The 141,420-nt window shown below is 42.0% G+C and overlaps 13 protein-coding genes across 15 annotated transcripts in view; 7 read left to right on the forward strand and 6 right to left on the reverse strand.

Moving 5' to 3' along the window:
• Positions 1-421, reverse strand: part of rint1 (RAD50 interactor 1) — a 9,775-nt gene extending 9,354 nt beyond the window's left edge. Inside the window, exon 1 of the mRNA XM_061066737.1 lies at positions 190-421. Within this exon, the coding sequence (XP_060922720.1) occupies positions 190-417 (228 nt within the window). The 5' untranslated portion in view covers positions 418-421. The remainder of the gene's footprint in view (positions 1-189) is intronic.
• Positions 422-5,005: 4,584 nt separating this feature from the next.
• LOC133010213 (prolactin-like) lies at positions 5,006-7,547 on the forward strand. Its single transcript, XM_061077709.1, has 5 exons — positions 5,006-5,094; positions 5,376-5,563; positions 5,815-5,922; positions 6,128-6,307; positions 7,038-7,547. Exons 1-5 carry the CDS (start codon positions 5,073-5,075, stop codon positions 7,230-7,232), a joined length of 693 nt encoding a protein of 230 aa, XP_060933692.1. The 5' UTR covers positions 5,006-5,072; the 3' UTR covers positions 7,233-7,547.
• Positions 7,548-8,577: 1,030 nt separating this feature from the next.
• Positions 8,578-16,214, reverse strand: hspa14 (heat shock protein 14). Its single transcript, XM_061075737.1, has 14 exons — positions 16,140-16,214; positions 15,040-15,120; positions 14,246-14,328; positions 13,465-13,513; positions 12,940-13,045; positions 12,412-12,502; positions 12,215-12,319; positions 11,521-11,682; positions 10,948-11,103; positions 10,340-10,442; positions 9,999-10,214; positions 9,545-9,709; positions 9,005-9,072; positions 8,578-8,752 (listed from the first exon to the last, which is right to left on the reverse strand). Exons 1-14 carry the CDS (start codon positions 16,194-16,196, stop codon positions 8,674-8,676), a joined length of 1,521 nt encoding a protein of 506 aa, XP_060931720.1. The 5' UTR covers positions 16,197-16,214; the 3' UTR covers positions 8,578-8,673.
• Positions 16,215-16,870: 656 nt separating this feature from the next.
• On the forward strand, positions 16,871-18,896 carry cdnf (cerebral dopamine neurotrophic factor). Its single transcript, XM_061075738.1, has 4 exons — positions 16,871-16,958; positions 17,545-17,672; positions 18,163-18,304; positions 18,574-18,896. Exons 1-4 carry the CDS (start codon positions 16,886-16,888, stop codon positions 18,744-18,746), a joined length of 516 nt encoding a protein of 171 aa, XP_060931721.1. The 5' UTR covers positions 16,871-16,885; the 3' UTR covers positions 18,747-18,896.
• A 393-nt stretch (positions 18,897-19,289) lies between these two features.
• Positions 19,290-29,753, reverse strand: irak3 (interleukin-1 receptor-associated kinase 3). The gene is made up of 13 exons (XM_061075736.1): positions 29,605-29,753; positions 28,136-28,324; positions 27,889-27,962; positions 27,756-27,804; positions 27,457-27,620; positions 26,664-26,728; positions 26,459-26,573; positions 25,009-25,127; positions 22,970-23,168; positions 22,377-22,430; positions 21,879-22,049; positions 20,767-21,127; positions 19,290-19,813 (listed from the first exon to the last, which is right to left on the reverse strand). Exons 1-13 carry the CDS (start codon positions 29,705-29,707, stop codon positions 19,701-19,703), a joined length of 1,776 nt encoding a protein of 591 aa, XP_060931719.1. The 5' UTR covers positions 29,708-29,753; the 3' UTR covers positions 19,290-19,700.
• A 2,304-nt stretch (positions 29,754-32,057) lies between these two features.
• On the reverse strand, positions 32,058-35,932 carry LOC132998388 (beta-2-microglobulin-like). The gene is made up of 4 exons (XM_061068004.1): positions 35,770-35,932; positions 34,414-34,686; positions 33,884-33,921; positions 32,058-33,776 (listed from the first exon to the last, which is right to left on the reverse strand). Exons 1-3 carry the CDS (start codon positions 35,828-35,830, stop codon positions 33,908-33,910), a joined length of 348 nt encoding a protein of 115 aa, XP_060923987.1. The 5' UTR covers positions 35,831-35,932; the 3' UTR covers positions 32,058-33,776; positions 33,884-33,907.
• A 1,337-nt stretch (positions 35,933-37,269) lies between these two features.
• On the reverse strand, positions 37,270-40,082 carry LOC132999664 (beta-2-microglobulin-like). Its single transcript, XM_061069407.1, has 3 exons — positions 39,930-40,082; positions 38,797-39,069; positions 37,270-38,280 (listed from the first exon to the last, which is right to left on the reverse strand). The coding sequence occupies exons 1-3, from the start codon at positions 39,991-39,993 to the stop codon at positions 38,267-38,269; spliced, it is 351 nt and encodes a 116-aa protein (XP_060925390.1). The 5' UTR covers positions 39,994-40,082; the 3' UTR covers positions 37,270-38,266.
• A 2,896-nt stretch (positions 40,083-42,978) lies between these two features.
• Positions 42,979-48,679, forward strand: tmbim4 (transmembrane BAX inhibitor motif containing 4). The gene is made up of 7 exons (XM_061073269.1): positions 42,979-43,144; positions 44,291-44,399; positions 44,798-44,903; positions 45,427-45,460; positions 45,547-45,664; positions 45,780-45,825; positions 47,739-48,679. The coding sequence occupies exons 1-7, from the start codon at positions 43,054-43,056 to the stop codon at positions 47,943-47,945; spliced, it is 711 nt and encodes a 236-aa protein (XP_060929252.1). The 5' UTR covers positions 42,979-43,053; the 3' UTR covers positions 47,946-48,679.
• Positions 48,680-52,075: 3,396 nt separating this feature from the next.
• lemd3 (LEM domain containing 3) lies at positions 52,076-66,007 on the forward strand. The gene is made up of 13 exons (XM_061073980.1): positions 52,076-53,414; positions 54,973-55,013; positions 56,607-56,676; positions 58,343-58,416; positions 59,086-59,165; positions 59,253-59,398; positions 59,566-59,667; positions 60,008-60,110; positions 61,241-61,419; positions 62,507-62,588; positions 62,691-62,796; positions 62,891-62,969; positions 64,011-66,007. The coding sequence occupies exons 1-13, from the start codon at positions 52,082-52,084 to the stop codon at positions 64,184-64,186; spliced, it is 2,571 nt and encodes an 856-aa protein (XP_060929963.1). The 5' UTR covers positions 52,076-52,081; the 3' UTR covers positions 64,187-66,007.
• A 1,452-nt stretch (positions 66,008-67,459) lies between these two features.
• msrb3 (methionine sulfoxide reductase B3) lies at positions 67,460-77,456 on the forward strand. 3 transcript variants are annotated; one of them, XM_061075796.1, is made up of 7 exons: positions 67,531-67,601; positions 69,687-69,785; positions 74,254-74,362; positions 74,561-74,638; positions 74,914-74,942; positions 75,392-75,489; positions 76,472-77,456. In XM_061075796.1, exons 2-7 carry the CDS (start codon positions 69,701-69,703, stop codon positions 76,655-76,657), a joined length of 585 nt encoding a protein of 194 aa, XP_060931779.1. In that variant the 5' UTR covers positions 67,531-67,601; positions 69,687-69,700; the 3' UTR covers positions 76,658-77,456. The 3 variants fall into 3 exon arrangements, with proteins under 3 accessions (XP_060931778.1, XP_060931779.1, XP_060931780.1); XM_061075795.1 differs by lacking the exon at positions 69,687-69,785 and having other exon boundaries at positions 67,460-67,601; XM_061075797.1 differs by lacking the exons at positions 67,531-67,601; positions 69,687-69,785 and adding an exon at positions 72,133-72,568.
• Positions 77,457-91,790: 14,334 nt separating this feature from the next.
• On the forward strand, positions 91,791-102,495 carry hmga2 (high mobility group AT-hook 2). Its single transcript, XM_061075936.1, has 4 exons — positions 91,791-91,898; positions 92,875-92,961; positions 100,297-100,347; positions 102,451-102,495. Exons 1-4 carry the CDS (start codon positions 91,791-91,793, stop codon positions 102,493-102,495), a joined length of 291 nt encoding a protein of 96 aa, XP_060931919.1.
• Positions 102,496-131,942: 29,447 nt separating this feature from the next.
• LOC133011441 (ubiquitin-conjugating enzyme E2 L3-like) lies at positions 131,943-132,407 on the reverse strand. Its single transcript, XM_061079176.1, has one exon. It carries the CDS (start codon positions 132,405-132,407, stop codon positions 131,943-131,945), a length of 465 nt encoding a protein of 154 aa, XP_060935159.1.
• Positions 132,408-134,443: 2,036 nt separating this feature from the next.
• The window catches only part of dera (deoxyribose-phosphate aldolase (putative)), an 11,727-nt gene continuing 4,750 nt past the window's right edge, over positions 134,444-141,420 (forward strand). The window contains exons 1-5 of the mRNA XM_061072881.1: positions 134,444-134,564; positions 135,722-135,819; positions 136,958-137,105; positions 137,383-137,478; positions 137,633-137,767. Coding sequence (XP_060928864.1) covers positions 134,534-134,564; positions 135,722-135,819; positions 136,958-137,105; positions 137,383-137,478; positions 137,633-137,767 — 508 coding nt within the window. The 5' untranslated portion in view covers positions 134,444-134,533. The remainder of the gene's footprint in view (positions 134,565-135,721; positions 135,820-136,957; positions 137,106-137,382; positions 137,479-137,632; positions 137,768-141,420) is intronic.

Below are 141,420 nucleotides of genomic sequence, written 5' to 3' on the forward strand. Positions count from 1 at the left end.
TCAGACAATCTTGACCCTGAATATAAAGTGTCATGAAGGTGACATGAAAATAGCCCCAATTCAGACCTCTGTCTGTCTGTCTGGGCTTCACAGGCTACATCTTTCCTTCCAATAGAAGTGTAGTAAGTACACGTTCCCAGTCGGTTCATGCAGCACAGGAGTAGAAGTGTACAGGTGTTGAACTCCCACCTGTTTCTCCAGCACGCTGTTTTCCTCTGTCAGTGTTTGCAGCAGGTTGCTGACATTCTTCAGGGACTTCAGGTCGCTGCCCACCTCCTTCTGCAGAAAGCTCAGCGCGAACTCCTCCGCTCCTCCCGGCTCGGCCGCACTCGAGCCGCTGCCTCGCCTGCTCGCTGGGTTGGAAACGCTGTCTTCTGGTTTGTTTGCAGTTTGCTCTGCAGCACAGACCGCCGCCATCTTTTCTCTGTCAGTGTCAACAAACTTCCGGGTTATGGAGGGGAGGCGCTCGTTTTATAGCTACGCGTGAGCCGCGGGCGGTCGCGCCATCTTTTCTTAACCGTGATTTCTGTTTGCTCCACCCATCCTTTACACGCGGGGCACACCGATGACGAAACCGAGGGCACCCTTGTCTAAAGATGCTACGTCGGCACAGGAGAGACCGCTGGTTACACGTCATCACCACAGTGGCGGATCTAGGATCTTTCTTAGTAAGGGGCCACAAAGGGGCATCCACGCTATTCCTCATTCATTAAGTTGAACATTTAAAGGTTCAGTGTGTAGAATTTAGTGACATCTAGTGGTGAAGTTGCATGTAGAAGCTGAATACCCCTCAGCTCAGCCTCCTCTTCCACACAAGAAAGAGAACCTATGGTAGCCTTCAGTTGTCATAAAAACTCAAAAGTTGTTTAGTTTGTCCAGTCTGGGCTACTGTGAAACATGAATGAAATAATTATTCACTCTTGCTTTAAGACCAAAAGGGCACGTTTTACTTTAATTATTTATTATTATTTACTAGACATCATTAATCTGACAGCTCGCAGTGAGGGAGCAACAAGCCGATTGGCAGATGTGAAGGGGCTGGGGTGTAGGGTTTGACCATGTCCTGGATGTAGACCGGATCCGATCCGTTCGCAGCAAGGTACGTAAGTACTAATGTTTTGAAATGGATGGGAGAGCCTTTCCCACACATTTTGCTGACTTGACTTCTTGTGCTTTAACGTTTGCAGATCCAAGATCGCTGCTGGGGCCACATCGTGGATCATGACCGTGATGCTGGATCACGTTGGTGGTGGATCGTAGACCGTGGAGCAAGAGTGTGGCAGCTGATCATAGATTATGATTACAACTAGATGTCTTAGATATATGTAATATGCCTGCCCACATATTCTTCCATATTGGTAATACCTCTATCACCTCCCATCCTCTCTGTAAGACATTTTCCTTTTTGTATAAATACTTTAAACATTGACACACCTCTCCATTTATGTTACACTGTCTTTTCTCATGAATGTAAATATTGTTCTTTTGTTACATGTGGCATCTGCTGCACTTCTGTCCGTCCTGGGAGAGAGAACCCTCTCTTGTGGCTCTTTCTGAGGTTTCTACAGTTTTTTGTGGTAGAATTTCCTCACTCCTGCTGAGGGTTAAGGACAGATGATGTCGCTCCTTGTTAAAGCCCTACGAGGCAAATTGTGATTTGTGAATATGGGCTATTCGAATATAAATTGATTGAACAATCAGTTTTTTCTTGCATTCTTTTAATTCTGCTGCACATTGATGCTCTTGTCTACTGTCTGTCGCCTTCCTTCCGTCCTGCCCTCACTCTCAGACATGTCTCCAGTCGCTGCCTTGACCTTACTGCCCTTAAAGCTATTTTTTTGCTGCTCTTACAAACCCCGAAAACTTTCCACTCCAAAAACATAAATCAAATCTCTACTCCCACTTCTGATGCATCAGACCTGTATTAACATTTGCCCGTATTGCCTTCTCTGTAGCCCGAGGCCAGTTCACTCTGGGGTTCCTCCGGTTTCCGCCCATCCCTCCTCCCCTCTCCTTTCTCGGTCAGACTTTTCCAAGAAATCTGGGGCTTCACTGCTGATGACCTTAACTGTGGGTGGCTATGGCTCAGGAGGTAGAGGTTCCTCCATTACGTGTACCGAAGTGTCCCTGAAGCAACTGACCAAGATGTCAGGTGAGTTTCTGGTGATAAGGCCGATGCCTGTGTTAATGTGCTGTGAACAAAAAGACAGGATGTCCGCAGCAGAATAAATACGGTATATCCTGACACGGTATCTCCTACTGCATTCTGCATGTGCGAAGGACTAACTCCACAATTCTCTGGACTTCCTCTGGAGTTCATGTCTGAAAATGGCTTTTTGGTGCCACACAGTAACACCACAAACTGTGTTAACATTGATTACATCTTTACTACACCATCTTGTAAAATAAGCCATAATGCCACTGAAGGAAATTACGTTTTATTGTAGTAGCTGGTTGTCAGTCTATTCACAGAAGTTCTTGTGCTTTAAAAGTTGAGGAAAAGGCCAAAGCCTGTGCTGGCCCAGGCATGTACGGCTGTAACAGTCACCCTGTAACTCTGCAGGTCAGTCTGAATGTGACAACACGAGACCATCTGCCCAACGACACTGTGTGTGTGTGTGTGTGTGTGTGTGTGTGTGTGTGTGTGTGTGTGTGTGTGTGTGTGTCTGAAAACGTGCAGCACAATCACGTGGAGCAGCAGCCTCTGGTCGCTGCGTAACACTGTCTCCGCCCCCAAAAATCTGCTCAGTCTCCTTATATCAAGTTTTCTATAGCATATAAAACAACATATTTGTTTAATTTTTTACCAACAATCACATAATGTTATATAAGCAGCCTTAAGACAGTACATACCTGTATGTGCATCCACACACACCTTTAGTTATAAGCTCATAATAAAACAGAAATGTCATTATACATATTCACTTACTGTTTCTTTTTCAGTTTTGTGTGGTGGTGTCATGAGAACAACAGCACAACATGGCCACTAACATGGCTCCAGACTTTTAGGCCTGTTTTTACGGATCTTAAACCCATAGAACATTTCAAACTGAGCCTTTCTATTCCAGTTAAATCATGCACATGTTTTTTCTAACGTCACAGGCAACGTCACTATTTCAAGCGGCAGTGCAACGTGACTTGCTGTTCGTAAATACTCTGAAAAGTTACCTGACCGAGACTTAACGACTCGCACTAATAGATTTGAATTTCACCCTTTTCAAAATAAATCAAACACAAGCATTGTCCACAAGGAATCATAACCTTTACTACTGCGGATTCCACTATGAAACTATCAGTCACCTCGTGACACCTGACCAACACGCAGCAACATGAGTCAGCTGCTTATCACAGGGAGGAAGTGATTCATCCCTCTGGCCTATAAAGCTCTCTCATCTGCTCTCACAGAGCCTGGAGCGCTCTCAGTGACATTTTATTAGGCTGAGTATCTTATTTTAACCTGGACGGCATATGAATATTAATAGCTCCTGCCGGGTGAACCTCCAGTGTTGACTACACAAATGTGTTGGACAGAGAGATGATGTAGTGGTATGATGCCTGACGCTTGTGATGTCATCCCTCGTGCGGTCTACGTCATTACACACACACACATACACACACACACACACACACACTGTGTGACAGAACACAGATACAAAGGAGTCGTAGCACTACTCATTTGCTGCATAGAGGTTACTTATAGTTAAATACGCAAAATACGTTATAATAATAATTATACACCCATTTTTAAAGCTAAAGGATTAAGTGCTTTCCAATTTTGGAATATGAAAGCATATACAGTATATCAACAACATAAAGTCATACATCAGAAAGTGTATGTACAGTGTAATACTGCTAGTGTGGCTAATAAGATAACACTTAAAATAAAATTGAGGCTACAAGATAAATAAGCACAACATATAGGCAGGTGAAATCTGAATAAAGGAAGTAAAGTATAAACATATATACAGTATATATATGAAATACTTAAGGTCATATAGGTCGAGAATCATTAAGAAAACAAGTAGTGATTAGATTTATAATAAATAATTGAATTAAATAGAATAGGTCAAATGGATTAAATTCACCATTAAATAGATCAGTGGAGTCTACAGATCTCACACTGAGCAGGAGGCTGAAACTGAAACAGCACGGTTCCCCTTCATTTTCAGTCTGGTAGCTGGGACAGCTGTGTGTGTGTGTGTGTGTGCTCGATTTTGCTAGCTCTTAGCACAGTTTCCCAGCATAACGCCATCCTTGTCAGGACCTGTAGACCTCATAGGGGCCAAAACCTGGTCCTGTTGAGCCCAAATGTAATTTCTGAGCTCCCAGTTCAGGTTAGAGAAAAGTTTGTCCACAATAAATGGAATTTAATGTAAAGTCCTGTTGAGGGCAGCTGTGGAAAACCTGTGTGTCCTTTCAGATACATACAACTATAATGCAGTCAAACTAAACAGTCCTGCAATGAGCCTTCCCTATAGGATTATTCTGGACTGTTGTATTTTAAACAGCACACATCAAATCACAATTGTGCCCATCAGTCAATTTAGTTATTGAGTTTGAATTGAACTTGAAATTGACTGTGGCCTGTGGTTTGTTTTCTTAATTTTTCTGTTTTAAGTGACTTCATCATTGAAAATAAAGAGCAGGCCTTCAATGATTCTTCAAGACCGCAATAAAGGTTAAATAAATGAATGAGTGAATGAATGAAGCTACATTAAAGGTATTATATGATATACTGTATATATATATATATATATATATATATATATATATATATATATACACACAAATAAACATACTCGTTGTCATGTACACTTAAACTGTAGATGACAATGAGAAAAAAGCACAGGATTAAATGAACTCACTCTATGTATTGGTGACATCTGATTCACAGGTCTCTCCTTGCCCCCGCCCCCTCTCCCTCCGTCCCTCCCACCCTCTCGGTCTTGGATATTAAAGAGTAAGAGTTGAATGGTGAGCAAGGGACCCTCACATGAAGCAGAAGGGGTCTTTGACAAGAGAAGCCTCGGCATCCTCTGCTTTGAAACCAAAGCTCCTCTGCGCCCTGCAGGATGTCTGGAAACATCAGATCAGGTAATTATCTCTTTGCATGAAGGAAGAACCTCCATCACTCTTTCTTCCCTCCATCCTGCTCTCGTCCTGCTCACCTCTCATTTCATACCGCACTTTTCCATTTTTTTTTTAAACAGGCATACACATACTTATTTTTAAACTTGAGGAAATGCCATATCTCAATTAGAGCAGTCTCTTAAGAATAAGATCTAGCTCATCTTGAGACTTTTTGACTTTTTCCCACAGTTATTATTGTATTGTGTTATATTATAATGTGTTCCTTCTTTTGCTCTCTCTCCCAGTGTCTGTCGTGTGGGTGCTCTTGCTCTGTCTGGTACTCTGCAGGACACTGACCAGCACAGACGCAGCACCTCTCTGCACCAATGCCCAGGCTGGGTGCCATGCTCTCTCACTGGCCAACCTGTTTGACCGGGTCATCCAACACTCAGCCAGGATGCACGGCATTTCAAACGACCTTCACTCGGAGTTTGTAAGTCTCCTGGTGCAGATTTTAACTATTAAGATTTTGTGATGGGCATTTTTACATTTGGTCAAACATACTTTTAAATGTGTGAATTGGATTGTACTTACTCACAAAGAAGAGAGGGAGGGAGAGAGATCGTCAGCCGTTTGTGATTCTTGCTATTCTCATTTATAACTTCCGTACTCAAGCCTCAGCCGACATTTAGACGACCGCTGACCTCTGACATTTCATTCTTGCATTCATCTTTTTCCTCTCAGGAGCAATACTTCCTGCCCAGCAAGAATCAGATCGGCCGGGTCAGTCGCAACTGTCACACATCGACCATCCTCACCCCAAACGGCAAGGAGAATGCTCAGAGAATGGCGGTAAATTAACCTCTCCCTCATCATTTTGTTTAATTAGAATGTGGCGTTCTCACTTTCTCTGCATTTCCCTTTCATTTCACAATGTGTTTTGCTTATATTTTCAAGCTCCCACTGTGTACATGTGTTCTTTCCACATCCCGAACTTCCAACCATCACATGTGCCGTGGAATGGGTTTAAATGTGACCTGTGCCTCTGTCCCTGCAGAGAGAGGAGCTGACAGAGGTGATTCTGAAGCTCCTGGTGGCGTGGAGAGATCCCCTTTGGCATTTCCACCACAGCATGGCTCACCACCGCGACTTCACCAACTTCAGCTCCAACAAAGCCCTGGAGATGAGCGACATGGTGCACGAGCTGCGCAGAGGTGTAGAGAAGGTGGCCGAGAAGGTAACGTATGTCTTACGTCAGAGTGAAACGTCAGTGTGTGTCTGTGTGTGCGTCGCTGGTGTGTCACATGGCTTCTGGGGATGGAGTGTCTTGTCAGTTTGCGTAATCGTTGTAAATGACAAAGAACCACAGACGTCATACAGCAGAGGCTAGCGCTGCTCTGGTCACCCTCAGATGACCTATTGTTCAGACAGTCAGTGGCCACGTACAGAGGAAGGAGGACACCACTCTGTCTGTCTGTCCCTTTAGCTTTCCTCCGACCTTCGTGCAAAACTACTCACACACAACGTCCAACCAACCAATGCATTTGTGATTGACTTCGTTTTGTTGAGTTTTAATTTAAAATATATGGACACAAAGAATGAATAAACAAAATCAATATTTAAAACAAGACATCTCAAAAAGATGATTTGGTTTTCATATTTGCTTTTGCTTATATTATTTAATGAGAGTCGGGCAACAGTGGGTAGACCTTTAACCAGTGTCAGTGGTTCGATTCCCAGCTGTTCCCATTTCACAGATTCTGAACCCCAAATTGCCCATGAAGGCTGAAAGGTGTGACAGAACAACCGCTCTACATAAAAGCCCCATATGAATGTGACTACAATGTGTGTTGAGCTTTAAAATGTTCCGAGTGGTCGATGAGATGAGGTTCAATTGATCAATTCAATTGAGAGCAATGACAGATTCTTCCTCTTGAAAGCTGACGTGTGAACCCTCTCCGCTCCAGATGCAGATGCTGGGCATGATGAGCGACTCTGTCAGCAGCCAGGCTTCTCCTGAGGCGCTGCTGCCGGCTGATAGCGCTGAGTGGCGCCTGATGAAAGACTACGACCTCCTCTACTGCTTCCGTCGAGACTCGAACAAGGTCCAGAACTACTTGAAGATCCTTAAGTGTCGCATTGTTCCGGAGCACGGATGCTGAGGGCCAGAAATACAAACTACCGCGCTCAACTTCCAGAAACATCAACGCGTTGGGATGGAAATGCCTTAGTCAGAAAGTGCACAAAAAGCTGTAGCTTTTGTTGTGTTGTATGGGATAATAAGTGATACAAACTGTATGTTCACTCCTGTCATGAAGTGTGACTGGAACCCAAAGACTCTACCCCCACCCACCGCTTCATGCCTGAGTACATAGAGTGCGAACAAACTATGGATGGAATAAGTGTAATACATGTAATTATATACTCCTGTTGACCTCATATCATGTGTAAATACAGTCAAATCATATAAAACATTTCAGAAACACGGATGCAATGTATTTTGTCATTTCTACAAAAAGGAGATACTTAGAATAGAAGGCTCCATATATGACATAGACTGAAATTAAAGATGGACAACAATGCAGTGTGGAGAGAAGCCAAAACATCCTGATCACCCCCTGGTGGCTGGTTGCAGTACAATCATACAAATCCCACGTTCTCCACGTTAGCAGATGGAGCAATAAAATGGAAAGGTACATTCCAAATAAATCAAATTGCTGTTGAGTTAGGTAGTTCTCATCACACTGAGGTATGTTCAGGTTTTCATGCAACTGATAGGTTTGGTTTTAATTTGTTATTTGATGCTATAAAAACGAGGTGAAGTGTCATGGTTGACTTGACTCGCGATTGGTTGAGCGTGTGTAGGGACCTTGATGCCACGCCCCCACATGGTAACTATCACTACTTCTCAGGTTACAATGGACATGCAAAGTGCAAGATGGCAGCACCTGTATACACAATATATTGGCTTCACTTTTGTACAGTGGGAGGAAGTGGAGAGGCCAAGTGCATCTTTACGTAGTCTTTGATACAGACACTGCTGCTGCTTCAAGACTGATAAAACATACACGGCTTCTTTGTAGACAAACTGAGGCCTAAAGTTAAGCTTGTGGAACTTTTCCCTCTTCTGGCTTTGAGAGTAATTACACAGGAATACACAGACATTCCACAATGCCAAGAAAATAATTTATGTAGATAGAGTAAGGAGACATCCAAGTCTTCCCTTAGTTGCTTCTCCATGTCCCGTTCTCTCCTATAAAAAGGGACAGACAGGCACCACAGACCCTTCCAACCTTCCTCTGAATAATGAGTTCCTTTTTAAATTCTGAACTTTGGCTGCTTTCTGACATGCAGTTCTTTCAGTTACTAAAAGCATTCACCACCACAAGATTATAAATCAGTATGTAAATACAGCTTGGGAATATACTTCTGTAAACAAAAAAGGTGCATTCTGCTTTATTATGATGATTAAAAAAGAATCCAGAAGTTAGAAATCAAAGTGGCTCATTGGCTTTTTATCATATTTATTGAGTGAAAATAAAAAAGAAACACGTGGCAGCGACACTGTACTAATGTGTATGCTTGGGCTGCAGTTCACTGGCTTCAAGAGGAAGCCGCGATGGAGACGACTTCAGTGCGTCCAGTGCTCTGCTCTACACAGGAAACATGGAGGGAGCCGTCCCTGCAACATACAGAAAGAACCTGAATCAGAAAAAATTGAGGATCCCCACAGGAAAATCACCCAGCTAGGAAAAAGGAGTTACATCATTCTAAAGAAACTTTGATCCTTATCCACCAAATCACCCTGTTTTTGATCCACAGCCATAAGGACTCTGAACTCAACAATCACAGTCAGTGGTGCACACTGACACACTAATGATGTGCAAGCGATCCCGTTAATTGACCCGTGCACTGATCGTGGAAGGGTGGATACCTTTTCATGGTCACCACGATGTCGATGTCGTGGTTCTCCTCTGTGGGCTGCAGGTCTCTCAAGATAATCTGTACAAATACACACAATGATTCATTTCAATTATTAATTATCAACTCCTCTTTCATATTCCTACACTGTGTGCCAGTATAGCTACGCAAGCTGATTACTATTTCACCTTTGTCTGTGTGCAACATCATAATCTTATAATGCCTTATAGCTGGAAGGTCACCAAACATATGGAGCAGGTTGGTAAAAAGTCAAGTTCTCTGTATAATTAACTGGGAACGTGTGGACATGTTGATGACATGACACTCAAAAATGAAACAAAAATAGTAGAAAATGTAAAATGGTACAGAAGTCTGGGATAAGATGTTTGATCTGCCTTGGTTGTCTGGTTTTCCCCTTTAAAACATTAAAAATTTAGATACATCATTCAAGTTCCCAGTGAGGTTGACAAATTCGAAGATCTGCCTCCCAGCAGAGGAATCAGGACATGTGTAGAGGTTCCACATTTGACCCAATGTTGGTGCTTTTCAGTACCTTAGCTAGTTTTTGAGGCTGCTCCGTGACCAATCTCTGGTAGATCTCCAGACAGAGGGAGGACAGTTTCCCCCCTGCGCTCAGGATGTGATGTCTGCGGGCGGGGAGCGGCGTGCCGGATGGAAGAAGAACAGTGAACTGCTCCGCTCCGGATTCATCCACCTCCTGCAGAAACCAGTGGTGGGATGTTACAGAGTACTTTTAGGTAGTTACTGTAATTAAGTATATCCTAAATGAATCTGTACTTTATTTAAGTAGATTTATTTTAAGGTACTTCTCAATTTGACTCAACAACACATATCTGTACTTTCTTCTCCACTATATTTTTACATTTGATTTTAGCTATTAATACTTAGAGGGGAATCGGTCCGTACATTCAAAGAAAATTCAAAGACGAAAAAAAAGATTTATATTCTCACCGCTGAAAAACTTCAAAATTCAACTGTGTTTTTACCTTCACAAGTATGTCTGTGGCAGAAACCTCCACTGTGACGGACTCTTCCTCGGGGGCGAGTCTCTCTCTGCCGACCAGTAAGCCTGCTTGCAGCGCTGCTCCCACCGCAATGACCTCATCAGTAGGCGCCGAGCACAGAAGCTCCACGTCAGAAAACATGTCGCGGATCATCTGCTGGAGGCGGGGGATCCTGGCCGAGCCGCCGCAGAGAACCACCTGAAGACACACCCATCACATCAGCATCTTGCATGTTGCGTGCGATCAAATATGAACTTTAAAGGTGACCAAACTGTGCGTTCCCAGATGGATCAGTCCCAACACATCTTTCACAAACACTTTACCTTGTTGATGTTGCTGGTGGAGAGCCCTGCCGTCTCCAGCAGACTTTTGATTGGCTGGATGCTCTTGTTGAAGAGTGATGAGCAGAGCAGCTCGAATCGAGCTCTGAGGAAACATGATACTGACGTCATCGCGCTGGTAACAACTACTTATTCACACTGACTTTCTAATTCCATTAAACCCACACATACAGATAAACTAGAATTACCGGTTGTATGCCTCTGCCAACCAGTGCAGTTCCAGTGTACAGATTCTAACATATTTCTTCCCCAGATTCATATAAGGTCACTGTGACCTTTGAGCACAGAAATGTTAACAAATGTTAACAACTGATCGAAAGGTGAAGAAATTCCCTGTCTGTGTTATATGTCACATTCACATACAACATTTATTGGTTGCTTGTTTATCATAGCTGCAAATAAAACGTAATAAAACTTGCAATTGCAATTTACTTCTTGCGATCTTCCCCCACTCACCGCTGCCATAGAACCATGAGTTTGAGATATTTTAAGACTGAGTTTAAGAAAACTGTTTCAACTCCATCCTACAGCCTCCTCTGTACATCTGCAGCATGTGTCCAATAGTTTACCAGGTCGGTTTAACATCTTACCTCGAGATGTTGCAATCAAAGTCAATGCCATCGTGCAAGGAGTCGACGAAGCAGTTGGCTGATTCCAGCGAGGACAGAGAGTGTTTGGCCATGTCGGCTCCATTCATCAGCTTCATCATGGCCCGGACGTTGCTGCTCACATCGTGCTTAAAGGTGCTGCGCAACACACACAAAGAATGTAAGAATAGCTGGAGGGTATTTAAGATGTGGTTTAGATGCTAGTGTGTGTGAGGGAACAAAAGGGGCTGGGAGTCAGGGTACATGAGGCGTCTTTACTGGGAGACTGGCCAGAGAAACTCTGGAGGCTCACATACAGGCCCTCCAGAGATTGTCCAGAAAAGGACTGAAAGCAGCTTATGATAATGCTATGTATTTGATAGTCTAATTTTATGATGTTCTTTAGTTCTGACAGCATGTTAGAAGGAAATAAAAGACTGTAACCAAAAGAACACCTTGTGTTTGTGTTTCTTCTAGAGGGGCGCTAATGAGGGTGTAATATTATGATTAACAAAGTGATCCGTTCACTGTGAAGCTTTTGGCCCCAATAACTGGTGTGTGGAACAGTATATCTACCGTTTGAACTCGGCAGCCAAGTGCTGGGCCAAGGCCTCGGTGAAGCTCTCTCCTCCGATGCTGTGGTCTGTGTGGGTGTTGAGAACCTGGAACATTCCTCCATTGACCTGCAGCACCGTCACGGTCAACGACGTCCCGCCCAGCTTAAACACCAGGACGTGGCTGTCAACACAGAGCGGAGCATCATCAGGGAAAAGTGGGTGGAAATCAATTTACTTTCTTGCCATTAGGTGGAAATTATGTAAACAACAGGAAGCAAACAGAAATTCAAGCATTTAAAATAACTGATCACATAAACTAGAAACTAGTAACATGTCAGGTTCTCTGGACCCTGCATGTTGTAGAGTTGACTGAACCCTGAGGATGCTGTTGATGAAGCAAATAAGAGGAAGAGGCTATGTATGTGGCGATGGTCCCAACTGGGCCTCAAGATGTTGGGGACACAAACTCAGGTCTGTTCAGCCTGTTGTGGGCCTTCCTTAGCAGAGGAGGTCTTGTGGTAAAAAGGCTGAACACCCTATGACGCTAAGGTAAACACCTGATGATATGTCCCTAACATCCACTGGATCTGCTCGTGGTTGGCAACTTATCATCAAACTAGTGCAGAAGACTTTCAAGCGAACAAGGGATTATCACCATCTTGTCCTACGTTCTAAAACAGTAACACGCTGCTCTTCCTCGTCTTCAGTGTTACCTCTTCCCAGCGTGGTTTTCTTGGCCGATGTTGTAGGCCAGCAGAGCAGCAGCAGGCTCGTGTATCAGCCTCAGGACATGGAACCCGGCAGCTTCTGCTGCCTCCCTGCACAAAACTAACACTGTTAGTGCTTTATTTAGAACCGCTGTCGCAACATCATTGCACAGATGAGTGGATGAGTCAGTAACGCCACCTACCTCAGAGCACGCTTCTGAGCAGGTCCAAACTCAAAAGGGACGGTAATGACCGCTTCATTGACATCGGAGCCCAGAGCGGACTGAGCCGTTTCTGTGAAAATGGAAAGAGTCAATAAACCAACTGTTCGTGAAGCATGCCAGACAAAAAAACAGCCTTTTTAACGAGTTTACCTGCATTTGAAAAAAAACAACACATATACCTGCTAATTTTGGTGTAAAAGCAGCATTAGCAGCATTTTGCCTTCAGCAATGCTAGTCACGTTGTGACTGATAAGACCCAATCAGGAAGAGAATGTGGATGTCTGCAGAATGGTTTCCTAGTCTTTGTTTATGGTAATCTAGACTAAAACACAGGCCCTGAGCTTTAAAAGTAAATGAGGCCTGCAGCGTTTCCAAAAGTCTCTGTTTTCAGAGGACAAAAACTCCAGAGTAGAGTGGATGACAAAGGTAAATAGCTGCGTTGTTTTTTAAAACTAAAATGTATTAGTGTAAATGTACCCTCTGTGTGTGCGTGTGTGTGTGTGTTACCTTTCATTTTGTGTAAGATGAGTTTTGCGACGTCCTCTGGAGCAACATACACCGGTTGATCTCCTGCTGTGATCTCATAATAAGGCTTATCCTTTTTGTTCACCACCTGAAAACAGCGATCACTGCTTTACTCTCCAATGTTGTGTTGAACAAGCATAAAAAAAAAACATGCACAAAACTGACAAGCCGCCGTTTCTTTTAACTGAGGACAACCGATAAACAGAATATGACAAGTAAAAGAATGGAAATGATGGAAATTAATTTAGTTGTAAAGCAGTGACTGTAGTATTAGGGCCTTTTCTATTTTGAGAATAATGTCGTATCTAAGCAAGCATTTGTATTCCTCAGTGCTTATTTCCTAAAAAAATATTTGTTTTCTTAACTCTCATAAAATTATGACTTTCTCTCATAAGCTAACATTAAATGACTTTATTTGCATAAAATTACAACCAACTATACCATCCTATTTTAGAAATTTTGGGATTTAAAAAAGCACCAACAAAGCGAATCTGGTCAAAAACTCACCTGGCACTTGGTCTCTGTTTTGTGAGTTTGTGTCTCTGGATCATCAAAGCTGTTCATTGAGAGACGGAGAAAGAAAGAAATCTGTAATTAATACAGTGATAAGAAGTGTCTCTACCTGCAGGGGTGATCACCATTTAACTCATTTTGTTAACTACAGGCTCTTTATAACAGGAAAGACTCCTTTAGCTTGGTTTTCAAGAGTCAAGGCAACTCATTGTTTGGGTAAAAAAACACACATTTCTACAAAAACAAGGAATTTCACTGGTTACTGGCTGCACACAGACAATTCCCTCACAGAGGGCACCAGAGTTGTTCTTCTACATTTGCTCTGATCATGGTACAATCTATTTCAAAAGGATTATCAGTGTTATATTTTGGGGGGGAAACTCTATGACAATATACATTTAAAACTAAAGTAGATTATAGTTCAAGGGGGAGTTCTGGTATTTTTCCACCTGGAAGAGGCGACCAACGGAATAACAATTTGAGCATTTTACTGGGTAAACAAAAGCACTTTTAGTGGGCAGTTCTCGGACTGTCGCAGTTGCCCCATAAGATTACATATTAGCCCCTACTGTAGTGTTGCAGCTGCCGGTGGAGGCAATCTACTGGACCGATTCCAAAGGTTTTTGTACCATTCATTTACACTACCACATTTATAAACATAGGGGAAAGTTTAAAAGGACCAGAATTCCACTTTAACTTCAATATACAACAAGAGTCAAGCTCATATAAGACTGGGTTTCCAGTAAAAGTATTAAGTGTGAATATGTCGTGTCACCTTCTACCCAGCACTTGCTTCACTTTAACAACTGTGTTGGCGGCGTTGCGGACTCGTCCTTGCTTTGCTGCGATGCCAACAATCTGAAGGAGAGGAAACATCACTCAGTCACAACAAGACGTTATAAAGGGATGCAAACCCTTCATTGTGGATGTGAAGTGTCGTAGTAGTTAGGGAGAAAAGGGGCCAAGATTAGTTATAAAAATCATATCTGTGCATTTACATTTTTAAGCTTAATTATGACTTTGTATCTTATAACAGCAAAAGGTGGGGAAAAAACAGCCATGTGGAAAAACAATCACCAAAAACAAAAGTTCCATAGAGCAAGATTTCCTACTAAAACAGATATCTAGACAGGTGTTAAGCTTCTATAAAGAAAGCAATTTACTTCTTGATTGTCCGGGTCAAATCCCGCCACTCACACAGAACTGAAAGCTATCTGTTGTAAACAATAGCATGTGATAACCGCAGCGGCATAAATATATTATGTCCTGATTTCCTGCTGCACAACCCCTCGCCTAAGCGTTTTGCAGATTTCTGTGTTGTATAAATGTCTGAGCAGAGAATCTCCTGCTGCAGTGTTCATGTGTGAAAGGCAAAGTCCGGAGAAAGTTCAGACCCAATTCTGGGGACATTCTCCGGAATTAATGTGCGAAAACACCTTTGATAATTTGCTGACATAAGCTCCAAACAGGAGCTGTGAGAAAGACTGATCCCAGTTTTCGTGAAACCCACTCAGCTAGGTTGGTCCTGCAGGAAAACTGATGTAAAGACAAGTGAAGCTGATTCTGTACCTGCTCTGTCTCTCTGTAGCCCACCACCGCAGGAGTAACTCTGTCTCCTGCATCGTTGGCCACCACGTCAGCCCGCCCATCCTGAACAACAAACACACATACACAGTCAAAGCAAATAATAATTTCATAAATCAGTACATGTACAGTTAATCAATCCAAACATCCATGTGTCCCTGGAGAGGATCATGAGCAGGAGATGATGCAGCAGGAGCTCAGCTGTAGTCGTGTCAGCAGCAGTGTTGATGTTACAGGACCGAACCTGAAGACTTAGGTTCTCCAGTTACCAGTCGCCCTACATCTCCATCTTCACCTGTGGTCACAAGCTTTGGATATAAAAAACAATCATCCCCTGAGTTATGTGGCTTGTTGAGAAGTAGAGTGAGGATTTAGGATGACAGAACACTCCTTTGCCTTGAGGAGTCAGCTGAGGTGCTTCAGGATCATCCAGCTGGGACAGAGCTGGACTCTTGGGAGCAGGAAGTGTGGGTCACATTGGTGAGTGACAGAAAAAAGGATGGAGTGCTAAAAGTAAATAGTTGCTGGATTAAGTGGAGCTCTGATGCCTGAACATCATCCAAGCTGTGATATGGAAGCAGATACGAGCTGCAGGGACGTGTTAGGCTGATACAGAACCTCAGGTTTGGGGGGAGATCCAATAACTTGTAATGACCCTGTATCAGCAGTGAGAAGTCCGTTTCATTTCCAGAACTTAGTCTGGCCCTTCGTGCTCCTTTACATAAGAAGACCCTCACACAAGAATCACTGGATGTGACGTTTTTGTTCCTTAAAAAAACCCTTAAACAACATCACAGTGAATATTAATGGAAGGAAGCTTTGCAGTAGGTTCTACTTTTTGCCATTTAAAGCATGTTTGACTGAGGCTTCACTGCGGAGGTGTACAACGGAAGAGAGAAGAAAACGTGTATTGTTAAAGACAGTTTTAACTCATGACACCATGGTAGTGTTCCCACAGTGTTAGCAGCCACATGTGTCAGAGGGAGTTCTGGGTATTACAACAAATATGTCGCCATTTTTTCTCCACCTCGCCGAGACGCTGGGTGCGTGAGAGGCTCGGCGGAGTGAGTCTGGTCAACACTCACCTTAAATATCGCCACACAGGCGCATGTGTAGCCGAAATGAACCCCGATAGCGGCCATGCTGGAATCTCTCTGCTCCAAGGGATCAACCACGCATGCGCCACCCGCTTCCGCTCCGAGTGACTACTTCCGGTACAGCTCTTTCGAAACAAAAGCCTTTCTTTCTTTCTTTCCTGCTTGAAATGATTTTCCCTTTCTACAATATATTACTATATTATTTTTTTGTTATAATGTTTATTAGAGCAAGCTAGGAATGCCATAATGAAAATTTAGCTCACTTCCACTTTTACTTGTATCTAAATGTGTACCGTAAAATTACTTGAAAGACTGACAGTGGGGTTCACCCTGAAAAAGACTGAGGTGAAAATTCTCTTCACCCCACAAGGATATTTTTAAAGTAATTAATATAAGAGCAAGTTAAGAGCAATAGTACCACAATGGAAGTTCTCCTGACTTTTCTTTAAGAAAAACATCCATTTTATATTCCATTACGTTTTACTTTGAACTTTTTTTTTTGTTTATCAAACGTCCAGGTGTCACTACACATTTGTTTTCAGACATTTTCCGCTCTTTACCGTAACACCACGAATAGACACGCATCAAACTTCAAGCTGGCGTCACCAGTCGTGAGAAAGTCTCACTCGGGACGTAAAAGTGACCCCGGGTCCCAATTGTGAAAGCCACGTGGTGACGTGTGCGGTGACGCGAGTCCCGGGCTCATCACCGGGCTAATAATAACTAACGCCACCATGTCGGTGCTGTCTCTGGCCGTTCTCCTGTTTTTCAGAGGCTCTACTTTCTATGCCGCAGCCGACTGTGAAGGTTAGACAGCATGGTGTGTGCGCAAGTTCTTGATAGGCGATTACCAATAATAATAATAATCAATAACAAGCACTGGAGTCACATGGGGTGTATCTGTGGGAAGTCAGAATCAGTGCACCATGACCTGGCCTGCACGTGCTGCCCAAACTGGGATGCAACATTCAACAAGTGATTGTACTGTGTTTAAGGAGGAATGGAGCTGAACATCTCCTATCAGATTGTGGAAATGAATCAAAAATCCTAGACGCAGCTTTCAGGATATAGCTTCTGAGGTTTTCCAGTATTGGAGATAAAATTAGGGTTAATAACGGACTTAGTTTAATTCTATAGTGGGCCACAGTGTGAAAAATAAAGCTTATGATATAACTTTTTGCTGGAAACACGGTGGGGAAACAGTGGGGTTTTAATATTGTTTTCATTTATCATTTATACTGGAGTGAGGGTGGGCCCACAGAGATTATAATCTTTGAGTCAGAAACACGAACTCACTCTGCCGTGAACTGTAACACTGATACACATATCTCACGCCCCGAACAAACGTGATGGATGAGTGAGTCCTGTCCACTAACAGAGCACTGGTGTTCAGTGTGTGTGAGCTTCCTCCACAGATTGTATGGCAGCCTGAACTCAGCCCACACAGAACTCACCCCGGCCCTGGTGGAGGAGGAGCTGCTCCGGGCATGCACCGTGGCTCATGGGAAGGAAGCCAGGCTGGTGAGGATGTACTGTAACCATGACAACAGTGAACATCTGGCTCTATTGGTTTTCAGTCACACAACTGTGCAGACAAGCCAAACAGTTTGAGCTTTGTTGTAAACACTCAGTTTAGTTCCTTCCTTCATATAAACAATAAAATACACTTCAGTCCCTTAAACTGAAATTCAATTATTAAAAAACAAAAAGTTGCATGTCTCCTCCAACAACTGAATTTTCTGTCTACATTCAGTCTACTTTTTCTTTCACCTTTTACCACTAAGTTCTAAATCAAAAGTTGAAGAAATTCCCTTAAGGCCATCTTGAGATATCAATTTGATGATGCCCAAAAAGTTTTTGGGGAGTTCAAGGTGACCTATACATTTGACCTTACTTTTTATATCCTTCATGAACGACTGTCTATGTTTTCAGCTGCAGATTTGACAGATATGAACTAAATTCCCCAAACACTGAAATGATCAGTTGTGTGTTTCTTTTGTTACGTCCTCAGTGCTACTACCTCGGAGCCAGTAGTGATTCAGCGACACGTGTCACAGCATCAGTGTCCCGCCCGCTGGCCTCTCACGTCCCCGTTGAGAAGATCTGTCAGCGCATGAGCAGCACAGACACACAAATCTGTCAGCTCAGTCATGGTAAAATCACTGTTTCAGATGCACGACAAAGGCTCACATTGTAACATTGCGTTTTACAACATTTTTCTTTATTTCTCAGAGAATAATTCATGGATCTTGATGAAAATAATCATGCATTTGTAGGAGACTGATATTTATGAGTATGTGAAATTTTTGGATCTAGTGATTTTAAATGGGGTTTCATGAGGGAACTGTTGGGCTTTGACAGAGATATATGTTATTACGCTCTCCTGAGTCCCATTCTCGTGTATTTTGTGTTCTGTGTGCAGAGCCTCAGCTGAAGGATCTGAGCAGCGATGGACTGAAGAAGCTGAGAGTTTTGGAGCTGAGGAACATCTTAGCCTCATGGGGGGAGGAATGTCGAGGCTGCCTGGAGAAACACGAGTTTGTCAGCCTCATCCAGGAGAAGGCCCTGCTGCACGCTCACACTGTGGAACTATGAGTCGCAATTATCTGTCTTTTCCACCCGCACAGTAAATAAGACACAAACTTGCGTATTCTTCAGTATTAACTTACACAGACTCGACTTTGTTATCCAAATAACAAAATATATTCAAATTGAGGATTTTCGCCCTCTTAGTTTGGGCCTGATTGTGAAAATAAACTGCCGCTAAACTTTCCAGTGGCCCTCTTGTTTCTCAGGCATCTAACTATAAACACCCAATTCATGCAATTGACCATATTCACATGGCGGCCATTTTCCTCTGACGATGATTCCGTGATTGGTGTTACCAGCTCCTGCGGATCTGAGAATTGTCCCTAATGGCTCTGCTGACAATGTATGAATGGTGTGTGACAGAAAAGGCGCTGGATATAGAATATGAATGTGTGTGTTGTTGTGATATAAATTCTTTCCTTACAAAAATCCTTTAAGATTGTAGCCACTTTGGCCGTGGTTTTGTCCGTTAAGAAATAAAACAATCATATCAAACTGTGTACATGGCATCTCAGGATTCTTACACCTGGATTGATCACAAAAGTCCTCTTTATAAAACAGATAGATATGGTTTAATGCATCAGGGTCAGTTAACGTAAAGGTACAAACAGAGATCTTTACAGAGCCACTCTTGATTTAGAGAATAAGTTATAGCGGTAGTAACCTGTTGAAGATCATAGAATAACGGCAAAATAACAATGCTAATAACAGTAGTGGCAGAATTAATACACGTGTGTAACTATATATACAGCGGGGAGGTCCACTCTACTGCCAGGTGTGAACTGATGAACTCAGAGCTGTGCCCTTATGATCAGATCAACTGAGAAACATGTTATTAGCACGTATGAGCTGCTACAGTATAGTGGATGCTACAGGAGCAAACGGACAGAAACACACACACACACACACTCAGATCAGTCCACAGAAATGTTGTCCGGACCGAAACAGGAACTCTGCCCTCTACTGCAGCCCCGCCTCAGAGAACAGTTCCTCTGTGTGAACCAGACCTTTGTTGTACAGACTCAGTTTGTCCCTCAGCTTGCTCTTAGCTTCGTTTTCCACCATGCTGGAATCTGCCCAAAAAACACAAACAAACACACACCTTGATTTATTTCACTAGGCAGGCACACAGCATATATAATAATGTAAATGTAAGGGGTTGCATTTATGTGAGGGTGTCCCCATTAGCAAGATCAGCCATTCTGATTTTAAGACAGTTTAATCAAAAGAATAAGGCCAATGGCCGATGGCTGTCCAGAGCGGAGATTACAACATAAGAGTCATGAAAATAGTGATTTTATATTTATTGTTTTTCTTTGGACATCATGTGCATAATGAGAGTTAATCAATGGAACATGAGCAGAGAAAAGGAAACAATAAAATAAAAATAAATAGAAAAATAAATAGGATGTGAATAAGCTTTCAGAGCTGTCACAAAAAGGACATTTAATTTGACAAAGATTTAAATATATGGTTTGTAACAAGATATCATTAAAAATTTTGAAGACTACCTATGTTATTCATTCTGTAGTTTCAGATTGTACCTTGAGGACAATTTGTGTGATTCCTAATAGCAAAAACTTGAGATGAGAAAATCGTCCCCCTCTAGTGGTTAAAGGTGCAGACACCTCCAAAATCGAGTGACGTTTGCGAGGTAGTTCAGCCAATCAGCTCGAGATGCGCCGCTCTAATCATGTGACACATCTCACTCTCTACAAACCTCGATAATAATAATAAAGGAAGCTGCAAAAATTCCATATCACTCCCCTGCATCCACCAGTTGGCTCTGACAGGGGGTAAAATGTATTTGCTCACGTCTACCTATTATACTAATGCAATCATATCTGAGTGATAAAGTTCTACGGCTGCAATTCACATCTCAAACCTGAGACGTCTGAAATAAAAAGTATAGTATAATAAGTATTTTAGGCGTTTCATCACAACTGAGTAAATTTTAGACAAACAACTCTGATCATATGTTTTCATGTTGTGCTTGGGGAACTTAGTATCTTCAAAACAGACTTACACTGAGGACTCTCTGTGAGGTCGGAGGCCATCCTGTTGGCCCTGCAGTCCTCGCAGGCCTGGCCAGCCGCCTCGGCCGAGCAGCTGCACTCCACGGGCAAGCTGCCGTACAGGTCGGGCTCTGCCTCCCGATGGGCGCCCATAGTGTCACTCAGGTAGGCCACCTCGGACTGGCTGTACTCGCAGGGCCCTGTCAGCGATAAAGAGGCAAGGGGGCTGCGCTGCTTGTCGTGCTCCATGGGTATGGAGGAGGAGGAGGGGCTCTGTGGGGCAGAAACAGCGGCTTCATCGTGCAGGCTGCGCGGTTGGTCGGCCAACGGGCATCTGGGCGGAGGAAGCAGCTGGCTCAGTGTCAGAAGTACCTGAAGACAAATGAGGTTTATAGAGTTTATCTCACCCACAGTTACTTCAAGGATTTCAGCAGCAGAATAATAATAATGATAATAATGTTTTCACTCCTTCTCTCTATCATTCTGCTGGTACGTCTAAATCCAGCATTCTGACACTATGACCCATCTACTATTCTTTATCTTATTCCTGTTCTTTTCCGGTTCTTATTCTTACTCTTACCCTATTGGGTATTATCAGTATTATTCAATATTAATTAAAATCAGCATTGTATAGCTTATATTCACAATTCAAAATTTGCCTCTATAGGGCTTAACAAGGTGCATCATCCTCTGCCCATAACCCTCAACAAGAGTAAGGAAAGAAACTCAAAGAAAAGGGGCAAAACCTCTGTGCAGACACAGACACACACACACACACACACACATTGTTATCAGATACATTTGTAAACTCAAAATTTGGGTAAAAATAACCAAATTTGTTCTTTCGTGATGACGGATGACATATTATTTTCATAAAGAGGGAGTCACATCCAGGAGGCATTTTATTGGTATTTATTTATAAGTGTGAACAGACAAGCTCAGTGCTGTCCACATGTGATTGGGCGTCTCTGGATGGATGTTACTACCCGGTCTGAACAGGGCATATATCAATTTTAAGTGACTTGAGATAATGTGTAATTGGTGCTGTATAAACTTTGAGCTTGAATTCTTTAGTTACAGCTACTGGTCATGAAAGGATAGAAGGAACCACATCAGTGCTCACGTTCTCCATGCTTGGTCTGAGGCGGGGGGGGCTTGTAGTACATTCCAAGGCCAGGGCCAGGAGGCTGACGGCCATTGCTGTCGGCCAGCGACCGGCCGTCTCGTCCAAAAACCTCAGACAAGAGTCCACACCACCACCACTGTTCTCCACCTCTGTGACTAACAAGTCTCTCTGAAAGTGGAGAGGGACACACAGAGAGACAGCACGGGAATTAGAGACGTGGTTAAAATGTACACTCAGGGACATGCATTCTGCTGATAAGTAAAGCTACAAATATGAGCCTTGATTATGTAGGAAACTGTCTTTGATCATAACAGTAGAAGAATTGGATTATTACATAGCTTTAGTGTCGTCACTGCACTGCCCTGAAATTACCAATTGCGATAATTAGTAATTCGATGCTATTTTCTGGATTTTCTCAGGACTTTTCTTGTAAGACATGTAGCAGGTAGATAAAGGCTTCATCAACACTTTTCCAGCTGTTCAGCGTGGACTTACCAGCAGTTTTTGTTTCTCTATGACCTTCCGTCCTGTCACAGTTTCCATTATCACCTGCGAGCAGGCAAACAGGCATTAATGGAAATGAAGGAATCATGGTCTAATTTCTGCACACAACATTCTTCCTCATTCTATTTTTAGATTGGAGATACACTGGGGGAAAGTTAAGGATTTATGTTTTGGGCTTCCTCTCCTCCACCACGTTACGGCTATAACTGTAAATTACTTCTGCAAAATAAGATCATATTTCCTTAAAATGAGATCACTTTATGTGACATGATGGTACTGGTGTTGGACTGTACTGAAAAAAATATACACAATCAGAGCTTTTGATAAGTCAAGTACATTTTTCCGGTAACACTTCTGTGATCAAATGTAATATTGGATGTGCTGTGGATTCACAGTCACTGCCCTAAAATCCCACATTCGCACAGAAACATTTAGCAGCTAAAGATTCAGATATTTCCCTGTGGAGTTGGTGGAGACTCAAAACAGAGCTAAAAGAGAGCAAATATGTGTTTGTGTTATGTCATTCTTCCAATTTTCTCTTGAGACACAGAATTTTTAGGCTCATGTGATCCTGTTAGAGTCACCATTCCGAAGCTGTAAACGTCCAGGCTGAAGGAGAGCTTGCCGTCCCGGATGTACTCCTCGGGGAGGTATCCCGGGTTGCTGTGGGAGCCCGTGTCGAGAGTGATGGTGCAGTGCTGACTGGCTGAATAAGGACGTAGACGGGCCAACCCGAAGTCCGACAGCTTGGGCTGCAGAGCGTCGTCTAAGAGTATGTTCTCACTGAGGAGAAGGCAAACAGATGTGGACTCAAACTCTGAACTTCACAGATGTGTGTTGGGAATGTCAGATTAATGGGTTGAGTGTTATAAATTAATAATGCATAAAAGAATTTATCAAACTCGAATTGAAAGTACTATCAATACTATCGAAACATTGTTAAGATGTGCTGAAAAACTTCAAAAACTATTTAAATTATATATTTATTATCAATAAAAATGATATTATAGCAACAACATCATATAAAAAGTGCAACATTAACATTGCAGTGGAAAGCTTTAGCTAGAGAAGATTTTTGTTAAACAACATAACTTCCTCTAGCGCAGGTTTAAATAAAACCTTAACTGAAATGTGCATATATAAACATTATGCAAACAGTATATAACAAAAACATTATGAACAAACCTAATATGCATGTAACAACCCAACCACATGGAAACAGATCATATGACAGGTGTTGATGGCACATAAAACAACACAAAACCAGCAGAGAGGAGGAGAGAAGGTTGACAACACCTGACGATAAGTGACATCGAACGTCTGAGAGTCTCAACGAAGCAACATTTATTAAACGTATGCAATTTGGAAACAGTGTATAATATCAGTTGTTAGCCACAGCCAGAGCTCTAGCATCTAGTGCTTTAAATTTAATTTGGAAATAATTTTGCATAGGATGTCTTATATTGCAAAGAAAAGACGGCCACATCCTGTGTGTACTGCTCTCGTTGTGGCCAAACATTTACAGAGACAACTCATTTTGTCAAATTTAAACATAGAACACTTGAAGTGCAGCATGAGGTGCAGCTTCACATCATTATTGTTTAGATTTTGTATATTTGGTGAAGCATAATAGTAGATTTCTTTTTTTAATCACTTAATATCCATAATCCATGTGTATATGTGCGTATGTATATACACAGAAATATGTATATTGTATATTTGTTCAGGATACAAATGGAAGTGTTCTTTCATCAATGAAAATAGACAAGAGAGAGGAAATAAAAGTAGGAAGTGGATGAGGAACAAAGAGCAAACAATGGTGTCCGAGGTATCCTTCATATTCAAATCCTAACATGCACTATTTAAAGGCACTTAACATAGCAAAGTTTATGACCTAACATTATTCTAAAGTAAAATTCTTGTCAACATCCAAAAACATTTTCATTTCTTTTTAAAATGGTAAATTCATTGACGTATATTTGTTAGAGTAAATCATTATGGCATGGGTTTAAAACATAATGATAGGCTTACATTTATGATGCCTATCTTCTAGGCTCTCAGACATTCTCAGAAAATCCTCCATATGTTTATCTAAGTAGTTCTCTCCCTTTTTGGAATGATCTTTGACTTAGGGAATGATCTCTGACCTGCTAATGGATGAAGTGCAGAAGGACTCTTCTTTAACTTACGTCTGCAATTTCAGGTACAAAACATGACCTTATTTAGTCAGAGGCCCTATGTGAGACGTCATTTACCTGAAGTCATGGGCGTAACCAATCTCTCTATATATATTGTGTGTCCGACCCCTGGAAGTCAGATTTCACTATTGGCTTGTGTGTCTCCGGGATAGATGCCCGTCCTGACCTGTAATTTCTTGTAATAAACGTTGTTATACTGAAAGTACTGGGTCCGCGGATTCCTTCCTTCATCATCATCAACTTCAACAACAACATCGACATCTCGGCTGCATAGAATATATACCATACCATGAAGAAAGGAGAAGAGGTGAGTGTTTTGGAAGAATGTTTCCAATTCAGAGCGGGAGTGTAAACCTGACAATGTGCACAGTGACAGAATGTTTTCTGCAGTGTGCAGTGTTGGTGAAGTGTTTGATGTCTTGTACCTGGAGACGTTGCCACAGATCACTTGGCAGGGCCGGGCCATATGGAGGTGATGCAAAGCCTTTGCGATTCCCTTGATGATAGTGAGACGCTCTTCCCAAAACAGAGGGGGCTCTCCATCCTGCACGGTGACAACATACCACTTCAGACTTAACACAAATAAATGGTTTCAAATGGCTAATAGAGCCAAACATAGTTGGACAAACACCACTGAGTAGATATGGCACATGAAGGCACAGCATTTTACAACATAGTGAAGAGGCTGGAGCAGAGTAAACGCCACTGATTCAAATAACAACCACTCAAATCAACTCCTAATATCCACTTAAAGCAACATTTTAATGCTCACAGAGAAAACACCATTATTCCTCAAGGCTCCATTTTAGGGCGTCCTCTGTTAATCGTCTACATGCTTTCACTCACTCAGATATTGGAAAACAACAAAACCTGTTATAACAATTGTGCATAAGACACACAGATTCACATAACCATACCACAAGGGGGATATAATCGCACACATGCATTGACAAAGTGCATTGAACTAATCAATGATTGGATAAGTCACAATTTGCAAAACAAAGATAAAACTGAAGAAATTGTTTTTGTAAACAGTGAAGAACGATAAAAGACATCTTGAATCTGTTGAGTTAAACCCCTCAAACCAAGACAGAAGTCTAGATGATGAAGAAAGATGAAGAAACAGACACATGAACACAATTTCAAAGTTATCTTATCACCACCATGAGAACTTATCAAGGATTTCAGATTCCTTAGTTGGTCCCACACACATGCACACACACTACATGCAACGGGGGGGAATTTGTCCTCTTCTTTTGACCCATCCGTGTGAACACAGCACACAGGACACAACACACACAAAGTGAACACGGAGCATTAAAGATCTTATGTCTCAGCCGGATTTAGAAAAACTTGTCCATGCATTTATCTTCAGTCGACTTGACTATTGTAATGGTTTGTTCACAGGTCTCTCTAAGAAATGCTGATTCAAAGCGCTGCTGCTCGAGTCCTCACTAACACCGAGAAAGTGGATCACATCACTCCGGTTCTGAGATCTTTACACTGGCTCCCTGTCTGGCGAAGAATTTACTTCACATTCCTATGGCTGGCTTATGAAGCAAAGAATGTTTTAGAGCCAGCAATGACTGCACTCTTAATATCAAACTTTTATGTCTCATTTTATCTTTTAATTCTCTGATTAACTGTTTTAATTGCTTCTCTTTTGTATTGTGGATAAATCATTTTTGCCTTGCCCTACTTATTGACCATTTTCCCATAAAAGACTTTGTTCAGTTCTGCATGACAAGCTGCGTCATTTCCTGTTTCACTTCCGGATTTCTGAGTAAAGTGTTACCTGGCAACCACTGTGCTCGGGTTTGATGTTACAAACAGAGACAGGATGAGCAACATGCCGCAGGTAAACCTCACACGTACCTGTGGGTGCAGCCTGTGGTAGAGTGATCCGTTGGGAAGGTATGGATAGACCAGACAGTAGTGGTCCTCATCAGAGAAACAGTCCAGCAGATCCACTATGTTTGGATGTTGATACCTGGAAAACAAACAGCAAAGTACATATTGGATAAAACCCCTATCAGACAAAACCAAGACGGGTATTTGGAGAGTGAGGGCTGGAACATACATGTGATGAACCTCCATTTCTTTTCTGAAGGCATCCCACAGCTTCTTCCAGGACACGCCGTTTATCTGGACAATGACAAATTAGGAATCAGTGAGACTTCCCAAACTAAAAATACTCAGAGGCCCATTGTACAGTAGGGTACAAATATAGTAGACAGAAATAAAACACGCTTCTATTTATAGTATGAGCAAGGAGAATTTAAGTCAACTCAGGAAAAAAAGAGAGTTGATTAAACTCTTGCCACATCGGGAAACGTTTTGCTCAGTAAGTTTTGACTGAAGACGTTCATTCATGAGCAGATTAAGAAATTCTTAGCATGAGGAAGTGAAACAGAAACACAGCCCTGCCATTGTACCCCTCTGCCAACCAGTGCAGCAGGGCAAATATGGGCCTTTTTTTGGCAAACATGCAGTTTTCTAGGCAAGTGTAATCTGGATTTGAACCTAAAGTGACCCATGTGGAATATGGTGACTGTGGCCCAAAAAGCACAAAACGAATTTGGGCCACCTTTGGCACATTTGGTTGACATATATATTGCTATGGCTTGTTTTTGGCCCAGATCTGGCAAACAAGAGGGGACCGCTCAAGTGTCTGATGTGGAATGAGGGCCATATCTGGGCCCAAACAATTTTCCTAAGTGGGGTTTTCCATCTACAAATGCTTTTACTCTTTAAACCTGTCTACTGCAGAGTCTTTCGACCCAGTAGTGAATACCCACTGTACTTTCTCCCAGACAAAGCAAGATTTTAGTGAGTATTAGTGGTTTTTTTTGAGTAGTAGAATCAATAGTCACCTGCTTGAAAAGCTTCACTGCAAATGTATTACTTCCAATCCGTGCTCTGTAGACGTTAGCAAAATGGCCTTCTGCAATTCTGGTTTCAGGATGAAAACTTCGGGTTCCTTCTATGACGTCTTGCAGAGTGAGTCCGGCTGTCTGGTTTTTTGATGCCGACCACACTGGAATACAGAGACAGATCAGGATAGTGATGTCACACTGGCCCACAATCACGTGTCTGGTATGTCAAAACTCAGCAGCAGCCTGAATCATCGTGGGAAGGGAAATTCCGCCAATTCACCTCAGCCTTTACTTACTAGGAATTGAAGGTTGACTTGAGGGGCACGCCTCTGGCTGGGGGGATTCCTTTTCAGAGGGAGCACAGACAGGATGGTCATTTCCTCACAGGGAACACACAGATCACCACATTTAACAGTACAACTCTTCTACCTTCACATCAGCTGCTGACGTCTGCCCTGTGGACTCTGCTTGGAGATCGCTGTGAGGCGAAGGTGATTCTGAAACTAGAAGAACAGATAATAGGTTAGGGTTACCGCAATAGAGGAACGGAGAAGGGGCTTTACATTTCCTGTGTGTAATTTGCACTTCCCTCTTACTCTTTGTAATCAAACATTAGCATTGTTGTAACAAAGGACAGTGTATTTCCTCTTAAAAAATCCACATGTCTGTGACTGACCTTGAGCTGGACCCTGGAAGAGCTGCATGGCCCTGAGGTGGCCCATGTCCTGCAGCACCTTCTGCAGGTCCCGTACCCTTTTGTTCTGCTGGGCCCAGGACCACAGCAGCTCCCTGCTGGGACTCCGGCCCGCCGCCTCCAAGCGCTCATACACGCGAAGTTCTAAGTAGCTGGGGAGGATTCGGACAGCTGGGGTCCAGGAATGAAGAAGGACATAGGGAAGATGCCATAAAAAGCTTAGATGAGAGACTAATTTCCTTTTACCCACTGTATATAAAGTAACACAATTTTGTATATAATATGTTACCTCTATCTTCTTCTTTTGCCTGTACTTTTAACTGATTTTGCATTATTTTATGTGCTGTGGGATTTTAAGAATTTGTATTGGTGGATTGTGGGATGTGATGATGGACAAATTGTCGTTGCTGCTCCCTTCATCCCTGTCAGATTTTTCCCCCTTTTTCCCCTTAAATACTTAAAACTTGAATACACCTGTCTTTTCTCATCACTGTATTAACTATTGTTATTTTGTTGATGTGTTCAGTTACACGTGACATCTGTTGCACTTCTGTCGGTCCTGGGAGAGGGATCCCTCACATGTGGCTCTCTCTGGGGTTTCTCCGTTTTTCCCCTAGGGGCTTTTGGTAGTTTGTCCTTCCTCTTGTTGAGGGTTAAGGACAGAGGATCCTGCATCCTGTGAAACCCCTAAAGACAAACTGTGATATGTGAATATTGGCTATACAACTAAAATTTGATTGACTGATTGATTGATTGATTGATTATATAATTTGCCGTCTTTGATTTTAAATGACACTGTATTAAGTTGCTTCTTGCAATCTATGTGTTCTTTCCTTGTTTGTGTTTTTCCTCTGTGAAACACTTTGTAACGGTTATTTTGAAAGGTGCTATACATAGTTCTTATGGATTACTTTAGAGTAGAAGAGTTTCAGGGGTAAACAGTGCTGTAGCCAAATCCAATAAAATTGAAGTAACAGAACAAAAACAGAAAAGGCTTCCGAGGCTGTTTAGCCCTGAAACTCCAAAAGTGTTTTGTGGACTGAAGCACTTTACCACACCTCCGTCTGCATAGTGGTTAGTAGAAAATTTGTGGATTTTCATTTTTGTGTGAACTATCCTTTTGAGTTGCTCACTAACCACCAAAGAAAACACAAAAAATCTAACCAAATGTATTGATAGTGTTATCCTAATAAATGAATCCTCCTCATCTTATTAATCAAAGGGTTTAAATGTAACGTCCAAAGTTAAAAGGTTATATGCCTGTTTAGGATTTTTCTTTTTTTTAACAGTAGAAGTTAAGTAAACTCTCCTTTGTTGACCGAAGTCAAGACTACCGACCATCATTTTTGTATAATCAATAAAGTTGAATTGATGTGATGAAATCTTTATCGATTGTAACCATCTGAATATGTGGCTGCGGTCGACTGGTGTGTAAAAGACGCTCCCCTCACCCAGTCCGCGCCACCCGAGGGTGTCCCCTCCGCCGTCCATGATCCGGTTGAAGCTCTCGAGCACAGCCGGGGGGACATCGTAGAGCAAAGTGTTGGGGTCCATGTCCACGTCTGCCGGTTCTCACTCAGACACTAGTTCGGTCCTGAACACTGACAGACCCGCTGATGTTACTCAAACACGGAAACTCCCACCCTTCCCCGAAATGTTATGCCCGTCTATTCACGGTTTTACGGTACAGCTGCTCAGAACCCAAACACATTTATTTATAAGGAAAGGAAACAAGGGAATTCTCGTGGCAGCTTGTTTAAAGATTAAAGTACAACAACATTTTGTGGAATAAAGCGATTAAAACAATTGATGATTAAGTCAAAAAATGTAAGTGAAAATAGAAATAAGTAAATATGTAAATCATAATTGACACTTCCTGTGGCAAATAACAAACTAACTGTACTTTGCACAATCCAGTCTCTGGTGTTTACTTACAAAATATTGCACAATACCTCCCCTGGTGCTCATAGTATGTATTGTATACATTTTTGTTTCCTATTTATTGATCTTTTTTATTTATACTTGAAGAAATACATCACAGCAAGTTCCTTGTATGTGTAAACCTGCTTGGCAATAAAACCTGATTCTGAACATTTAAATATATAGAAACAATTGTTTGACCCAAACAGATACCATGTGGAATAATATACTATTTCACTTCTATTGTATATTGTGACGGTATTATTTGTTATTATTATAAGTGTCTAAGGTGGATGAGATGTACAGTTTGATGGCCAGAGGAGGAAGTTCTGTGGTGCTACTCTGATCTACCATTTGAAGGTGATGACACCAGTTTGCCATGGATGATGTGAGAGTCATTGTCCATAATACTGAGTGTAGTTTCCTCAGCATCTTCCTCCCTGTCACCAAGTTCCACTCCCACGACAGAACCATCTTTCCTGACAAGGATTTGGAGTCTGCGGTGTCGGCTGCCTTTGTCCTGCCCCCCCGGCCCCAACGTAGAAGATGATGCTGGCCACTGCCGGGTGATAAAGTATCAGCAGCATGGTTCTGCAGGCATTGAAAGAGCTAAGTCTTCTGAAAAAAATAGGTAGCTCTGACTTTTCACGTATACTGAAAGTCACCTCTAGGACATTTTGTAATAAAAGTAAAAACTTAATTGCATTGCAAATAGTAGAATAACAATATGTTTTTAAAAAACTGCATAACAATGCTATACCAAACTACATAGGCCCACATGTTAGGAGCCCACAAACTTACATAAAATATGATAAATATTTGATTATATATAAATTGAATTGACAACGTTAATGTTTGATTCCCAGGCCTCAGCCCTCATGAATGTGGGTGTGGGTTTTTTCTCCACTTTTCTCCCACTTTTCTCAAGGTCACATGACATCAATATTTTCACAATCCCATTTACATCTACCAACTAATTCCACCCACGTCTGCCTGTCTGCATCTGGGACATATATCTGATGAACTGTTTATCTTATTGGCTTCCCGCTTGTCATGTTTAATCTTAGTGGTCATGAGAAGAGCAGTACCGAGGTTGGTATGGACATGCGATATATTCAGTATTAAGAAAAAAAATTAATAATTTTCAAATAATAATTAAATAAATAGGTTTTTCTTTGGGCCATTTCAACATGGACCACAAACATTTGAATATGAGCTCACTCCAAATGTAGAGGGCAGTTTCCCTCCTCCCACATGACTGGTCTGTGAGTCACCAGGTCGACTCACACTATCACAACAAAGAAAGAAAGCCCCTAAATTACAGTCACTCTACTAATTTATCTATCTATCTATTTATCTAGTGTGCTTTATGATAACCCTTCTATGAACTGCTATTCTTGGTTTTCAGGACAAAGCTTGAGTGTGATACCAGGGTTATTATGCACCTTGAGCTCATTAAACCATAAACTAACTTTAATTTCCCTTCGGGGATGAATAAAGTACTCTATCTATCTATCTATCTTTTACCACTTGTGCAGTTGGAGGGCAAAGGAACAAATGCACTTGTCACAAAATATACAGCTTACCCTAACTGTAAATACAATATATTTTTTTAATTTAGGTGTGTTATAGTGTTTTTTGTAGAATGAAAAGAAAGTTTATTCACATTAGTAAAGTATTAAGTGCCATAAAAGCATTTATATTGCAATTTCAGTCTCCGTCTCTACAACCATTACATTGTGCTGTTAACACTGAAACATCAAAATAGTTTCACCAAATTGTGATAAAAAAAGAAATCGACCTAATGGGATGCATCCAGAAACATTGAGAATTTCAGTTTTTCCTCAGATCACCTTCAATTATTACAGCTATTACAGCGATGGATCAAATTACCCTGTATTTTTCTTTGTTAAAAAAATTTAAACGCAGGCAGATGAAGTTTTTTTTGTCATTTAAAACATCAATTAAAAAACATTACACATGGCCCAGTGAAGAAGTGCTTTATTTCATAAATGTGTCCCACACAGCTCTCTTATTTTTCACTTTATTTGATAGTCTGAGATTCTTAAAAAACAGTGATTAAAAGATAGTGCTTTAGCTTTCATTACATGATGATGTTGAGTCAATGATTAAAAATCATATTTACAATGGCCACTGCAAAAATGTAAAAGCAGGTTATTACAATCTCAACCTCGAGACCACATTTCTGACAATAAACACTCATGTGCTCCTGATGTCAAATTTATATTAACAAAAAATGCTTTTGATGGACTATTGTTTTTGTTGTCTTTGAGATTGCATCAGGAAGAGATTTCCTATTTGCCCGTTTCAGGTCGGACAAATCCATAGACTCACTCAAGCTGCACCAGATTAAACATACTCATAAACATTAGTCTCCTAAATATGCCTGATAATTTTGGGAGTTATCTAGGTGGAGACAAACAAACACATCGACTTTGTTTACATGGACAGCAACAATCTGACCACTGAATGTCCTGTTCACTTATTCTGAACAGGACATTATTCTTATTATGATGATTCCATGAGTAACTTAAAGAATATTGGCTTCATATCCCGTTTACATGTTGGACAGCCCAGTCTGATTATGACGTCTAGAATTCTGTAACTGAATGTGGATGTTGCAAATGTTGCAAAAACTCTGATGGGATGTTATATAGTCATTGAGACGTATAAATGTCTACATAAGGCCACTTGGAACACTCTACGTCTTAATTTGATTATTGCTAAGTATTCCAATCTCAATCGCATGTAGACATTTATACATCTCAATTTAATTATAACATTCTTCTGGAGTTTTCACAGCATTTTGTGTCATTGACATGTAGGTCGTATTTTTGTCACCTCAATAATGCTTTACTTAAAGGGATAGTGAATGAAAATTCACTCATTAACTATTATTCACCACTATGCCGATGGAGGGGTGGGCGAAGTGCACATCTGGAATCTCAGGGGTAAACTTTCTAGAGCAGAATCCAACACAATTGAAGTCAATGGCGAGTCCATCTACAGACGTAATAGAACAACAGAAAAACCCTAACATGCTTCCATAGTGCTCGTGTGTTGTCACTCAAGTGTCCGCAAGCCCACGGAGGCATGTTGTGTCTTTTTCTGTTGTTTTATTACGTCTGAAGATAAGTCACTAATTTCATCAATTGTATTGGATTCGGTTGCAACGCTGTTTACCCCTGAAACTCCAAAAGTGTTTTGTGGACTCAAACACTTCACCCAACCCCCTCACCGGCATAAGGGCGCGTTGATAATGAGTGAATTTTCATTTCTGGGTGAACTATTCCTCTAAAATAAGCTTAATAGTCAGACTATTACACGTGACATCTATTGCACATCTGTCCCTCCTGGGAGAGGGATCCCTCACCTGTGGCCTTATTTTTACCCTGTTAAAAGGTTTTTTTTTCTGTAGTTTTTCCTTACTTTTGTTGAGGGTTAAGGGCAGAGGATGTCACACCTTGTTAAACCCCCATGAGACAAATTGTGATGTGTGAATATGGGCCATACTCAAAAATTTGATTGATTGACTATTGGTGTCTATGTAAACGTAGTCGATTTAAGGCTGGACCAAGTGGATTTCACTGATCCGCGGAAAACACTTTCACTTTCAGCTGTAAAAGTCAAGAGTACAGATTTTTCATTCAAATCTTCATCACCTCCTCCAGACTGAGCAGACCTGTGGTTATCAAACAAAGGATAACAATAAGTCAATCAGATAGTTTCTGAAAAGATTTCATGTTTACTGAATTGAAAAAATACATTGACTATAAGTAAGGTACATACCTGGAACATGGTGGACCACGGAGCTTACAGGCTAAGTTCTGTAGAAAGGAACACACAAGCACAGGATGGTTCCAAAGATGTAACAACACAACAACATTATCAGCTGCATTTCCACCACAGGAACTTTCCCCGGGTTATTAACTTAAGTTATTTGGAGTGTTATCAGCAGTTGCTCTCATATAAGTATTATAACCATTATACTTTGTGAACCTTGAACCTTGATTTTCCAATTCTTTACTTAAAGGGATAGTTCACAGAATATTTGTGTCGGGGCTTCCGCAGAATTGGATATCACAACACGAGCAGTATGGGGGTATGTTGTGTTTTTAACCCTATGTCTGAAGAAGAGGTCACATTTGGCTTCAATTGTGTTTACCCCTGAGACACCAGAACTGTTCTGTGGACTCCAACACTTCCCCGACCCCTCCATCGGCAGACTGAATTTTCATTTTTTGGTAAACCATTCCCTTAATGATGGCCAAGATGTCAATATTAAAAAAGACATGAGACGGACATAGACAGACTCATACCAAAATGGTGATCTTTGGACTTCCCCAAGTGTTTCACTCTGCAACTGAACTTGTCTTCTTGGGTGAGGGTGACGGCCACAGATTTGGTCAGGTGGTAGTTCCAGTTGTCCTCGAAACCCAGCTCGGTCTGATTGGCTTTCGGAATTGTCTCTCCATTCTTCAGCAGATCGATGGTGATCAGTGGCGGGTAAAAGCAAGTCACGTGACAGATTAAGATGTTGGCTTTCCCGATCTCTTCTTGCACACGGGTGTACACCTGGACCTTGGGTGGAGCTAACAAAAAAGGAAAAGATGTCACACATTCCATGAAAACAGATAGAAGTACTGGTAAAAAACGTATCTTAATTTTACTCATAAGCCGTTTACAGACATGACCTGCGGGTAAAATCCAGAGAATTGGCTACAGGGTTGCACCAAAATGTTCAGAAATTCCTCTAATATTTTTCAGAGATATTCTGTTCACTATCTAGTGACTGATGCCTTCGGCCATTGGCTGTCAACAAAACCAAGATGGCAAATTTGAAACATGACACTTGGCAGCTCACAAACCAATGGGTGACATCACGGTAGGTTGGCTTAGATCATTTGTTTTTCGTCAGTGAATCATAAGAAGAGAATGAAAAGCCAACTGAGACTTTGAAAATAGAGATTCGACGGAGCCATGACTCGATACAGTTTAAAAAGTTGTTTTTTTTGTCGCCACAATATCAACACTGATCATAACATAATGATCGATGTTGTTATTCAGGAGTTCAACCTGTCTTCAGAGCAGCGCATTCTTCCGCCGCTCGCTCGCTCTGTTCTTCTCTCTCTCTCTCTCACACACACACACACACACACACACACACACACACACACACACACACACACACACACACACACACACACACACACACACACACACACACACACACACACACACACACACACACACACACACACACACACACACAAACACACACACACACACACACACACACACACACACACACACACACACACACACACACACACACAAACAACATAATCTGTCTTTTATAGTGTTAAATATAAAGGGGCCATCCGAGGGTAAAGAAAATCACAATTTGTAAAATTTGGATGATCACACTTCATATAATTATTTTATAGACAATAGATCCCTTTTACCTACATTTAACACACTGAAACTGTAACATTAACAAGTTTGCTCATCTGAGAAACAATATTTATCAAAGTTTATAATCTTATATTGAACTTTACTTCTTCCTATCTGACACGGTGGTAGGCAGTAAACGTGTATGAGGCCTTGCTGGTGTTTCACTCGACGACACCTGAACGTATTATAACATAAACACGGATTAAAGTAGAGGTACATACCATCCTTGGCCAGTGAACAGCAGATCAGAGCTGGTAGAAGAATAAAGACAAACCCCTGCATGATGTCGGAGAAGATGTTTGGTCTTTATTCTAATATTACAGATGATAAAACGGCTCCCGAGCAACACCAAACCGAAAGTCAAATGTTTCTTTATGATTAGAGGCGGAGCTACGAGGCAAACCAGGAAACCAAGACACCCCTCCCCAACACGCACCACAGAGGGCGCGTGTACACCAATAGAAAAACAAGAACTGTTACTAGGTAGAAGTCCGCCCGACATGTTGCTCGCTGTTGCGCAGTTACATTAACTTATCTGTTTTTGTTTATTTTTTATATTTATAGAGGTTATTTCGTAAGTTTAACAGCATCTCTGTGATTGGCATGGGAACACGTCGTGTATGGATTCCTTTTTAGAACTCGTGGCTTCTCAATTAACTTTTTGGAGAGTATTTTTGCAGTAGATCAGATTCTGAATAACGTCAATATATTTTACAAGGAACTATGTCATATCCTCTTATCACTGAAATTAATAGAAAAGAAGAATGTTGTGAATTTCTGTTTTTCTCACTCCTCTTTTTAATTTACCCCCCCCCAAAAAAAATACCCCCCTCTATGCCTTTGTGTAAGTGAAATAATGTGTGTCTGATGTCTGTCACTGCTAAATGCCACATTTGGTTTGAAATGTATCTTTGTACACTTCAAATCAAGTTGTTTATAAGGAAAAAAGTTGTCTTTATGTTGTTTTTACTCAAATTCAGATGTATTAACAAACAATAAGGGACGTCTACATTATAATGACACAAAGCACATTATGTAAAAGTGACTGGAAACAATAGGACAATATATAATATATAATTCAAAACACAAACACACGCAGATAAATTTGAACACACAAGAGGGGTTCTCTCTAGGAAACAATTGTGTAGGAAATTCTATGCTAAAATAATAGAATTATTTTTCCCAAACTCTTAATATGCAATTTTATGTTTTCATGTTTTAGAAATGGTTTATTTTGATCAGAACTGGAAAGCATTCCAAGGAGTAAAGTAGGTAAACCATATGAAAAAAAATAAGATGTTCAGTTGTTTCAATGTTGGAACTACAAAAGTCCAAATATTCACATGAAAAATACATTTTAATTAGTAAGCAGGAGGATATTGACAATACTGGAGAAATGGTATTTGGTTGTTATCTTAACCATAGATATATAATCTTAACCATTAAACTGTACTCTTGACACACGTTTCATTGTGAAGAGTGAAGGGAAGCAAATGGAAGTGAATGTCATCCTTAAAAATGTGTGATTGCATTTTTTGAATCAGAAAATGTGTAACCATTAAAGTTGTCTCCATGTTTACTTGAGCTCCCTGAGTTGTCATGGCCTGACAGTCCATTGTTTTCGTGGGTGTGTTGTTAGGTGTCATATTAGTCCTGTGACACACAAACACAGATACTGCACAAAACATTGTCCTTAGGAAAGAAAAGATACACCAGAAAGATGTGATTATAAACCAAAATCCTTTTATTAGTCAAATTATTCATATTCAACGTTGCTGTTGTCATCACCTGGTATCCTGGTTTAATTTAGTATTTTTATTGATAAAGTTAAACTCAAAGAGCAATTTCAAATGCACTAGATTAGCCTCCATCAATTATTCATATAAATTATAGACACATGAGACAACTATGGAATCAGTATTAGAATGCCCAATGAAGATATGTAATGTTCATCAAACCGTCTCAGGTGGAACCCTTTATTCAAACAGCCACACAATACAATAAGTGACTGCTATGGTCATAAACAAATTGAAGATAATGACACATATTTGTCTAATAAAATGTATGAATTGTAGAGGTTTGGATCTAAAAACTGAGGACGTAGATATATTTTTAAGGGACATTTATTTAGAATAAACCAAACCCTTAACTAATAAAGGAAAACACCCACATACCATCAAGCGCAGAAAGAACAACCCGTGAATCTATCATTTATCTGAGCAGTTTACATTTGAATCCCCAATTTAGGAAAGAAAAACAGTTAAGGTCCCAAACAAAAATATATGTAAGCCAATAAAATCAATAAACAAGCACATTTCCTTACTTCATCAAAATATATACACGCAAATCGTCACTATCAAAGGCTGGAAAGTAAGTTGGTAAACTACACAGGTTTAAATTATCAGCAGCCCTGTTCATTCGTCTATCATTTAACAATAATAGTTTCCTCAATATGATATTGTTGTTTGGTTCTGTGATCAAATAGAAAAAGCAAGAAAAGCCGTCAGCGTCCGGGACCCTTTTGATTGAAGATGTGAAGATTAAACGTCACTGCAGCTGGAGCCAAATCCCCTGGACAGGCTCCTCCAAGGGGAGAAACATCACGGCACGGCGCCGGGCAGGATAACACCCTGCTGCGACGTTCAGCTGTGACGTCCCTGCCGGTGGAGAAGCCTCGCCAAAGAAGTCCACTCACCAAGCTGGGTGTATTCTGCCATTTTACATGTTTGGCTCTGTAAAACAACAAAAAAGAAACATATATAGAGGATTATATTCATCTCATGAGCCAACACTTTGATTTCACATGTCATACTTCACATTGGATTATATTTTAATATTTAGATTATTGATGCCAATGACTGGACACATCTATAACTATATATCACTGAGGATTCTGCCGTTTTATTTACATATTATATTTTTTTCTTTCTCAAATTTGACCTTCTTGAAGACATATTTTTTCCTTTCTTTTTTTCTATTTTACCTGCATGACGAAATATTTTCTTCCTGTCTTTTCTTCTTTCTTACATTTTACTTGCATGAAGACATAATTTCTTTCTCCCTTGCATGAAGACATACTTTCTTTCTTTCTTCCCTTAAACACATTCCAGCCTATAGGTAAACATGTGCTCTCCTACATTTATTGAAATCATTTACATCTTCCAAGTGCTGTATGCATATTTTGGCAGAATCACATGCTGTATTGGTAACTAGACTGTTCCACAAAACATGTCGGCAGCCCAACTCACCCCAGCCAAAATGTTTAACGTTGCTGGTGTGGGTGATCCTGCAGCTGTACTTGTGTCCATCTTTTGGAGTGAAGGGCACGCTCTTCATCAGATGAAACTGCCAGTTGGTTTTGAAGGAGAGGTCGGTCTGCATGGAGTCAGGGATCAACTGTCCGTCCTTCAGCAGCTCGATGGTGATGTCGGGAGGGTGGAAGTTCCTCACGTTGCAGATCAGGGTGTTGCCTTCTCCGAACTTTCCCTTTTCAGTGCTGTACACGTCCACCTTGGGTGAACCTGAAGGCAATGAGGAGAAGGAAATTAGATCAACTCCCGGCCTTCACAGTCTCCTCGTCTCCACCTATAGGTGATTTTGGACTGACATGTTAGGCGGCGCTCTCGGCCGAATAAGGAAGTGTTTTGATAGAATCAAGTCCCATCTGCCAGGTTTATTGACCGACCGGTTATACAAGTATAATTGTGTGGGCAAACATTTTATAGGGAGGGAGGGAATTAAAACAGAATGATGATAATGATAAAAGGAATAAGAACACATAAATAAATACCGAGCTATCATATATGGCTGATCAAAACACAGATAGATGAATTGCGCAGAAGGGATTCTACTATTTAGTCTTATCTTGTGGCAAAGGGAAGGGAAAAAGTGATTTCTCTGTTTACCCACAAGCAAGGCCCTCTCGATTTGACATGGTGCCACAAGGATCTAAACTTAAGAAATACGCCCTGAAAACTCCGCAGTGCCTTCATGTGCCAGTGGAGGGTGCTGCTCTCCTTCTGAGAATTTACTGGAAATCGAAACTAAATGCAGACTGTAAGGGGAATTCCACGCACTTCAAAACCATGATGTTTTATATTTTTTTCTAGCATATTTTACAAGGTAAATCTAATTTAACATTCTCCTTTGGGCGACTGAGCATCTTGTTACATATGCCCACATTATTATCGTCTGCCTTTGTGTTCCCTTCATTTACCATCAAACATGCACATCATGGTTAATCTGCGATAATAGATATAGTAATCTGTGATGTAGGTCACCGCCGAAAAGGCTGTTTGACTGCAGATGTGGTTTCTGGAATTATTCGCTGAATTGACAAAGTTGAAGTTTCGGGCTGCTACAAATTAAAACTGGTACTTACTGTATGTGGAGTCCACGGAGCAGTAGACGGCAGCCAGAGCTGCCAGGCACAGAGCAAACTTCATGCTTGATCAAGTCTTTGTTTATCAGGAGCTCAGAGAGATTGCGCGCATCCAGACTGGTAGAAAAGATGGACTAAAGTGAAAGTGTCCGGAGCAGGGTAATGAAATGTAGACTCATTGAGACCGCCCACAACAGGGCACCAACCAATCATTAATCCCCATTACATTGTTACTAGGTAAAATAGGATCAGACAGGTTTGGTTCTTTGTGGACAGGGCTGTTTTGGGAACTTGCTCCACCTCCTTCATGAGACTGCAGAAAAAAGAAAAGGGGAATTACTTTGAGTTGCACAAGATGACCTCCAGACCTCACATCAGGAAGAGCTTGGAGTTTAATGATATACTTTGGAGATTTTATTGGGTACAATGTTTTAAGTGTAGTGTGTAGGGGTATAATATCTTACTACATAATTTTTCATTTGTATCTGTATTTCTTTTAGAATATTAGAGTCACTGTTCATGTGCTCAGTGAATGATTCGTTGAAGAGGAAAACAATAACACTGCAGTGGCCCTTACAGTCGCCTTGTCTCAACTCAAATGAGCTCCCATGGGTGATTTTTGGATTGATGAGTTTGATGGCTCTCTCTACCACCACCGTCACACCCAACGAGGGACTTTATTTTGTAAGTTTCCAGCTTCATCCTCCCAGTTGTGGGTTAGGGTTAGGGGTTCCACTCTGGAGGATGTCTGTCAGCACTCAGCAGGCACTGAAGCTGCTCCGGAGACCATAGCTGCCTTTTTTTCCTCAAGCATATGAGAAAATAAAAACTAAATCTGAAATAGAAGTGAAACTGAGCACAAGCAGGGAGGAGCCCTCTTGAGTTATTAATTTACATCTGTGATCAGCCATTACGCTCCACGACGATGGAATGACCTACCAGAGTATCTGAGAGGAGCTGGAAATGTAGATATTTTGAAATGTAAACTAAACAATCATCTTATCAGCCTGGCTTTCGCGTGGTGTTTTATAATTTGTATAATATTTATGGATTTTTTTTTAAGAATTTAGACTGGTGTGAAATATTATGATAATATTTGTTATTCCTTTTTAAACCCATTTTATAATACATTTCTTCTTATTATTTCTTTCTTTCTTATTTTATTAACATTTTATTTTACTATCATTTACTATATGTTTTACAGTGCATTGGTCTATGAACTTATTAAACATTTTGTCAATCGCTTGTGAAGCATTCTGAACTACTATTTATTAATTTGAAAGGTGCTACATAAATAGAGTTTGTATTGATTTGATTGTCCAGTGACCAGAAAACGGAGCAACGGTAGAGACAGCATTTTCTTTCTAGCAAAAACTCTATTGCCAGTGGGGGGTGCTGTGCACAATAGAGATGGTGGAGCTGGAAATCGAAAGTAAATCCGAACTGCTGAGGGGAATTCAATCGATTCAAAAAGACAAAAGGCCTGTTTTATCTTTCTCTTTCGCATGTGACTCATGCATCAACTCTTACATAAGCCCAACAGACTGTACCCTCATTCCCTGCCTTGTGCTCTGTATACATACACCCTGATGATGTAGTTTATCTACAGTTTATCTTAAGATGAGATTCTTCTTCCCTTTCTTCGATCCTTTGGTTGAAGAAAAGACAACTTTTCAAAAAATCATTCAAACTTTCTTAAACAAGTTCAAGTGTTATGATAAGCACTTTTTCTCTCCTCAGGAATATTTTATTGGATAGAGCATGGTGATAATTTAATTGGGCCACTATGGGTGTGCCTTACACCTTTTATGTGCCACTGAGTCATCTATTTGCCAATCCTGGTGAACCAGTTTTTTATTATCCTAAAAAAAAATACCTAAACACATTCACATTGTATTATGTAACCCACTCACATAATGTGAATGTATTATATTCTTTCTTTCTTTATCTCCTTCTTTTTTCTTTATTTCTTAAATAATTATTTTTTAAATTTTGTCTCTATACTTATATACGACTGTGAGGTGTTTCAGCGAGTTAATCACAGCAGAAACTTTTTTGCATTACTTGAAGTGCTGAGTTCCTTGAATTGCCTCCAGTTTTGGTTCATCTTAAAATACTAATCTTTTGATTATCATGAGTATTTAGCTGATAACGATATTAGCTTATCTTGGCTGCTGTGGAGCAACCTTTCATATGTACAGTTGTAAATTCACCAACAAAAGTATTATATCATATTACATTGTATTAAATTGTATTAAATTGTATTATATTATATTGTATTTAGGGCTGACGATTAAAATGTTTTATCAGATACCTGTGATTAATCTGATTAATCCCCATTTCTAAATGCCTGAAAAATCCCCATTTTCTCTGTATATCGTTGTGGGAACGAAACGATAAATAAGAGAGGGGGGATAAATACATTTAACATTTTTGTTGTTTTATTGATGACAAGTCCAAATGATAGAGTTATTAAGATTGAAAAATAAAATAAAATCAAACTAAAACATATCACACCATAATTAAATGTGGCTGTCTATTTTCTATGCCTCTGAGCAAACATAGGATGATGTTATTTAGACATTCTTTTTATCAAAGTCACAACCTTTATCCTAAACTATTGGGACATTTTTGCCTTTGCTCTTCTTTTTTTTCTGCAGCTCGGTTACAAACCAACCGCAGCTTCTGCTCTGATCATGACGCAGCTGATCACTGATCAGCTGAGACCAGAGAAACTCGGTGAAACTTCACTGTTCTTACAGAGTCACTGACCGGCTACATCACGTGAACGAGCTCTGATCTCACTGCGTGTGTCGCTGTGAGGGAGTGAGAGGGGGCGGGTGTGGGTACACGGAGCGGGTCATTCTGCGCATGCGTGAATGCGTTAGTAAAAGAAACAAATAAATGCATTCATTCCACAAATGTATCACTCATTAACGCATTAATTTTGACAGCTAATTATATTAAATTATATCAATCTGACCAATCATCGCTCTTCTGGCCCAAACCTAACCCAATCAGAGGCAAGGGAGGGGCGGGTCGTCATCTTTAGCGTCACATCGCTTCCGGGTTCTGCTGAGTTCAGTGTTTTCCAGCTGAGCGACAGAAACGAAGGAACGACAAGATGAGTACCGAAAAGTACCCCCGGTCTTCTATTGAAGACGACTTCAACTATGGCACCAACGTCGCTACAGCGAGTGTCCAGATACGAATGGGTGAGTAGAGAAGCGTCCACGACATCTTTCCATCGTCAGCCGAGGCTATGCTAGCCAAGGCTAACGTTTACAGCTTACAATGCAATTCAATTCCAAACCTCCTTACTTGTCCCCGGAGTTCAACTCAAAGGTGCGTGGAGCATTATCGAGTCACAAGTGGAAACAAGAGAGAAACAATGATGACACCCGTGCAATGTGCAATGTACGCAGACAGTCAAATAACAGTGCAGTGTACTCAAATTAAAGAGTTCCAATATGTGGATGTAAGAGGATGGTGAACAGGATAACGGCTGTGGAAAACGATTTTGAGAACGTATATAAATAGTTAATGGTAAATACTGAATATGACCACCACTGTATTGTTGTTAAGGCGTCAACAGCCACACATGCTAGCAGAAGCTGGACCATGTTAGCTGGATAGACCATCAGTGGTTGGGAGATAACACTGAGAGTTGCACAATGATATTTTTAACGTTGTCAGTGTTTATATGTTGTTTCCTGTTTGGGGTTTGTTTTTGTTACGTAACGAGCATTCTATGTAAAAGCTGTACCTTACGTTGTTAGCTTTAAATCCCCACTGGACAAGTTCATTTTGAGTAGAACAAGCTGGTTATACTGGTGCAGACTCAACGAGACCATTTACTTAGACATGTTTTCACGTACACACACTCAAACAAGCCTTTGAATTAGTAAGGGGGACCAGCAAATATGTCCTCACAAAGTCAAAATGTCCTCACAATGATGGTATCGAACCAAAATTGGCCCTCATAACTATAGACAGACGTACACACACACACACACACACACACACACACACACACACACACACACACACACACACACACACACACACACACACACACACACACTCACACAAACACGCCCCTTGACCTAACCTTAACCTAAACCGAATTCAAACCCTAACCCTAAAACCAAGTCTTAGCCCTCAAACAATTGTTCGGCGAACAATACACATTGTACACAATAACAACATGAGTAATACCTGGAACACACACACACACCACAATCTATTTGTAACTGCTGCTGCTGTTGGGTAACTGAAAGGTATTCTCTGTATACCTCTGGTTCAGAAATACATGTAAGTTGTTGTAACACTGGTTCTCCACTGCTGTCTTCATCGATCAGACTTCCTGAGGAAGGTGTACAGCCTCCTGAGCATGCAGATCATTCTGACCACGGCCACCTCCGCTCTCTTCATGTTCTCCCAAACCATCAAAGACTTTGTCCACGCCAGGTGAGAGCAACAGTTTCTTGCATGACCTTTTTAACTGTAAGGTCCTTTCACTCTGTATCCATAACAGCACCTTTAATTAAATGAAGTTCACTAGTTAAGTTGGAGCTGGGCCATGCCTTAACCACACCTCTAATCACATGTCAATCTGACACATACCTGGTCAACTCACCACACTCTATTTATCTTTCCCTTCCCTAACCATATCCATGCATCCTCCTTTCCTGATCCCTACCCACATCCCGTCATCCTCTTTCCCACACTTAATATTGCTGATTGGGATTGTGAGATGTTCCTACTGCTTCATAGTAGCAGGATTTGTATATCTTGCTTGGTTATACCTTTTTAAGATGATGTTGTGCTGCTACTGTTGTCTGACTGTGGTGTGGTTCCCTCCTCAGTCCTGCCGTGGTTCTGGTTTCGGCTCTGGGCTCTCTGGTTGTCCTGGTCGCCCTGGCCGTGTACAGGCACAAACATCCAGTCAACCTCTACCTGCTGTTTGTGTTTGTAAGCCTTTTCTTTTTGGTTTCCAGGATGTTGAATACTGAATTGTTTTATCTCACTAGCTTCGTATTAGAGAAAGGCCCACTAGTTCAGACCTGGTATTAACATCCGTCCTGAGACATTCAATCATAGCTCTTTGTCTATTCTTACCTGATATTAAAATGCATCCTGAATATCAGGAGGGGCTGAGTAAATCTACAGAAGAGGATTTTACCCATTTGAATAAATATTAATCATTATGTGGTGGGGAGTGTTGCCAGAAGCTCCTAGTGTGTTTGAGAGATAAGGATACATTCAGGACATATTTGTTTGCGTTTACACTTGTGATTGGACCATTAAGGACAAATGTTGATACCAGATTTGAGGAGGGTCTGCGTTACATTCAGGTTTAGGATATTTACCCCCTTCCACTTATGTCCATATTTAACATGTTTGAGATAATGGATTAGGTGCGCATTGACACTTTACTAAATATTCTTAGTTAACTTACAAACTACAAGTGCCATTAATTGTGTGTTCTTCACAGACCCTGCTGGAGGCGGTTTCTGTGGCCACAGCCGGTAAGTACCTCTTTTCAGGGATTTAGTTAGTTTCCATCCTCTGAGCCTGTTGGCAGACTGTACTGACTGCAGTTTCCTCTCCACAGTGACCTTCTATGAGTACTCCACTGTGCTGCAAGCTTTATGCCTGACCTGCGCTGTGTTTGCTGGACTGACCGTCTACACCTTCCAGTCCAAGAGAGACTTCAGCAAATTGGGAGCTGGGTACGTGCGTCATGGCTCCTTCCAAGTGGTTGCCCAATGTCTTTTTGAACTCAATGCTGCTCTTTTGGGGGTACACCCTCAGACTTACTGTATGCTTCCTGTCTGTTCTGTTCAGCCTGTTCGCCTGCCTGTGGATCCTCATCATCGCAGGCTTCATGAGGGTGAGTGGAATTTCCTGACATGATTATGTCTGTTTCATATGACAGTAATAAAAGGGGAGAAAAGGACTGAAAGAGTGAAAGACAGGGAGAGGTAAAGTTGTGCATCTTCATCGCTGAGGCAGATGAGCTACACAGGTCAGTACATTGCCAACAATCCGATCCCTCTAAGGCTTCATCCATACAACTAGGATTTTTTTTCACAAGTGCATTTTCAAACTAAACCGATCTTTGCATTCAAGCATTTGGGCTCTGTATCAGTTTTAATCCCTGCCCGTATGATCATGCTTGAAAACACATATCAAGTGACTGCTCACATACACTGGGCATACGGGGGGGTCATGTGATGGGAGCCTGACGAATCAGTGAAGGCTACGTCAGGACCGAAAAGACTCAATCAGCAAATGTTTGCTTTTGTTGATGTCATCATTTTAAAACATCTTCATTTCTGCCTGTCCAGAATAAAACACAGCCCCAGAGTTTCAAACTATCACTAGCATTTTAAAGCCGCATTTCCCGACTGTTTTAGCAGCTCTAAATCTCCAGTGTAGTATGGCCGCCATACTTATCTGTAGCCAGTGTTGGGAAGGATACTTTCAAAACGTATTCCGTTACAGAATACAGAATACATGCACAAAAATGTAATCTGTAACGTATTCCATTACATTAACTAATCTGAGTAACGTATTCTGAATACTTGGAATACTTCCGGTTTGTATTGCATTTTTTAAGTGTATGATTGCGGCGTTGTTATAGTCAGTGGAGCAGCAGCAGTTTAAACTCTCTCTCCGCCGATGCGTCGGGCCAGCTGGATGTCCGGCTCCCATCCACTCCCACCTCTGTGCGGGTCCCACCGGAGGCTGAAGCCCCGCCCTGCGCCAAGGCTGCCTCGCGCCGTGCAGCGATTGTTTCGGCGTCGAGTCTATTTTTTGCGCTTGACGCGAGCGTATCGCTCCAGGAAACACACTGAAAAATGATTTTAAACGATATTGATGACATATTTTATATGATATAAATGATAAAGCATGCATCCCATAGTTTGTATTCCCCTTCTGTTGTCCTGGAGTTTTAAATTTACCAATTTGACCGATCACATTATTAAATGCCCCCCTCCATACAGACACACAAGCAGTCATAAAGATAAAAAGAGAGGGGGGGGGGGCGGAGAATACGTCATTTACCCTCGACACCCGACATTGAACGGAGCAAACAGCGGAGAAGTTCTTGAAGATAGATGACATTAAATTGGGACGCTGTTGCAGTTAATGTTGGAGCAACAAGTGACCATATGCTTTTATACTACTGGGTCAACGGGTGATATTATTAGCGCTGCCCGGCGCTTCAGCGTCCGGTGTGAACCCTGCGTGCCTCGCTGGTCTCCTGCAGAGCCATGACAGCGGAGCTCTGGAAGCGCAGGTCGGTCTTCTCTCACCAGGCGCTGGAAGGGCAGCTTGCGGATCAGCAGCTCCGTAGATTTCTGGTAGCGACGGAACTCTCTCAGAGCCTCGGTCCCGGGCCTGTAACGGTCCCGAGCCGGTCGCGGTGAGGCTCCTTCACGCCGCCGGGGGCCCGGGCGATCTTACGGCAGCCCTGGTCTCCAGCTGCTTCCTGGGGGCTTTGCCTCCGGTGGATTTACGAGACAGTGATTAAACTCGTGAAACAGAGAAGTACCGTCATGTAATCCACTGATTTCAACAATGTAACTGTATTCTGAATACCATCTATTTAATTTGTAGCTGTAACGGAATACAGTTACTCATAATTTGTATTCTAAATACGTAACGCCGTTACATGTATTCCGTTACTCCCCAACACTGTCTGTAGCAGAGGGGATGCACTTTCAAACAAATCCTTTGTAGTACTAGCCTTAGATGCAGTCCTCACCCTGCTCCATGCTGACTCTGTTGTCGCTGCAGTTCTTCTTCAACAGCGACAGCACCGAGCTGTTAATGTCCGCTGCCGGGGCTCTGGTCTTCTGCGGCTTCATAATCTACGACACCTTCCTGCTAATGAAGCAGCTCTCCCCTGAGGAGCACATCCTGGCCTCCATCAACCTCTACCTGGACATCGTCAACCTCTTCCTGCACATCTTGCGTCTCCTCGACTCCATGAAGAAGCACTAAGAGCTGCCGACACCATATTCAGCCTTACTGGAAAGCCACAGATACGGCCGTGCTGTGATTGTCTTGTGTTCATGTGGGTTCTACTGTCCTGACGTAAATAAGAATTGACATTTTAGGGAGGAATCTTCTAAAATTAAATAAAGTAAAATATAACTCAGTGGTTCGTGAACTCTTTCCAGGTGGCTGTGGGACTTGCTTCTTTTTATTTGTGGTTGCTGATTTCTTTTAAATTGAGGATGTCCTTATCAGTGAAGTGATTTGTTTTGAATCCAGAATTTACTCCTCAGGTTATGGGAAAGCTCAATGACTTAAACGTATACATTATTTTAGAACCCACTAGCGCACCCAACTGGCCAGATGGCTGCTTACCTTTCGTTTGCCCTTTTCTTAGGTATCATTACGTACATCTCAAAAGGGATTTTACTAATATATTCTAAAATAAAATGTATTGTTGAATGTTTCCAATGTCATAAATAACTTGTTAATATTCCACCAGTGACCTGCATTCCTCACATATGTTAATGTTGTGCAATATATAAGAAGATGATGACACACTGTTTGATGGTTTTTCATGAAGGTTTGGTGCATACCTGGGTTTTTTGATTCCTGTGATTGTACATATTGTATTTTTATGACGTGAATGTAATCCCGGGTAGCCACATTCTGATTGTTAAGCATTAAAGTGGATTGAAGAGTTGAATCTGTAGGTTTTTAATAAATATTACATGATTCTATCCTCTGATTGTATCAATCTCAAGCAGCAAGAGATGGGTGAGTGTTGGGACAGCATCGCTTCAGATTTAATTTAAAAAGTCGAGATGCTGTTTTTCTTTTTAAAGCTACAAAAGTGCACGACCATTCATAGTACAAACCAAACAGTGATAATAAATGATTTACTTTGAGAATCCAAACCATTATTCTCCAGAGAGATAGAGAAAATATATTTTGTAATAATTTTTACCCTGCATGATGGAAAAGCTGCTCAAGGGTTTATCAACATGATGACTTATGGAGGTGGTTATTCTATATATAAATATATATATATATACACTAATGATTTATGATCATATGGTGAGAATTATGTCATTGTGACATCACTATGAAGTCAGAAAATTACCTCACATAATGTAATGTAGAATAGAATTTTTCCAAATGCTCAACCTCGTTTAGTCTCTGATGTCATTTCTTCAATAGTTTATAATTTAGTTACTGATGTAAACAGTTCCAGGCTTTCTGGGTTTAGAACAGAGCTTCAAAATTACCACACTAAATAAATATTTAACAACTAATACAGCTTCATGTTATTTGAACAACTATAATTTAATTCTGACAGTGATGCATTTATACTCTAATTCCATCACTTCAGAATAACACGAGAAGACTGTGATAATAATTTGAAACAAAAACTAAATCCTCTGATGTCTTTTATTGGAAAAAATATTCACACAATGCTAAATATTTGTAATCATTATTAATAAACATTTTATGGAGATTGAAATTAACTCCCTTTTTCTTCGTCTATTCTCTACTTGAAGAAGAGACTTGGCAGCTCATTCATTCGGAAGTCTTGACTTTTTGTCAAGGGTGGCTGTGGCTCAGGAGGTGGTTGGGTCACCAGATCGTTCAGTCTGTAGTCCAAAGTGTCCTTGGGCAGGACACTGAGCCTCACTGTGCTGATGGATTATCTATGAATCTGTGAGAGAATGAGACTTTGAGGCGTTTATAAGACTATAATAAGCATTGTATGTACACTAAAGTCAATTTTTTATCACAGGTTGGTTTTATCATCAGATTTCTCCCTCACTCATAATCCTAATAAATTTCTCTTGCTTATCCACAGAACATTTTCTGCCTCATTATTTCCAGTGATACTTTCCTCTCTTTTCTCTTAAGTGTATACATTATGTGTGGGGAGTCAGGTGACTGGGACAGGGGGAAATGTTTGGGGCCATCTGGTGGCTAGATAAAATTAATGGAGGAGCAGAGTGATCAAAATGAACCAGTCTGGAGTCTTGACAATTAAAGTGCCTAAAATCAGTAAGAATGTGCACATGTAGTCCTTTAAATTCTCAATGTCAACTAGTTTGAATCACACAACCAGTTTGTAAAAGCCTTACAGCCTTTAGCACTGTGTGGCTGCAGAGCTCTCAACTTAGTGAAGACTGCTGTTTATGCATCAGTGTTACAGACGTGTTCTGCTGACAGCTTTACAAAGAGCCTCAAGATTCTCTTTGGTTTTAAAAAATTTAAATGGATGGAGCATTCAGATGTAGCGGGGCCTAGTGTCGCTGGATGATTAAGAAAGTATCAGGCCTGAGGTAACTGAAGTGGCTTGAAATATTTCCTGGTCGGCTCTACTCTCTGATTGCTTGGACTATGAGATGTATTTGGTTTAGACACTTAAGACATGTTTTTAGCACCAAACAATACTATATATTTAGTGACAATAACGCAGTTAAAATCCTGTTTCTTAGAATGTCTTCCTTAAAATGTTCCTTAACAATATCACACCTCGTGAAGGTGATGTATTTTGAAATGGATGGAATCAATTAATCAACATTGAGCATTAGAATTAAGCTAGAAATGGCTCGTCATTCAGACAATTGTTGTCCTTCCACACCATCATGCACATCTCCAAGTTACAGATTGAGGAATTTTGCAGATTTCTTAGTATTTCATATCACTCACAAACCTAGGTCTTTTATTGAATGCCTGCGGGGGAACAGCTGCACACGTCAAGAACAGTGGTGGGTAGACATTTGCTTTGCTGCCAGAATATCTGACCTCTTTCGGTAAAGCAGAGCTATATTTCTTTGCCGATTTTCTACACGAAGGCTTGCTCAACGCCTCATAAAGGAACATGTTCCACACACCAGATTGGCTTATACGAGGAGAACAGGGTCTTTGGGATATTGCTTGAGAGTTGCTTTTCATGATAACATAAACCATGACAAGCCAAATTGCTCCTTCAGTATTTCTACCTCCTCATCAAATATGATCAAATACTTGTTACACATGTAGTATACACTGGTGGTAAACATTGATTCCTTGATGTAAGTAGTTTTAATACCACAGTGTATCAAAAGCGATTGTGTGGCAGAAAAAATCCTTTCACTGTTAAATGATATTCCATTTATAATTATAATCTATTATATCATAGTTATTTTTACATTATATAGATGTATAAACATGTACATTACATTATTGTAATTCTCATGTAATGTTGCTAAGCAAAAACGGAAGAGAGGTCTTCTTCATCGTGCATTGAATGGGACTCGGTGGATATTTTGCAAATTGCTCAATTTTAATAAGCTTGAATTGGACAAAAAAAATTGGAGTCAAGTCAAATATAAAAATTACAAATTAAAGTTAAAAACAGGTGGATGAGGTTTGTTTAATAACAAGGTAGAATTTAAATCTATACACTAGGAATATACATTTTAAAATTGTATTTCTCTCTTAAATATTTACACAGAAATAACACTTTTGGAATTTCACAGCTTGAAATTGACAAACTCAAAAATGTTTTATTCAGTATGGACTCAATTTCCATTTGCTCATAAAATCCTTATCGATACTCAAGCAAATGTTTTAAATATATATTTTAAATGTTTTATTACAATGAAATGTTTGCAATGTGTTCCGACCAGTTCCGACACTTGAACTGAGAAAAAAAGGTTCACGAAATGTCATTGTGGAGAAGACGAACAGAAGAAATAATGGATTATATTTTGTTTGTACATTTGTTGGTTTTAATATCTATCTATCTATCTTTATACTACACAGTAATAGAAAGTTGACAATGGTAGAAATATAAATACATGTTTTTTATACGTGTTTAAATGTTTTAGGCCATGTTTTCTGTCACTGGATCTGAATTAAAATATAACGAAGACGGTAAATCCAGACTTCTGTGAGCCTTGTTGTGGGTTAGGGTTATGCATATAACTGTGTGTTCTTCTCTGAATTAAACAGTGATGAATCCCTCCTCAGCATGAATGTGGGCATTATTAGGGTCAGTCAACACCTCAGTGTTACTGTGGAGGCTGGACCTTGAACGCAGCACAGTTGGTCGTCTGCCACTTCACCTCTACGTCACTTCCGCCACACAACCTTCTCCCAGAGTTTTGTCTAAGATGGCGTCAGTGCAGTTAACGGATGAGGAGCTTTTCTCCGAACTGAAGCGCTTCGGCTTCACGCCGGGCCCGGTCACCGAGAACACCCGCCCGGTGTATCTGAAGAAGCTGAAGAAGCTCCGCGAAGAGCAGCAGCAGCGGGGCTCCCGGGCCGGGAAGACGCGCAGCACCGCGGCCGTCAACAGCAGCGCAGGCGGCGGCAACACGGCGGGATTCAGGCCAGCCAGCCATGACGTCACGCACCTGAGCTCCAACAGGAGACCGGGCCGGAAGTCTGCCGTCCTCGGCTTCAGCTCCGACGAGTCTGACGCCGAAACTCCACTGAGGAGAAAGGGCCTCAACCACAGCGGCAGGGCGGACCGGAGCCCCGCGTTCCAACAGCAGCCGAAGATCAGGCCTGCCGCGACGCCGACCGGGGCGAACAAGAGCCAGTATGGCGCCGGGAGTGCGCTGAATAGCAGCGGCTCTTCCCCGGGTCCGGACGGACAGAGAGGGGTCTCGTTGGGCTGGGGGGTTCGGGCAAGATCCAGCCCCGAGGCGGAAGGGAGGGATTACGACGAATCGGGAGACGAGGACGACTATGAGGGGGGGACGGAGAAGAACTCTCGCTCTTTAAATGGTTGCGGGGCGCCTCACTCGGTCACTAGCAAGTTAGCCGGGGATTACTCAGACTCGGACGAGGAGGAGCTCGGGGCCCTTGGCGCCGAAGACCGGCGGCGGGACAGACTGGAGGCTCGGCGGAGCCACTCGAAAGCGGCGTTCGCCCGAGGGTCCCAGACGGGAGGGGCCGCCAGAGAGGTTAACCCGCCCGGGAGTCTAAACATGGTGGGAAGTCGGAGGGAGGAGGGGGAGGAAGACGAGCTGAAGAGAAGGGACTCGGACCCGCCGGGAGCCTCGCGGAGCCGAAACTTTCCCAGGAAGTCCATCTACGTGTCCCTCGCCGAGAACCACAGACGAGACGCCGGCAAGAACAACCACGTCGACAGCGAGGACGGCTCCCCCCGAAGCGGCGGCGGCTCCAACAGGTTCAGCATCGGCTTGAGACCGCGCTTCACAAACTACAGCAGCCTGGCCCCGCCGTACCGGGGCAACCACTCCAACCACACCGCCCCCAACCACTCGTACAGCCAGGCAGCGCTGAAGCAGAAGCTGTCTGGGCCGGAGGACGAGCTGCTCCAGCAGTTCAAACGGGAAGAGGTGGCCTCCCCCGGCAGCTTCAGCGCCCACTACCTGTCCATGTTCCTGCTCACCGCCGCCTGCCTCTTCTTTCTGCTGCTGGGCCTCATGTACCTGAGGATGAGGGGCTCTGGGGCCTCGGAGGCGGATGCAGTCAGTAAGTGTCTGATTAGATGTGTCACTCTCAACGTTTTCCATTATCCATGCCCTTAAGGGGTGAAATGTGCCCACTGGTTTAGGTCAGACAGGTGTATCCATCCCCATGTGGCCTGGTTGTTGGGTTTGTGTGTTTGTTTAGTTTTTGTCAGGCTTCAGAAGAGTGGTGTACCCCATGGAGACAGAGCTGCTGGGGACTTTTACATCCACCTGTCCTGCAAGCAAAACACTACCTGGTCCTTTGTACAAACTTCAGCAGATTACCAACAATAATCAGATTTCTTCTTCACCAGTGTGAAAAGTGAAGCAGTTGTTCAAAATATCAGCAACTATCATACAAGGGACAGATCATCCAGTGCAGCAATGAGCTTTCACTGCTTCAACTGAGCAGAGGACTGATTTGTTATCAACAAGTGCAAACCATGAGCACAGGTCCTGTCTTCAGTAGGTCCCTCCTGCAGGTGCTTTGTGATGGCCGCAGCTGGCAAGACACCTGACAAACATAATCCACCAATTTCGTAAGCGTTGATCCAGTCCTGACCCTAACGGCTTCTAAATTGATCTGATGCATTACTTCTAAAGCAAATGACTTCTTCCTGTCTCTAGACATCGGGTCAGAGCTGGTCTGTCCAGGCTGCCCTGCACCATCACACTGTTCACACACGCCACATGTCCGGTGGTCTGCTCACTGTGCAGACGTCAGGTTCTTTAATCCAAACTGGTTTCAGCAACAACATGGGAGAAGGAATGCTATTATTAGTCAACAACTATAATTATGCACTCATTATTAAAATAAAGCTTAACTTAGGCAAATTTGGACATTACCAATTCTGACAGGTGATGTGTTGCACATTCCCGCCATCGGTTTCACCTGATTCCACTGATCTGCTGCACATTAAGAACTGGATTCACTGAACCCCAAACCCTGGATGTAATAAACACGGTATGAATCCATTCTTCCAATGTGACCAATTTTCCCTCAATGTTCAAAACCAGTGTTGTTGAATTGAAGGAGAAGCCAAACAATAACACTTCAGTTTACAACCTTGAACATTGCTTTGACTTTCAGCAGTTAAAACAGTGCATTTCACAGATGACAGTCATGTTACCTTCACACTACTGCACATGGATTTCCTCTGTAGTGCTCACATTAGTGTTTAACCAATAATAATACTATTAACTTACTGCCACCATACTTTTTTTTCTCAGCTTCCCACTCGCACAGTGAGTAAACAGCCAGATGTGGAGTTGCAGATATTTTCTTTCAGCATTATACTGTGTACAGTATAATTCTGTTCAGACTCCAAAGTGCCTGGCTGATGTGGTGAGGCCTGAAGGGGTGAGCTTCGTGTACAGACACTGACTCACGTGTGAAGTGATGTCTGCGCCTCGCTCACATTTCATGTCTCCAAACACGCCGTCTTATTGTACAAGTTTTCCTTCCCAACAATCCAGCTGCTGCTTTTTGCTCTTCTGGTGTGTTTGGTTCACCGTGCACTTTTAATGAGCATGCTGATGTTTCTGTCCTGACTCTACCACTCTCTGTGTTTTCGTTGCAGCTAGGAGCCACCCTTTTGGCAGCGACTTTGACTCGACTTATGTAAGTAGATATTTTTCTTTGACCCCCCCTCCTCTTCTGGTTCTGTGTACAACAGTTATGATGCAAAGTTTTTGTTCAACATGTTTAGCACAGGAAAAGCAATGTGTACAACCTGGAATTAGATTGAAAGCATGATGGATGTGAGTGGTGGACGCGGTTGAAGTGCTGCCATGCTAATGAAATTAACTTGTTCTACTCCTGGCCCTGAGGCAAACTGTCCCAGAAACAACACTACCCCTCAAGCTTCGGATATTTTCTGTGATGTGCACTTGGCATGACAACTGAAGAGAACCAAAACGTCTGGCTGGGAGTTGTTTCAGATGTTTTATACATCAACAAGTGTTGATTTGTAGAGCCAGGTCAAACTGAACTGAATACTATTCATAACTCGCATTAGGTTTTAAATTCATTTTAAGATTTCCCTAAATCCCAGGTTCTAGATTATACAGATGCCCTGAGCCGAACCAGGCATATTTTAATAGATTAGCATCTGCAAGAATAAAGCAGATCAAAATCGGATCCTTTCTTTACTCTGATGTGTTTTTTCCACCTCAGCCTGCTCGTGCTGCAGTGCTGTGCCCCGATATGACAGCCAGCCTCTAGAGTGCAGCATACTGCTGCACAAGTGAGTGAAAATATAGAGTCTGCAAATGTGGAAAATTGTCTGATGGGCACGCCATTGAGTGACTTCGGAGTTCAAACACTAGTGTGTCTGGATTTGCCAAGTGCCAGCATAAGCAAAAAAACAGCATCCAAAAAAGTTCAGATAGCAGCAGTCAGTTAAAACAGATGCTGCTGGTAATGCCAGTGAGTACCTTGACCACGCAATATCTTGTGTCAGATTTTAATCGGTTTAGGCAAATTAAATATTTGTTCAGACTTTGCAGATACAGGACTCTGATCAGTGTTGGAGCCATACAAATTTATCCAGACATAACTGCTAGTTTGCATTTAGGGTTTGTCCTGGCCCAAGTTTAGGCAGGGGTGGTACTGAGAGCACAACATTTACAGTTCCACCGGCTCCATCAGTAATTTACTGCTCCTCTCTGTGTCTCTATCATTCACGCTGTTTACACATGTGTTTGATGACCCTGTTTGTGTGTGTGAGTGTGTGTGTCGGTGTGTGTGTGTCAGCGCGAGAGACGAGCTGAATTATGAATGAACGCACAGCTACAAAGAAAGATTTGACTCGTTTAAGAAAAGTATCGATCATTACGTGATGATCGGCGTTAAAGCTGTTAGAGACTGTCAGAGACATCAGCCCCGTCCGGGTATTTGTGAGAGAGCTTCTGTATGATAGTTCTGGTACTATCATACAGAAGCTAGGCAATTCTTTTATAGTAATCAACCGCTTATAGGCATCAATTTGGCCAGGACAAACCTGATCACTCTTAGCGGTTTCCATTGAACTCGAATTTTGTCGGGAGATGGAGGCGGCACGAAACATCGACGGAGGCAATTCTCTATGCAGGAAAAACCTGCTTTTATTTAGCCTCCCTTTAGGTTTCCAGCTTTTATTAATGACACCACAAAGTTCTCATAAATAAAATGACAAATAACTAATTCCTGTTGGTGTGTGTCTATTGTTTGCAGGACAAGGCAGATAAGGACCTGATCCTGAACTTGCTGCTCAATCTACACGACCATCTGGCCAACATCGCTGGTAGCTATAACATCTCTGTGTCTTCTGAGTGACTGTTCGATGTGTCGAATAAAGACTTTTCTATCAGGAAAGGTTCTCTCTCTTTTGCCGCTGCTACAACAGAGTGAGCAGCTTTTCTTTATTTTCAATGAGGGTTTAATGCACAGCTCTTTAACTACAGAAATGCGTTGTTAAGCTGGCCATACTTTTGGTCACAGTATCAATATGCAATCATGAGTATTAACGAGTACTAATCCAATAGAGCGAGTTATTATGTGGTTTAAGTAATTTAAAGGGTTTTTCAGGTCAAGGTTAGAGAAAGGTGTAACCAGTCAGTGGGGCTGGTACATTATCTCTGATCATTGATAAGACCGGGGCCTTGGCATAGTTAAAAGTTTCTATTTAATATCAGTGGTTCCCATTCATTATCTTGACTGTGGCTGCCTTCCATATTGTAATTTGTCGCACCACAGCTTCTTAATTAAAAAAAAAGTATTTATACTTCTCATAATAACAGAAAAGATCTTGAACTTGGCGTGTTCAGCACTATTTGCCATGTGCTCAGGCTATTGCGACCTCCAGTCCACAATGTTAACTAATCTTTCACTCTTTTAGTCTGTGTACCTGTCACTCGAAACATGTTGTGCGTGAAATGGACCTTTGTGCACATTGCATGTGAACCTGTTCACTGACTGATATATAATGATATATATAATGATATATAAGACAAACCTTTGCATTTAATGCACAGACAAAGGAAAAGCAGTACATTGTCAAATGGATGTGAGAGTTCCTCAGGCCAGCATATGTTGTAATGGAAATAGAGGAACTTATAATGACAGGTGATTATATCTTACTGAAAATATCCAGTGGTTTGACAAACGCTCATAAAGCACTTTATTAGGAACATCTGCACACCCGCTTATTCATGCGTTATCCAATGAGCTGATCGCGTGCAGCAGTGCAACAGAAAAAAAGATGCAGATACAAGCCAGGAATTTCAGTTAATGAATCATCAATTGATTCGTCAGTTTTTTCTCCCAATTGAGCCAAAAATAAACACTTCAGTGAGCAGCAGCTCTGTGTTGATGAGAGGTCAGAGGCCACTCTGATCACTCTTTGCTGTGTGACCATAAAAAAGCTTCTCCAAATGAACACCACATTCAACATTAAGGTGGATGTTCTACAGCAGCAAAGAGACCGCATCAGTTTCCTCTCGTGTAGGCTAAGAAGAGTAATGAGAGGCTGCAGTGACACAGACTCACCAACACAGGACAGATGAAGTCCGAAAACAGTCAACAGTAGCAATCCATGGAGCCAGGTGATGTGGTAGAACAGGACATTGGCAGCATTAATTTGCTGCTGACCAATCTGTTGAGAGGGTATGATGCAGTCATGGAACATAATCTCAAGGCCTCGAAGAACTGAGGCTGTTTAGGGAGCAAGGAGATCAAGTATTCCATTTCAGTATATTCTTAATGAAGTACACAGGGAATACACAATACATGAAATACTGTTCAGTATTCAAAATCAAATGTGATTTAATAACTTGATGTTGGGATTCTCATATAATCAGACAGGAGTGCAAATCTATACTCTAAACTGGAAATAAAACATTGTGTTGAGATGAATTTAGCCGAGGTGTGTGTTTTTTCCTGTCACTGATGGTTTGAAACTGTGATTACAGGCCAGCATGACTGTGGAGACCAGAAGTGTCCAAACAGGAGTCTGTCCATAGACGAGGCCGCCGCATATTTAACGGTACGTCCCCATTAACCAGAAACACGGACCGCAAGAGGCCATGGGATTCTTGGTACTTGCATATTAGAAAGGAGAAACTGGAAGTTTTTTTAGTGAAGTGGGTCAAGGGTCTCTTCTGAATATTGTGTCTGTGGGAATTTTCCCACCTGCAAAACATCAACCAGGCTAATCATGGCCGCAGAGGCACAAGGACAAAATTCCTGTAGTGCAAGTTGCTTATTGATGCAGCCGATTATAATTTCTGTAAAATTGCGTAAACAGAAGGAAGATTGACTTGCTCTGCATTTGGTTGATTTAATTAAAGAAAATGCTATGAACAAGCAGCAATGATATAATATAAGAGCAGGGATTTCTTTTCTTGGATGATGCTGACCTCATGATGTAATCAGGGATTTTACTTTGAAACAGGTACAGGAAGTGTTGCAAATATTTATATTTGTGACATATTGAATGGAATCTTTAGGGGAATATTGTCTTCACTGTTTATGAGTTGAGCCCTGTGCGAGCAAATGGGCAAGACTTACTTTTAGAAGAGCAGCAGTGTGGCCGCTCAAAACCGATAATATAGCCACCAAAATGAAAGCAAGATGTTCCGCGATACAAGCATTAGTGTGGAGGAATCTGACGCTGTCCCTCTCATCAGTTGCCCCTTCTTTTCTTTTTATTTAGGCCCAGAATAAGGAGTTTGAGTACCTCGTTATCAGTTCTCTGGAGTGGATAGTCCGGACAGGACAGGACGTTGGGATAAGGTAACGCACAATTTAAATATTGTTGCTGATCACAAGCTTCATCTCGCTCTGTGTGTATGTGACGTGACTCTGTGTGTGTGTGTGTAGGCTGACTGCACAGGTGGCCGATGAACCAGTGACCGACGTGTCTGAGATCTACAGGCTGGAGTCCACACATCCCAAGATGCCCTTCACGTGCCGCTTCCGTCGAGCCTTCCTCACTGTCATCAGCAGAGTCTTCCTCATCGCAGTTGGTGAGATAAACCACAGCAGACCCAAAACATGTTGTCACAAATGACTAAACATATGTAGTGTTTTAGATTACTGAACAGAGCTATCTGTGCGTTAACTATTCCTCGAGACGCCCCAAGTAGCTGTGTTTGAATTTGTGCATCCTGTGGTTGTGTCTGTGTATGTGCAGTGGTAGGCTGTGTGTGGAGTGTGGTCTGCTATGTCAAGTATCGCTGGAGGAGAGAAGAGGAGGAGACGAGGCAGATGTACGACATGGTGGAGAGGATCATCGGTAAGGACCCCCACAGTCACTGGACCACCAACCATTTGAATACAGTGTTTCCCCTAGGGCTTTCTTTATCAGCGGAACTCTCTTAATACCCTGGGACAAAGTTCTTAGCTTCTACAAAATACTTAATGCAAGGGTGTGAATACTTTTGTAAGTTTTATATTTCAGAGTATAGCTTGATGAATACAAAGGCGCATTTACCAATTGAAAGTTACATTTACTCTGCAAATCCTGTTGTCGTGGTGATTTGTGTCACTTGAAACCTGCAGGTTTTTTCTCTGAACCCTGTTCATCATAGTAAGGCTTTAGTCTTTAATTCTTCCTGTTTTTTTTACATGTACAGACGTGTTAAGGAGCCACAGTGAGGCTTGCCAAGAGAACCAGGACCTGCAGCCCTACCTGCCCATCCCCCACGTCAGAGACTCCCTGGTTCAGCCTCAAGAGCGGTCAGTACCAATGCTGTCGCAGCTCGATCCAAATACAACAAATATATTTCGGTGTAAAATCACTGGCTGATTATGAATTCTGCTCCTGTCCCACTGTCAATCTTGAGTTTAGATTTGCTGCACTTTAACACCAACCTCATTTGGTCTGGACCGTCTGACTTTTCAGTTTATTCCAAACCAAAAGAGGTGGTTTTCTTTCGTCTGGATCAAACCATTCATTAATTTCTACTTAAAATCTAAAAGACTACTGTTTTGTATACACTTCATTGAAATAAGTTAGCAAATACAAAAGCTAGATTGACAACACGCCAACATCAGGCGCACACCCGTCTACAGACCAATCAAGGTCAAGTATATGTAGATGCAGCCCACCTAGGTGATGACGACAGTATGTCATACAAAATTCTTTAGTGCACCCCCTGAACTGCAATTTGAAACCTAAACTAACTGGATCAAATCCAATATTTTTCGGACGGTCCAGGCTTGGAGCGTCCCTGTTCAACATGGTGTTTATTCTTAGGTCACCGGTTCCAAATTTTGGCTGCGTAGAGGCTGAAAAGGCTTCACCTTATAAAGTTTTAACCTCGGGAGCAGCTGGTAATCTTGAACCAGCCAACCTGAGCAGTCTCCAAGGTTCACACTGGTTCAGCAGATCGGATAAGTGTTCTGGATCTAAGCTGCTCAGCGATTTATTGACCAGTAGTAGGATTTTAAAGTTAATTCTTTCTGAGACTGGTAACCAGTGAAGTGATCTGAGGACTGGAGTCATGTGCAGCAGCGTTCAGGATCAGCTGGTGCTGTCTCAGACAGATTTGTAATGAAGAGCTGATTACAGATCGATGGAGTCTTTTTCCCTCAATGAAAACACATGGAACAGGTTGATCTGAGGCATATTACAATCCTATTTCAAGGAAGTGGAACAAGCGATGCATTGAATGTGTTTGTGTGTGTTGTGTAGCTTTTCTCGAACGGCTAGATAGGTGCTTTTGTGAATTTAAAAAGGGACATTTTTAGAAGTGACAAGATTGTTTTGCCACCACTGCAATAGAGTGTGTGTGACAGGTTTTGGACATGATGTGTAGTTACTGCTGTCTTCTGTGCCTTTATGTTAAAGTTCTGCTGTTTTACAGGAAGAAAATGAAGAAGATTTGGGATCGGGCTGTGAAGTTCCTCTCAGCCAACGAGTCCCGCATTCGAACAGAGTCTCAGAGGATCGGTGGAGCAGACTTCATGGTCTGGAGGTGGATACAGCCTTCTCTCAATTGTGACAAGAGCTCACTGATGCCCTCTAAAGTCTGGCAGGGGAAAGGTAACTCGCACTGACTGTTTTTCTTGCTCAAGAATATACTGGACCAGGAAAGCAGGAAATGCACTTAGGCGTTTGTCTATAAATGTTAATTCTCCATTTCATTTGGTACTGTCTGACAAATTCACAGCACATTTAGTTGTCCTTGTTTATAATAAGTGGAGCAGGATATCGGCACTGATATCCTGAATCAGTTCACAATCAAGAATCCAATTTAATCAGATATGTCAAGTGTATGCCAATGTGTGAAGCTCTCTTCAGAATTAGTAGAGAGAATAAAATCCCTTTTGCCTGTCCTGCTCTCAGTGCTAAAGAGTTGTGGACGATACCAGCAGGGTTGCTGCAGTAGTCTGAGTTACTGGGGTTGCACAGTGTTCAGGCACATACCAATCACATAGCTTTCCCACTGACCACACCAACTGTAGATATATAATCTATAAGGTTCATTTATGTATATCAGTGGTAGCGCCCATGTCACCAGTTATCAATGTGAAGGTGTGGGCTCCATTGCATCAGAGCAACTGAGTCGTATCACACGACGAGAGAAAAATGGACCATAAAGGAAGATGACATTTGGTGCTAAAGACAATTACAGTGCTCTGGCTGTTTCAAAGACAGAGAAAGAGAAGGGGGTGCAGAGGGCTGTACACTTTACAATAACAGCATAAAACCTCTCAAAGATCTTTTATGTTATGAGTGAATTATGACACTCTGGGTAATTGAACACTGCGCATAAATTCAAGTGGCTTCAGTACATGCTGTACAGACACTGAGCCGGCAGACGTCTTCTCTTGTCTCTTCTCTTGAGGTGGACAGGTGGAAGATTGAGTGGTATGCAGCCTTTGGACATGAGGTGTTTTTGTGCTGCTTCAGACCTTGATGTTTCAAATTGCCGCTGCATGAAGCATGTTGCCACCTTAGGTCCCTGCACTTTACAGTTTCATAGGCCCTGGTAACATGTCATCATGTATTGGGAACCTAAACATTGCTCTTATCCGGGGTCATATCGTTTCACTGTGATCACCATGAACCCGTGGACTGCACTAATCCAGCTGTGCGCTCACTGAAACCTCGTCTGTCTCTCCTTCAGCTTTCCCTCTGGACCGGAGGAATTCACCCCCCAACAGCCTGACTCCATGTCTGAAGATCAGAAACATGTTTGACCCAGTCATGTGAGTTTAATCGTCTCTGCTGCCTCCTCGATGAGCTGTCGGGAGCTTATTCCTTTTTCCAAGATCTGTATTTCCGTTTGTAATGTGTTTTCTTTTTTTCAGGGAGGTCGGGGAGAACTGGGATTTAGCCATCCACGAGGCTATCCTTGAGAAGTGCAGCGACAACGACGGCATCGTCCACATCGCTGTCGACAAGAACTCTCGAGAGGTACGCTCCGTCCTGTGAGCAGCTTGCCCTCATGTCTGACATCTCTACTTCTGACTACAGCGACATCACACTGTGCTTCCTGCTCTCTCCACAGGGCTGCGTCTACGTGAAGTGTCTCTCTGCAGAGCACTCAGGGAAAGCCTTCAAGGCACTTCATGGCTCCTGGTTCGATGGTAAAGCACCAACTTAATAACACTTAGATTTACAGCACATCAGCAGTAACAGAGTGAGAAAACAAGGGGCTGCACTGCCGCAGATACAAGTGAGAAGATGATATACTATCCAGGAAATCCAGTTTGAATAATTCATGAGTTTTGAGCGCTGATCGGTCACAAAACATGCAACCGCAGATGCTTGCAGCCCAGTGCAGACCTGTTGCCAGTGGAAACCAACTTGAGGAGCACTTAAGATTTATTCATTTCATTCATTAAAAACAATTACAACATTGTAGTGCAGAGCTCATAGATTAATACATTAGTTACATGGTTTGTGAGGGCCTGCTGCACTTTGTTCCTAATACAAGATTCACAACTCTGAATAGAACAGCCAACACAGTAAGCGAGTATAATAGATGCAGTTATCGATGTCCGTGCATGATGTGTATCGAATCACATTCAAGTGTTTGGCTGACTTGCTAAACCTCGAAATGGGTTTACCTGCTTCTGGTGATAACCAATTAGTAAAATATGCTTTTTTCTCACTTGTTAGGTTTCTTATTCTGCCAATTTCTGTTTTCCTCTCCTTCGCTTCCTCTGCTAGTTGTCTCTTGTAGCTATCTGTTCACTGCAGCTCTGGGTATAGGACGGTGAGATTTGTCAAAAAGCAGTTTTGTAATGTTCCAGCAGGGTACACCAGAGTTACATAGTGCAGTTCCAAGCCTCCGGGGAGCGATGACAGATCACATTCTCCCAATTATTAGTTTGTTTCTTCAAAAGGGATTTTGAAGCTGTTATTTTAGGGTAGACGTTTGTTCTAGGATATTTTTGCAACGGGGGCCGGAAAAACTTGAGAACTGCTTCACCTTTTATTCTCAAACTGCAGTGATGCAATACAATTTTCAGGTTGAGAGAGGAGCTCCGAACACTGGTATTTGGAGAAATGTTGAAAGAGCAGTAAACAAAATGCCACATGTAGCTATGGACATCTGATAAGCTCAATGTATGGAAGAACACTATGGTGAGTGGTCAGTGACGGTTTCCTTCTCATCTTGACAGGTAAACTGGTGACGGTAAAGTATCTGCGTCTGGACCGATACCACCAGCGCTTCCCACAGGCACAGGGCTCCAGCACGCCCCTGAGGGCCTCCATCCTCCACCTGAAAGCCACGGGCACCACAGACACCGCAGCCAGCCCGCAGCAACAGTCAGCCAACTCTTCAGGCTTCTCATGAGACGCCCATGAGCATTAGGTTGAGCGTCATTTTCTTCTGCGCCCTCCCAGCGTCACAGCACCAGTCTGCTGCTGCTCCTTTGCTGCTTTATAACGGGGAAGACTTCAGTCTGTGCTACGGGAGAGCTGGATCTTTTTTTTTCGTTTGTTTATTTTTTTTCAACACAGGATAATTGCAAGAAAAGCTATTCTGCGTTGCAGTTGTTTGTTTTCTATAATCATTGTATTAGAAATGTCATGGATTTAACAAGGAAGCCAAGCTCTTCTGGAATATTTAAGATGTGTGCAGATGCTCCAGCCCTCCCTCCTTCTCTTCCACGGTGCAACCAGCTCATCCCATGATGGAATTTATCTGGGCACTGTATAAAAAAACGGCTGCATGTTTCAGAGTATGCCTCTATGTAAGCTTTCGATACAACACAGCGTGGATGTTGATTTTCCTGAAGATGTTCGATGTACTCCTTGTTATTATTATTACTCTGATTATTATTATTTTGTTAGGCGAGGGAGGCATGAACAGATATGCAGCGGGTGTCCTGTAAATACACGTGAATGGTGGCACAAGCTTTATTATAACATATTTTCTATTAAAAGCAAAACCATAAGCTCATATTTTTTTTTGTTTGTTGCTTCTGCTGCTGCTCATTTGCCACAGCAGAGTCCGTGTGTATGCAGAGGCGACGAGTCCCTTAGCGGCTGCAGTAGCACAGATGCACACAGTAAAGCTCAGGCTGTAGAACCGAGCCACAGTTACAGGGAGGATTCCTTTGCTCCGTGTTTTCTATGAACGGGCTTTTCTTTCCCTTTGTCCTTGATTTTGAGCGATTGTAACAAAATCAGGGGGTGTACCTTTAACAGTCACCTGCAACTTTCTACTGCAGATATAATCCAATATATCCCAGAGTTATTATCACTTATTACATTTATTATTTACCTCTTTGAAGATGGGTAATGTTATGCTGCCGGTTCGACCCCCTGCATTGAATTGGAGTTCCACACCTGTTCTCATGCAAGCAGTGTGTGTGTGTCTTCATCTTTTTTTTTTTGTGTGTGTGTACGTGACCAACAGACCAGACGAGGAAACTGAAGTCAGAACGTTTCGTGTTTCCTGTCGTGACGGAACCTGTTGATCACACAGCACGATGCTACCACGCTTTTTGTCATAAGGAGTACTGTGAGAATGTTGTGGGTTTGTAACACTCAATTCTAAACACCCCCAGCCCCCTGTGAGGAGTCTTCACTGAACTTAGGGATTCCTGATCGCTTGTGTGTTTTACGGCACCTGTGTATTCAGAAAATGTTTTTTTTAAACTCCAGGAGATGCTAGAAATTATGAAATTTTTTTAATGCAGTGAATTGAAAGTTGGATTCAGTATTTGCAGTGTGAAATTGTACAAATGATACACATTTCCAATGTTCAAAATCTGCTGCGATAGGTAGCAGACGACCCAACAGTGCCTTAAATTTGTGCTTTTAAAAAAAATAAAAAAGACTGGCACTGCATTACTGGACAATGTACTGGATTTAAGAAACAGACACAGTTCAAAGGGTGAGTAAGGCCTGCCATAGATGTAGTTTTGTTAGTTTTACATCTTCAGATTTGGTATTTTGTAGCAGTTTCCTTTGATATTAAACCAAATGCTTTCTCTCTATTTATTTCATTTTTTTTTAACAGCCATGGTGATGTACTATTTCAATGTCACTATACCTGTTACATATGTGTCAAAACTTTATTTCATCAAGAATCAAACCATACATCCACTTCCAAACAAATGTCAGGATGTGTAAAACAACAAAATAAAGTGAACACTTAAAGAAAGAAGCCAGTTGTTTAGTGCATCACTGTAAACTATTTTTGTACACCCAACGGAAAAGTGCACATAAGGCGTCTCCCCTCACGCTGACTGTCAATGGTTTGATGTGATGCCACCTCTCAAGACTCGTGCTTCACTTAGAAACCTCATGGATGCGTTCTCTTTCCTCTGATGCACTTCATGTCAACACTGTACATTGATATGTGGTCTGTTATGTTATATGCAGCTTTATTTCCATTGCATTGTATGTTTGGATTTACCAGCATCCCTAGCCTGCTAGCCAGGGGAGGGGGAGGGAGGGTGTGGACCAGAGACATTTATAAAGATAAAAGGTTTTAAATGTAATTTGTCAGTTGTACAAACGGCTCAAATTAAAGAGTTATTAGGAGTTTTTTCTATCTGATGTGCTTTTCTGTCTTTCGCACACATGGGGCCGAAATAGCTCCACAGCATTCTGTTTCATTTGCGTTGAGGCTGTTTTTAGTTTTGGATTTGATGTCAAAACATTTATTTGTGGAGTACTAGGTGTTTAAAGTTGTAAATACCAGCCTCAGTTAAGTGCATGGAATAGCTCGCATGCATCTTTTTGTTGCCTCACAGAAAAACCTCATGTTAACTCTGTTCGTTCCCCAAGACGCAACAACAACACAAGTCAAGATTATTGCAAAAAAGCATATACACTGTTATGTTTATTAAGCATCATTAATATTTAGTGTGATAAGTAGTGTCAGGTGTAGAAACTGATTGTGTGGCTGAGGCAGTATTGTGTGCTTGGTGAGGGGTCATACAAATATCAGAAATTAGTCATAGGATATATAAACGGTTAGAATAGGTAAAGAATCTAGGATTTCTAAATCAGGGGCCATAAAGGGGCCACAATTTACACAGGGGGGGCCAGATATATATATCATCCATACACAATTTTGGATTCAGTAAGGTTGCACATTAAGACGTTCCTTGTTTACTGTTATCTCTATAGCTTTGAGCAAAGCCACAAAAATCTTTGAACATATTGTGAAAATTGTTCCTTGCTAAAGCACACATATATACTACTATATAAGCTGTTTTATTAAAAAAAATAACATTATAGATATTGAAAAGTGCATTCAAAGTTCATTATGACACTAACAAGTTCAAAACTCAATTCACTTGATAAACACTGCCATAATGCTGTTTATTAATAGATTATAGATGAATACGTTATTTATTATATTTTTATTATTAGAATAATTATTATCATCTTGTATCACCTGCATCACTGATCATGAAGTGAGGGTGGCTACACATGACTGTTAACATAGTCACGTGTAAACCAGTAAACAACACAGTAAACAACACAACACATGAACAACTATGCTGCTGTGTTTGTATGTCTAGACCGATATTATGGGATGTGACGCAGCTGAACGGAAACGGTGAGGGGTCGTGACCATAAAAGGACATGAGCGGGTCTCCTGTCATTCCCCCCGCTCACACACACACACACTGCTGGTCGACGTCCCCCTGCTCAGATGTTCCGACGTCACACCGTCACCACCTCATCACCGTTCCGACACCTCCCGGTCGCCGCCGCCGCTTCTCTGCTGCTGCTGCTTCTCTCCGGTGAGTCTCTGTCGCGTTTCTCGGTTTCCAGGGAACAGTTCTGCACATTAACGGTAACATGGCGCCCGGCGTGAACCGTGTCCTCTGACGGGCAGCGAACAGAACAACCGATAACAAGGAATCACACGAATGTTCAATAACGAGCCAGTTATTGTTAATTTTAGACTCTTGTGTTTGGACAGCTCGGTCAAACATGGCGGCGGCCGCGGGCTCCTAATAACTCCGTGTTGTATCTGACACTTCGGAGTGGAGCTCAGGAGACATGACATGTTACAACGTTCACTGACAGAGTCAAGTTCGTCTTTACTAACAGGGGCCAGACTCTACATGACGTGTTCAGTGTTTTCTTATGACGTCAGAAAACCAGTTGTATTCCCTGATGGTTGGAACCATCGCATCCACTTATTTAAGAATTATAACCAAAACCTCATCTCGGTTTTAAATTTGAATTTTTTAAATTTGACTGTATTTTAAAGATGAAAAAAACAGTTTCTTTGGTAATTTTCACGTCCTTAAATTGATTCCACATTGTTTCTATGTGAATTCAAATAATATATCAATATACAACAAAACTGTCCAAATGTACTATCAACTTTTCAATGAACATGTAACTGTCTCTCCCTATTTCTATCTTTATCAGTTTCTGACAAATGTACATTTATTTATCTTCACGTCTTTTTATTTAACGGTTCTGTAACTTTAACTGGTAATTTTCTGTGTTGAGCACATATCTACAATGTTTTCAAAGTTTGTCAATGAAGGTGTTTTCCGATGGTGGATCTCAGAATAGAGGTGTTTGGCAGCTGTGGCTCTCACAGCAGCTTTATTTCACCACTGAGGTGACGGCATTGTGTTACTGAGCTGCTGCTGGAATTAGCCCATCGCCACGGTGGCTGTGACGCTCGGAGCACAAAGACAAGTGGACACAAAACACAACAGGGAATTTCAAAAAGACTGCAGCAGATAAAGGCAACAAAACATGAGGGCAAATAATGTCATGAAACAACAAATAATTAAATTCAACAAACGATAAATCATTAAAAACAAAGGCAAACAACATCACACAACGGCACGCAAATCATGCAACAATGGAGAATAATTAAATCAGAAAACAGCAGCAGATGGGAAAAGACAACCACAACTTACAAAATGGCCAAAAACATAGGAATGGCAATTAATTCACCCCATCTAGTCTCAAACTAAACAACAGATTGGCCCTTAGGACAACACGTCACAAACACTACAACATAGAGGAATGCAATGCAGCAAGTAGGAAAAGAGCAAATTACAAAATACAACTGCAAAAAACAAAACACAAGATGTTGGTGTGTTTTCCTACCATTGAGTTCACAGTTACAGTGTCACTTTAAGTCCTGCCCTTGCAGAGGAACACACCTTTGGATTCATTGTTTTACTTATGGTGCATACGAGCTAAAAAACCATGTCAGGAATTCTTTCACTGTTGTTTGTCACATTTGTATGAAGTAAAAGAGCAGAGCACTGTGAGTGGAGCGGGAGCTGTGGCAGAATCATTCACATTGTTAGGAATCTGTCTGATTGACCTGTGACCTCTGACCTCTGAGCTAACGGCAGCAGAGCCTAAGACTGAGAGAGACCTGAATCTGAATGAGCGAGCAAAGGTTCATAGCTTCGTTGAAGTGGCTGCGTTCTTTGCCTAGTAGATTTTATTTTGTAGGCCACTTGTATATCCTCTAAACAGTTTATTCACATTTATTGTCATAGTGTTTTCTAGCTTGTAAAAGCGTCAGATCCTAACTCCGAGTAAAGCCAGACAGGAGAGAGTGTAGAGTACAGTTTCCCTGCAGGTGAATACTGCCACACTGCTGACAACGTTACCATATAAGGCCACCTTCGTCCAGCCTTTTATCAGAGCTCGTCTCAGAGGGAATTTTTCCTCTTTGGATTTTTTTTTTTTTTCCTGTGTGAATATTCCCTCTGGTGACGTGCACCGTGCTGATCCGGAGACATTAAATACCAACCACCGCTGGGATGAGGGGATGTTTAATGATGTAATGAAATATATTAAAAAGGGCAGTCTCTGTCTGTCTCTCTGTCTCTCTTCAGTATGACTGTGTGTCATGGCCGTCCTCCTCAGACGTGGGCTCTCGGTGGCCCTGCTTCGTGCCTTCAGCGGCTCAGTGTGCCGCCCTGCTGCTCCTCTAGGTAGAGTAACTTGTTAGCTTTACTATGTCGAGTTGTGACAGGGTAATGAAGGCTGTCGTGCTTATTGAAGGAACACAGTTTTTTTATGTTGTAATCTGTCCACTATGAGACTTATATCAACCAACATACCATATCAGACGTTCACTTCCAAGCAGTGGCGGTTCATCATACAGGGCGCTGGGGCGCCGCCCACCCTACAATTTTGAGGTGAAAAAAAAAAAAAAAAAAAAAAATGACATGTCAAAAAACATTATATATCAAATAATTTAATAAGAAATGTACTGTTTTAAGGCGTTAAATGTGTGCCGGAGACCGTAAGCCCCTGTCAAAAACCACTTAATATATTATATTTGGTAATATATTTGCCATTCGTTATCACTGAGAGAGAAGTCACTCCTCCCTGTGGGCGCCGGGCAAGTGGAAGTCTATGGAAGCCAACAAAAGGGGCAGGAACATTTGAGCAAGGACAGCTTCTCAATGGCGGATGACAGTTCGAGCCATGGGCGCACTTCACTTGCGCCTACAGCCAATGAAAGGGTTTCTTATACATCATGCTGACAGGACTGTCCAATCAGAGACCTTATCACTGATCTACAGGAGCTGCATAGTTAGCAGATACTTTTAATCTGCACGGAGGTGCAGCTCCGGTCCCGGAGCACTGAGTGAGACAGGTAGAGGACAGACAGTGGACAGATAGAAGCATTGTTGTTTACTGTGTCGTGTGTGTAGTTTTATCGATCAGTAATAATCAGCTGAAATTTTTAACCACATGTTAACGTGCATGGGGACGTGCTCCTCCGGGACCGTCCCCGGGGACGTCCCGGTCTCGGTCACCTCCCGGAGCACCGGAGCACCTCCCCGGGGGCCGGGACGTCCGGGACGACCGGGACGCGACCGGAGCACCTCCCGGGTGCACCTCCCTCCGGTGCTCCGGAGACCGGGACCGGAGCACCTCCCGAAGCACCGGAGCACCTCCCCGGGGACCCGGAGACGGTCCCGGAGGAGCACGTCCCCGGGGACGTCCCGGAGACGGTCCCGGAGGAGCACGTCCCCGGGGACGTCCCGGAGACGGTCCCGGAGGAGCACGTACCCGGGGACGTCCCGGAGACCGTCCCGGAGGAGCACGTCCCCGGGGACGTCCCGGTCCGGGGACCGGGACCGGACCGGAGGTCCCCGGAGCACCCCGGAGTTTTTTTTTTCTCATTGCGGTGGGCTATTTAAACCGCGCCGCCCAAGTGCGCCCCCCCCCAAAAAAATGTCACCAGCCGCCACTGCTTCCAAGCTCCAAACCGTCTCTGGAGGCTACGTCTGGAGCTTCATATCAGGGCTGTAGTGGACAGAATTGGAAAGTCTACATTCTCAAAGCGTATAGAAGTAGACCGTTGGAAGTAGTTTGTCTCCTGATCCACCAGAGGGCGATCACTGTCAGCTCAACCTTTGCCTGCCCTCTTAAGCTATTAGTAAAATAAGTCAGTATCGTTAAAACTGCACATATGATGTGAATGGTCAAAATTTTGCCTTTTCCAATAAAAGGGAGGGATATTCTGATATTGCCACCTCCACCCAGGACAGTATGTTTTCTTCTCGGTTTGCTTGTTTCTGTGTTAGTCAGCAGGATTATTCACAGAACTGCTGGACACATTACCAAGAATCTAAATGGAAGGATGTGGTTTGGGTCAGGAAAGAACCCATTCAATTTGCTGCAGATCTGGTTCAGGCATTTTTTTTCTCCTTCTTTAACATTACAAAATAGGATGTTTTTTTAAAACATTTTCCTTGATTTCTCAGGGAATAAATCATGGATTTTGATGAAAAGGCGTCTGTCTTTAGGGGACCAATATTCAGGGTTTTAGGATCATCCTTTGGACATGTTTACAGCACATTTGAAATTTGTGTCTCAGTTGGTGTTTCTATTTGTGAGCCACAGCCTCTTTCCTGCTTACGGTCAGCTCAGTGCATTGTACACAAAGCAAATGGACAGCAGTTTCCACATTTCTAGATGGAAGGAGAAACACATTTGGTTTTTAAACATCATGAAAGACTTTGAGATCAAGAGGTTTTCCTCCAAAGGGCAATGAAGTTAAAAAGAATGCAGCAGTAGGATACACATCATTGGGGCATTTTACGTTAATCTGAGTACGCATGGCTGCATTGTACACTATTACTTTTGTTTAGCCATGTAAAGAGCTTAGAATGAATATTTTCTACATGTTAAATATGAAACACTAGATGTCTTTTGGAACAAATGGAACTTTCGGGCTTCTGTTTCATAAATCTGTGATGGTTTTATTGGTTTGTTGTGTTTTCTGGTCAGCAAGCTAGATGAGGAATGTATTTCCATAAATCTTGTAAAATGAAATTCACTTTTTAAAATTTCATAGGGACTTTTATTTTGGACGCCACTGTCTGAAAGTACAGTCCCCCGTGCAGGATGAGGCGTTAATGTGTTTTGTTTATCTGTGTGTGTGTGTGTCAGTGTTCAACATGCCTGTTAACCAGTCTCCTTCAAACTCTGTGTGACCGGTGGGACTCTCAAAACAGATGCCGACGACCATTGCTCCCATTACACATCTTGTCTCTAATCCCGTGTTGTCATGTGTTATTTCTCCCTCTGTCTGCTCCCCCTCCATCCAGCCCAGTCCTCGGTGTAGTCCTGCTGAGGGGCATTTGTTTCTAGTGGTGGGTGGCGAGCCTCTGTCCAGCAGCCATGTCGGGCTTCAATCTGCTGCATCTAATAACCAAGAGTCAGCCTGTAACTCTGAGGCCCTGCAGTCTTCCCTCAGGTCCACTGACTGGGTGCTGTGTGCCTGCTGTGCTCTGCCTCTCTAAAGCCTTAACACCTGGCTGGTGTGTCTGCATGTCTTTACTGTCCCCGTCTGTGTGCGTTTACATTGACCTGAGCTGCTTTCAGCTATTTTCTTCCATTTGATTCGGAACAGCTCCTTTTGTTTGCACTGAACGAAGTTTCAGAGCTCCAAACTGGACCTAACCTGAACAGGGCTGGTTACTGGACCTCAGTTCCTTTTTAAATAGATTTGTACTTGTAGCAGGGAGTATCAACAACTTCCAGGTACCGCAGTTAATAGTTCTGAATGCTTTCTGAGTTTCTTAATCTTGGTCACTCCTTGTTTAATCAGATATTGTTTCAAAGTCTGCCCAGATTTAGTTTACACAGATGAATTTTGGCCTGGAAGGTGCTTCTACATCTCAAAATAGAAAAAGGGCCTCTGACACCTGCATGAAAAGTTAACATTGCTTTACTTTAAGTATCGCCAGGTCTGTGCTGCCCTCTGCTGGACTCAGCAGAACACCAATTTTTTTTACTGAGTTCATGTTAGAAATAAACAGTTCATTCAGTAATTAAAGACAGGATTCTTAATCATAGTCTTGCCAGCAAATGTCTTTCATTATACACTAAATACAAACACAAATAACAGTTTCTGTGATGTGTATTTATTTGATGATTTTAAAATTAATATTTAATATTTAGATAAAGGACAATTGTAAAGGTTTCTTTTAGAGTTTAGCACAAATCCCTCACAAATTACAGATAACCATTTTGTGATCTCTGTACTTACTTGGATGTTTTGGCTCTTTTTACAAAACATCATTTTTCCACACTTTTCCCTCAGGTGTTATAGAATTGTCCAAATAGGAGCACACCCATTCTTGCCATATTAGAAATAGTTTTGACTAATACATTAGCCTACAGTTTCCTCAACATGTCCAACACGAACAGGTCAATATTATTAAGGTTATGGTCATGTTTCATGAAACAAAACTACTGTAAGAAATTGGGACCACTGTTTAAAAAATAAACACAGAGTTGTAAATCTGAGGACAAAAAAGACTGGGACCCCTGTTTGAAGTCAAAGCTGAGGTTCTGTGTGTGGCTGCAAAAGAAACAAATAACCCCCCACTTCAGAGGTTAATGATATTCCAGACGTTCAGGTAGAGTCAAGCTAAACATCCATCCCACAAACAGAACATGCTGTGTTTACATCAGGGTTCTCCCTTCTTCAGTTGGCTGAAACATCACATTACTCACTGTTGACTCGTTGACTCAGAAACAAACAGTAGTGCCCTTAATGGTTTAAATAGCCACACTGAACCTTTATTCAACGGTCCATGTATCAGCTCTTCTCACTTGTGAAATTTCAAAATGCTAACACAATAACGATTCACTGCTTGGCTTTTGTGTGTGTGGTTCTGTTCACTATGTGTACACTGAAAGGTTTTGTCACAGGTTATTTTTTGTGTTTGGGATTAAAGCAAGCAGTTTTTGGCCGGCCTGCTTTGTTTCCATCTTGTGTCTCAGAGCGACGTCAGGAGAGAGGAAGGCGTAACGTTTTGTTTGGCATCAACATAAGGAATAGTGTTGTGACATGCAGCTCTTCTTTGTCTTGCCGCTGTCATCAGCAGACTTGTAGTGTAAATATTTGTTGTCATCCCTGCCTCCCCCCCTCAGGAGCATGTAGAACCAAGAAGACATGGCCGGCAAGTTTCTCTCAGGAGGAGCTGAAGAAACGTCTCACTCCCAAGCAGTTCCATGTAACCCAGGAAAGAGGAACTGAGAGGTGAGGGGAACCACTGCTGTGCCTCTAGTTTTACTCGAAATTGTGTATGTACACACAATGTCGCTGTGTGTATGTGTGTGTGTATATATACTGTATATGTCAACATTTATATGATGATGTGTGTGTTCTATAGATAAACAGTATTTAGTTATCATTTCATCATGTTTCAGTCTGACTGATGGAGCTTTCTTTCCCCAGTGCGTTCACTGGTGAATTCACAGATCATAAAGATGATGGCACCTACACGTGTGTTGTCTGTGGAAACCAGCTGTTCAGGTAAGTGCTGCATTATCTTCCTATGTGAACAAGTGTCCCTCTCCAGTGACAGTTTATTAGTTTATATGAGTTTACTGATATGACCGTCTCCCGTAGGACCATCTCACCATCTATTCACTAGATTCTAGAGTATCAGATGGGGGAATTCTGGTTACATTCCCTTATCTTGAATTTAAAAATAAGCTTTTGCCTTAGTCTTCCACCACAATTTTTTAGAATGTTCCGCTCTTATTTTTAAAACCTGGATTTAACATGATTTTTATTTCCTTTTATAGCTCCAAGACTAAATTTGACTCCAGATCAGGTAAGTTAAATCACTGTTGACCTTATTGTCCATTTTCTCTCCTGCTCTTCTGTCATTACAAGCTGCTCCCATTTCTCCTGGAACTGGTCTCAGTTTTGAATGCGCAGTATATAAATGCTGATAATTGTCCTTCAATTATTGGCTTTCCAGTATCATGTGATTTGAATGTTTCAACGGTATTAAGCGGGATAATATGCATGCTATCAAAGTAATGGCTATAAGCATTGACTAAGCAGTGAGTGGTTGACAAGGTACATGTAATAGTCACGTATTTACACCAGGAACAGTTTATTGGATGAGGTTTAAATGTATTTCATTGTGCTGACATATTTCTCCAGCCCTCTCCATGTTCCTGGATGTAAAATCAAACACTGACCCACATCAATTCCCACCGTTGTGTCATGGCACCTTTGTACTGACATGTTTCCTCCCTGCCGCCATGGGTTCAGGTTGGCCATCCTTCTTTGACCTGGTGAAGGAGGAGTCTGTGACTGTGACCGATGATTTCTCCTATGGGATGCACAGAGTGGAGACCACCTGCAACCAGGTACAGTATAAACACTGCTGTTTACTCCTTTACCTCAAAGACGACAGATGAAGATAATCCAATGAAGCAGCTCGCCTGCAGCATTTCACAGGCAAATGACAAAATATCAACGAAAATAAAAACAGAAATAATTAAATACATTTAACTAGAAGTCACTCACTCCAGTGCATACCTCTGCCAAGGCCCAACAGTTCCCTTATGAAAACTCATTACACTTTATTTAGATCTGCACCAAATTGTTGTGCACACCTTCTGTCTGGTGACTGTTCTTTCTGGACAGGTCGCCAGTCTGTAACAGGGAAAAGGTCATGTTCAGACCGGCATGAAGCCTCCCTTCAAAAACTGATTTCTCTGAGGCCACTGTGTCAACAGAGCGGTGGTGCAGAGGCAGTGTATTCAGGCAAAAATACAAAGAGGGTAAACTGGCAAAAAGCTGTAATGGATCCAACTTTGACACAAAGCCGTCCAGCAACACAATGTTTTGGCAAATTAAACACATGCAAGTGCACATTCCTGTAAGAACACAAACACAAAGCCTGTCTGACCAGTGATGTCCCAGCTCATAAGCTTTATTTCATTCATGGTTTTTGTTTCTTTTAACTTTAAAATTGCAGCGACAGATTGTGGACACAATTGCTAGTTACTGCGAATAACAGCTGAGCTGTTGGTGCCACCTAAAATGTTGAATGTCCAAAAAGTCATTTTGATTGGCCCCTAAAGTGCCCTTGTCCTGCCAGCAGTCTTAGAAAAACTAATAAAACATACAACAATTTGTTAAGGATCTTTATTTTGGAAGCTGTTTTGAAAATGTATGTTCAATGATGTGTGGCGTGGCTCAAAGATATTACTGAATCTGGAATTTCGTATGGATAGAAATGGCCCCTCTGTGTATATTATGGCCCCTGATTTGGAAAAATCCTAGATCCCCCATTAGAACAAGTCTACAATCGAACACATCAAACTTTCCATTGTTGTGTTTCAGTGTGGCGCTCATCTGGGACACCTGTTTGATGATGGACCAAGACCCACAGGGAAGCGCTACTGCATAAACTCAGCCTCACTGGCCTTCCAGCCCAGAGACACGGCCTCCTCCACCTCCAGCTCCAGCCCCGCGGCCGAGGGTGGAGCTGCCAGCAGCTCAGCGAGCGATGGGAAGACGGAGCTCTGAAGGACACGCCGGCCTTCTGACTGTGTGTAGGAGTCCAAAAGTTATCGTAGCATTGAAATACTTCAAAGTACAGACAGAGTGAGGTGATTGTGTGGCAGAGACAAGAAAAGGCCTCTAGTTCAAGACACAGACCAAATGCACCAAATAATCTGTCACATGGGAAAGTGCATGTTTCCTAAACAGCCATAAAACTGCAACTCATGCCCACACTGCATTGATTGGTTGCCTTAAAATAATCATTTGGTATTTGTCAACTTGGGTGTTGCACTCAGATTTTTCTCTGTTGTCGTCATGAGGGGAGCAGGTTGTGTTACTGCCACAGGACCTTCAGCTGTGGTTCAGTGACGACTTCCTGTGTTTCCATTCAGTATGAGCTTCTGCTTCCTGCCCCATGTAACAGTGTCCGGACTGAATTATGCATTTCCCCCAGAAAAACATCTATGTTGACAAATAACAAAATTCCTCCCTTTAAATAACCAGGTTTGGGTTTTAGCATCTGCTCTGCCAGTTTATATATGGATGAAGTGCTGTGTTCTAGACACACAAACACACATGTGTATACATAATAAATATATATTACTATATTAAAGCGTTGTTTGATACTGAGAGGTTAATTTAACGATATCACCTATGCAAGTGCTAGCGTCAGCATTGACCGAAGGAATCTTATTGTGGAAAATAATGTAGTGCGGCCTCCAGGTCACTTCCTGTATTTGTTCCTTCTTTAGTCCTTTGCTTTAGGAAATATTTTCAGCTTGTATTAAAACAGTTATTGGATGAATAAAATATCTTGAATCACCATGTGACTTTTCTTTCTATTCTTCCATACATGTATTCATGAAACAATCTCAGCTTAATGTCTACTTACTAGTTTCTTTGGAGCTTTACTCTAATGGTAGTCTTCAGTGAATGGTTTGACACAGTATGAGATAAATGTGGGATCATAGGTCATATTTAGTCGTGATTGTAGTGAAATAATCGTCAGCCAACAATAGGCTTGGTTTTTGTTTCTCTGTAACATGTTTAGGGCCATGTGAAAAAAAAATATTTGGGAAAAAAGGATGGAAACCAAAATGAATCTCATACTTTTGCCTTTTCTCTGAATTTCACATTACCAAAATGATCACATGGCCCCTATCCTGTTCGCAAGATATATTTTGTTGTAAGGTTATAAATATTTTTCTTTACTTTTATGTATCGTATGGCATAAGCTATGGAAGTGTTAGTTGGTGTGAGATCTTGCATGTAACTTAATATAAATATACAAAATAGCATTTTTAACCGATTTTTTTGCTTAAATGTCTTAAAATTAAGTTTGGTTGGTTGACTGACCATTTTCTAAAAGTGGGGAGGTGGGACCTTAAACTAATGCTTTCTGCATGAACATGAGCTAAAACCTTAATTTCTACTGTTGCAAAAGTTGCAAGTGCACAGTTTGTGGCTTGTTATTTATTATTTAATTCTCAACATCTTGATTTTATGAGAGACGACCTCTCCTGACCCCACCAGCAGCAGATAGCTGGTGTTTCCTTAATAAGTAGAGAGCCTGAGGTGCCTGGCTGACCACTGCGATTGTGCTGCCAGTCCAGAAGAGGTCCTCAGAGGTGTGGTTTAGCAGGAATTTAAAGCTGGGGGTCTTTCCACGCCGTCCCTGCTGATAAAGAGAAGGCCTGTATCCTCAGAAAGGGCAAAGTAAAATGACAGAAAGAACAATAAGGTCAGGGAGGAAGCTAATCACATGGCTGAGTGATTGGAACACAGGAATGGGAAAAATAGGGGAGAGGAAGAAGGAAGGAAGAAAGGAAAGAAGGACGGATTGTAAGACGGACAGAAATGAGGGTACGAGGGTGTGACAGTAAGACGGAAGGAAACAGAGACAAAAGCAGGATGTGCAAATGACAGTTGGCTCAGAAAACAGCAAAGGAAAAGAGCAAGAGGATAGCAGGAAAATATAAAGACTGACCCACATATAGAGGCTTTAGTTAAAGTCTGTAGATTATGGAAACAAGAGTAAAAGCTTTAGTTATAATAAAAGAAAAGAAAATTTGAGATAGTTATAAAAAATACTGCCTTACACCCAAAATTCAAACCCAAGACTCCCCCCAAGATGTTATTCATAAAGTCCATAATCACAAATAAACTGAAGAATCACAACATGTGTCGTACACTTTAAATTAAGGTATTATTGGTGCAAAACAGCTGACCTGCACAATGGAATTTGCACTTGTAGAAGGAATTTGTAATAGTAGGAAAGTGTGTGTGTATCAAATATTGTGCAAAACACATTCACACACCATTGCTTAAAGAGAATATTTCGAAATGAAAAATAAACACAGACGGAGTACAAATCAAACCCAGTGAAAGATTATCTTAAGTTTCTACTCCTTACATGTTCTTTCTCCATAAACGTGACCTTAGGCGCTACAGCTCCCTTCATTCTGGATTACCTCACTAGCGCCCCCTACACAACCCTGTGAGAGTGGCACTTCCCCCCTGTACCTGAATCTCTCAACCTCGGTTGGCGTCTGTGGTAGATCCAACAAAAGCACTCTGACGAAGGTGAGCAGGGAAACGTGGTGGTCTGGGTTAATAAACAACACGTCACAAGTCTCTTTGGACTTTTTTCGATACCAGACCGCCATCTTCCCCTCAACTTAACTGAGAGCGTCTAAACATAACCTTTAACATCTTTATTATACAAGTGGATGTAGAATCCAGAAGGAATCCATATGGCAAGAAGAGCCTTCTGTCCCTCTCAACAACACAGAACATATCGCTAGGTCCTCCGAAGCTTCCTCAACTAGCAGAGTGAAGACCTGAGAACACTGATAACTGATAATGTCTCTGTCTTTGAAGCAGCTCCGAGCAACGTATTGATAATGTCTGTCTGGGCTGGTGAGTGTTACTACTGTTTGGGTTGTGACCTCGTTGACTCCAAGAAGTCTGCTCTCACATTCCTCACATTCCCCACAGACCCAGACCCATACTACCACCCCCCACTTTCCAGAGAGGTAGAGCTGGACACACACACATAACCTGGGTGGTATAGAAGATGTTTTCAGCTCAGCTGCTCTGTAGAGAAACAGGTAACATGTTACGAAACCTCGGCTGAAGCTGTAAACATGTTTGCCTGTAGCTTTGCTGAACTGTAAAAGGGACAGTTTGTTGAGCTTCAAATACAAAAAAGACAAAAATAAGACAAACGTGCATACATCCGTATAAACAGCTGTGGTTATGTGCACAACTTTTTTCATTTCTGATTGAAATGGTTCAGATTCAAGGTTTAAGGTCGACTTTCATCCGATGTGATTCATCACCAAAGGGATTAATACTTTGTGTATTTCTATTTTAACGCAGGAGTTTCTTTTATTGAGTTGTTCCAAATCAATGCATCTTTACAGATTTCTGTCCGACCCCAACCAAGCCAGAGAGAAAACTAACTGAGCCCGACCCAAACCCGACAGGCATTCTGTTTTTTTGTGTTCAAACCCGAAGTTTTCCTCAATTACAGACACACGCAGCAAAATAAAATCAAGTAAATAGCCCAGCATCTTCAAACAGATTGTACATATTCACATGCAGAATCTATTTATAGAGATTTAGACGGCGGCAGACTTGAGGCACTTGGGAACAACAGTTCGGCGCACTCTGCACAGTTCTTGTGTCAGTGTCCAGGTATGTTATCCTGCAGGGGCTGATCCCAGACTGGGCTCTCTCTTCACAATGGTTAAGGTGTGACACAGAGCCTGCCTGTGGGGCTGTGGAGGGACTTCCAGGGCAGGTGGTTTCGAGACTTTAAAGCTCGTATTAAAGTAATTGGACTTGTTTGGGTGGGAGTGGCCACAATCGCAACCATGTCCAGTTTGTTGTTTCTGCTGGTCGTGAAGTTCATCTCTAGTAACACTGCTCTCAGGTTGGCAATGTTAGAATTTTATGAATACGATGAAGTGGCCATAAGGGTGGGTTGTTTTCTGGTCACAGATCACATTGTACGGTTCATTCAAACTGGGACGGTCCTATGGGGGGTTAGGGTCGACGGCCGACACTGAGCAAAGTGGCTGGAAAGTGAGGGTCTGCCCAGTTGAGGTCGGTTGCACAGGTTTTGTGGACAGGTCAACCACCAGCCTGTTAGGCTTAAGGACATTAGAGATCGAGGTGGAGCCCAATGTCAGAGCTAGTCAGTGGCTCTGGATCAGGAGGAGAGACACCACCTGGGCCCAAAAGTAACAGCCGCACCTTGGACATTGCCGATGAGCCCATTAGAGGTGTCATCTGAACCCCTATGAAGCAGGATGCCCACCTGATGACCCCAATAAAGCCTTTACCACTCTACACCCTGCCTCAAATGCCATCATGGCCCCCACTTAGAAACGCTCAGTGGGCTTAATCACCCCCCCACTCATGTTATCTCAGGCAGAAGCATTGTACGAGGGACTGTATCACCTGGGTCTTAAAACAGAACCTTGGCATTTGTGTTAATGGCTGCAAGTTCCCTCGGCAGATAGCATGGTCGGCCATTTAGAAACTTGAGCTCCACGAGTCCTGTGCAGTGCTTCCAGACAACTACGGCATCCTGACACCATGCTTTGTTGATACAGACACACAGGCCACCCCCTCTCACCAGACAGAGATGTTATTCAGTCCATTATCTACTCAGACAGTCCACGTAGAAGAATGGTGGTAACCAGAATGTCTCTGTAAAGACAAAGACACAGTGGTCTCTCATCTCATGCCAGGTAGTCTTCTGTATTCTCAGGTAGCACAGTTTGATATCCCAGGGGTGCAGGTTCTCAAGGTGGCAGGCAGGCAGTCAGTGAGGCCTGTAGCCTAGCCTGAACACTTTCGTCTGCCTCCATCTTCTTTCATGCTGCTCAAGGTGCTTGCTCGAGCTTCCTGTAGGTAGGTGAAGCCGCCATGGTGCAGTGGACATGGTGACTGTCTTTCCTCGACTGGAGCATTCGTATGGAGATCTGCCGATAGCTATCAGAGACATGTCTGCCGACGCTGTCACTGTGAGAACACAACAAGTTAGAAGACTTGGAGAAGATTCAAGTTCGAGATTAATAGATTTATTCTTGTCTTATCCCTCCATACCGTTTTTAAAACCATTTTTATAAACTTTTTGATTCACAAGTACCTTTCATTAAGATATTTTACAAATTTTTGTTTTATTATTTTGTTCTATACAGTTCTACAGTATAGCTCTACAGTTCTACAGTTCTATACATTTTATTTGTATAATTTGTATAATTATTTTTTGTATAATTTTTCTCTTTCAACTTATTTTTTAATTTTCATACTGATTTATCCTTTATTTCCTTTACCTCTTTTTTAAAAATCTTTTTACCGGTTTTACTCTCTACTTTAAAATGTTTTATTTTGCTTTAAAATTGTTTTAAACTGGGCTTTTGGATTTAAAAATATTTTCTTTAAAAAAGGTCTCTGGGATGTTTTGAAATGTCCCTTTACAGCACCTTGAATCTACCTCTGAAAAAATGTATTTAAGGATAAATCAATTTTTCTAATAAAAATATAACGAGAGAAGATGTATTAATTTGATGATTAGTTAATATGCATTTAAGACTTTTTAAAAAAGTTCATGTAAAGGTTTATTCAAAAATTATTCTTAGAGCTAAAATTAGGATTGACATCCTTTGTTTTGAAGAGTTCCACCTATTAGATACTGTAGCAATACGATGTTTTTTGGTGAATATGGCCATTGGTCTTTAAAGGCTGTGTTTGTTTGGTTAGAAAATTTGCAGCATAACCTGGAACCGAGCAGACGTCTCTGCAGCCTAAACAAGGCCTCCTCCATCTGACGTGACCATCGGTGGTTTGAGGATAAACTGTGAGAGCGACACGGACAGGGAGAGAACGCCTGTGTGTGAGCATGTTGGGAAACATCTCAGCCTTTCTGGAAACATTTCTTCTCTTGGAAAAACACTCTACGAGGAAGAACTCACAGGCCTGTGGTTTATTGCATGCTGCTACCGTGGAGCCTGCCAAAAATAAGACCATGGTAATTCTGTGCTCTCCATAGCTCAGTCCATTCACTGGCTTTATGTGTTTGGCAGAGAGTTCCACAGGAAATAGAGGGACTCGCTGGAAGTTCTTCACAGCAACTCTAAGAAAACAAACCGGTTTCCTCTTGGCAAATGAGGTGATAATGCATGGAAACCCAAACCCCTTCGAAATCCAACATGCACTGTCTGACCATCTTGGCATTTTTCATTTTGCTCACATACGACAGTTATTCACAACAGAGCATTTTTACAAGAGCTAAACCGCGGTGCCCAAATAACTTAAATATAACTGCGCTAATATAAAAACTTTTAGTTATTATCCTCTAGTTTCTCTATCATCCTTTTAACGTAAAGAGAATTTATTGTAAAAAAACAACTGATTCCCTCTTATTTAAATGTCATCTTAAGAAGTCTTAATTTATTAACTGCAAAGGTACCGTTGTGATGTGTGTAGGATTTTGTGTTGTCAATGCGATAATTATTACATGCCAGGTAGTCTTTGATTAGAATTAAGGTTTTGCTTTGAACTTGAACTTTGTAGGAATACTTTTGTAATGGAGACATTTCACGTCTTGATTTTTGACAAATTTGAGTACATTTCTAAAAACCCGTTTTTAATTGGTGGTGATGCGAAATGTTCAGTTTAATCACTTTAAGATAAAAATGACATTTCTGAATTCTTCCCAACACCACTTCATAAAGTGTGGGTCAGTTTATATGGCAACATTCACTCTCCTCTTTTGTGCTAAAAATAGTTTCCTTCATTTATTACATTTATTTATCACTTTTTCATATTTAACAATGTAAAGATTGACATGCTGTTAGTCTATCACTATAGCAATGAATAATCATACATGTGTAGTATGTGGAACATATATGGTGTGTTGTGCAAAAATAACTATATCCTACAGGTCATGGGTGTGTGTGTGTGTGGGTGTGTGTGTGTTTAGGAAGTTGTTCCAAAGTGATACAAATGACCTGAACACTCTTTATGTGGATTAGTGAGAATTTAAACATCCTCTGGCTGAGACAGGCCTGGAGCATGTGAACAGAAAGACACTTAGCGTGTCGGCTTTGAAGTGAACTGTGTCCTACCAGCTGCTGCGGCCACATCTGCCTGTCTGCCCCACAGAACGAGTCTCGTCTCTGGCCTCTGTCGTCTTTTCTGCCCCACAGGAACAAAATATGACAGAAAACTGACGTGAGTTTCCTCGAGAGTTTCCTTACTGTGACAAAACAAAGCAGCCTTTTCAGTCAGTTTAAAGACTGCTGTCTGTGTCCGGTTCATTCAGTATTTTTTAACTGTGATTAAAATGCACACAATGCCCTGTAAGGAGCACAGAGAAATATAGAATTTAAATACGATGAAATAGGGAATAGCACATCTTTTAAAAAGGATGTATAAAATTCAAAGCCTGAGAAAAGAACTTGGAGACAGTCTGGCAGTGTGGAGGCCAGCAGGTGGAGCCTTTGCCCTGCTGGCGGTGAAGCTGAGGCGTGAGGGATGGCTCCACCATTACTGACAATAAAAGGAGACACCCCCCCAAAAGTCCTGCTCAGATCCAATTTAAAGATCTTTCGGAGTGATCTGAAAGTGAGAGCTGATACTGTGTCAGCAGTGCTCCATCACAGCCACAGAAGGTCACCTCATCACTCACAGAAGTTAAAATATCTGGTTGGTATCTAAACAGTTTCTGAAACCACTGTAGGATCTGATGAAAACTGGTTTTACCTTTGGGCAGAAATCCCAGTAGGGTCCTGACTCCTGACAAACAGCCCTTGGGAGAGACTTGTGTGTTGCAATGTGACCTCTGACCTCTGTGGGTGTGGAGGCTGGATTCCACTGCAAATCCGCTGCAGTTCAACTGCACCCCTTTCCAAAGGCCACTGTTATTTTTCTTCTTCCTTCTATCAGTTTCCTCGGTATCTCCCACAGCAAGTAAACACACCACTTTGTGACAGAAAACACACTTTGCAGCGTCGGCACTGCTGGAAGAGAATCACCACGGTGACCATCGAGATCAGAGCCATGTCTGTGTGCTCAGGTTTTACTGCATGAACTCTTGTCATCTCCACCTGGTTTCTTTTTCTTTTTACGATCACTAACCTGCATTTTTCCTCTTTAAGATCACCTTTTCCTAACTCTTCGCACAGTCGTCACAACATAGACTAAATCACAGATCTGTTGTTCATTGACCGCAAATTTCAAGCTCCATGAAATACCAGGGCCACCGAACAGTTTTCCTCCAGTTCACAGGCGGTTTCTCAGCCTTTCCTAGAGGATGGTGTTTGGTTTCCTTCCACCTTACCCTCCATTCCTCAGCCTCACAGAGGAATTCTTCTCCTTGTGGAGGTGGAAAGTTTATGACCTCCAGCCACATGATCAGACGTCTCTCCTGGACACAATTACCGCGGGATGTCTAGACATATCTGCAGACGACTGGATCAGGCATGCAAGAGGATCTTTCTCAGGTGCCAGCGTATATGGTGGGATTTCAGTGACACCTTGTTGCGTTTATTTATATGTAACTATTCTATACATGTATAAGGGAACACAATGTAGCTTTATTTTGTATTCACGGCTGTGGCTGAGGGGTAGAGTGGTCGTCCTCCAACCTGAAGGTCGGCGGTTCGATTCCCTGTCTGAACCATCTGCATGCCGAAGTGTCCTTGGGCAAGATGCTGAACCCTGAACGGCCCCCCATAGAATAACAAAGTGCTGCAAGTAGATGCACTGTATGAATGGGTGAATGTGAAACTGTACTGTAAAGCGCTTTGAGTGGTCTTCATCAGACTAGAAAAGCGCTATATAAATACAAATCCATTTACCAAATCCATTCAGGGATTCCTGGATCAACTTGTGTTTCGTTTTTTTCAATGGAAATTACAGTTTTTTCAACTGTAGCATATTGTAGCGTCTCTTATTTGATACCTATTCATAACCACAAGGAGGTAATGTTTTCATCCCTGTCTGTTAGTTTGTTTGTCAGCAGGTTTTGGCCAAAACTACTAGACAGATTTTCATGAATGAATGGGGCGTGGGCCAAGAAAGAAACCATTCAATTCTGGTGCTGGCCTGGACATTGGTGATGCCGGTTATTTTATTATTTTCTTTACATTTTCACCAACTTCCAAGAAATATAACTCATGGATCTTGATGAAAATTTGTCAGGCACATTTAGGGGTTCTCATTTCCATGAGTATGCGCATTTTGGTGCAGCTTGAGATAGGGGATCATGTCAAATTGTATTTTCAAAATAAATACATAAATAACAGACACTTCATTAGTAGCAGCAAGTAATGAATTGTAAATGGAGACGACATTTCCACTTTCATTATTCAGAGACCAGGTCGCAAACATAAACATTAAACTCAACATAAAGCGTGTGGTCGCGCTGCAGCTCAGCACCAGTGTCTCTCCTGAGGCTGTCTTTTAAAACTGAGGATCCATCAGCTAACAGCTCTCACCTGAGCTGATTGATCCTGGCCCAGCCCCCCCTCACCTCCACAGAGGACTAAAAGGCCTCTCCAGCCGATGTTTCTGTACCAAGCAGCGCTGCGACGGCAACATGTGTTTCCTATGAAGCGCGGTCTCCGGCTGGAGCGCGTTCAGAGGCTGCGTTTATTAACGGCAGTGGAGTCGCTGAGAGCTGGCTGTGGCGGGTGGCGGGCGTTCAAACCCAATGACTCACAATCACACCAGAGACGGCAGGGGTTCACATCCTGTGTGAGTCCTGTCCGGGGGTCACTTCAGGCAACAACAGCCCCTTTGGTGAACGTCAGTGACAGATTGTGGTTTTTCAGTTTAATGCAAATAAAGAAAAATGTTGTTAGTGAAGTCACTCAGTTTTAATCCAAAACCACAATCTTTCCATGAGCCTCACCAACATAACATTAGCATTAATAACGCCGGAGTCACCGTCAGCGGATGTTGTGCAGATATATGAAATATTTTAGTTGAAAACAAACACGTTGTCTGTGACACAGTCGCATAAATGTTTCCCGCAAAACAGATCTGCTCTTGCGTCAACGTTTTATTGGAATGTCATATCGAGGAGACAGGGTTGTATTCAGTGCGCCCACAGGGTGGAGGGGGGGGGGTGGGGTGGGGTGGTGTGGCCCCAGTTAGTCCTCCACCCAACATAAGGCCTTTATCTATCAAAAGCCCTTTATACCCTTTTTACACCACAATTATTTGGTCATGAAAACCAACTGAAAATGGTTTGTGTTCATCCTAGTCGTGATGCCCACTTTACTACACAGTTTTGCCATTCACACATTCATACAGTGCATCTGTGTGCAGCACTTACTCTGTCAAAGAGATGGAAACAAAGCTATCAAAGCTATCACACACACACACACACACACACACACACACACACACACACACACACACACACACACACACACACACACACACTTGGTGTCAGACAGCCTGCCATGTGGATCTCCCTCCAGCTTCTATATTTAATCTGTTCATTTCCTCTCTGGGAGTGGGGATGAGAGGCAGAGACAGCTCCTCTGTAACCTCACACATGCAGGAGCTGAGCAGGTTGCAGGAGCTGAGCGGCGTCCGGGTGGAGAGCGAGCCGGAGCCGGAGCAGAGAGACGAGCCGTGTGTGTGTACCGTTGTGGTGCGATGGCCCCCGAAAATATTTTGGAAAAAATAGAGTAATCCGAGAGCAGATAGAAATAGAAATCTCTAAACAGTCTTTAAAAGTGTTTGGCAAATGGCCTCTCGGCACCATAAATGCATCACACATGTGCCGCCGCTGCTTTGACGTAGACCAGGAGGAATATGTCTGGAGGTGATTCTAAAACTAAAGGATAAGTCTGGGGTTGCCCTGTTTTTTCTAACAGACAACACAGTCCTGACTTTACCTGTCTGTGGCCCTCAGCTCCACAGGTTCCTGCAGGAGACGTACATCTTCACAAAATGCTCCCAAATAGGTTTGCTCTGAATATTTCGAATGAAAATTAGCAATGATGGGTGTTTTCCTGAGAATAGTTAAGAATAAAACAACATATATCATTATATATGATGAGAGGTATGCATTCTTTTCTCTTTTGGAGGATGAATGTAAGACTAAAGCCTGTGATTGGATAAATGTTCAATCAGAAGTTGCTTCAGAATATCGTTTATCATTATGCGGCTTTGAAAAGTTTGCCAGGCTGATATAGAAGATGTGACACTGACACGCAGTGAAGAAAAATATACATTTTAATGAAATAAAATGAACATGAATGTGATATGTGACCACATGGAGCAACACGTCTGTCTCTTCGCTGGGACAGATTCTTACTAATTTTCCCAACTGGGGTAACTTTTTATAATTAACTTCCTTGTTTACATTGTATAAGTAGCACACAAACTATTAATAAATTATTTACAGCAGGAATGTTAACAGTTCATTAGTGTAGTAGTTAGTGTTTTGCACTTTACACACATATTAATTAAAAACATTAAACTTAAATCTTCTATTGTTGTTGAAACTGATTATTGTAATCATATAACAAATGAACCTGTATTTTCTTTCTTACTTACTATGTGTTTCAATAAAATTGGAATTTAGTTTTTTACTTTTTTGAAAAATCTAATTTACATTATCTTGACCAAGAGTGAACCATTAAGAGCACATGTTTACCAACAGGTACAAACCAAGTTAATAAACGCTACACAGTCCTGAAGGAAACAGAAGGAACTGTTCATCTCAATCAATAAAAGGATGAATGGCGGCACTGAGGATGCCCCCCCCCCTTTTGGAACATGATAAAGATTAGTTTTGATAATTATTATTCTAAATATTGGCAACAACAACTATAAAAACTCGACTTGTCTGTATCTGACGTGTCTGTTTGGTCCAGAGTGGAGCTGCAGCCAAATGAGGTGAAAGGTCACAGGCTCCAGCAATAAAACCAGGAGAACCACAGTCTGTGTGTCTGTGCTGCTGAAATGAATATTCACCCTGTCACACACACACACGCACACACACACACACACACACACACACGCACACACACACGAAGCGTTCCATTTCAGTGCAATAACACATTTATTTCCTGTTTCTTTGTGCCTCCGCGGGCTGGAACCGAGCTGCTTGCCCAGCAGAGACGTGCGTATGAACCCACCCTGAGGTAATGGATCTGTGCAGCCATTGATTGTATTGGTTTGATGCTGACGCCGCTCTGTCTGAAAGGGAGGGGTCTGCACAGAAACCCCTTCTTTGGGGGTCTCAGGGCTGTGAATGGGGCTTATGAATGAAGTGAATACCGGCGACAAATTAACCACACACCGAGTAAATTGACTGCCTCTGTGGGAGGAAGTTATGCAGGCATGAAAATAAATGTTTTGTGTCGACAATGTGCGACTATATGACCACGTTCGATTCCACAAAGCTCAGATGTTCAGCGAGCATTAAGCTGCTGGGCTCACCGTGTGGCAGGGGAGAGGAGCAGGCTGCAGGATCGTGGGAAAGGTCCTCCACGTAAGGCACTTTATTCTTTGTGTTTGTTGTTCTTGTGTAATTGATCTCACTCCACGTCCACAGCGGAGCTCTTCAAAGGCCCGCAACTTTCTGTTCTTACGCCTGCACCGTGACATCAAGTGGAATTATTCGACATGTCTTGTCCATCACTTTACCAAAAGTTCAGTCTGACATGTTTTTGCGGGTTTGTACATTTTTGGGGAACCCACAAAAGCTGTGATTTGTGTTTCTTTGTGTGTGCCGCTGTGTGTGCTGTACTATGAGGGGGGGGGGGGGGCACATGTGCAGGTACTCAGCAAATAATTTCGTGAAGGTCAAAGAAACATTAACAGACAGGAAGCAAACAGGGGAGCGTTAGAGGAGTGTGGACGTTTTACACAAACAAATGAAAGACAACTGAAACGTTTGTCTTTATAAAAACACACTTTTCGAATGTATATATACTCTTTCTTCCATGAGAAACCTCTTGTTTTCTATCAGCCGGATGTGGATACTTCATAGTATTTATTGACAAAAGCTGCACCCCAATAAACAAAGACTGATCTATATTTTCACTTTTTTGTGATGGACCTCACAGCTTGTGTGACGTGCTGTTGTTTTCAGATGGTATCAAGCCTCAATCAAAAGGACAATGAAAGGGCCTCACAGGTACAAGTTGTTCTTTCACCTTCAATCATGTTGAAGAGAATCACAGAGGAATTTTATGCGGAGGAAGTACATGTGTGAACGTAAAAGTCTGAGTGAGACGCTCCAGATTATCTGCGGACTTTCTCCGCCTGGCCTCCTGATATAAAGTCCGTAGACTTTATATCAGGTTTTGTAAATGCTGTTTTGTACTGTTTTGTACATGTGTGAAAAGTCTGTTTGTTATTTCTTTACCATGTACTGTGAAGCACTTTGTAACCTTGTTTCAGATCAATACTATATAAATAAAGTTGATGATTATTAAAGTCCGTATACAGTTCTTCATACTTTACCCTGAGGTCATGTCTGAAAACAGTTAAGTGGTGAATCCTCCTGCTGTTTTCTCTCATTTACTCATTCAGACATTATCCAGAGTTTGGGGCTTGCAGGAGAAGCTCCAGAGCAGAAAAGAAAAGTTTTACCTTTCTCCCTTTCAGCCCCTCCGGAGATTGTCCGGAGGTCAGTGCACGTCTTGGGAGCAGCTCCACTCTTTAGTGCAGAGTAGAGGTGACAAACATCTCCTCACTGCAGCAAGAGCTCAGAAGAAATACAAGTGGAAAAAGTCGGCTATCTCCACATAATGTGGCACTGTGCTGTTGAGTTCATGAGTTGTTTTGTTTCTGTTTTACCACAACTGTAGCCTACTGTCATGGCCTTTGAGGCACAAATATGTTTACAATTTTTCTACAGACGTTCTGTTTGCACTTTTGTTATTGCACTAAAAATATGCACTATTTCCGGATGGATGTTCTGCTTTCTATCTTTTGTTTTATATTAATGTATACAGTCTGATGTTAAGCAAGACAGGTTTCTGTTTAAGAAAGATATCTATTTTATTCAGTTGATTTAGTTTATTATTAAAGTGAATTGCTGGATAATAATTTGTTTTCCATGTGTTCATGTCAGTCAAAAATATGCATCTAATTGTATTCAGTGTCGAATAGTTAAAAATTCGTTTCACTCACAAAAAAAGCGGCTAAAAAAATTCATCGCGCCAGGAAGGGTGAAGGCGATCGGGTGAGGTGTCCCTTCTTTATTTTTCAGAGAGTTTTTCAACCCTAGGTGACACTGTCTGGTGTTTAAACACATTCACTGCTTTCATTCACAACCCCCACCCCCCTGTGAAACCCATTGAAACCCATTGGAAATGTGAGTTTAATTCATAAATCCGTGCTGCCATGTCTGACCTGCAGCTCCGGCTCCTCTCTGTTGTTTCTGGCCCACACTCACCCCCCCCCCCCCCTTCCCTACTGCACCCCCCACGCCCCCGCACCGCATTATCCACCCACGGGAGGAGAGGTGATTCCTCTCTTTTTTTTCTTCCTCCTCTTCTTTTTCTTCTTCTTCTCCTTCTTTTTTTTTTCAGACCCCCCCCCCCCCCCCTCCTCCTCCTCCTCCTCCTCGCTGAGTGGAGTCCGGTTCTCGGGGAGTGTGGATGTGGTTGTTGTGCCCGCGCTCCTCACACGATCGACAGCCCACTGAGCTGTCACGCCTCGCCGCCTCCTCCTCCTCCGCCTCCTCCTCCGCATGGTCCTGCCCGGTGCCGCGGTGCTGCTGCTGCGCTGTAGCCGAGTTCCGGCCGCTGCTGCTCGGCGTCTCCCGAGTCCGATGTCCCGGCGGTGTCCTCCTCCTCCTCCTCCTCCTCCTCCTCCTCCTCCTCCTCCTCCTCCTCCTCCTCCTGTCTCCTGCTCGCCGGGCCCAACCCTCCAGCTGCTGCCTGCGGGCTCCTCACTCCTCCTCCTCCTCCTCCAGCGCCACAGGTCGCTCAGCCCGCGGGACTCCTCCAAGTGGACTACACACGCGTAAAAGTCCCGCTGAAATTACTGGCCCCCTCGTTTCTTTTCCTTTTTTTTTTATTAGTGGTGCTTTCTTTTTTTTAAAAATTCCTTTTAAATTTTTTAAAAGAAGTGTGTTCCGTTCACCTGGAGGACGGTAGGAGCCATGAGCGGTCGCGGGGACGAGGCCGGGGAGAGCTCTGGCTCCCAGGAGCCCGCTGGGGCCGCGGAGCCCCAGAAGAGGAGGCCGGGGAGACCGAGGAAGCCCCCCAAAGTAAGTGTCGAGGGAGGGTGGTGAATTATACAGACTTGAATCCACCCGGGGAGAGGTAGAGAGCAGAGAGCTGCCCGGTGTTCAGCGTGCGGAGCCGCAGAGTTGAGACAAGTCCTGCAGAAGTGTGCCTCTGATTTGGATCAGCTCGACAATAAGTGCTTGATATTGATTGATCTGATTTTGATATCGATCGCTGTGCTTTACACTGAAGCACCCCCACCCACCCACCCACGACTCCTCCATGCAGGTCTCTGTCTGCACAGGACCCAGGGAGCTACAGTATTTCCTACAAATAAGGAGGAATGCGCCTGTCTGCAGGCCTGGCTCCGTGCCACTGGTTTTAAATGACAACATGAGTAAGAAGGAAAGTATGGGGATGAGTGTAACTCGGATTCAGAGACAACTAAGGGCTTTTTTTTAATACAGGGTTGAAGTGAAGGATCAGCAGAGGTTCACAGCAGAACCAGCACGTCAGGGCTGCAGTGTTAGTGAAGGTGTCTCCTCTCAGATTGCTGAGGTAGAACATGTTGAAACAGTGTGAAGTTGCACCACCAGATTATAGTATTTGCATCAAAAAGTTGAAAGTTTGAAATACTGGAGTGCAGAAGCAGGTTCAATAATAAATCCCCTGCATTCACAAGAGTCAAAAAGACATCAGCAAGTAATAAGTTATATGTAATACAAATAGATAGAATAGATAGAATAGAAATATAGAAACATATGAATGTAATTAAACTCTTCAACATTCCCTCTATCACGGCCACCTCCCTGGCTGGAACCCTAACCTTCACCCAAAGCGTTTCCTAACCCTCAAACCAAGTCTTCCTTTAAAGGCGTGAGGATTGATGTTCCCCATGTTGTGGCTGTGTAAACAGATTTACAGTGCGTCCCCACAACATGTGGTGGCCAAAGGGGGGAAGTTCAAGGCTTTGTTTCCCATCCTTGACACCCATGTCATGTCCTCCCTCCCTTTCAGGAGCCAAGTGGAGAGCCTGTCCCCAAGCGACCAAGGGGCCGTCCCAAAGGAAGTAAGAACAAGGGCCCCTCCAAGGCAGCGCAGAAGGTGAGGAGCCTTGGGACGTGAAAGACACACACAGACACCAGCACTCATGTCACTGTGGAGGACATTCATCACGTCCCCTACAGCCAACACATGGCGTTTAGAGTGGACACGTGTGGGGACTATTAACTGTTAAAGCAACTTTTAAAACTTTGATAGTTTGAGTAGATTCCCTGCTCCGTGGTCTTATGTTTCAGAAGAGAGTCTCTCCATATCTACAATTCATTCACATCTGTTTTTCGAATAAAGTCATTAAAGGTCCAGTGTATACGATTTAGGGGGATCTATTAGAAGACATTGAATCTATTATTCATATTTATATTTTAAATTAAGAATTGCTATGTTTTGTTATTTAAGTATGAGCCCCTCATATCAACTTATGGAGTGGGTCCTTCTCTGCACAGTCCGCCATGTTTCTAGCGCAGAACAGACAAAGCAACCACTGGCTCTAAGAAGGACCTTTTATTTAATTAAATTTTTTAAATTTTTGTGTTAACTGAAGTTTACCATACACACTTGGGCTATTTTTAATCTCTGGTAAACGCAATTGTCGGAGTTTCACCGGCCAGCCCACTAGTATACACTTATGTAAGAAAACGTATGTGAGCAATGATGTAACGCAAAACTGAAAAAAATTAAAGGAATACAAATATGTCGCGATGAAAAAGTGGCGCCATATAAGTAGAAAACACAGACCAAGATGTCAAGAGAGTTTGTGGTGGTAAGGGCCGGTGTCAATGTGCTTTAAACGAAATACGTGCAGAGTTAATACGTTACCTCTTGCAGTCTGCAACCTCACCACTGGATGGCACTAAATCCCACACACTGAACCTTTAACTATTCATGCTATGACTTTTGGCTAGCGTTTTGCATGAGCTGCAAACTTTACCTCTACTTCTGTCGCAGTGTCATTCCTGGAGAAGCAACATAGATAAGAGTCGTGATGCACAAAACAATCACTAAAGCGTCTTTCACACTGGACGACCCCCCCCGACACACACTAACAACCACCCACACACATCTGGCTTTTGTCTTTGTTGTGAAACACTACAATCAGCATTCATTCCCAGGTCAAATGACTCTGCTGTAGTCACGGGTATTTATCGGCTCCAGCTCTGACTGGCATGGAATGTCTGGACATTTGTAGACATATTTACTTATTCTTTGAGCTGACAGTTTCGGATTTGTCAAAGTTTAATTTTCAAGTTTTTATAGAGCTGCTTGTGTTTAAATTTCACTTAGAATTTGGCTCCTTAGAAAAAAATAACTATGAAGAAAACATGTCTATATTCTTAGAGGTATCTTAAAAGTTCGGTTTTATATCAATGCTGACACTCGTGTATCTTGTTGGCACCAATATTGAAAAAGCACAAACATTACCTGAGACCTGACCTATGTTAATGTTGATATCAATAATCTGTTCACGTTCATTACAAGTATAAAAGAAATGGCCTAGAGAATGTCTCTAATTGACCCACACAGTTGTGTGTGTGTGTGCAGCCAACAGAGCATCATAACTCACTCACTTTGGCTGTGAAAACGCAAACCCATAAAAACAGGGACAGGCCGACGTATTTGTGTGCGTCTGTGCTGATACACACATGCAGCCATAACTCAGCTGCACCTTCACACACTTGTGTACACATCTCCACAGCAAGAGGGAGACAGCGTGCGTTAGAGATAAAGTTGATGGATGAAAAAAGGTTAAAGTGGCAGAGGAAAACTGATCAAGAGTAAAGCTTTGACGTTTCACAGCGATAGCCTGCCATACTTTCGGCTTTCTGTTACCATTCCCCCCCCAGTGTCTTCATTCACGAGACAGATAAAGCTGTGATAGGCTCACGTTGACAGCAGCCTTAGTGCTCCCTTGCCGCGGCGCACCACTGTAAACATTGTGAACCACTCTGCTCTCGCCATAATCCAGTCGAATCTCATCTGACACTGTTATAATAAACACTGACGATATCGGTCTGCTCGGATGAAAGGGGTCCAGGGTCAGCCCACACCTTTAACGTATACTCTTTAAAAGTTCATTTCCCCTTCCCATATCAGTCACTTCGGCAATCTCTGACAGATATCGCAGCAGCTTGTAAGAAGAAAGGATCTTACTGCGCACCTCGATGGGATATTACTGACCTTTTTACTACGAGAAAAAAAGCACAAGGCGGCATTTAAAAAAAACTCTTACCCGGAGTTCTCTCTAAACTCTGCGGTTGTCCTCAGCAGACAGTCGCACGATTGGTTGGTTGTTTAGAAATAACCCCCCGACAAGGCAAGACAGTTGTGTCATTACTTCCATTAGGGTGCGGAGGTGGATGGATTGATGAACTTCACTCGGCCTAAAGCAAACAGAGTCTTACAAAGTGGGCTCTGACCTGTTCTGAATGGCCACACTCAGAAGGCAGAACAAAAAGCAAAGCAGTCCCAACCTGATGAATCGTACAAATGGAAATAAAGGCTTACACTGTCTGAAAGTCGCACTTTGCAGACGTTCATGCTGTTGCACTTAATTACACATGTGAAAACCTGTTATTAACCAGCCAAGCCAAATTTTGTTATTAAGAATATATCAAATAAGGTTTCAATATTGAGAAATAAAACATACAGTAGCCTAAAGCCTAAATACTTTCAGGTGGCCACCGTTCGGTTGCTTGGTCCACACCAGGGTTTGATTGACAGCTTTTGAAATAACCCAGATGAAGGAACATTACAAATTAAGCGAAGGGATTTGAAATTGTTCTAACCATACTGGCTGGGAGGCTAAGTTATTGTAATCCTAAACCTAAAATGGTCGGTAATTTGTACAATTACCATGAAAAAGCATTGGTGAAAATTTTGAACTGTTACAGAGAAAACCACTGAAACTAAACATTTTAAACTCCGGAGAAGTTTGGACGCCAGATCTAAACGTAGCTCAAAGTATTTTCACATTTAGAAACTTATTTCCTTTACTCAGACTTTGACTCCTAACATTGATGTAAGAGGTTTTTCTAACCTTAGCAAAGCTTTGTTTCTAATCCAAACCACAAACCCTCTTTTACCCTGGACAGGTCATTTTTCATCCTAAATCTGACCAAACCAAAACCACAACGGTGGCACATCAGAAAACGGTCACATCAATCTTCTTGTAATAGTCACTTACAGAGTGGTTTTTAAGGTGATCCAGCCGAGAGGGACAGCTGACGAGAAAATGCTCACATGCGTAATTTTGACGAAAGCAGTTTCCTATGACCTTCTTTGACCTTTTCTTTGCAGACCTTGTTGTGAAATGCCATTTTTAATATAAAATAATCAAGCATTCAGTTGCTATAGTTTGGTCCCCTAATTAAGAACATATTTTAATTGGCTTTTAAAGAATATGACCTTAGAGTAGTTTGGTAAAAAAAAGAGTAATATTTCGTTTCACTCGATCAGGTCGTTTTATGTAAAAATAGAAGGGATTCATGGCAGGTTCCCTCTGATCCCTAAGAGTTCTGTGCTCCTGCAGATAAGCGGTGTCTCCCTGCTCAGACGTATTAAACACAAGGATGATTAATTGAACAGGGTGTTGTCTTTCAGACCATTAAACCTCCACATTAAAAATGCAGGATCCCAAAAGGAGAACTGGGATTAGAGTGAACTGATTGGCGAGCCAACAATGTCATGTGTCGTGATGAAGCGCTGCTAATGGACATCGTGACTAAACATCTTTTTGTTGTATCCTAGGATCCTTAGCTTCTCTAAAATTGGAGGCACCTATTCATCACCTGTCCTGGCTTGACATAACCCGATGGTTTCTTTTATTTGATGACAAAAGTAGCAGATTAAAAGTTAATTTAACGCATCAGCAAGAAAAAATATGGGATGTACACAATAACAACCAAGGTGCTTCTTTACCTATACAAGCTGGGGACTGTACTATAGAGTTCAACAAATCCATCTTATAAATATCTGGCCTCACTGAACCAAACATCGGCCGTAGAGGATAACCATTTACTCTGGTTTTCAACTAGTTCTGTTTTCCTACTTTTTGTGAAAGAGGCAGAATTGTTACCAGCAACACTGTCAAAACCATGAAGACAGTACTTCATATGTTATGAAGAGCAATGCTCGTCCTTGCTGGTAAATTATTGTTCAAAAGAAGCTTTGGTCAATATAATTAATATGTAAATTGTGAAACATTAACTTAGTGTGATAAATTCTACCCCTGGTTATTAGAAGCTCTGTTTAAAAACCAGAGTGGACACATGGTCTAGAACAACAAGGTGATTTTACTCACTCTACAGTCTTTTGTGCTAGTCAGGATTTGTTGATCGATGTTTCTGGTGGTCCAGTGGTTTGACTGGTCAGCAGTTAACCATGAATTATGGCAGCCTAACCGAGTAAGAAGGGAGTTACCTTCGTAAAACTTTAAAACCCAGGATTAAAGCTGAAATCCCCTTGATATCCATAAATCCTGCTTCATAGTGGAGGCCTCAGGTCGACACCAATGCATTTCACGAGTCCTTCAATTTTAACAACCTTAGAGATTGCGTGTCCTTATACCATCAAATAAACCCAAGAGGATTGACCAGTGCCAGGTGCACTGGACCTTTGTCGTGAAAGTAACACTAGTAAACACGTGGTCAGGGTTGATCTGGTTTGGTTAGTGGGCACACACACTATTTGGTTAGGTTTGAAGAAAGATTGTGGCATGAGGCTAATATAAGTACTTGTATATGTGGTTATGGTCATGGATAAAAGAAACAACATTGACGATAACTTATCAGATGCTTTATACACAATGTAAGGTTGTTTAGCAATAAAATGTAACTATGGGCGGCTTACATGGCCAAGGTATTAGCTCCCTGTTAAAGGAGGACAGTCTCGTAGGTGCATGTGCACCTTGGGAAGACAGACTGTCAGAGATACTGGGAGTTTGCTCTGTGAATAAAGCCATATAAGACAGGCTGGTGAGATATTGACAGACTCCACCTGCGGCCATGTGACCAAGCTTTGTTCTTCAGTTTCAGTCTGACAAAGGAGCTGGTGTTGTTTACTGCAACAAAGCTGAACTCGTTCCCAAACACCAACATATCACTGATACAGGCCTTTGGCTCGTCATCGTCTGCAAAATTCATTGCAGCTCATCAATTTGACTAAGATTTCACCTGACACCCAGCCAAAAACCGGGGAACCTGGATAAATCCCATGAATTATTGACTCTCGTCTGGTCGTGTTAATGGTGGATGACTGCAGGGCTTCACTTCTGGCTGTGGAGGACAGATTCAGGTCCAGCCTCTCTCGATTCCCTTAAATTGGTCTGTTATCTCAGTCAGAAAGGTAATTCAGTCGCCTTGGGCCAATCAAACAGGGACATTCCTATATATTTTTTTGATAGTAAAGGAACGTACACACTTGTTGCTTTGCAAACTTTTATCATTTCCATACATGCAGTCCAGAGTGAGTCCATACATAAGTACTCTGGTCACTTTATATCATGCAGCGTCTCCTCAACGCTGGCACCTCAATGTCAAATCTGATGGGACAGAATTTGTCAAGCAGATCTCATCAGAAAGCTTCATTGGTTTGGACGTTTATTACATACTCTGGGGTTGACTTAGTTACCACGTAGGTCCATAGTCCTTTAACTAATAAACTATATTCTCTCAGAAAAGTGCTTTTTAAAACATTTTAACTGAAAAATTCTGCAGTGCCTAGTCTGGCATGTTTACTCCTGGGGTAGCTCTTGTCAGACTGCGAATTACTAAGCCCTAAATATAAAAAAGATTTCTATTCTATTATGTTTTAATATTCAATATGTAATGCATTTTGTCCCACACAGTATTTAGATATCCACTAAAACATTATTATTTTTATCATTTCATAGGCTGTGTTAACATTTAAAAATACAGGATAATGTCTGATAACATTTGTAACAGAAGTCCATAGAATTGACACAATTAGCAAGCAAAATGAAAAGGAAAATACAAACGCACATACAGCCCGAGACCAAACGTATTCCCACAAAGTCTACATTAAATCAATCAAATAGAGAGGAGTGTTTGCCATTGTTGTAAGGGTTTTGTTTTTGCTGCATTGCCATACAACCATTGTGCCACTTTGTCAAATCTGTGGGTTTTCTAAGGAAAATACTTTTATTTACATTTTAACAAGTTTTAGCAACAGGCTCAGTGATTTTCCTTGAACAGTGGGTGCTGTACATTTAAGCAAACATAAGTCCAACAGAAAAAGTGGCACCCGTGTTACGGAACTAATTCAGCTGTAGATGAATCCACATTTAAAGCTGTTAATGCTCTATGGCTCAGAGGAATAAGTGAACAGTATCAGGCTTTCCAAACATGTAGGCACCTGCTGATGGGGTGAATACAAAAAAGGTCAAACATGCGCTTAAATTGTGTTGATTCTTGAGGTAGAGCGGGTTGTCCATTAACCAGAGGATCGGTGGTTTGATCCCAGTCTTCTGTGTTGTGAAGCGCTTTGAGTTCATCAAGACTAGAAAAGCTCTATACAAATACAGAACCTTTACCATTTATTTAAAATGCTCAGTGACTGCAGGTCACTGTAATGGACGGATAGGTCATTATAGAAAACTTGGTGAAGTAAATCATATTATTATGGTTCATCAAAATCTTGCTGGATCATGTTTTTGAGGTTTTGGACAATCTATCAGTTCAACATTGTGCCCGAACCATGAGAACACAGTGATATCATTAAAAGAGGAGTCAGACAAAGACAGGAAAGACGACACAGGAGTGCGTCAATCCCACTTGAAACAGAGTCCCAGGTTTGGCAGACGTATTTGCAGCAGAAGTCAAAGGTGCAGATCCATCAGCTGTTGGTTGGTGTCCAACCTGTCTGGTCGTGTGACTGCTCATGCTTCTTTTCCTATTGGACTTAGTTGTAGCGGCCTCGCCTTTTCCCCACACCTCAGTAATTAATTTGGCGAGCACACTGTTATTCTAAGTGATAGAAACAACAGCCAAAGCCATGAAGAAAAGACCCAAGCTACAATATGTCAAGATTTACCCGAGCCACAAAAAATAAAGCCTTCAGAAAAAGTGCGGCCCCCGGGGTATTGACAAAGTGGCCATGTTTTTTTTTCATCACATAATTTCATCAGAAATAGCTAGTAAGCCTCCGAAAATTAAAAAAGCTGTATCGTGAAATACCTTTTGTTCCGTTCATGTTCTAAAACAATACCGTGTTCAATCACACATTCACATGTATACCACTGGTATGCCCCCCGTATATGTGAAATGAGTACATGTGTTCTTTTTCTTTTATCTTGCCGAGGTGTTTTATATTAAATGTCGTGCATGTCATGGACTCATGTATCTATGATCTATGTCTTCACAGAAAGCCGAGGGAACTGGGGTGAAAAGACCCAGAGGACGTCCCAGGAAATGGGTGAGTCTGAGTGTCTCTTCAGGTCCGAGTGTGTGTCTGCGTCTGGCATGCCGGACATTGGAGCACATGTTACACACAGCACAAGGGTTTCTGTGTCAGTTGATCCAAATCAGTTTGTGGCAAGAGGTGAATGTGCATGTGAAGAAAAAAGGAACAAGTGATTTTATGAAGACACACTATTTCCCTATCTTTTTGTTTTCTTTTTCACTGTCCTAACATTTCCTGGCCCGATTATGCTGCTGGTGTGTGTGTGTGTGTGTGTGTGTGTGTGTGCGTTCAAAAATGTTTGCGTTATCAGTCAAAGAAAATGTTTACTCTCCACGCTGAGCGCAGGAATACTTAAACAATTCCTCTGACAGCTTGAAGGCCTCAGTGTTTATCAGCTCCAAACGTAACAGAGCTGATTGATAACGCGGGGGAAAAGCAGCTGGCATTTCAAAGTGCCACCAGGAAGGGCGCGGAGGGACGCAGGGAACACAAACTCTCTCCTGCATATATCGTTTCTGCGTTTTTATGTGTCACGGGGGGGGGAACAAAAAGGCGAAAGCGTGGAGGGTCATAAAGTGTGTGCTTTATATCTAGTTTCCTGGAAGGAGTGGTGTATTCCAAGAATCAACTGTGCATATTTACTATCTCCACCATTGTTAACACTCTGCTGGTTTACTGGTACGAGCTCATGCTGAGGCTTGTTAGCTCCGTGCGGCGGCTCTAAAATCTAAAGCAAGTAAATTAGCTGCTGGGTTCACATGCAGGGCAAGTGAATCCTCCGCCTCCACGGCCTTCTTCAACAGCAGGCCTACAGTCCCCAGGATGGAGGAACTTCCAGTTGGTCAGTGTAGCACGATGGGTGTAGTTTAAAAGACAAGTGTCAAGATTCAAGGTTCAATTAACCCTGTTAGAAGTTGATTGGAATTGGAAAAAGAAGATACATTTTTTGTATATGTTGCTTCATTGTTTTGTTTGCTTTACCCTCCACTCACACATGTCATATTAGGATTATTAACAGGCGGAGCAAATAACTATACTCTGCTGTTGTCAGGGTTAGGGTATGCTGCACCATATGTCATTTAACTTTTATGCTTTTGGCTGACGGAAGTGGAACCTGGTTTTCTGCTGTTGTAGCCAAATGGTTTAACAAGTTGTATGTCATCAGAGTAAAAACTCTAGATTCAAGTGTTCCTAATAAAGTGCTCGGGCTGCAGGCCACCGCTGAACCCTCAGACTCAAACTGCTAAAAGAAGTTCAGATTTACTGCAGCGTTTCCTTTTTAGTGCTGCCTACCAGTGCCTACACGTCCCAGGTATACTCACCTACCCACTAAGCCTCCATTGCTTTATGTCAGCTCCTCTGGAAGAACTACACACAGGCCATACCGCTAATGATTGAATGCATTGGCTGAACGCCATATGACCATCACAGGTGCCGCTTTACAGCTGCTCTCTGCTATATCTGAAGGAAATATTTAACTAGCACATTGATCCGGCAGCAGAAGAATTAGTCTCTTTTGCTTATTTTCCTAATGTGTAGTTTAAACACAACTACTCATTGAGGGACAGAGCAGCAATGTAACAGGAACATGAGTCTGAAATTCAATGTAAATGTCAAAGAGCAATTATTTTAGTTGAGACTGACAAACTGACCTTCAACCCTCAGCTTGTGACTCATAGCCATCGACTTTCTGTCTCCATAGAAGCGTTATACCTTCTGTTTGAACTAACCCTAACCCATAGGATGTTGGGAACCAGATTCAAAATTGAGTTTAACAAAGTAATTAAAATATGTACATTAGGTCACATTTTTTAATTGTAAGTACAACTTTAACCGACCTAAGTAACATTGACACCTGCTTTTTGACCTCACCATGTTGTGTGCCCAGTCAAATGGATTCAAGAAATTTGAAGGGCAGGCGAACATTCTTCCATTTATGGTTACATTTAATGCTGGATTTAGATACAATAGACCTTATTAAAAGTCATGCACTGTGTCAACCCCACTGCCACCACAACTACACTGGCAGGAACTGCTCGGATTGGTCAGACCTGGCTGATCCAGGGTCAGTGCCTCATTGGTATGTCCTCTGGCACCTCCACTGTTTGGCTGCAGGTCCTGTCCTCTATATGTGCAGGTGCTGAGATGCCGACCAGCTGAGCAGCTTCCTCTGCTGGTAAAAGCTTGAAGGGGTAACTCTGCCCTCCAATAGATGGCATTCATCGGTTGTGCACAACAGTTCCGCTTCTCTGCTGCCAAATGGCTGCCGTCCATTGGATTTTATGTGTTGGTTCCTTTACAGGCAAGCTTGTCCCTCTTTGCATGGAGGCAACAATGAAAACCTGTTGTTTCCACAACAAAAGAGGCTTTTATAGTGTCAAGTCTTGATGAATTAGTAGCAGGGGAAAACAACACTTGTGTTTTGTAATAATTGAGGTCAATTTGCTCTTTGACCCTTAACTGCACTGAGCATGCTCCAATTAAAGGTGCCCTGTTGAGTTTTCTTGTGCTTGTCTTGAGATGAACACAGTAAACATTTCCTCAATTCATCCTTCTGTTGGTCAAAGTGTCACTGCCCCAACATCTGTCCGGTCAGTGATGGAATAACAAAGGGTGTATGTTATAGAGGTCTGTGCACAGTATAAACTCAATTAGGATCGACTGTGAATGCTAAACCTGGAACCAAATCCGGCCCAGGAAAAATCTCACAGCTGGAAATAGCAGCCTTGTCCTGCACAGGGTGACACTTCCACATTTGTGCAACCGCGGGATAAGTGTTTCCTCCATTTCAATGAATCCAGCTCTCATCATTTCCCCTCCAGTTACAGCAGTCAAAGCAATCTTCCTCTGGATCTGAGAGACCTAAAAGCAAATGTTGAAAGGTCCGTTCAGACAAATTCCTAGTGTGTTGTAGCTGACCGTGCCAGCTACGAGGACATAGATGTACTGGTATTGGCATACGTGCACTATGTGATAAGCACATGTTGACCGGGTCGATATATCGGTCAGGATCTAGTTCCTCCTCATCACTAGGCTGAGTTTTTCTTATCTATTCTAATACTGTGCAGAGTTTCTGCCATGTACATAAACTGTCAAATATGACCTAATATTTTCCCCTCTTGCTTGATATATATTTAACATTCTACTAAAAAGCAAAGTTCTTACTTTGCAGAGAATTGAACATCACCTCTCAGACTGGAGGAGAAAGTCCAAAGGATTAAAGTACAGAGTTCAGTAAAGTTCCCAAGCAGGTGTTTTAAAATAATGTGCTTTAGTGTGAGTAAATAGAACAGTAAAATGTGATATATGAAAATGAAATATAGTTATTTGTCCTCCATGGGAATTTCTATTGACATCTATGTCAATGTCCAAGAATTTATTTTCCCAAGTTCATCCCAATTCAGAAATCAAAGGCCAACACAACCATTTGAGTGCTTTAGGAGAGGCTAAGCACTTTCCCCTGATGGCTCAAACATGTGAGGAGGAGATGCGTGGAACCACTGGTGGAACGCAGCATAAGGCGTAGGGATATCTACAGAAAGTGTCGTTCGTCCACTGCTATGTGCATTGGTTGACGCCCGTCTCGCAAGAAATATCATAAGGATATCACAGGATCAGACCTTGGGCGGGTTTTCTGAGATATTCTCCCAGTTACTTAAGCGAATCCCTGTGCTTGATCCAGTGATGGCACATTACAATAGCAGGAACTTTGAGAACAAGGCGGAATCTCCACATTTGAGCTTGTGTGGAGATAAAGGCCGTATGAGCACAAGCATGAGCTCCTGCAGTGTGACTCTAACTTTGATCCCCCAGCTGTCAGAGAATGTGGGGGCTTGTGAGAGTACTGGAGGATGAGGATTTCTCTGTCTGTTCTCTGTGTAAAGTTCCCTGACGCAGCACTTGAAAACCTCAACGGAGGCTTAACGCCGTTTTGAACAAGGCCATGATCAAAAGTTCAAGGTGAGCAGCAGTAAGCTGTCTCTGGTGCTTTTTCATGAAGAACAACCTTCAGGCCACAATTACTGGGACGGACAATCTTCTCAAGATTCCCATCGCCACACTAGGGACAAAGGCAGAATCAGGGGAGGTGTTTCTCTACTTGAGGAGAGAGGATCAAGACTTTACTGAGGAACACCATGACACATGATCGCCTTAATGCTCTGGCTACGCTCTCCGTGGACCAGGGACTTATCAGGGACATTCCTCATTTCAGTAATAGGGTTATTGAGAGCTTCGCCACCCAAAAGGGCAAATTTCCTGTTTGAATAAGCAGACACACACACACACACACAAGGCAGTATATTCCACAATGTCTTTTAGAAAATTTTAACATGCATGTCTTGATACTGCATTTGCTAATATTATTGTATTCTGTAAGTTAACACAAGAGTCAACTATCTAATGATACAAATACTTGCTTTACTTTTCATTATACATCTGTGGCAGTTGACCATGCCACAGGGCTCTCACCACAGTAGGCAGAGTCAAACCACTCTGGCTTTAACATTTTCCCTTACTTTATTCAGAGACCAGTTGCAAACATAAACTTAAAACTCAACATAACATATGGTCTCGTTGCAGCTCAGCACCAGTGTCTCTCCTGTGCGTGTCTCTGAGTCCTGAGTGTTCTCCTGAGGCTGCATTTTAAACCTGAGGATCCATCAGCTAACAGTACCTACTAGAAACATTAAATTGCCCTAAATTATTTAACTCTATGTGTCAAGATAATTGAGTTATAATTCAATCAAGATTTGTTTAGTAATAATAATAATACTAATAATAATTTACATATTTTGTGTCATAGGGGCAATCTAGAAACCAAAGTGTAACTTACAATATATCATAAATAAACACATGAATAATTGAAATAAAAAGTAGCAAATAGTTAATATTAAAGTCACATTGGGCTGGTTATTGTCCATTTGTATCTGACTGAATATGGCACATCTAGGAAAGCTCAAAGGAAACAAGGATGATATATGTTCCCACAAATGCCAAACAGGAATTCCAGCGTAGAATGGGGGAGACAGGAAAGAGAAGAATATATTCTTCTCTGCATCACCCTCCTCTATTTGTGCCTTGCCCTTTCCACTGGACACTTCCTCTCCGCCAGGGTTTGGAAGCCAAACTGTTTCGCCGCCCTCGGGCGGTCCGCCCTGCCCTCCACACAGCTGCCTCTTTGTGTTGGATTCTCCGCAGTCACATCCGAATGAAACTCACATCCAGGACACGCTATACCCGTCTCCCCTTTCTGTGTCAGTGCAAACCCTGGTGTTAAATGGAGTCCACTGTGAGACTAATGCCCTCCGCATTAGATGTGCGGAAATGACTAAGTGAATGGGCAAGGAAGCGCAAGTGCTGCGGCGTGAGCATGTGTTGGGGGAGTTGATGTAGTGTGAAGGGGAGAGGTTTGCTCCCATCTCTCAAGGCTTTTCTGCTCTTGGCTTCGTGTCAGAGTGAAGACAGGTGCCAAGCATTGGAATCAGAGCTCCGGGGAGAAGGCACCTTTATTCCGACTTTGTCCAGCAGCTTTAAAAGAGCGGTGAGGGGTCCTGGAAAGTCTTTTCAGAAACGGGTGGCAGGATAAATATGTCTGTGTGTAAGGCAGGCGTAATTGTGATATTGTGATCATCGTCACACATTAAAAAGCTTTTTATAGGCCTGGCATGCGTCACAAGGAAAAAATGGAACTTCAAGCTCAAGGGTTTCTAGGTGAGTCAGGGGATGAATCACGGCTGTGGTGCACCAACGAGACAAGGCTGAATCTGGATTTGATTGCACAGTCCTTAAGAGTATGAAAGCTCAACCTCTAAATACGTTTAACAAAAATGAATCTTGTTCATGTAACAACTTTTAAAACCTGATTCATCTTCATCTTGATCTTTCATCGGTCATCCACTGACACCAGTGATCAATGATTTGCCCACGACTCCTTGTTACGTGTAAGATGTCCCACTAGGATATAGACTTGTGAGAAAAAGCTTGTATTCTATTACTGTTGATTTAATATCCACATCACGACTTCATTAACATCTTCATGATTGCTTGGCATACCTCTTGAAAAGAGTTTAGTTTTGAGCACTCGACTGTACTATTGTTGCTCTCCTCCGAAGTCTCTCTGTAATGATTCTTCTGTAGTTGCTATAACAGGTTAGTGATATTTGAGTCCAGTTTGTAGTATAATCTGCAAAGTAAAGTATTCAGGACGTCCACTAGACAGGCGTAGACCTTCTCTGAACATGCTCCTTATCTTGTCTCAGTCGGTGGGGCTTGTCTCACATTTTAGGGCCTCATGTTGTCTTTTGTCTGTTTGCTTGTCTGATTATTAGAAGCATTATACAAAAACATCTCGATGGATTACCAAAACATTTGGTGAAGGGATGCGATATATATGTCACAGAAGAAACCAACAAATTTTGGTGTAGATTCAGATCAGGAGACAAGTCCAGGAACATCTTTCTCTCTTTCTTTAGCATTGCAAGATTTAGATTTCTCTAATAATAATTAGTGGAATCAGGCATGTTAATGGGACTCATATTTACGAGTGTGAGCAATTTGCTGCAGATCTTAATAGAAATCTAGATCTAGTTAATTTAAATTGATATCTTGGTGGAGGTATGCACTCTACCCACTGCCATTTATTGAGTTTGTTGTGTTGTGGGTGTTGTGAGGCACAAGTTAATTATTATGCTATTTTAAATGTATAAGTGTGTTGTTCACATAGTGGACAGACTAATGTCTCTTAGTGGCAAGTTGGCATTAAGGTTGATCGGACAGTCTTTACATCACATTTGTGCCGTGTTTTACATCAAACAGACAATCATTTGCTCTTGAGTGAGGTAGATGATGAGTTTTTAGTATTAAGACCGTGGTTTGCTGCTGCTCTGTTCTCCTCCACTAAGGCTAGTTGTACGAGAGACCACAAAGTTAGGGGCTTGTGGGGTGGGCAGCATCTTTGCCTCATTCCCTACATTCTCAACCCCCCACCTTCCTCCAGCCACGACTGCTGCCAGGCAGAAGGGATGAATTCCTGCCACCAGAGGCCTCTGTTCAGACCGGGCCTCAACAACGACAAACATCAGGAGTTCTCGGGGAAGTTAGCGGATGTCTACAGGTCACCTATGCTTCCCTCCCCCAGCCCCCACCCCCTTTTTTCTACTGCAGCCTGTGTTTAATCATTTCACTCTGAGTCCTCATCTGTTATTACATGGCAGGGAGCTGGTGGGGATGTAAAAAGCGGGAGATTCACTTGTCATATTCAACAACATCATTTAGTAAAAAACACTTTAGCAGTTTTATTTACAGTGATGTGTGACAAAATTCCTCTAGAGTCTCTAGTTTGAATACCTAGGGAGACGATTTCCATGCACACATGGGGCTTTGTATGAGCGGCTGTGGTTCCGACACTAATCGGAACGTTGGCGGTTTGATCCTCCCCCAGACCACATGTCAAAGTGTCCTTGGGCAAGATAATGAAGACCAAGTGGCCCCTGATGGTTGTACTGTTGTGTGAGTGTGTATGAATGTTTGTGTGTGTAAATGGGTGAAAGGCAAGTAGTGGAACACTTTGAGTGGTCCACTAGAAAGCGCTGCGGTCGAGCAGTCCATTCACTATTTGCATAGAGTAGCATGGTGTTCCCAACGGAAACAAATAAACATTAATTTTGTACAAGATGTTCTTTGATTTAAACACTTAATGCGAATTAACTATGTGGAGAAAAAAAGGAGGAACTGCAGGCCACCACCACTGTGGGTTTAACACTCATATGCACGACATAATCATATGTGGGTGTGAAATTATTTGTGGAACAGGGGGTGAACTGGTTTTTGGTCGAAAAATGGGTGAAGCCCAATAAAAGCAACTGACAAAACAAATTATAATCTGAGTGACTGCAGGTACATTGTAGTGAAATGAGCAAACTTGCTCACAAACTCTAAAAATAAACATGGCGGTGTAGTTAAAGCAGGAGAGAACTTACTTAAAGCACCCCTGGATTCACTGTTTGTTTTACACAGGAAGGTTCACGGCTGTCCTGTGTTGTCCTGGCAGCTTGTGTAGAAGTTTTTCCCCTCTTCCATTCACAATGCAGTTCTTTCAAATTCCTGAAATAGATGTGTATATTTACGGCATTATAGTATTTCTGCTACCACTATTATGAGGCAGGAAGTGAGCTGTTCCAGACAGCACAGGTTAATTCATAACATCTGTGACGCTCTGTTAAAACAAGGCAGAGCTGAGTGCCATGGATAGAGTCCTTCCTGTTCCAAAGCAGCCACACATGCACACTGAGAACCAGCCACATGCATTTGGATTAAATGGTTCCAAGGCACTGAAGACTTCTGAGCTCATAACACACACTAAACGAAACAAAAGAATGTTTGTGTTTTTGTGCTTTAACTCTGTAAATGCAAAGTTCAATAACCAACATGCAAAGAAGGATTTGTAAAGTCTGAACAGACGTTGCCATTTTTCCCCTCAACTTTTCTTCCGCTTTCCCTTTGAGATACTTGGGAACAGATTTCACTTCAAACAGCAGAGACTCCCTAAATGGAGCCGATCCAATTTGTCTGCGCCTTTCTTTCTTTTCAGAGCACCCCCCCTTCTCCCCAAAACCCTCCCAACAAAAGGCTGCTTGTCTGCTAGGAATTTTCCACATTCTTTGCAACGACAGACATTTTTCCCTTCGGCAAATTCCCCCTAATCACAGGATTTAGTTGGACCCTGATAGGTGCAATTCATAACTCCGGTGGGGCATTGGCTGGGGGTTGGGGGCGTTAGAGTCTGAGAATGGAGAGGGTTAGGGGTGTTGCACAGTGGACAACGTGGAAGAAGGGCAACTTCCATCGAGGAAAACAGCAAAATCATTTTAGGAAGATTATAAGGCCAGTGCTACTGTGGTTAGCTGCAGAGGAAAGCGACTGGGTGGCCCAGTTCTTCCTCACAGTAGTGGTGCTTAGGTGTAGTTTCCACTGCACTGAATGTTTGCTCTTTCCTCTCGGATTGTTTCCCTCTGTGTGCTCGCTGGGGTTAAGCAGCGTGTGAGTCAACATAAATCCCCCCAATTAACACATAACCTTTACATAACCTTTTGATATCAATACTAGAAACTTCAGAGGAAGACCTGAGTGTATGAACAAGTTGGGTGTCTGACCTCTAGAATCAGAGTGACCACTCACGTACCAAAATCTCTCATGGTCGAAGTTGTTGTTGGACTCTCTGACAACATCTAAAACCCTGTCCCCTTAAACAGAGTCAATTCAGTTTTATTCGCATAGAGCCAAATCTCTACCTCAACTTTACATAGGAAGGTCGAGAAAACTTGGCGACTGTGGCCTCTCTCTGGAGATGGGGGGAGTTCAGAGTGTAAAAGTAGGCAGATGTTGAACTTCTCTCTCTGCCTCTACATTTTCACAATACCTCCATCACCTTTTTGCACGTACCATCAAGCACAACTCGACCAATGCCTTTGTCTGAAGGTGTGTGCTGTTATCCCCCGTTTGTATGAATGGGTCAGAGTACGTCAGCTACCGCCTCTTCCTCAATGCTGTTTCAATCAGGGGGTAGAAGAAGACTTGATATGCCAATGACCCTCTTTGAAGAATAAGAAAGAGAGAAATAGAACGCATGCACATGTGAGCGAGAGAGATGGAAGGAGTGGGTGTATGTGTGAGAGAAGGAAGGAGACAACTTATGATCCGTATGATTGTGGTGCAAAAACTCCCATAGGTTTGGCTGGAGGCCAAGGTTCTTTCTGTGGGGAGGATAAATTTGCTCAGTGAATGTCGTGGCCCTTTAGAATTTAGATATTATGTGTAAAAAAGTTGAAGTTAGAGTCGGTCTTATACGGTCATCTGAATTCAACACATATTTCATGTGTTTAGCTTGTGTCAGTAGTGAATGTCACTCTCTTGAAAGTAATCACTTTACTTTACTCATAACTCAGTATGATTGTCCCTTTTATTCAGTTACGCTTCACTTATTAAACCTTTGAAATGTAATCACATTGTTAATTCCTCAGTAAGAATAACTTAACTTGATATTTTACTTTAATCAATAATCAGTTGCTCTTTGTACATTACTCCTTTAATGATAGATCACAAGACTTTATATTACACAGTATGAAAACTCTTACTTGTTTCCTCTGCCTCCCTTTGACAACGTACAACCCACCACACTAGATTATCTGTCTAAGGGGAGACAGCTCATTTTATAAAAATCAATACATTTAATTTTTGGTCCATGAAGTTGGCCTTAATAGCAATTAGTTCTAAATAGTGTCTAATCCTTTAATAGTTTTGTGCTATGAATGTATCAGTTATGCAATTATATTGCAGTGATATAAATAACCAATTAAAAATTATTCTTTTGGCACAATGTAGCCACCATTAAAAGTTCAATCATCCTGGTTTTGCAGACTGACAGTTCACTGCAGCAGAAGCTGAATTCCCAGATGTTATTACAAACCTGCCAGATGAGCCCTGTGTTTACCCACCTAAGTGCTCTATAAGGCAAAGTTGTTACATTTTAATAATTTCAGTGTTAAAAGCATTCCAGGTTTTAACTGCCTCGTCCTCTACACGACATTTCATCTTCAGCCAGGCGTTTCCCCCCCCTCAGCCTAGTGTTTGTGGATGGGAGGTTGAACTTAGTGGGTCAAATGATCCGTTTGGCTTCAAAGGAGGTCCAAAGGTTAGCCGGCCGGCTAACGGTTAACCAGAGCAAACAGCAGCAGCGCCTATTTTATGGGCTAATTAATGCTCATGCTGCAAGGACAGCAGAGCGGGAACACTTACATATGTTTGCTGCACATAGTCTACACAGTCAGGTACACGTGTGGGTTGATCAAATACTTTGTCTTTGTTTTACATCACTAAAAGGTGTCGACACAGTAACATGAGCATTTGAAAAATAGAATACTTTGGAGATCTGAGGTTTGCAAACATTGTCTACATCCTGGGGATACGGAACTCGGCTTAAATGAGCAGATACTGTACAGATAAGCTGATAGCACAGACAACAAGAATGGACCATAAACCCTCTATGTAGTTGTGATTGTGAAAGGGAATAAAAGTGAACTTGAAGTGTGAAAATACACTTGAGAGCATGTTAATGTGCTTTGAGTGTGAATTAAACATGAGCCATTACAAGGCCTGTGTAGACAGCAGGGTTGTTTAAGATAGGAATCTGTTCCATCAGAAGAGCTTGACACTTGAGACCTGGCTGAAACGCCTCCTGTGCAGACTGTCGTTCACAGCAATTAGTTAATTTGTTCATTTCACTTTGTTGCCTTTTAGTTGTGCTGACGTTTTTGACTGAATTTTTACAAACAAACCACAAGGAGTAAACACAAAATTACACCGACTGACAGGTTACTGGATAGCTTTGGTGAAATGAACCTACATCCTGGAGAACCATCATCAGATCCCATGTGGGGAAATCAAATTCGGGTCCCTGACATCAGGTCCCTGAGACCCAAGCAGTCTTGGTCTGGTTCCTGGGTCGGCACTACAAATTTATCTCAAGTATTATATTTGCTGCATTCAAAGTCATGATTTTAGCAAAATCTGAAATCAAATGATGCCGTCATGATAAACCAGATGTGAATCGAGAAAAAGGAGGGAGCCAAATCAGCAGCTGCAGCAGAGGAGAAGCTTCTGGTGAGTCTGCAGCTGCTGGAAGGTTAAATGTTTACTTTCACTCACTGAAAAAGGCCGAGCAGTTGCTCAACTGATTCGATGCACCACCAAATCAAACACAACAACAGTATTGTGTGATCAACAGTTTCATCCATGGTCCGGCTGAAATGATAAATGCTAAATGCTCGTGGTTGGTTGTAATATATTCATTCAGGAAGTTCTATCTTCATTAATGTCTGAACGACCTTTGTGTTGTTTTTGAAAACCCCACTTGTGACTGCAGAGCAGTCATTCACCTCAGGAACCTGAAACTTGAACTTTGAGGAGTGACACGAGAGAGAGGCTGAATGGACTGGTTATATTTCACATTGAGAATGAACAAACAGATAAGTTGAACCTATAGGAACTTGTGGTGCATAAAACTCAGAATGATGTAACATGCTAATTGTTTTCATCATTGCATTTTTTAACATAAGCTTGTGTTTGTAGAAAAGATGCAGGTTATTTGATTGTTTTGAAAATGCCACCATGTCATATAATAAGGTGACTTATTTTATCCCAAAGGGGAACCAACTAACAAAATGACTGGTTTGCCAGCATCGTGGAATACCGCCACACATTTGTGGAGGAAGTTAAACAGTGGTTGAGTGAACAAGAGGAATTGCTCAACAATCAGTTCAAGCTTGTGCTGCTGCAGTGAATGAAGATTTACATTCTGCAGTTAAACCTCAAGCACTGACGCAGACTGTTTCAATAGTCATGACAGATGACATTGCAAGATGTTGAGAAATCAAACTAAATTTGTCAAACACGGAAAACATGGCAACCTGATCACAAAACTCTGTCAGGGAGAAAGTCTGCTGCCTCTAGGACTTCCGCTCATCTTAAATTAAAGGCTGGCCATTGATGGCAAGGCACAAATCAACGTAACGTGACCCGGAAAAGAAGGCAACAGAACTTCTCAAGGCTTATACGCAATTGGACAGGGGGAACATTCCAAGAAAAGAAATCTATGGGTATCGTCTCATTTGAAACATTATTTTTTTGCCTGGTATTGACGCAAAGATGTAGCTGTGGGTAGGGACGGATGTTTCAGAGTTGACAAAACTATGGACTCTGTGAAATCACAAGCAAATGACCAGGAATTATTAGGACGTGAAGTGGTGAGGTACCGGGTCTTTTTTTTACCCGCCTGCCCATACGAGCAGTCCACAGTGAAGTGGCACTTTCAAGAAACGTTGTAAAGTCCCGGGTCTTTGAATGTGCACTTGTAGGAAGAGGGCTTTCACACAGTTCTTTGTGACGTGGAAGACATCAACAGCCATCCAATTACAAAAGCATCCATGGATCCTATTGACCAAGTTGTTTGTTCATCCTTTACTTTTAATCCATTACTTTTGAATTGTGGATTGTACTGGTTTATGGGAAGCTGTGATGACACCACTGCAGCGTATGACCAGTTTGAGAACCCATAAAGTAAGCCAGTCACCTGCAGCCACAGTGGAACATGTTGTGGACAGCTACTGTGGTGATGGAGAGGGAGCAGGGTGAGGGGCTTTTGTGAATGGTGGTCTGTACAAGGTGCTCAGCAGAGCGGAGGCAATTTTCTCTCTTTAATCAGAGGAAGACTTCTGGAAGGAGGCTGCTGTGTGGTAGCAGAGCCGAGAGCCTGCAGCGCTGCATTCTTGGAGCCACGGAGGGATTGGCTTTCAGCTGGCTTCCACCATAGTGCTCCCAATTTTGTTTTATACATTGAAGTGGTTGAAGCTGCCCACACTATAACCAGCAACATCAAAGATCTGCCAGAAACTCTGAAAGACAATGCTTTTCCTTTTGTGTAGCAGATGAAGAGGGGTCTGAGCTGGTGGAATGGGAGGTTTACTAGCAGGAGTGGCATCTGTACGTAAAGAGTAGGTTTCACTGTTATTTTGGAAAACGTTGTCCCAGATGCACTGCAACTGCAGCTGTAGATTTTATTACTTACAGACTGCAAACATTGATGACTCTTCACCCTTTGTCTTCATGGTCATTCAGTTTGACTCTTCAAAGCACATCGTACACCTGTTGTTACTTTGGAAGTGTTGACCTAAACACTTTCGTACTTACTTTGTAGCCAGCACTGTCTGGGTCAGACTGCTGTCTCATTTTTGTTTTGTTAAATATTACATATTGCGGCAAGAAGGAATTGCCCACGATATTAATAATAAAGCAAATTTTCGGTTAATAGTTTATAGTTTATTTAAATTAGGGGAGATACAACATCAGATATCGAAGATAACCCAAAGGACTCACTTTTTCATGTTTTCATCGTGGGGTTTGGTGTAAACATACCTTATTCAGTGTAGGTAGAAGAGAGGGTCATCAATGTCTATTATCTTGTATTTGTATTGGTTCTAATCTAGAAATTTTGATCTGTACTATTTATTTCACAAATAAAATTCACATTCACTTTGTCTCAAAATTTGAGGCTTCAGTCAGTACACTTGCATGTAGTACACAGTGTACACAGCATACTCTCTGGTGTAGTGTGTTAATTCCGACGAGATAATGATGTCCCAAATCCGACATTGCCATTATGCACTCAACAGAAACAATGATTTCAATATGCCATGCAGCATTGGCAACAAGTACGTCACTCTTGGCACAGACGACATGTTCTCATTCCTTTGCCTCCATTTACACAAATTTGGTGGTGACTCCCCTTCCACTATTTGGTCAGAAATGCAACTGTTGAGGGGGAGAAGGGTCCATTGTTGTGCTCTGCATATTGCCATCCTTGTCAGTGTGAAGACACTAATGCAAAAGGGAAATATGCAACTGCTTAAGCATTGAAGCTCATATTCATCCATAAAAATAATAGAAACTGATGTCGAGTTAGGACGGATTAAAATGAATGTTCTGTGTTTGACTGGCACATAACTTTGATTATTGATGATTGCTTTGATGTAAATTATATATGAATATGTATGTGTGTGTGTGTATACAGGAGTACTTAGGAATATGTACTTCTAGGAATAAGTGCACAGGCATCAGATTTCCCAACAACAAATTAGGAGTGGTCACTGTATTTTTTTCTGAGGGGGGGGGGGGGGATTTAAAAGTGACTGACAGTGCTCGGAGGGTCCCAATCGTCTTGTCTGTGTGCACGATTTTCCAAGTCTTTCCTTCACTGCTGCTTGCATTCCTAATGCATGGGCCATCCGGTGTTGACATGGACTCCATTACTGTGTTTGAGCCTTCTGACATTCCAGCCAGAGCTGGCAAAGAAAACACCAGCTGTTTGAACTGATCTGGTGGGCGTGGGGGATTAGGGACATGGGACTCTCTTCTTAAGGCCAGCAGCTGGTTGGGCTTACAAGCACCAGGGACTCCAAATTTTCCCTATTACATTCTCGGAGCTGCTGGAGTGCTCAGCTGTTCAGCTCCGGTCCAGAGCTACTTCCTGTGCGTGCTGTCAAAGGCCAAAAGGGAAATCGGACCTCAGTCAAATACAAATCCAGGTTGGATCTACATGTTGTTCTACATCGATAGTGGATCCAAAAGATTTGAACGTAAAAGTATTCTGCAAATATTAGTTACATGACTTTTTTAGGATTTATAAATTATATTTGCACAAATGCACAATCAAATACATGGCTAGTATTGTGAGTACAAATCTTAATTTGCGCATTTGAGGATCTTGTGCATTTGCCAGTTAGGGTTGGGTGGGGGAACCCAGTGGAGTGGGGGAGGGCTGTTGTAGTCGCCCACAAAATCAAACTGTAAATGGAATGTTTCTATTTAGAGCTTTATTGACCATCTTCACATGGGCTCACTTGGACATTCTGTGGAGTTTTTACGAGAGCGCTGTAGGACAAACTCCGGAGAATGTCCGCAGCAATTGACTCAGACAATGGCGTTGTCCTATACAGGCCCTCTGGATAATTTCAGGAGATTATCCAGATGTGCACCAGTGGGAGTCTATCACAGATTTACAGTATTTATTTTAAATGTGATATTGTAATCTTTCAATGACTGTCACGAGATCAGGCAACATGTGACTTTATCAGTGTAACCTTATCAATTTGTCATAACTAAATATTGAGTGTGTCTTTGAAGCTTGATCGCTTAAAGTCTATGAACTACAGGAAAAGTGTTGTTTACTAAACTAAAGTTCAACATACACTACATGTACATGCCCAAATTTTCAACTCATGATAGGCGAACATGACTGACATGCTGTAACATGGACCTCACTGAAAGTACACTGACAAGACAATGCTTTGCAGAGATGCTTTACTTTTGGCAAAATTGTGTTATAATACCGTAATCAAACACCTTTGCAAAAAATTCTGCTGATGCAGGTCAGTAGGTCACATGATGTCCCTATATAAGCTTATTCTGTCTGAACCGACAAATATTCCATTGTTCACATATCATTACAACACATCTAATTTACTTCACCATGAAAAAAATCAAGCATTAGTATGCACAAGGCCTAATAGTATTGTTGTATTTTATTATTATTATTATTATACAATTAATTACACATTGTTTGTTTTTATGGCAGACCTATAAACACTGTGCATTCTTCATTGTGTGTATGAAGCTATTTTGGTGCTGGCTTTCTTTCCACTTGAATCTTTACCAGCCAGGCCTACATTTTCAGGATTTTCTTTTTGATCCACTGTGTGACATTTTCTGTGAAATAAAACATTTGATGCTGGAACTGATTGTTGCCCATGATGACAAAAGTGGAGAAACATCACTAACCTTGAGCCGTCTTCTCTCTTGCAGCCACAAACAGTCGTCCAGAAAAAGCCTGCTCAGGTAAGACACCCTATGGGTTGTGTATGGACAACACAACACAAATGCAACACACACACACACACACACACACACACACACACACACACACACACACACACACACTTACAGGATGAATTACCTGTGTTATTCGTTATTTCAATATTTTAACTTTAAATGTATGGGGTTTACTAAAGGCTTTCGACCATATACTGATAAAGATGTCTTAGCTTTTTGCTGTGTATTGTTTTGTGTTACGCTGGGAACTTACGAAAAACCTCCTCAAAAATCTCACACAGGCACAAGCCCACACACACACACACACACACACACACACACACACACACACACTAGAACCTTGTCATTATATTACAGCTTCTTTTTTTCCTTTATAAGTGGGTCTCACATTTTGGGCCTCTATTGTGTTTTTCATTCTGGCCTTGTTGTAGGTTTAGGCGTTGGAATGATGCTTCTCGGAGACCTGTAACCTCTGTGTGCATGGCTGGTGAAGCGGCAACACACTAGTGCTGTCACTAATACTCACGAAAATCTTCAGGCCCCGATGAGAACTGTGGCAAAAGTCACGTCTTGTAAATACAGGAGGGGGGGTGAAACGTGACGTGAGTTATCTCCGGTGCTCTCTGTGAGAAATTCCGAGGCCGGCTGCAGTTCTTCCACGTCTGCGCGTTCACATGGAGCAGATAATTAGATGTCGTTTTGTGTCACTGGTGCGAGCGCTCACATCAGAGGGCCCGCGAAAGCAGATTGGTAATAAGTGAGTGAAACATGACACAGGGCCCTCCACCCCCTCCCCACCACCCAGCATTCTCTCACACTCCAGGAATCCACCAGCCCCCCTCCTTTCGCTGGTGCGGGCCACCTCTTGGTGTGAATGCATAACTCGCCTCTGATTTGTGGCCGTGTGGGAACGGTGCTGAGGTAGTTGGGAGGTGCCGTGAGGCCCTGGGAGCTGCAAGCCATAAAAATGTCATTTAGCTCTCTCCGGCTTTGATAGGCTGCTTTATATCGGCCCCGGCAGCAGCAGCACCACCACCACCCCGCAGTAAACCTCAAACCACTCTCATTCCAGTGCACAGTGTAGGGTGGGGTTAATGCATGACCCAGCCGGAAACTACAAACCTTGCACATGCACACAGCCCAGTCTCCTGATGAAGTTACAACTACTGCTGTAGCTACCAGGGCCTTGTTCTTTTCTGATTAAAACTACTATGCTAATGAACAAAGTGATTGGCGTTAAGAGCCTGGAGTGTTCGCAAGATGTTTTCTAAAAGGTCACTATCAGCACCGACATGCACCACAACAGTGTCTTTTATAGTTTAGTATATGTGTACTTGAGAGATGGTGCCACAGACTTTACATACTCCTTAATGTTGATGGTCAGAATCAGTCATGAAGCCCCTGATATGAACCGAATGTTGTCAGTCCAATCCACAGTCTTTTTTTGCAGTGCACACAAAGCAACATTTAAAATCCCAATTGCAGGCAAAAAATGTATATAGACAAAATTAAGAGAATAAGGGCAGAACAGCACACACCCCTTCCTTTTGTTTCACTTTCATTTCTGCTCCGCTCATCCCAGAGTGGCTGGCAGAGCTGTCAGGACCCACTCGGTAGAGATGCTCCATAGTGCTCATAAGAGGAAAGAAGTGTGCTTCTCAGATAATAATGCTGTCTATACTTTACAGAGCCATGTCCATTTAAATCTTCTGGTGTTTTTCAGCGTAAAACGATTCCCAGAGCATGTAAAAACAGGCTGAGCGCTCTCTCTCTTAATAAAGTAAAGGTTTGATCCCAAAGATCAATGCTAGGAACTGATTACAGATCTAATTGTGTGCAAATTCATTTATTTGATCAGCACTAAATTGCTCACACTCAGTAGAAAGTGAATATCAGTAAAGATCAGCCTCCTGAAATTTTTTAAATCAAGGTTCATTAATATTCTTGGAGAAATCAGTGAAAATCTCTCTTGTATTGTTATGGAAAGTAATCAGTAATAAATTTGCAACAAAAATGTATTGTTTCTTCGTTGACCTACACCCCATCCTTCCTTTTGGTTGAATTTGACTATTAAAACTTTGATTTGAGATTTGATGTGCAGTAGTTGTTCTGTTTGTATAGGGACTGACAGGACTTTGAATTACTTTATTTAAACTGTGATTTATGCAAAGCTCTGGTGGAGTCCCAGATAAATAAAGCAGGAAATTAGCATAATAGGGACCCTTCTTGGAGGATGAAAAGCAACTTTTTGCTGCCTCCCTGGTAGAAACCTTTGACCTTACTTAATATTCAACTACTCCTGTAAAACACAATGGGGTCCAAAAAGCCACTTTTCCATAAATTCCTGCCATGGCACCAAGATAAGAAGTCAATGCACTAACAAGGCTGTACTGTCAGAACATCTAACCCCGAGTCTTCAAGGAGTCAGAGCTCAGCACTCACTCAAACCGTTCAACACTTCAAGATGATGGGGCTGTAAGATAGCTAAATGGCATGTGACAGCTGGGGGGAATACTATAGCTGTGTCTCAATTCAGGAGTTGCATTCTTTGGAGGCTGCATTTGAAGACAGTGGAACACTGCAACAAGGCTTCCCCAAAAGCTCCAACAAATGTAGAGGACAAATGCTTCCTTTGATCCCAGAGAAACAAAGTCTATACAATGGACGGATCCTGCTTCAACCACCCTATCCCACGATTCATTGCGCCTGGTTTCAAAGATTTAATTGCCGGCAAGACGAGTTGTTCGATGCAGGCATCAACTCAACCCTAACGGTACATATGTAAAAAAAACAAGGGGCACCAAAACTTTCTCGTCGTTTCTATACAGCTCTGTTGCTAGGCAACATTACTTAGGTTGGGACAAGCTGTTGACGGCGATCATGAAAATCCTCCATAGATCAGACGGTCTCACTTCATTTCGGCCTTTGCGGTCTAAGCAGCGCACAAAGACCACTTCCTTCGTGGACCACGTAGAACATGGCCCCCGAATTGGGACACAGCTTATATCAGTCATCAAGAAAGGGGTCAAAGTCATCGACCAGAAATCTGTGAATTGCTAGAGAATGACAAAGGAGGCCATTTGTATTCAATGCTTAAGTAAAGGTTACAGCCCTGAGTGGGTACAGAGGGAATGGAAATATGCAAATAGAGGCAAAGTGATGCCAATTGGCTCCAGGCAGCAGGGGTCGAGTCTATGTGAGTCTACTTAATGAGATCAGAGAGAAAGGAGAGTCAACAGAGAGATACAGGAGTCAAAAACCTTGTTTGGAGGAGGTCGGGCTGGATTGGTCAAGAACGTGTGAATTTGTGATCTACCAAGAGTCCAAGTTGTTTATGACAGGCTGTTCCTGTTCTTAGTCGTAGTCGCATTAGGTGTTTGCACCTCTTGCCTTTTCACCTTTCTCTCCCTCTAGTGTCACCTGCAACAAGGATCAGCACTTTTGTCTATGACGTTGTGTAAACTCTGAACCTAAACCCAAACTTTGACCATGAAGTGGCAGAAAAGAATGATACGGATTGTTTTGTAACAATGATGGTTATTTGCACTGACAAACATCACAGCTTTAAAGAACAGCTCCAGAGAGGATTGTGTCGGAAGCATCTCGATGATGCTTTGAGGCAGGGGTGTCCAAACTACGGCCCGCGGGCCAACTGCGGCCCGCCATCCACTTTTAATTGGCCCGCATCAATGTCTAAAAATATAATGTATAACATTTTTTTTTTAATTATTATTATTATTATTTTTTTTTAAACTCAAAATTTAGTAGCGCTCAAATGGCACTTACTTAAAGCACTTTGTTTTGCTTTATGGGGCCAGGCTTCTTCGACAGGGGAGAGGCCGGTGCATGCTTCTGCGTTTTCAGAGACACTTCTTTCGTGCTTGTGTGCATTCACCAATTTTTGTAACTATATGACAAAGCTACGCAGCGCGCAAGGCTGTGATTGGTCCGCTAACTACATCCTTTCCAGAGTCATATTTCCGGTTTCATGCCCCTTAATACCGGCAGAAACCAAGGAAGATTTAGAAGAACGGATATGGACCAAATAGAAGAGCACTTGGCAGAAGAGATCTGAAAGTATGACCACTTGTATAACCCGTCACTGACTAAATACAAGGACACGCAGATGACCTGCAGTTCCTGGAAGATCTCGGCTGACGTCGGTTTGCAGGTCGACGAGTGTACGAAGCTGTGTAGAAAGATCAGGGACAAATTTGTCCTCCAGAAAAAGTAATAAACAGTCGACAAAGACTGCCACACACAAAGAAGGTGTCTCTAAGGTTGTCTTCGACAAAAAACGTTACTCCACCTAGTGGTCTGGCGGTGAATTGCTTTGCTGACTTGCTAGCTGTCCCTCAGAACGCCGCCACGCCCCCCCGCCCTGAGCGACGCGACTGTCAGGGCAGGGGGGGCGTGGCGGCGTGAGTGGCCCAGTCCTTGGTATTTTTTTCTGTATGTGGCCCTCGGGACAAAAAGTTTGGACACCCCTGCTTTGAGGGATCATTCCGGTAGTAGACACCCTCACTATAGGTTGAATAAATTGATGTTTTATCCACGGGCATCTCCCAACCCCAACCACCACCACCACCTTTTTCCCCCTCGCTCTCATTTGCCCTCGTCACACATGGTAGCATTTAGCGGAGCACTCAGGGCTGCAGTGTGTGAGCACTAATGAACGGAGTCGGAGCTGCAGTATGCAGACAGGCTTCGGCAGCGGGCGTCTTCTGAATGGGTGCACCGCCACGGTCTGGGAGAGGAAGTGGGTTTTAAATTGTATCAGTTAGCCTCCCCATCATAAAAGGAAGCCATGTAGAAAATGAAATCCATTTCATCAGTGGAGGGAGGAGGAACATCCCTGTGTGTTGTCACAGTGGTCAAAAAGTCAAGCAACATTATCTCTAGGAAAATGTAGGGATCCATCATTTAACACTTGTTGCAGTGAGTTTATTCACAAACACATTGCAGAAGTCAGTTAATTGTTACACTTGAATTACAAAAGCAAACAATATGAGTGCTTGAGGATTTGCTTTGTTCCTTCACATACACATCACACTGACAGAAGAATTACCACTGAAAAGCAAAGCAATTTACTTTTAAAACGTTATCTTAAATTACCATAATGTCAACAATTATTATAATTAGATTTTATTGGATAACATTTAAAGTGAAAGGAAATCCATTCTTTAGAATATAGATTAGGACGATTTTGCCTCATTCACCAACAGATTTTGCTTAGATTTGTTCTTAAGAAGTTTTCGAATAAAAACTACGTCAGATTCATGACGCTTTCTTCACCTGGAGTATTGATTGCATCTGTGATCTTATATTGATGAATGCATTTTCAGCATCAACTGACTGAAATGCAACTTTGCATTATGGACTGTGAATGGCAGCCCCGTCAGTCTGGTGGTTCTCCATCAGGGACGGCTCTGCCTTGTCATGCACACGACCGTTTCCTGCCAGAGGTTAACCATTGACTCGGTGACCATGGAGCAATTAGCTGCTCGATTAACCCTGTGAACAAGTCACTGAGCACATGCGGTTATGGTCGTGCCTCATCTTTAGCTGAGAGGTTGAGCCACTTTTAAAAAAAAGGGTTTAAAATGACATAGATAATTTTGTGTTCATCCACAGAAAGAAGAAACAGAAGAAGAAGAAGAAGAAGAAGAAGAAGAGGAGGAGGCTGAAGAGCAGGACTAAGCTTCTACACCGTCAAACCTCTACCTCAAATCAGCTGTCAGGTCTTTCAAAGGAGAAAGACTGCCTTGACCACTTATTTTTGCCTTTTCCCAACATTGTTCTACTTCAATTAGAGAATTTCCAATGTTAATCTTTCAGTTTTCAGCCTTTGCGTGCGTCCACACTGATCGGTCACTGAACAGGCGGAAATTGTCAGTATCTGTCTGCGTCTCTAAATCCCTTTGATGCATTTCTTTCACACAGGTCATTCAGAGCGCAGCAGCATCAGAAGCTTGTCTCCAGACATTCCACATGTCGAGACAGTCAGGCAGAGACACACACATCATCAGCAGATACAACAAACCTACACTCCTCAGTCAGAATCATCAAAAACAAACAGAAACCTCCATAATGAGTAAGTGTGGCCCACACCCCAACAGTTGGGGTTTGCGGTCCCTCAGACACATCATCATCTTCAAATGACAATGAGCATTAGCAGACCCCATCACATCCCCCATCATCGTTGACTGGTTCTCCAGACGTCTGTAGAAAAGTAACTGGGGCAGTCTGGTTTTGTCATACATGGGATGAAAGAACAAATGCCTGCTGTTCCAATATTTCAGTGTTGGCTCTAAAACAAAAGGAGCGACCTTGACCTTCCCTCTCAACATCAAAACCACACTAGTGTTAAGCCACCAAGGACAGGGAGACACAGAGATAGGTCCTCAGAGCATTGGATTATCCCTCCTGTTGGGTTAAGGCTATTTTGACAAACGTTTTCTCAAGTTGTTTTCAACTCAGATTTAGCTTGACAACCCCATAGGATCCCCATATATCATCTTTATATCTCACAAATACACCATCTTCCTGTATGTTTCCTGCAGCACCCACTACGAAGCTTCATCATGGGATGAAATGCTCTGGTCTCTTGACAAACCCAACCACGCCTGCAATCAATTATTATTAGACTGGTTGTTTCAATTTGTTACTGAAATTAACCCAGCTTTTATTCCCGGATTAATATTAGAAAAAATGACAAATTCTTAATCCTGTCAAGGTGAATTCTACTAATCTATTTGCTCTAAAATACAAACAATGTGTCCACGCTGGAAAGTTTAAGATCTTAAACATCAATTTAGCAGCGAATATAGATCACAGGTTAGTATTGCATCAGGCATTTCAGTGAACTAAAAGTCTCACTACCTCTAATCATTGAAGCTTTAAATGACAGTTGTGATAGCCAGTTCAAGGCTGACAAAATACAACCCTTGAGGCTAACAAATGGTTGTTACTCCTTTTATCTTTCACAAAGCAAAATATGATTCATTCCAGTGACAGTTTCTCGCCAAGTTGCAACCACACCTGGCTTTGTATGGGAATAGGAGAAGGCACGATTGGTTTATGGCATGTTACGTCCAATACACGCCCCCATGGTTAACTAAGAGACTGAGCACAGCCCTTTTGAAACATGCACCTGTTGGATTTGGACACACCCTAAAAGCATATGTCCCTCTAACTTCAGACCCTGTTTTTAAATTGATAAACTAGAGCCCTTTATGTCTCCCGAACTATTATTTGAAAGGTAAACATTGCATTGAGTTTTATAGGAGTTAGCCAAGATTGCAAACTATTGAGATCATCAAGGGGAAAGAGTCAGTTTTCAGTTGAGCGTGGTAGACCAGTACATCAAAGCACTACAAGAGCCCTGCTTTGTTTTCCCTGTTCTTGGTGGACTTAACACGCCTCTTTTATTCATCTAGAAAATAACAGAATGACTCTAAACATCCTGTCAATACCTTGAACCAAGCTCAGACTACTGTTTTTTTTCTCAGATTTACATTAACACACTTATGTACATAGCATCACTCAGTTTGTTGTTTGCACAACATAGCTTTAAAATCTTGATTCCATCATTGATGTCACACTGCAAAGAAAAGCCACAGGCTTGGAGAAAAGTAAAAAACCTCAAGAAAAACCACAAGAACAAACCACACATTACCTCTCGACACACTTGATACCTGGATTCAGCAGCAGTGTGACACTGAACGTCTCATCTCGCACTGTAACCCCAGGGAGCCTCAGGTTTGAGGAAACCCGATGGCGTGCCAGCGCTCTCTGGTCACTGATATGCAATATCTTCTCATGACTTCCAACTACCTCTGACTCAGCACAACCAGCTCATGAACGCTGTTGCTCAGTACAAACAAAAACCGACGCCGGCGGGCGGCAGGGGGCGTTTCCGATATTTGATAACGTGTTGTGACATTATACTGTACATTGAAGCAAGGTCATGCCAGTGGTGCTTGTCACGAGGGGAAACGGCAATTTGTCTTCAACTGTTTTTGTTTCACTCAGTCAGGTAAACACTACATAATCCACAAAGAGGCAAACGTCAAATACAACCGAGTCATGTGGGTCAACAATAAAGGAACACTGTGTTTTTTCTTCGGCCTGACAAAGTTCTGATAATATGACGTAACAATATGACTGAAATGTAACTTTCTGGCGTGATGGTCAAAAGTGTGACAATAAGTTACGTTGAAAAAAATTTGAAATTTTTTTTTGACAGACTCTCAAGCCTGCTCTCCAACATTTAAAGTTTCCATCATGCTTCAAATGTGAGTCACACTTTTTATCATAGTTTTAGCTTCAGCTTTGGTTGTTTAATACCAAAATTCTGAATGAATATGAAATCTATTGTTGAATTTATTATAAATATAATGTTTACCTATGAGTTCAATTAACCTTCACAGGTGACTTCGAGATGCAGTCTTTAGAGTTTGTCTCATCCACACTCGTACCTGACGTTTCCTTCTGCCTATAGATTTTTTTGTTGTTTTAATACTGAAAACACGAACGCAGCTAACCGATATATAAGTACTGTTTTATTTTTTCTCTCTCACCTCAATGTTAATTTGTGTCTAAACATTTTAATGAAACAAAACTTTGCAAACTGGGACCTCTGTTAGACAAAGTGTTAACTTGAATTTATTTTGTACCGATTTACACAGTGGTTTAATACGGATCAAGAGTATGTATGACACTACATGATATAGCTTCAGAAGTCTTTGTTTTTTTTTGGTTTGAACAGTTGTCTCTCTTGAGTTATGTGTACTACCTATATATGTACAGTACCTCATATAGACCGATAAAAATGGACACATCAGTTGACAAATACCTACCTCCAGTCTTGAAAAGGAACGATTTTGCCGGTTTACTTTCAGTGTGAGTTACCTTGACGTGTGATATGATCTATATCAGGACTACAGAAGCTCCTTACTTAACAAGTGGTGTATCGGATCTTTCAAGTTTCCAATCTCAGTACATTTGGATTCTCACCCTCAAAGTGACCTTCAGGTTTATAACAGATATGTTTCGATTCTGTATATTTCATTCATGAATATGTTTTTCTTGTTTTTAATTATTAGATATCAATATACTTGATTAGCGGTTTTTGTGTACTTCACACAAATGTGATTTTCTTGTCTTGTTATGTGGTTAAACCAGATGTATATGGAATTGCTTTTCACTTAGTGATAGATTATATTTTCATCATGGCAACCTTTTTTGAAACGTTAACATGGTATTTTGAATGTGGCCAGAGGTAGAACCTCAGAGGAGCTGCGGCCTGTGGGGAACTCTCTCTAAACCAACCACCTGCACAGTGTTGTGGACTGGAAAGGAGCCTTAAGTCAAATTTCCTTTCACATTGATCACTGTGTGTACTTATTCATCACAAACACTCAATATAACAACATTACTGACACTCTTTAAGTACAGTGTGTGACTGTGATAGTGTGACAGTACAGCGTCTGGCCTCATTCTGCTTCTTTCATGTTATTCCTTGAATAATTGTCATGGCCATGGTCAGAGGCTGATTGGCTGAGTCCCGGGCCGCACCGCATACCTCACTCATGCGTGTTGGCCGCGGGACCTCTTGAATACAATTACAGAATCCAAACACTGTGCCGGTGACGCTGCAAACAGTAAGGATGCAACGATGCAAACAGTCTAAATAGAGAGTCCCAAGCTGCTAAATGTTAAATGAGCTAAACTGTGCACTCCTGTTGAGGCAGGTTTATCAGTGGCTTTTAACAAAAGGCTTTGAAACAGACAGGCTTCATCATATTAACATCTCATCATTCAATAGCAAATGGTATCATTATGTGATCTGTGGGTATCTGGGTGAGTACAAATCATGTTCAAGCTTTTTAAAGGGAAACAACAGAAAGTGACACAAATTCTTGGATCCACTCGTGCAGAAAATTATTGGGTTCTTTCTTGGTCTATGTCTCTATGTCTAATCCATTTAGAGGATTTTGCAAAAAATCCTACTGACAAACAAAGGTGAGCAACTCGAGGCTCATTCTGGCCCTTTGAGAGCAAACCGGAGCTGTGGTACCACCGTTTGTACTCGTGATCCTCAGAGTCTTACATCACTAAGTAACGTCATGGTCAGGAAGCTGCCAGAGAATTCAGTTGAACTGAATTTTCATATTGAGCATTTAAGGGGAAAAAAAGGTGTTTTGCTTGAAAATGACCTAATCTGACATCCTATGCCATCAAGGACTTGTGTGATAGTGTGTGCAGCTCAAAAATTTCAACTTCAGGTGTAGTTTCTCTTCTGCACTCACAATGCAGTGTATCCAGATACAGATCACGTGGTAATACCAGATGTAAATGGCATCTACGGAGCTCAACCAGCTCCAGGTTTTGAGCTCTTCATTTCCCCTCAGAGATGTGGACTTGATTTCAGTGGAGTAAAAAACACCAGCTCATGTTCTCTGGCAGAATGACTGTAAAAGCATCTGTTGTTGAGCCCTCTGCTCCGGGAGTCTTAATGAAGTCGATCTTTTTCTCTTCATGATATCATGTTCTAGTACAATCAAATACACATTACTACCTCCAGAAAGGCCTGCTTTTACCTCGTTATCAACCTTAAATACTGTTAAAAAAAATGCAGGTGTCTGAGAGCGTATGGAGAACCTCTTAAAATGTTATATCTGTATATATATATACATATATATATAGTTTAGTTTTGTGGGGGATGCATTTTGTAAGACAGTTTTTCTTTGCCTCTCAGTCACCGTTAGGTAAGACTGGACATTTACACTTTGAAAAGGAATTTTCTTACTTTATACAATGTTATGTAGTTAGCCTGTGAAGTGGGCGGAGAGATGTCCCAGCTCTCCGTCTGCCTTGCTCCTGTATCGTTTCAAACGTCTTCTTCAGTGTCTAACTTTTATCGCTTCCTCTATCCACCTAATATTACTGTCTTGACTTCACTACAGATTTTGCTTGCTTCCTAAACAAAGTCTTATAGATATTCACTGTGTTTTATTCAGCACAATAAAATGTATGGCATCCATAACAGATGTGTGAGTAGTTTTTATTTCTATTACCATGCAGATGTATCTTGAACTTTGTTGTGTTATTAGCTTAGCTACAGTTTAAGGGTTTGGGCTCCATTCTGAGTAGCCGCGACCATCGGGGCAACAACTGGACATTACACCATCACTTCCTGTGTCTGTCATAATGCTCAAGACCACGTCTAATTTTGTTGCATTCAGTCCACGCCATCAAGTGTAGACCACAACATGAAGATTTAATGCAAAACGAATGAAATTTGTCATACAATTCTTGATTGCTGTTACCAGAAGGTAGTGCTATAACTATGACTAAATACAGACACATAGACCTGTTCAGGTTGGGGCTCTGATCAAGCGTGGGCCGATTCGACAATGCACTGTGGAGAAATAAGGACCCTCGCCTTTCTGCCACAGAAACACTGTTTGAGGAAAAACTATTTTTTCACAATGAAATATCATCAAGGTCATATTGCTTTTCTGAGTGCATTTCAGACATATATTGTAAACCAGCTAGGAGCAATGCGTCAAAGTATAAATCATTTTAACACACAGACAAGCAGGTTCATTGCCACATGCTTCAAATATTATGTTTCACATATACGATGATTGGTGGAGTGAGCTGGTGTTATCAAATGTGTTGTCAGTGTCCTTCACTGTAGTAATGTGCATATTCAACATGATTTTTATCTATTATGAGTCTAAAAGCTATATCTCTCATGTTGTAAATGGATTTGTATTTATATAGCGCTTTTCTAGTCTGATGATGACCACTCAAATGTGCTGCCACTATACCCAGCTGGGAGAACTACATTCTCAAGGTATGTTGATCGAGGTAGAAGGCACTTTTCCTGACAAAGTAAAAAGAAGATTAAAATATTTGCTAATAAAACAAAAAAAATATGATCAGTTAAAAAATGTCAATTATAAATCCTTGTGATCTCTATGGGTAAACTATTCCACAGACCGGCCTATCAGCAAAGTGAAGGTCACCCCTATGATGTGATGTGGTAATGACCAGCAGAGCTCCATTCACAGATCTGAGTGCACACCAAGGCACATGAGGGTTAATAAGTCCTTAAAGTAGTTAGAAGTGAGGCCATTTATTATGTGATGAGTGGCATTTTTAAATCAATGCGGAATGTTAAAGGCAACCGGTGCAAGTTTGCAAGTTCAGGATAATTCTGTTAGTATTGATGCCTGGCAGGGACTGCAACTGAGAAAGAATTACACACACACACACACACAAGTGCGTTACAATAATTATGATGAGAGAAAATCAATGTATACATGATATTCAATGGGAGACGTGAATGATCTGATTTTAGAGGCTGATAGAGTTGAAGGAAGAAGTCTCACTTGAGCATCAAAGCATGATGTGTGTGTGTGTGTGTGTGTGTGTGTGTGTGTGTGTGTGTGTGTGTGTGTGTGTGTGTGTGTGTGTGTGTGTGTGGTGGAAGCAGAGCTCTGGTGTGGAGGGGCATGAGACATATTTCTCCTCATCCAGCGTCAGATCGTTTCTGTCTGTGAGACCAGGAGCCCACTGACTCACTTCCACTCTTCCCTCACTGACTCAGTCCTCTGTCACTCTCACCACAGCCCAAGAACAACCGCGCCCCCCCCACATCCTCCTCTCCTCTCTCCCCACTCCTGTGATTAATTTGGGCCTCACGTTGCCCCCTGCTTCACTTCTTACAGTGGACCTCCTCCTCCTCCTCCTCCTCCTCCTCCTCCTCCTCCTCCTCCTCCTCCTCCTCCTCCTCCTCCTCCTCCTCCTCCTCCCCCCTTGCCCTCGCCTTTGAGCATGACCTCAGTTTAATGAAGCACAGACTCGGAAGGCTGACCGAACCACAACAGCAAAGAACCCCCCCACCACACACACACACAAACACACACTCCCTCCCCTTCCACTTGCCACTCAGAACCACTCCTAAGTGGCCCACCATTCACAATTCTCTGAGAATCAAAGCTATGCAAATTCGGCATCTGCAAATCCTCAGGCAGCTGCAGTTCAAATAAGACAAAAAGGGAAAAACTCATTCTCTGTGGATTTGTGGAAAATGTGTTTGGTTTGCACCAAGATGCTCAGCGATGGTAGACAAAGATTTCTGTTGGCAGGAAAAAAACTTCAGTGGTAACCTGAAGCTGCTTTCGGGGGAATTCCCCCTCGGCAGTGTCATGACCAAACTCACGGGACACCAGGAAGTGTTCACTGTTTTTCACCGGGGAAGCTCTTTATCTACACCGCAAAACTATTCCTCTGCAAGACATAACTCATAAATCACTCCCAGTCTTGTGCTTAGATAATTTTTTGGGGGGGAATCGTCAAAAGCCCTGAAACCCAACAGAGAAGAAAAACTGTGGGAAAATTCTACAAAAGGTGATTTGTAATAAAAACACATTCAGCTCATTCAGATTCACACACCTTATCACTTCAAACAAGCATGTTTTTAAGACTGGAAATGTTATTGTTCTTTATTTTTAGACACCTTTCCCCCGAATTCAGTCTGACACACTGGTGTTTCCAGGTGTTTGGACCACGTTTTGGTTGCATGGTCAAATATCTGTGCATTAAAATGTAAATCAGGACATAAGTCTGGTTTTTGAGTCTCATTTCTCAAATCATCCAGAGTAACTAACATTAAAAGCATTAAAAGCTGCAGTGCTTTTTGACAAAATCCAGCTCTGCACTGACATCTAGTGGAGAGTCAGGAACATCATCATTGGTACGACAGTAAACAATGCAAACACAATTACACAATCAGTTGTCTAATCAAGGGTCCTTTTATTGTGCACAATACATGTGTTGATAAAACGTCACATGTGCCTGTGTGAATCATTTCTTGTCAGACAGGGAACTTATTTTTAAGCTTATACTTAAAAAACAGCTATTGTAGCTAATTATATAAATTAAATCTATTTATGAATAATATAATTTTTTTATGTTTGACAAGTTTGGTTGAATGTATTATAAGACTGCACTTGTGCGAATGACTATACTTACAATAAATGCTGTTTTCTTACAGTCTGTTTAATGTCAACCACACAGTTAAACATAAGCTTTCTTCACTGATTGTTTCACCTCTTCTCCGGCACAGTCACCACCAGGCAAAGCTGAAAATAAATACTGTGGCTGCTTGCTTTAAGTTTTTTTTCACAAGGACTACACAACAATGCAAGGCCTCCCTCACATATGTCTCCATAATATTATGCAGCAGCTCCATGGTAACGGGGCAGGATTCAGCTCAGGCCGGGCCTCTCCCTGCCGCAGATCCGATATGTGCCTGTGCATAAGTCTGGTATGTAACAATTACTCAAACATGTGAACGTACACTGTGGTCCAGTCCTGCAGGGAGGAAGCCTGTCAGTACATCATGGCCCTTTAACTTGAACATTAGACCTCTCCCTCTTCCCATCTTAGTCCCCTCCTATCTTCTTCTTCTTCTTCTTTTTCTTTTCCTCATTATTAGGGCCCGAGCACTGACAGGCACTTTTTTTTTTTCTTTTTCAGGCAAACAAATTGGCTTTTTGAAGACTTAACATGCTGATATTCTTACCAAAATTTGCAGAAAGTTAGAAAATGGTGGAAATTTACGTATTCTGGAGTATTTTCAATGGGCGTCGCAAAATAGCTCAACGGTACCCCCAAGACCCCCGGAACGTGTTCACATTGACCAGACAAACAAAAAAGACTGGAGGTGCAATTGGAAAAAAGCAACAGGAAGCCTGATATTATGCATTTAGTGGCCATTTTGGCCATAGTCCACATTTTTACTTTGAGGTACCAGGGCTTTCATCAGATCAACTTCAAATTGAGATGTGTGTCATCACAACAAGATGGAGATACGAAGTTATTCAAAGATCGATTTTTTGTCACACTGTGTGACCTTGGCGTGGCGTCAAAGTTTGATTACACGCCATTAAAACACGATGTTCTGTAATGCGGACATACATGGACCATGAATCCTTTGATGCTGAGCCCTAACAAACAACTCCACTCCTGTAGTGACAGTGGTCATAGATCAAAGGAATCTATGTCTTGTTAAGTATATGTTTTGAGAAAGTTTCACACAGTAGGAAAAAGAAAGGAGGCCAACAGCCGTGAGTGTCAGTGTGGTGACGTTAGTCTGTAGGTCGCTCTTCACTGTGTTTCTTTGTGAATTCCTCGGCATTCTTCATGAATTTACCCTGGTCTTCAGCGTATTCCTCTGCCAGGTCTAACCTCAGCGAGTGCTCGGGCTCGGGGACGCTCACCAGAGCAATGAGATTATTGATCACTTGGATGGTTGTTGTGTCTGGTTTCCAGTTCTGCACACTGACGATAGGCAGGCAGATCTGACCCTTCTCGTCAATATTGGGATGGTAGATCTTTGTCTTGAAAGTGACCTTGGGTGGCTTGAAGGGATACTCGGCAGGGAAGATGATCTCAATGAGAAATGCTCCTTTGTCATATGGAGGACAATCAGGAACAATTAGCCCTTGCCAGCTAAAGATATTTGATTCGTCGACCTGAATGTTGCGGAAATGCCTCAGTCCAGATTTTCTGATTTCAGCGAGCTCCACTGTTAGTCTCCTGGTCGCAGCCATTATGCCACCAATCAGTCGTCGTCGTCTTCTTCTGCTTCTCGGTTTCGTCTGTACTCTGTAATATCACCTGTTGCAGTACGTGGACAAGTTGGTTGATGATTCAGAACTTGTAAAAAAAGGGTTAGAACTATTATACTCTCCCCGCCTAGTGCCGACCAGGCAATGACTTTTCTCCTTTCATACACAGGTATTGACCTTAGACAATAAGTGTACTCTTCCTCATCTGTATACTTATTGTCTAAGGTCAATAAGTATACAGCAGCGGTGGCGGATGAGACATGGGACAAACTAATAAGGTCAATACAGGTATTGACTGAAAACACCTATGAAGAGTATAGAGGATCTAGAATTTTACATCACAACAGTATGTTCGGTACCAATATATCCATAGATACATTTATTATAGTAGTAGTAGATTAGTCATATTAATATTATTAGTAGTTATATTTATTATTATCATTAATATTATTATTATTATTATGATTAAATCTTTATAACTCCTACAGACGTCGTCATTTGCCAACACTTTACTTTTACAGGCCTCCATCAACAAACCTGACGGGTGTTAGACACCAATCGCATGATCGGTCATTGAAGGACACACAGACAGACAGACAGACAGACAGACAGACAGACAGACGGACAGACGGACGGACGGACGGACGGACGGACGGACGGACGGACGGACGGACGGACGGACAGAGAGACAGAGTTTTCTGTATTTATTATGATGTCTGAGTTTTACATTAGTTTTACTAATTTGAGGAATTGACACTTGCTTGAGTTGGACGGTCTGCGCACACATATATCAACACTTATTGTAAGTGATATTAATGCTTAACAGAATACCATTTCCCCGCCATTTTGAATGCACAACTGCATTAGATAAAAATGATGCAACCTGGGCTTGGCTGAAAGCAGATATAGAGTCGGGTCTAGAGACGGGTTCAAATTCAAACAGGCATTAGCAGATTCGATCAGATGTTGCTGGTTCATGTTGATTTCTGTACTTTTTTATATGATCTGTTAAGTGATTTGTGCTCAGTAAAAAGGCACAAAACGGACTGCAATTTCAACTGTTAAGGATATTATTGATTGAATAAAATGACTAACTTATATTATTAGTGGAATGCAGGCCAGCAAAAATAATTATACATTTACAAGGCCAATGTAAACTGAGAAACTGTAAAATCTGATGAGCATATTATGTTGTGGGCATGTGTGTGGTGTAGCTTTTAATGTCAATGCTGTAGAAAAAAATGTGTAATAATAGTCACATACAGCAGCTAAAAACCATTGTGCTCAATTTTCCCACTCTAGCTACTTGAAAGATGATATGAAACAAATCAGTCAATCATTTCAAATTTTATTGCTATTCACCCATTCACGTTCATAATTATTGAGAAATACATAGGTCAAGAAGAAAATACCAGAAGATATATCACTATGATTTTCTCATTGTTAACAGTGTACCACTATAATAGAACAGGTTATCTCTGTCAGTTTATTTGTAAAAATGGACAAATGGATGTATCACTATAGCAATATATAAATTCTGCCACTCTCTCCACATCAGATAACACAAACAAACCTCTTTTTGGATGATCCTATGTACAGTATCTGCTGCTAACTTATGTGGAAATATTTGGTATGCTCCTCTGTATTTACAAGTCTCTTGTCAAAAGTAATGTTTCCTAAAAGCAGGAATATATAGAAATTAATAAATTGGTGAATCATTTTTTTGACCCCAACAAAATTATGGAAATGTATTTGATATGTTATGATATGTTGACAAAGTTATAATGTTGAGGGTAAAAAAGATTTACACTGAGATAATATAATAACAAAGTGATACAATTGAGGGTAACAAAATACCTTCACTGTTATATATATTTTATACAATATATATTTTTTATAGTATCATATTATATAATTTCATATAATATGAACAAACTGATCAAATTGAAGGTTAAAAAAATAGGCTTTTACTGCGGAGAGATCCCACTTCCGCCCGCAGCCCGCGTTTCCGTCTTGTAGTCAGGAAGTACCGTGTTGACAGGTCCGCTGCGTCCTCTGCTGCTGTTGCTCTGTTAGTTTGTGCTCGGCATCGAACTCTGCTCCTCAACATGTCTGCCAGGAACCCCGGCATGAAGCTCGGTGAGTCACAATATGTCACATGTACACCTCCGTGTATCTGTGTCTGCATCTCAGCTCGTTATTAACAACACGTGTAGTGGAATACATTTTTTTACCTCAACTGTTCATTTTCACATCACGTGACTCATGGATAAGTGCAGTAAGTGTTTCGCCACCTGTGTCCTTACGCCGGTGAATCAGTAAACTAGATCCAGGAGAGACAGCGGAGTCTGAACTCAGTTTAATCAGTAACGTGTTGGAGGTAACTGACCTGCTGAGCACTGTCACTTTATCATCAGCTCAAATACACATGACAAACTGGCTCCGCTGGGTTAAACACAACTTGTGGAAAAACACAAGATTCTCTCAGTAACTACTGCACCATAGATAGTGTTATATGTGATGCAGTGTACAGTCAGAGACTCCACGTCAGTGTAATTGAGAACTCATGACAGTCCATCCCTCTCTGGTCAGCTGACCTGGTAAACATGGTTCTCCCACGATGCAGTGTTGGTTAAGTTCAGTAAAACGAACTCTGACATACACGAGGTTCATAAATGTCATCAGCAGCTGGGCTCATTTCTATTAACATATGTCTGATGCCTCATTTCACTGTATAATCCCACACTTTTCCCCTCATAAGTGTCTTTCAATTTCATAATAATAAGTATACCGTTACTTTGTAGAGTACAACAGAAGGGGAATAAAGTGCATAAATGATGATATCAACAGATAAAAGATCAAAATAGCCATCACACTGATGAGTAGCAGACATCAATAACTTCACAAAACATTGAATTACAGCCAGGTTATATAGCAAGGTCCAACAAAAAAGCAATACTGAAGAAGCAAAAAGGTACAACAGAAAAACGAAAATATCCCTGGGAGATGCAAAAAACAAACCAAAACTAAATCATACAAGAGAAAGAAAAAGAGCACAATAAAACAGAATATGCTTCTCCCTCTGATCCTTTTTTTTATGGGGTTTTGTGCTGAGCTAGGCTAACACTGTCAAGGTGCGTCTCTATTGGATGTAGCAAGACAGAAAGTTCAAAGGTGTCACAAATGTTTAAGCATAAACTTTCACACCACGACGAGAGCAAGCAAAGAAAACTTCAAAAAAGATCTCAAATAAACACAATGATGAATGTTTTGTTTTTTTTGCTAACGGGCTGCAGACCTGGAGTGGATATCCAAAGTGAGGGTGAACACGCAGGCCGTCCTGAAGAGAGTGCAGCAGATCCAAGGACATAAGCTGCTCAAGAAACAGTGGCAGGTAGTTTTCTCCTTCTGCCACTACGATGACAAATGATGACCTTTAACGTGGATTTAGACGTGTCTACCTGTATAATGCTGTCTGTGTAGTTGTATCTATTCTGTGCAACTGGGAACACCAAAAGAAAAAGCATTCTCTGAAAACATGGTCAATAGACAATGAATGTAATTGATATTGTACACTGGAGTTTTAGGGCCATTTTAAAGAAGACATTTAGAAAATAATGTCATGAGCATAAAATTGTAATTTAATGAGAAAATGTTATACTTTAGGAATAAAGAAAATAAATATTACTTTGGAATTAATCAGCAAGTAGAACCCATGCTCACTGGAGTTCCACTACTTCTGGATCTTGTGGATCTTATTATGTGACCAACGATAACCTCCCAGTCAATCACTACTAAACATTTCCTTGTCCACAAAAGAGGTAATTTACTCCAAGTCTGTGGTTCTTTCTTCAGAAGAGACAGTTTCTTACACAATCTTTTCTAGGATTATGTGGTATTTTGTTATTTTTTAAATCAAGACTAAGGTATATCTTAACAAGATGCAGGTGACAGTCTGATCTGATATTTCTTCTCTAAAATATCACAGCCTAAAATCATGACTTTATTATCATAAAACAAATGTATTCTTTTAAATGTATGACCTTATTCTTGTACAACATCTTGTAATATTGTGACTTTATTCTTGAAATATACTCTCAGTTATTTGCAGCCTTAATACTCTTATCATAATATTGTATTACTGATGTATTTTAAGATTTATAAAGCTTTCTTGAAAATCTTGACAGATTAATCTCTGTCTGATCCAGCACATAAACTTGAAACATCATCCACAATGTTCTCTCTCAGATAATGCTATTTTGGAGAATGATACCACAAGAGTAAAAAACTTGTTGCACAGACATGAATACAGATTTCACACTAATGTCCACACTGTCTGTTTGACAAAGCTTCAGTAATGTGAACCAACTATTTGCACATATGTTGGCTTCCAAATGCAATAATTACAATATAAGGGAAGGGGAAAAAACAATTAAATAGCTACATATCATTAACAAATGACTTGTTCCTAGCTAAAAAAAAATTCTCTGGCCACTTAATTTTGCCATCGTTGTTCTTTGTGTGTGGTTCAGGCCGCCTGGCTGCTGAAGGCTGTAACATGTATTGACCTGACGACTCTGGCTGGAGACGACACACCGTCCAATGTCCACCGGCTGTGTCTGAAAGCCATCCAGCCAATCAGACAGGACCTGCTGCGGAAGATGGATATGCACGACAAAGGTCTGCTCCAGCTCCACATACAGCCCAGGGTTCAGTCACTGCAACTATCAACATACTGTGATATTTTACTTGCATTAAGAATGGTTTAAAAACAAAAAATCTCTTTGATTAATGATAATCCTTAATGGTGACAGTGAACAGTGAACCTTCCTCTTCAGCAGCTCTGGAGCCCATTAAAAGACATTTGTTCAGACCAGAATTCAACCTGCAGAGGGCGACACAGACCAGTTTATGATGGTTTCTTCTTCCCTGCTCTGTTGTCTGTGTTGTGTGTCAGGAGTGACCACAGCAGCGGTGTGTGTGTATCCGTCCCGTGTGGCTGACGCTGTTGCATCACTAAAGGCAGCCAACTCTAGCCTCCCTGTTGCTTCAGGTAAGTCTCCTGAAAATGACTTTTTACTGCAGGAAAGAAATGAGTGGGTGAGTTGATCAGGAATGTGACTGTGTGTGTGCTGTGTACCTTTAGTAGTAACAGAGTAACACTTCACTTGATTCTCATTGATGGTATGTTCTTCCTCCTCTCCCAGTGGCCACTGGTTTCCCTGCTGGTCAAACTCCACTGGAGACCCGGCTGCAGGAAGTCCGTATGGCAGTGGCTGACGGTGCCGCCGAAATCGACATTGTCATCAACAGGACGCTCGCCCTTACAGGACAGTGGGAAGGTACGCTGAGATCACATGACGTGAAAGACACAGAAAGTCAAGCACAAAAAACATCTGCTTCAGGATAAAAAGTGTAGTTAAAAAAACTTTCAAATTCTATGTGACTGGGTCCTCAATACTGACAACCATTCCTGCCTCTCCTGGGGGGCTTCTGTTCAAATTTAGCATTACAAATTAAAACAATTGGCTACTTATCAAAAAGCTAAATCAAATGTGATAATATAGCACTGTGATAAGTGACTAATCAGAAACATTAACACTTGGAGATAATATGTGTGATAGGATACATCTGTATTACCTTTTGATTTGGTCTATGTCCCAAGACACAAAGGAGGTGTTAATCACCTGTACAGCTGCCAGCCACCAGGGGGAGTTCCAGATGTTTTGGCTTTACTTTTTTGGGAGCTGTCATGTTAACTGTCTTTATATACAGTCTATCAAACAGGCACAGTAACAGACCTTTGGGTCCCACAAACAAGTCTGACAGCCTGCATGCATACATATTAACCTCTCTATGAAAATGTGTGTTTGTGATGTGCCTTGAGCTGACAGTGTCTGGCTCACTCAACACGGGCTGAGTTAAAGAAAACCCAGACATGTCACACAGGTAGGGATGGATTAAAAGAGACGGGGAAGTCTGTGATGCTGCTGCACAGATGAAAAGAGCTGTGGAGGAGGACAAGGCTCTCGTAGAGTGAGCATGACTGCCATGTCGGTGGTCCTTTCTCACACAACCAGAGAAAGCTGCTGTTTTGTCAGAGGCTTCCCTTGGGAATGCTCTCTGTAATGCTCAGACTGCTGTTGGGTCTGCCTGAGGGCTGCTCTGTGTGTCACATAATGAGACAGTGCGTGGAAAACATTGCATACGAAGCTGCACAAGATTCAACTTTTGCCGAAGAACGTGAAAAGAAGCCCGGTGAACATTGGCAGAACTTCCTTGGGTTGGATGAAAACGAAATAATCAGATGCAGTCCTGAGTGTTTGGCGTGGACCCGGTCAGGACACCACAGCAATGATTAGGCTGGATTTCATGAGTGAGAAACAATTCATAATATTCATTGAAAAGATGCCCCCCCCAGTCTCAAGAGGCATGACAGAAAAGGAATTTTCTAAGTTGACTATTTTCCCAAACACTGCAAAAAAAAACAAAACAGTGAAGAGTTTGTAAAAAGAAAAAAAAGTGAAAACTATCGCTCGGCAAAGAATTTGATGGACTTGAATCCACTTGAACACAATTGAAATACTTTAAAGTGAAAGTAACAAAACCCCTCCAGCAAAGAGGAGCTGAAAAGAATCATCTGTGAAGAATGAACGTCTCTCCACAGATTTGTTTAAATCTGGTATCAGCCATGCCCAGGAGGATTGAATCTATGATCAAAAATAAGGCTGTGCATTCACACTGTTGAAAACAAAAAGAAAGAATGGCAGTTTTGTTGTATATTGTAATTCACTTACTTCTTTACCTGAGTTTTGGGGCAAAGAGAAGCAGCTATTTTAAAGGAAGAAACTTGAGTGATTTGCTTTTTTGGTCCCTGGAGGGGGAAGAGCCAGGGGTAATTCCCACTGTGCATCACAGGTTTCCGTTTTCTTACTTGTACTTACTTTTTTAAATGTTTAAATCGTGGATGCTCAGAGACACTTCTTTGTCCGAAACCTTCATGCTGGATGAGATGCCCAGAGCTAAGGTTTCCATCATGGACGAAGCCAGATAACGGCTGGAGCAGAGTCAGTTCCTGAGTTAAAGTCATGGATCCCATATCATACCCCCACCACAATATTGCTGAAAGGCAGGCCATTTTGCTGCGTAAGGGGTTTTCATTTTGCTGCAGGTGGCAAACCTATGCCCTCCCAAGTGTTCCTGTTCGGGGGCCTGGCGCCGGCCTTTCAGTGTAGAAATGCTGGATCAAATTATTGTAGGGGGGGAACGACTTTGCATCATGGGGGGTTGCCACATCTCGCCCAACAATAACAATGTACCCTGTTTTGATGGAGCACAGATTTGCGTGATCCCACAGCAATAGTCTCCTGGCCGTTTCCAGTAGACACATACCATACCACCTTAGCAGCACCTGTGTAGATACTGGTATGTGTGAAGTAGCTCTTCCATAGGGAACCCTCATGGACAGGATAAGTGGGGTTTTCCCACTTGACGGAGAAGCCAAATCACCTCTGGAGATTTGTCATGAGAAGAAGACCCATAGGAACCATGAGAGTGGCTGACCCATCACTTGTGTGTGAGGGGAGATGTGCCTCCAGTCTCACGGGGGACGGTTTTGCTCTCATTTATCAACTTAGAATGGCAGCGGTGAGCTGTTTCTCTGGAGGAGGCCATCAGAATCAGGATGTCCAGATGAAATAAAACTCTGATGTCCTTCCTGGGTAATGGCTCCAGGGCCATTTCCTCACATTTGGAGAATGTCCACAGGGCAACTGACGGAAAAACCGTTTCACTGATACTGAACTCTTGTGCTGAATATACAACACAAGAATTTCCTGTGTTAAGGGATGATGGCCACATGCAAGTAAGGTCCTTGTTGGTGAGTGGATGTGAACCGACTGTTGATGAGCAAGTGAACCTGTCTTTTCCTTGAGGATCTGTTGAAGAGAGACGGATTGTATTACAACATTCTTTTGAAAACCAGAACCCGAGGGAGAGAGGCAGGACTGTAGCCCTTTTAAAAAAATTAATTTTGCCCTCCAATTGTTCATGGCCAGCAGACTTTGTTACAATGAGTAAGAGGGCGAGCACACATCTGAACCTGTGTGGACGTTAGTGACAGACACTGAGGAGCCCTCTGTGCTGCTGCATGGGCTGGTGCTTGCTCAACGCAGCCCTTTGGGAGGGCAGAGGTTAAAAGCCTATGGCACGGCGTGAGGTGGGGGCATGCACATCAATCATGATATCATTTTCAGAATCTGAATCATGCCAAAGAGGGAACCCACCTATAAAATGTACAGATGGGTGAACTGTCAGGAGTTTGGACAGGCTGTTGTGTACTCTTGAGTCTGAAAATCTGTTTTGCTTGTGACAGTGTGGGAGTGAGCGGAAACTGACTCGACAGTTGACGGAGCGTGCAAGTGCTGTGGAGCCAACGTGTACATTAGCAGGAACCGTTGCAAAACACTCAGAGAAGAGGAAAGCACCAAAGAACCAATTGTTAGGGAAGCGGTTGTCTCATGAAAGAGCAGTTGTGCGCTGCAATTTATGCAGAGAAACACACATCCACCGCGTCCCATCTTTGGCGCTTCTCCTTGCTGGTTGGTTTAGCTGGCAGGTTTCTTGAGGCACAGACGGGGGATGTTGGCTATTGGGGAGGGGTGGTTGTGGAACAGGCTGAATGACTGCTAGTGGAGGTAGCTGGCAAGAAACGTACACAGTCTGTGATGACGCACAGAACTGTCTGTTCTCGCCGTGTCCTTTTTCACAAGTCAGAGGGAAAGTGGATGACTGCTTCCTGGAGCAGTGAGTCAAAGAGCCCACCAGGGGCAGATGGGGCCATCAGCAGACCTTTACGACTATGCTCATGATCCACAAGCTGGGAGAACATGTTGGGGGGGTAGCTACAGCTCATAAAACAAGAAGTGTCTGTGAAATAGAAGTTAACAATTTTTTTTTATATTTCTCAAATGATCACAACTGAAACTTTTTTTAA

This window comes from Limanda limanda, chromosome 1 (genome assembly GCF_963576545.1).
Source record: "Limanda limanda chromosome 1, fLimLim1.1, whole genome shotgun sequence".
Classification (NCBI taxonomy): Eukaryota; Metazoa; Chordata; class Actinopteri; order Pleuronectiformes; family Pleuronectidae; genus Limanda; species Limanda limanda.

Excerpts from the sequence above, each read along its gene's own strand:
- msrb3 (XM_061075795.1), top strand. The coding sequence starts at position 67,511 with ATGTTCCGACGTCACACCGTCACCACCTCATCACCGTTCCGACACCTC. Across the intron at positions 74,639-74,913 it reads TGTGGAAACCAGCTGTTCAG|CTCCAAGACTAAATTTGACT; the intron begins GTAAGTGCTGCA and ends TTCCTTTTATAG. Across the intron at positions 74,943-75,391 it reads TAAATTTGACTCCAGATCAG|GTTGGCCATCCTTCTTTGAC; the intron begins GTAAGTTAAATC and ends CCATGGGTTCAG.
- hspa14 (XM_061075737.1), bottom strand. The coding sequence starts at position 16,196 with ATGGCCGCTATCGGGGTTCATTTCGGCTACACATGCGCCTGTGTGGCG. Across the intron at positions 13,514-14,245 it reads AAGCAAGTGCTGGGTAGAAG|CTTTGATGATCCAGAGACAC; the intron begins GTGACACGACAT and ends CTCAATGAACAG. Across the intron at positions 11,104-11,520 it reads TTGGCTGCCGAGTTCAAACG|CACCTTTAAGCACGATGTGA; the intron begins GTAGATATACTG and ends TGTGTTGCGCAG.
- LOC132999664 (XM_061069407.1), bottom strand. The coding sequence starts at position 39,993 with ATGAAGTTTGCTCTGTGCCTGGCAGCTCTGGCTGCCGTCTACTGCTCC. Across the intron at positions 39,070-39,929 it reads CTCCGTGGACTCCACATACA|GTTCACCCAAGGTGGACGTG; the intron begins GTAAGTACCAGT and ends CATTGCCTTCAG.
- cdnf (XM_061075738.1), top strand. The coding sequence starts at position 16,886 with ATGTCGGTGCTGTCTCTGGCCGTTCTCCTGTTTTTCAGAGGCTCTACT. Across the intron at positions 16,959-17,544 it reads TGCCGCAGCCGACTGTGAAG|TGTGTGTGAGCTTCCTCCAC; the intron begins GTTAGACAGCAT and ends ACTGGTGTTCAG. Across the intron at positions 18,305-18,573 it reads AATCTGTCAGCTCAGTCATG|AGCCTCAGCTGAAGGATCTG; the intron begins GTAAAATCACTG and ends TTCTGTGTGCAG.
- LOC133010213 (XM_061077709.1), top strand. The coding sequence starts at position 5,073 with ATGTCTGGAAACATCAGATCAG. Across the intron at positions 5,564-5,814 it reads ACGACCTTCACTCGGAGTTT|GAGCAATACTTCCTGCCCAG; the intron begins GTAAGTCTCCTG and ends TTTTCCTCTCAG. Across the intron at positions 6,308-7,037 it reads TAGAGAAGGTGGCCGAGAAG|ATGCAGATGCTGGGCATGAT; the intron begins GTAACGTATGTC and ends TCTCCGCTCCAG.
- hmga2 (XM_061075936.1), top strand. The coding sequence starts at position 91,791 with ATGAGCGGTCGCGGGGACGAGGCCGGGGAGAGCTCTGGCTCCCAGGAG. Across the intron at positions 91,899-92,874 it reads GACCGAGGAAGCCCCCCAAA|GAGCCAAGTGGAGAGCCTGT; the intron begins GTAAGTGTCGAG and ends CCTCCCTTTCAG. Across the intron at positions 92,962-100,296 it reads CCTCCAAGGCAGCGCAGAAG|AAAGCCGAGGGAACTGGGGT; the intron begins GTGAGGAGCCTT and ends ATGTCTTCACAG.
- tmbim4 (XM_061073269.1), top strand. The coding sequence starts at position 43,054 with ATGAGTACCGAAAAGTACCCCCGGTCTTCTATTGAAGACGACTTCAAC. Across the intron at positions 43,145-44,290 it reads GAGTGTCCAGATACGAATGG|ACTTCCTGAGGAAGGTGTAC; the intron begins GTGAGTAGAGAA and ends TTCATCGATCAG. Across the intron at positions 45,461-45,546 it reads GGTTTCTGTGGCCACAGCCG|TGACCTTCTATGAGTACTCC; the intron begins GTAAGTACCTCT and ends TCCTCTCCACAG.
- LOC133011441 (XM_061079176.1), bottom strand. The coding sequence starts at position 132,407 with ATGGCTGCGACCAGGAGACTAACAGTGGAGCTCGCTGAAATCAGAAAA.
- lemd3 (XM_061073980.1), top strand. The coding sequence starts at position 52,082 with ATGGCGTCAGTGCAGTTAACGGATGAGGAGCTTTTCTCCGAACTGAAG. Across the intron at positions 60,111-61,240 it reads CTGGTTCAGCCTCAAGAGCG|GAAGAAAATGAAGAAGATTT; the intron begins GTCAGTACCAAT and ends GCTGTTTTACAG. Across the intron at positions 62,970-64,010 it reads TCATGGCTCCTGGTTCGATG|GTAAACTGGTGACGGTAAAG; the intron begins GTAAAGCACCAA and ends TCATCTTGACAG.
- irak3 (XM_061075736.1), bottom strand. The coding sequence starts at position 29,707 with ATGGACCCCAACACTTTGCTCTACGATGTCCCCCCGGCTGTGCTCGAG. Across the intron at positions 22,050-22,376 it reads TAGAGAAACAAAAACTGCTG|AGAGACTTGTTAGTCACAGA; the intron begins GTAAGTCCACGC and ends CTCCACTTTCAG. Across the intron at positions 19,814-20,766 it reads CCTCACAGAGAGTCCTCAGT|ATTCCAGCATGGTGGAAAAC; the intron begins GTAAGTCTGTTT and ends TTTTTTGGGCAG.
- LOC132998388 (XM_061068004.1), bottom strand. The coding sequence starts at position 35,830 with ATGCAGGGGTTTGTCTTTATTCTTCTACCAGCTCTGATCTGCTGTTCA. Across the intron at positions 34,687-35,769 it reads CTGTTCACTGGCCAAGGATG|CTCCACCCAAGGTCCAGGTG; the intron begins GTATGTACCTCT and ends CTTTTTTGTTAG.